Below are 132,569 nucleotides of genomic sequence, written 5' to 3'. Positions count from 1 at the left end.
TTATCAAATTCGCTTCTCGCATTCAGCTGTACCGGGTGAATCGGGAAATGAGTGGCGCTGGCGGCGTATAACACTTCGGCTGACGTTCAGGTGGGCTGACGTAGCGCAGTGGAGGTTGAGTAGTCGCGCAGCGCACGCAGAGCAGGATTTCGCAAATCATGTCGTTTTGTGCTGGAAAAAGGCTGGTGGAAGCGTGAAAAAGTGCTGAAAGTCAGCCGGAAGGGGTGCCCAACGGTCAGTGTGGGTGCTGGTGAGTGCGTGGACGTGGAGAAAGTGGTGAAAATTGTGCAAGAAGACACCGCGGAGACATTTCTTGGGCAGAGCGCTGCCCTCAGTGGCGGAGGTGAAAAAGAGACGTTGAAATCCATTCCCTCTGCTCACCAGTGTGACACGAGAGATGATGAAAATGGAGACGGACAAAATAATGGACGATTCGAACAGCAATTCACAGGTAATGGTGAAGCCAGGGGCTGTGAAAGTGGAGGGTGTGCAAGAGGTGGCACTTCAGCTGTGGCACTCTCGCATACGCCATTTTTGTTCGACTACTCTTGTCCTCTCTCGCTCTGTTTTTTCCTCCTCAGCCTTTTCCCAACTCTCTCGCGCTCTTGTCCGCCTGCAATTTGTGGGGCGCCTCTCTTCTATCCACAAAAATCCATGAGCGAAATTGCCACGGAAACGGGGCCAAAGTGGCCGATGGGCGATTGCAGTTGGCGCAATTCGTGCATCACATTTTAATTGGGACACCCGTGATTTCGGAGTGTGGGTGACCCTCGATATTTGGCACAGCATCGTCTCACCCCCTCGGCGCCCCCGTTGTCCGCCCAGCCGAGGCTCCGGGCGATGGCATCTGGGGCGAGTCGGCCAGAGAGCGACCCATTGACGCTCTCGCTGGCCCGAAGGTGTCGAGCGTCGCTTCTTTGTTGCTCCGACACACAATGAAAAAAAACGCCACCGCAATCAATCGAACATTGGGCAAGAGATTCTCGCGCCTCTCGATGAGTCTCTTGGCAGTGAGATCGACAACTTCTCTCTGTCCAGACCGATGATCCGTTAATTTACTCAGAATCCGCAGCAGGTTTTCGACGGTTTTCTATCAACAGTTCTTTGATCTCCACACACGTGAAACTGTCTCTGCAATTCCAGCTTTCTTATTCTCCGGTAAATCACGTGAGATTCCAACTCGCTGTCCTTCGAGATATTCCTATTGGACGTAATTTTTACTATCAATTGTGTTGCTGTCGATGAGATTCATCGTCAACTTGTCTCTCTGTGTCTTCATGCGAAGGCCGAGGAAGAATGAGAACAATATTTGTGGCACCTTTCCGGACATTAAGCAGAGGGAATTGTGGGAAGTGTGAAGAAATGTTCAATTTGCTGAAATTATTCTGTGCTTTACTGTGGCAAATAATTCGCCATAGTGAAGAAAAACTCTTAATGCATAATTCAGGGTTTTTAATTTTTTTTCTTCTCAATTTTCTCGCAAAGTCAAATTATTTTTTAATTGTACACAAAGCGCTCACAAGACCTGCAAGGTGCAACAAACCGCATGGCGCACAGCAGCGTTGACTCAATGCTATTTACCCCTCTATTATTTCACTTCATTTTAATGGTCTTGCTGGGCTCGCAAAGATACACACACACACACAATGAGAATGATGAAGGTGAGGTAAATAAGCTTCTTCAAGGGAAATAATAACATATAAATAAAATGGAAAAGAGCGAAAGAGTTTTTTTATTTTATAAATAAATTCATTTACGTTTTGTTTGAGAGATGTTGTGAAAGAGTTTGCAATCATTGAGGGTTTTTAGAGTTGATGTTAATGCCCACAAATGGGTGGATTATGTGAATGAATTTTCTTCATTTCTTCTCTCTCTCTCTCTGTGTTTATTCCTCTGCAACAAGATTGAGTTGCCCTTTGGGTGCGAAGTGAGAGAGGGATGAGAGGGAAAGTCAGAGGTCAGCTACTGACTTGTGGTGACCAAAACACGAGTGTTTAGTTGCAATTCGCCAAGATCGATTTGCAGACTGCGCCAATGTGTTATAAATTACCACCACAGAGACGATGTTAATCTGTAAAGTGAAAGAGTAATGAAAACAGTCTTATTTACTTGAGATTTGCCACTGATTTCTTGCTGAGGATTTGAAATGGAGAGCAAAAGATGAAGAAGAGGAAGTAATCTTCCGGTGATTAGCATAGCTTGAAAGTGGATCACACAGAGAGTTTGATGAATTTGTGTGTAGAATTGATTGGCAATAAGTAATAATTGATGAAAAAGAGGGGGGAAATAATGGAAATTGCATGGCGACAGAAGAGCTTTAAGTCCACAAAACTGACCGGATATGAAGGCACAAAGTAATGCTGCAATTTTAACACTGCTGTTTACGTCTCATTGGCGATATTTTACACAACTCAACATCATAAGTTTTTATTTATCAGCCTTTCGTAAGAGAGAAGCGCACTTAAATGCTGTTGGTAAAGGTTCACAACCTTGTAATAGATTTTTGTTGAAATAACTAAATGAATTTTGTGCATGAAGTGATCTTGCAATAACTCGGTAAAATAGCAATTCTATTGTTCAGATTTGTGCATGAAGATTTCAAGATGTTATTTTGACGGAGCGATTATAAATCACATCAATGGAGCAAGAAAAGGGGCAGAAAATGACAGTTAAATGTGTGTAATTTGGGTGATTCTATAAAGTCATAAATATCATTAAACTGTGATGGACAATTATTTTCATATCAAAGCCTCTAATTAGGGTTAAAGTCTCCTAAATACATTGTGTTGAATTACATTTTGATGTGTTGTTCGCTTTCTATATTAACTGTACGTGTGCCAAAAAATTCACTTGCGCATTTTAATGATGAACACAGAGAGAATTTGGATTCCTCTTTTTTTTTACTCTCTCATGATAAAATACGTGAAATATTTTGGTGAAAAATCATTTTTGTCACTACAACCACTTTAATGCGAAGCTAACACATGTTAATTCTTCATGGACTGTCGCTTTACAGTTCATTGAAGTCGCGCATTAGTCATGCACATGCCAGAGACATGATGATGTCTGACTTCTACATTGCGCGATAATGGAAGAAAGACGCGCAAAGAGGAGCTTTTCTTTCTATTACAAATCTCCGTGGACGTGGATTTGCTCAAGGGACACAAAATAGTAATGAATATCATGATAAAATATGTGACGCGATGCATCGAAATTGAGTTGAATGTGTTGGTCAAAATGCAATTCTTATCTGAGAGGATTAAATTGTGTAATTTAATTCTGCTACAGAGATTTTGAGAGCAATAATATTAATGTGTGTTTGTGTGAATCTTGAGTGACAAAGTCAATATATAGAGGAGATCGGGGCAGTTTGGTATGAAAATTGACGAAGCATAGAAAATTCCAAGGGTTTTCCATTTCACTGCATTTTGTACAAAACTGCCCCACTTTGGGGCACATTTTCCCTGCAATTTTGAGTCATTTTTAAAGTGTAATCCTGAGAAAATAACAAAGGAAAGTCTTTCAATGACTGAAGAACATTATTTCATGTGTGTGCTGTGAAAACACAGCATTTTGCTCATACCATCTCGGCTCGGTCCCGTCAGATTCCCTTCAGAATTTTGGTCTGCAGATCAACTTTTGGCGCCTTCACACAATCCGATTTTCTCCACAATTATGGCTCATTATGGACGAAATCAATTAATTTTTGAGTTTTTTTCCCCACTAAAATTCATTTCCTTGACGATTTTCTCGATTTTCCATATGAAATTTGTCTATTTTGACCATTTTGACAGCAAGCGCATTGTCAGACACGTCAAACTCAAATTCAGCGCGGGTTGCCCAACGTGAAAACTGCAGGCACACACTCGACATAGAAATGTCGTGAACAGGAAGAAAAATACACGATTCGCGTGGGGAAGAAAGAGACGTTCGTGAACAAATTACAAATGACAAATGCTGTGTTTTCACCATAAGAAAACTTACGGGTTTTCTTTGGTTTCTGTAGCAAAGACACATTAGCAGGGACACTTTGAGGGGAGAAAACTCATTTTCTTCAATTCTTGTAAGAAAAGCATGAAAATACGTAAATCAAGTTCAATTTTCTATGCTAATGTAGTCTGAAAAGACCTTTGATTGTGTGGTTGTTTTATTCCTCGGCATTTCAAGTGTTGAATTTATCCTTGTCTCATTCTGCCCCTCTCTCCCCTATTCTGTAAGAACAGTGAATAGAAATTCGACTTAATATTATCATGAAAATGACATTCTTAACTTTTTCCCTGTCATTCGACTAGAAGACTTAAATTGTGTCTTTTTCTTTGTGCAAGCACAGAAGAAAGAAAGAGAGAAAGAGAGGAAAAGAGTAGATATTGAGAGGTGGTGTGAAGAAGAGTGTGTAGAATTTGGCGGAAGACAGAGAGAGAGAGAAAGAGAGAAAGAAAGGAGGCTAATTGTCTTTTGCTATTTACTTTTCTTTCTTTTTTTTCAGTACACTTCGATGATTCTGTATGATCCGGCGAGGAAAAAAGAACCATCACCGACATTTCAGAGTGAACGAGAAACCTGCCTAACGTACTTCTTGAAATGGAACGAAGCAGATCAAGTGGATTTCGTCGAACAACTGCTGTCCCGAATGTGTCACTATCAGCATGGGCATATCAATGCATTTCTCAAGCCGATGCTCCAGAGGGACTTCATTTCTTTGTTGCCAAGTGAGTTTATTCAAGATTCGCCAAATGGTTGAAGAGTGAAATTAATAATCACATTAAATAATGATTTTGCAGAAAAGGGACTGGATCACATTGCGGAGAACATCTTATCGTACTTGGATGCGGATTCGCTGAAGGCGGCCGAGTTGGTGTGCAAAGAGTGGCTGCGTGTCATCTCTGAGGGAATGCTGTGGAAGAAGCTGATTGAGCGCAAGGTGCGAACGGATTCACTGTGGCGCGGTTTGGCCGAGAGACGCGGATGGATTCAATATCTGTTCAAGCCCAGGCCGGGCACAACGCATCGGCAGCACTCATTCTACAGGGCGCTGTTTCCCAAGATCATGAATGACATCGAGAGCATAGAGAGCAATTGGCGCTCTGGACGGCACATGCTGAGGCGCATCAACTGTCGCTCGGAGAACTCCAAGGGCGTCTACTGCCTGCAGTATGACGACAACAAAATAGTGTCTGGCTTGAGGGACAATACGATTAAGATATGGGACAGAAGTGATCTGAAATGTGTAAAGGTGCGTTTCGATGATGACTTTTTTCCACACAAAATGCTAATGTCGCTCCATTTTGCTCTATTTATAGACTCTAACAGGCCATACAGGATCTGTGCTATGCCTTCAGTACGATGATAAAGTCATTATAAGTGGATCAAGTGATTCTACCGTCCGTGTGTGGGATGTCAATTCCGGTGAAATGGTCAATACGCTCATTCATCACTGCGAAGCTGTCTTACATTTGCGATTCAACAATGGCATGATGGTCACATGCTCCAAGGTAAGTCAACAAGTTGATGAAGGGAGAGTGAATTGCATTGCACATCTCATCACAGAAAGGCTTTTTGAGCACACATTTTGCCACATCACGCATCTCACGCCATGCGTAAGCAACAAATAAATAAATAAATGGATAAAATATTAGGAATTCATTCATCTCGCGAGCGCGAGAGTTCTTTCACTGACGCGTGACTCTGTGACTATTATTAAATCATGAAAAAATTGTGTGGAGACTGCAATACAATTTGCCATTTAGCTTTAATTGAATTCTTGACCTTTATTGCGCTTTGATCGATAAATAGCGCAATTGTGTTCTTTTTTTTGTGCTGTGGTTATTAAAATCACACTATTTTCACTCAATTCTTGTGATCTTTATAGAATTCAGTAATCATTGAAGCAAAAAAGTGACATTTTAGTATAATTTAAGACTTTTTTTTATTGCTTTTGCAGTAAAATTTACTTCAAATTCTGTTTGAAAATCAACGAGTTAATCGAAAACTATGAAAAGTCAATTAATCATAGTTTTTCTCTTTATGTATTTTTGAAAAGCCTTTTTATTTGTTCTTCCTGTACGAAAATTTTGAAAAAAATTATCATGTTTTACAAAAGAAAAGTCGACTACTCTTTGTTTATGCCAAATTGCAGTCAAATGTATAAAATGTCTTTACAGAAAATTATCTTAAATTTTCAGAATGATCCTAAAATGTTTTTTAGACCTTGAATGAATATTTCTCATATATTTTAAATTCTTTTCACTTGAAACTTTAAAGAAAAGTTCAAATAAAGTATGAAAAGTTGATTTTTTAGAACTTTTTTTGGATAAAATCGACTTTGGAATATAATATTTTCAGTTTTTCTATTTATTTTGACTTATTTTAGTCAGAAATTTTAAGAAATACCAATAAAATCAACTGAAATAATTAATACTGAGCAATATTTGTACTCTAACGAACGATTTAAAGGACGTTTTGAGGGTTTTGAAGTAAATTTGGCAAATTTTGCTACTGTATTTGTGTTAAATTTTGAACTCGCTGTGCTGAAAAATTGCGATTTTGGCTTTTTAGAGTTTTCAATTCACTTGTCAAAATATTAGCACAAATTGTGCTTGATAAATCACTTTTTTGGGCGAGAAATTCGATAGTTTGCGGTGTAAATTTGACAACATTATATGCCAGAAAGCGAAAGCTGGATATTTGATTCCATGGTAAATTGAGTGTTTTTCTGTCTTGCAGGATCGATCAATAGCGGTTTGGGATATGACATCACCGGGCGAAATCACTCTTCGTCGTGTTCTGGTTGGACATCGCGCCGCCGTGAATGTGGTGGACTTCGATGAGAAGTACATCGTGTCGGCGTCTGGCGATCGTACGATCAAAGTGTGGAACACGTCGACGTGTGAATTCGTGCGCACGCTGAATGGTCACAAGAGGGGCATTGCGTGTCTGCAGTATCGTGATAGATTGGTGGTCAGCGGCAGTTCGGACAATTCTATAAGGTGAGCGAATGTGAAAGGGCGAAAAGAGTGCGTGATTTGTAATCCTGGTGTTGCTTTCTCTATGGTTAGATTGTGGGATATTGAGTGCGGAGCTTGTCTGCGCGTCCTGGAGGGACACGAAGAGTTGGTGCGCTGCATTCGATTTGATTCGAAGCGGATTGTGAGTGGAGCTTACGATGGCAAGATAAAAGTGTGGGATTTGGTGGCGGCCTTAGATCCACGTGCTCAGACAAGTTCATTGTGCTTGAAGACACTCGTGGTATGTTTTTTCCTCTTCAAATTCATGTTTATCTCCAATTTATGATCCTCCGATGCTTTGCAGGAACACACTGGTCGCGTCTTTCGACTGCAATTTGATGAATTCCAAATAGTGAGTAGTTCTCATGATGACACCATTCTCATATGGGATTTCCTCAACTACACACCGCCGGAAAGCACTTCCAATAGGAGTCCATCACGTGAGTTTAGCCTTTTTTTGTGAACACTGAGAGATAAATCGCGCTTAAATTGAGTTGATTTCGACGTTAGAAACCGATTAAGGAAGATTTTCGTCTTGATTTTAAGCAGAGAAGGCTGAAAATGGACTAATTATTAAAATAACCTCTTCTTAATATGTTTTCACACCGAAATCGACTTGATTTTTGGTCGTTGCAACATTACAGATTTCGTATTTCAGTTGATAAGGCGTTGCAAGACAAATTTGGGAGTTTATTTAATACGAATTTCAGCTGCCAAAACATCTGGAATGGAATGAAATAAAATATAGCTTTTTATGTACTTGAAAATGCTTTGGAAAACCAATTAGTTTGCTTTTGAAAAGGGTTGAAGGATATTTGGAAATACATAAACTCAATCTTGTGCATTGAAAAGTGCACAAATTACTCGAAAAATCCTATCAAATTGTTCTAATTAACCTAAAAAGATCAATATTGTTTATTTTCTCGGTTTTCACGTTAATTTTGTGCCTTTTCTTGTCTTCACAAGACATTAGTAGATGATATAAATCGTAAATCTTGCAACATCTTATGTGAAATCATATTCTTGACAGTTTATTTAAAATGTTATGAAAGTAAAGTTGCAACGACGCTTGACGATAATTTCTCGACCTCTTTTGGGGATTAATTACAAGAATATTCATTTCTTGGTTCGAGAATGTCTTCTTTGTCTCTCTGAGTGTGGAAAGAGTGTGTAATTATGAACTGTTTGCTGACATTCTGACTCTTCTCTCCGCAGCATCTCTCATGGAGCATTAGCGTTAATCAGCGTTGACATCTGGGAATGATCTCTTACATCCATTTTACTCCTCTGTCGTCTCTCTCGCACTCTGGAAAAGGAGACACACGAATTAGCGCGCGATGGACAAAAAGAAGAAGAAGAGGAGGAAAAGCAAAAATATTCGATGTGCACCGACGAAATTGAGAATTGTAATTGATGAATAAGAGTGTGAGAAATCATTTCACCTCAGAGCGCTCTACTAATTTTAACAATACAATAGTCGCTTTTACGATAGCGTTCGTTTTAGTATAAGTTCTTTCTCTCTCTCTCTCTCTCTATCTTCTAAATTATGGGATAAAAGAGTGGATTGTCGATGAAGCAGGAAATTTGTGAAAATTCGTAATCAATAGGAGAGCTTCTTTTATTTCTTTAGGGTAGAAATCTTAGAGAAACGAAAGTTTAATAGTTTACTTTTAATTCTAAATCCCAATTTTTCTAGTGATCTTTGTTTTTATATATTATCTTTTCCAACCACACAATGCTTTTATATACTCTTAAAAAAGAAAACAGAAAAGTTTGATGTTAAGACGCATGAAAGATTGTCGTCGGAATGCAAAAGAAAATTATAATAAATCTTTTTTCCCAGTAGATTTTTACACATTTAGCAAACGAACTTTGAAGAACGACTAAATAATCCATTAAGTTTCCCAATTTTGTACAGTTTATGGATGCAAATGATAGTGATTTTGGAGGATAAAGAAAACACATTTCTGGGTTGTCTCATCTTTAGGTAATTTTCTATAAATATATATTTATATAATAATTGCATTATCTCATTAAGTGAAGCCCTGTAATAAATTCCGATGAGAGTTTCTTTTACAGTAATTGTGTGAGTCTCTTTTTTTCCACGAAAATTCACATTAGAAGTTTAAGTCCTTGTTTGCTTTCCTGATAATGATTTTTTTCCCTCTTTTGTACATCATTTATTTTTCCGTCTCTTTCTGTTTTTCTCTTCTGTTGACGCAAAAAGTTGTATAAATTAGTGCCAAGCAGAGTGAAAAAAAAAAGAAGTAAATCGCGCACTGATGAAGATTATTTCAAAACACACACACGCAGGAAAATTGAGAGAAGAAAAGAAAATAAATGGTCGTTTTTTTCTTGGTAGATGTTTTCGCGACAAATTTGAGAAAGCGCGAAATAATGTAAATCTTAAGAAAAAAAAGTAGAGAACTTGATTCCAAAAGCAGATTTGCCAGATATTTCAATCATAACTAAAAAAAATGTAATAGAAGTAAAACATTAAATACTTGTTAGAATGAAAGAGTTTTTTGTGGAGAAAAATGTTCAAAAAAAAGAGAAAAAGCTGTCAATGTTTCATCACGAAGATTAATTGAATTCCGTAAAAAGAGAAAAAAAATTGTGAAAACTTCCCTCTCAAGCGTTATTTATAAATAAGAAGGCATTTCAGGAGATTTGCAAGCAGCAGAAACAGGAATTTAGCAACACACAAACACACACACACTTAGTGTTTTAGGGCGTTTTTAGAGTGAGAAAAAGGCGTATGAAATTTGGAAAACAATTATACACAAATTGATAATTGGAAGGAAGATTCTTAGGCGTCATCCAATGTTGAAACTATATTGATAAGGAAGACAAGGAGAATCATTGAATATGTACAGAAAAAAAGGTTCATGTAGGTAGTTCATTATATATAAAAGATGGAAAAAAACTGAGTAAAAATTAATTGATTTCTTCGTGTGACATTCAATTTGAGATAAAACAAAAAGAAGCTATTTGATTATCTTGGAAAATGGAACACAACATTTATTTATAACATTTTGAAAGGAGATAAAATGTAAAATTGTTCGGCATTTATTTAGGTGAGCGAAAAGTGCACGAAAAAGAAGAAGAAAACATACTTTTGAGAAGAACATGAAAAGAATTTTAGGGACTTTTATTCGCACCCAGTGTAATTCTGTTACAAAATAAACGATTATTTTAAATATATACATCACAAAACACACATAAGAAGAATTATAGCGAAATTTGTGTTACCTTTTGTCAGCCAAAACCGTTAATTATCGACGATGGAATCGGAAACTACCAAAAATCTACTATTCAACGTGATTTTTTAAAGGAAAATTATGACAAACTTCCTAAAATGTTCTTAGATTTTGAATGAATATAATATTTGGCATATTTTTTAATTTTTCCGCTTGAAAACTTTGAAAAAAAAATTATGTAAAGTATGAAAAGTTGATAAAATCTACGCGAAAACTCATGAAAAGTCGATTTTGGAAAGTAATATTCTCCATTGAATGAATTTAACAAATTTCGAAATGATTTTAATGGCGATTTTGACTTTCCATACTTTTCAATTCATCCGTCAATGTGGAATTTTGCCAATTTAATGGATCAAGGAAGGAACTTTTCAATGAAAAACGAAATTTTTTCTGTCTCTAAAGTTTCCAGAATGGCTGCAAAAATATATTTCCTCTTGAAACTTTCCACAAACACCTTCTTAAACAGCCTTTTAACATAAGCTTCCCTGTGAGATTTCCGATGCTGAGATTCAGACGTTAATCCACTCGCGATGGACCGCTCTGGGGCTGGAAGTCCTCGACCAGCGCCTTGCCGGCACTCTTGGCCGTCTTCTTGGCCAATCCTTTGGGCGTCATCAGCTTCACATTCTGGCTCAGCGCGAACATATTTCCCGCCGTCTCGAAGGTGCTGGAAGCGAGATTGGCGGCGCTCGGGCCGTACTTGTGCTCAATCACTTTGACGGAGTTGCTGCTGAGACTCCGTCCGAGGATCGAGGCGGACTCCTCGAGGCCCAGATAGACCGTGCTGAACGCCTCCACGGCGCCCGCGGCCACCGTGAGGGCGTCGGAGACCTTCTCCGTGGCGTCGGCCTGGCTCATGCCCAGGCTGTGCGACAGCAGGCGCGAGCCCTGCTCCTGCAGACGCGGCGCAATGAAGCGCCCCAGCGCCATCGTGGCGGAGCCCAGCTTCTGCGCCATGAAGCCCGTGACGGAGGCCGCCGTGCCGGTGACAGTCTTGGCCACTTCCACGCTCGTGCGGACGCCCGTGGACACTGGCGGGGCGCTGAGGGGCGCCTTGGCCATGCGCGAGATGAGATACGGTGTGGTGTAGGTGATGAGCTCGCCCGTCTTCTGGGAGCCGCGAATGAGGCCTTGGGAGATGTAGAAAGCGCCTTTGGTCATCTTCTCCGTCATCGCCAGCGATCGTGGCGCGCGCTTGCTCGGCTCATCTTCCGGCTGTCTGTAGACACACTTGAGGATCTCATCGAGAATCTCCAGCAACACCTCATCCGGTGGTCCTTCAACTTCAATTCCCACTGTGGCGTCTGCACTTGGCGGCGCCCCCAAGTCCGGAAGGATTATAGCACCAAAGCGTGTCCGGAAGCACGGAGAAACGCCAGGAAGGAGAGGATAAGTGAGGAGAATGTCTGTGTGGTGTGGATTGTCGGCGATCTCCTGTCCATTCATCACAGTGGCAAGAACAGGCGCCGCAGTCTTCATGACCTGCAGGCAGAATGTGCCGTGATTGGAGCTCGCCTCCGGCGTGACTTTCGTGTACTTCCAGATCTCCAGCACAGTGTTGTCCATCGTGAGTGTCACTGTGCCATCTTGCTTGATGGTGTAGAACTTGACATTTTCACAGCAGAACACCAGCTCGCGGATCATCTCTGTGTCCTCGGGAGAACTCTTCAGCTCCTTCAGAGTCCTCACGAGCTCAGAATACACCGTCGGGTGTCCCTCCTTCAGCCTCTTCTCATCGAAATACCTCACGAGCGAGTCTATGCGCTTCTCAACTGCCGGTTTTGCCTGTCTCACATTCCTAATCATCTTCATGGCATCCTTCCAGGTGTTGTCAGCCGGTTCAGGGCAACAGACGATGATACTCAACACGGCATTTATAGCCTCAAGTCCGATTCTGTACTTCTCCAGTGCCTGAAACAAGGCATTTTGTCTCTTAAAATCCCTCTCTGTAATTACCTGATGAGTTCTGAGAAAAAGGGTTTCTCCTTTCGCTTTTAACTCAATTAGAAAAGCAATTTTCCCACTCACCACCTCGAGATTCTCCTTAACATCCTCATTGCAGGCATCCTGGACGATGTTGTAGGCCTCATCGTGCTTCTTCTTGATTTCCACATAAGTGGCATTCCAATTTTCACACATTTTCCACATCGGCAATTCATAAAGTTTCCCTGCCAACAATTAAGCCGCACATTCAAGGATTAGTCACTTTGTGTGTGTGTGCAATTCTTCAGGGGATTTCGCAAAAAATCACCCGATTTACTAACAAGAAATACAACAAGTATGGCGAAGTGTTTAGCAATCAATTCTATGCAAAAACTCACCCCAAATGTGGAGAAGTGTCGTTGAACAGGTAGAAAGTGAGATTCTTCAGGATAAGAGTGAGTATTTGCGGAGAAAACAGAGTATATCATTTCATGGTCACCACAAAACTGTCGCCATGCCGAAATGTCACGAGAATTGCAGCAAAAACGCAGTGCGCGGCGAATTCGGGCGAAATTCATAGACAAATTCAAATCGACTCGCGATGAATTTGATTGAATTTCCCCGCCGCCAGAGCGAAGGAGAAAAAATGAGAAAATCCTCTTTTTACGGCCATTCTTTTAATGCAGAACTCGGCAATGACGTGTAATCGGTGAATTGCAATCCTACATTCATGGGGAAGTACAGCTAAATTACAGACAAAGTAAAATCTTAGAGTAACCGAAACACGCACGCTCGCGTGTCCCGGAATCACGTCCAATCACTGCGGGCGGGAGCGTCTGGGCAAGATGTCAGGCGTCACAACTGATACGTGATGTTGAGGTTCTTGTCGCGCGACTTGGCCACGTAGAAGCCGTTGCCCTCGGGCGCGGCCAGGCGATAGCGATGCGGCCTCGCCAGGCGCGTTTGCGTGTGCGGCGCGTCGCCGAAGCAGCGCACGGCGGCGCAGATGAACGAGCACCAGCGCTTCGGGGACACATTGTTGTTCTCCCGATTGTCCATCGCGTCCGTGGAGATGAGCTGCGTGTCGCACACGTGCGCGTGACCCTTCGTGTACGGCTCAATTGACACGGCCGGCGTGACGACGAGAAAGTGGTTGAGCTTGTTGCGACACAGATTAATCGTCGTGGTTCTCCTGTCCGCCGCCGCCGCTTGCACTGGCTTCACTGTCCATCAACTCGTCGCCTCCTCCGTGCCACTCGACGTGTCCTCCGGCTTCACAATCTGATATGTCACCAAGTACTCCGGATAAGCCTGAAGAGAGAGAGAGAGCAGAGAAGGACGGATTGTGAGCAGAGAATGCTTAAGAACAACTCTTCAGTGACTCACCTGCTCTCCGCGATAAACCACGTACTCGGGAAAGTGCAGACCACCAGCGGACGGCCTTCCGATGACTGAGTGATGACCAGGAGGCGCGTGAGCCATCTTCATGGCGCTGAATTGCAGAAAAGATTTACCCAGCGCCACGCGACACAGCAGCAATTGTCTGGAGCACAAGTAGCAGGATTTGTCCTTGTGCGTCGGGCATCCAATCCCACCGCCGATGCCATAGACGTACTGATTGCTCTTCGAGCTGTGCTCGGCGAAGTAAATGCCCGCGCCGAACATGCCGCCAATGTACGCGTGACGCTCATCGAAGCCCTTCTGCACGATGGCATTAATGAAGGGACTGCCGTGGAAGAGCATCCTTTCGCACGCCTGATGGGAGTTCTCCTCGCCAATCTCCTGCCGCCGATGAGCATAGCGCTCCCACAGCTTTCTGTTCTGCACCTTCTGGATCCTGATGATGTTGTAGCGATTGAAGTATCCGCCGGACTGACCATTATCACGATGCTCACGAATTGTGGCCTGCATCTCCTCCTCCACAGCCAAGAACTCCTTGTCGTCCGGCAGGAGATCCACCAGGAGTGTGAAGGGACTCGGCGTGAGTCCCAATCCTGCAAAGAAAACGTGCGCGTGAGCAGAATTCAACAAACAACTGACAAATTCTTCTCACCTGTCGTCGCTCTCAACTTGGCAATCCCTCTGATGATCTTGTGGCGGAATCCATACGCAGACACGCCAATCTGCTTAAGATCCTCATGACCCATCTCCACGAGTATCTCCAGCGTGATTTGCTCCCTCTCGAACAAATCCACCAGATGATCGAGCTGCAGACCCGACAGGAATCCCGCCACTGTGTTGATCGACTCCTGCACAGACTGCTCAGGAACATCCAGATCGGGATCAGCGTTGTTCTCCGCTCCCTGTGGCGGACTCAGTGATCCCCTGCTCGCCATCTGTGGCACGGGAATCGACAGTGTCATCGACGCGCCAGTGGGCAGAGTCACAGTCTCCGTGATGGGCGAAATCATTGTGGCCTGATTGCTGGCGACATTTGTCATGGGCGCGACGGCAGAAACGCTGGATTGCGATGGTTGAGTGGCAATTGAGGCCGTCATGGCGTCCTGCAGCAGACACTTCACATCCTCCGCCGTGGCCAATTCAATGGGCGTCTGTCCCTCCTGATTCTTCACATAGGAATCCGCCCCGTGAGCCAGCAACAGTGCACAGAGTTGCGTGCGCCCCTTCTGCGCCGCCTCGTGCAATGGCGTGAAGCCCCACTTGTCCGTGGCATTGACTTTGGTGTTGTGCTTTATCAGCAGAGCCGCAATGTCCATGTGCCCGAAGCTGGAAGCATTGTGCAGTGGAATCAATCCACCCTTGTCCTGAGCATTCACATCAGCCCCATTTTCCAACAGATACTCCGCCACCTCGAAATTATTGTATCCCGCCGCCAAATGCAGCGGCGATGAATTTCTCCCTTGAGAGTCACGACAATTGATATTCTCCGGCGTGACGAGACGCTGAAGACGCGCCAAATTGCCCTTCTTCGCCGCATCCAGGAGTGCCGCATTGCCACGCAACAGATCAGCCACATCCTGATCACCCTCACGCACGAGATCCAACGGAGTGGCTCCGTCACGATTGCGCTTATTGGGATCAGCACCGTGCTTCAGCAGTAGCTTCACAATCTCATACTTCCCCTTCGCCGCGGCCTCGTGAAGTGGCGTGAATTTCCACAAATCCGCCACATTCACATTGGCGCCGTGCTTCAGCAGCAGCTCAGTCACTTCGATGTGCCCATAAGAGCAACTATTATGCAATGGCACCAAACCACTGGAGAAGAAGCGCACAAAGAGCATTAAAGAGAGGAATTCTTCATTGAAATCAACAAAACTTTCTCACCCTTTGTCAGATGCATGAACCTCTGCGCCGTGCTTGAGGAGGAATTCAACAACAGGAACTCGATTGAAGCCACTCGCAAAGTGGAGTGGACTGGAGTTCCTCCCATCCAGATCACGGCAATTCACCATCTCCGGATGGGAGATTATAATTCGACGAACAGTCATGAGATCACCGGTCTTGGCCGCTTCCAGCAATTCAATCTCCAAATCCGTGGACGGCGGATCACGCAGGATGTTGGCCATGCACTCAGGCGCCAGCTGGGCAGCAGTAAATCCCTGTAGTGACACTATCGTTGCATCCACTGAGTATGTGAAGAGTATCCGGCACGCTTGAATATTTCCCTGCTTGGCACACAAATGCAGCGCAGTCTGGAAGAGAGCAACAATCAACAAATGCTTGAATTATGAAGAGATGAAGCCACCAAAGAGAGCAATCAACCATTACCTGACCCAATCCATCCAGAGCATTCACTTTGGCACCATATTTCAGAAGGCAATCCATCACATCGTAGTGCGACAATTCCGTGGCCACGTGCAGAGGCGTGAGATACTCTGTGTTGCGCTCATTCAAGAGGGCACCTTTCTTGATGAGCAACTCAATGACCTGCTTCCGCTTCGGCGACACCGACCGCACAGCGGCATGGAGAGGCGTCTCGCCCAAATATGGATGTGCAAAATTCACAGTGTCGGAATTGAGGTTCTTCTTTATGCGCAAAATATCCGATTGGCGACAAGCGTCGAGCAAACAATGCCCCTTGTATTCATCTGCAAGAAATACAGAAATACAGAGTGAAAATAGCCAATTAATTCAACATTTTCTGCTGGTCATTTGCAATGAAAGTTCTCCCATATTTTCACCGCAAAACTCTCTGTGTATACAGTTACAATTGCCTCTTCGCGGTAAGATAAGGAAAAAAACCACCCACAAGTGAGCCAAAAATACAGACAATAAATGGACTCACAGGCAATTTTGTTTTGCAATTCCCTCGTTGGCGCTGAATCAATCGCCGACTTGCTGTGACAATTGTGGAGCGTCGGATCGGCTCCTTCGCTCAGCAGCAGACTGCACACTTCCACGCGACTCTTGGACGCGGCCTCGTGGAGTGGCGTGAAAGCCCACAGGTCATTTGCATTCACGTGCGCGCCGTGCTTCAGCAGCAACTCCGTCACCTCGAAGTGGCCATAAGAGCTGGAATTGTGCAACGGCACGAGAGCACTGGAAGGAGAGACAATTTGTCAGCCAATATCTCACGATGGCTTATCACATTTGCCCACCCTTTATCTTTCGCATGGACATCCGCTCCATTCTGCAGCAGAATCTTCACAATGCGGATCCTGTTGTAGCCGCTCGCCAGATGCAGCGGCGTCGACTTGCGTCCGTCACTCGCGTGGCAGTTGACGTTGAGCGGCGTGAGCAGGGCGAGGAGAGTCTCCTCATTGCCCGATCGCGCCGCCTCCAGCAGCTCATCCTTGCGATGCTCACCCGTCAGCACGGGCCGCGTGACGGCGTCCGCCAAGTCCAGCGGAGTCTTGTTCTCTGAATTCCTTATGTTCGGATCCGCGCCGTGCTGCAGCAGCGCAATGCACACGTCCACCTTCCCCTTGCACGCCGCCTCGTGCAGCGGCGTGTAGTTCCAGTTGTCCTTGATGTTGGGATTCGCTCCGGCCTCCAGCAGCACCCGCACGACGTCCACATGCCCGAAGCTGCAGCAATTGTGCAGCGGATGAAGTCCTCCCTCGTCGCGCGCCTGAATCGACCCGCCATTGGCCAGCAAATACTCCACAATCTCCCGACGACCGTATCCTAAACACACGGAAAGGAATCCCCTTTAAATCTTCCATTAAATTCATAACATTGATCAATTGCAATTATTTTCTGCAACTTTCAGTTGATTTCAGTGGTCAGTTATTGAAATATTAACTAAAATGATTGAAAAACTCATGATAATAAGTGCAAAAAGAAGGTTTTTTAGAGTCTTCTTTGTGCTTTTTTGCTCAATCGTTCCTAATTATGAGATTTTTCTGCTAATAATGAATATTTCATGTAATTTCAATAATTCTATTCAGAATTTAGAATTATTCGCTAAGATTTGCTTTCATATTTCATATTTTTTACCACACAAAATTATGCCCAACAAATAAAAATGGCTTTTAAAATGAATTTTAATTAAATATAATTAATGAAATATCGATTTTCAATACCAGCAGAACGAAAATGATGGCGAAAACTATCAAAAATCGACTTTTGAAATTTCTACCCACGAATTTTTCAAGATAAATTTGATTTCTTGCATTTCTAATATTTTCAAACGACGTCGAAGACATCCAAATCTATCTAAAATTACATTGCATTTTGATAATCTTCGAGAAAACCATCGAATGAGAGCAATTCTGACACAGAAAACGCAAAAATGCAGGTAAAACACGAGACGCTGATGTTACATAATTTCTCACTTTCTCGCTTTAGTAATTGTTTTGTACTCCATATCATAATTTTTGTGCCTCTCTTCTTCTCTCCTCGTCTTCTTGCAGCAACACACAAAACACACCACAATCAATAAATGCATGTGAAGCTCCGATATTATTGATGTTGTTAAATTATGCAATATAATCAGCGATTACACATCAATTACACTCCATCGCTTTGTGGTTCAACACAACAAAACAAAAACAACAACCAAACAAAACCACCCCAACAAAAAAAACAAACAAAAAAAAACAACAAAAACACAAAAAAAAAAACACAAAAAACAAACAACCAAAACCCACATTTGCAGGCGCGCAGCAAATTTGCTCTGGGGAAAATTATCACATTCATTACAATGTAATGGAAAAATAGAAGACAGTAAAACAGTCTTAAAAGTCATTTTTTTGCCCCCTTTCAGCTTCTGAATTTTGTGTCTCTTGAGACACAACACAAAATTTAGGTCTGCACATGAAATTTCAACAGCTGCAGGAATTTCACTCAGTGTAAATAATTTCAATTTATGTCTGTTTACATTCCACTCTTTTTTCTCTCTCATTCCTTCAAGAAAAAAAAAACACTGGGATTCCCTATATTCCAGTCATGTAATCGTGCGAGAAATTTGCTGCCAGCAAATCAAACTTATGGGTGTGAATCGCACACGAAATTGGATTCCCTAAAATCAAATCATCAATGATCATCGCATGCATAATGAATTAATCACACACAAACACACCGTCGGATGTCAATGGCCTGACAATAAGAAATGCAGCGAGTGAAGGAAAATTAGCCAAAAATCTCTTCCTCCTCCACATATCATAAATCTTCCGCAGATTATATTGTACAGTTTTTCTTTTTCATATAATGCTGTAACCGTGCGTCAATTGGCGGGGCTCTGAAGAAAGAGGGAAATCGCCTTTATTCAACACTTTCGCTACAATATTATTAGGCTGCAGAAGTGCTTCACTCTCTGCTTGTGAGTCAATTTTTCGTATCACAATTTCTACCTTCTTCTTCTCCTATCTTTAATTGCAAATTCGCCATGTGATGCAATATTTCACACACGCTGAGAAAAAAAACGCGATTTTTGTGAAAAAATTCCTCTAAATTCAATCGCGCGCGCTCAGTGAATTTCTCACTCTCTCACGCCCATTCTCGCTGGGCGCGCACAAAGGAAAAGACACTCCGGACCGACACACATTGACCATGAGCTCAATGTTATGGATTTTATAGATGGCGAAAGACAATTAGAGGCAGGGAATAATGCCCAGGTAAGTTGTGTTAATAGTTTTGACTCAACAGAAGACGATTAATTAAAAAAACAACAACCAGACATCAAAGCCCAGCATTGAAACATTCACAGATATTGCAATTGTGGCAAACTTTATGTAAGAATCTTCTCAAAACCGCTGCAATTTAACACTAATCAGAGCCCAAAACTACCCTATTTTTCCCTCTCAATCAATTACTTCAAATTGCATCAGAACTTCAGTCATAAGTGAGCAGCTTTGCCGCAATTATTTCTCTCTTTTTTCTTCTTTTCTGTGTGTGTAAAAACACCTCATAATAATTCGTTCTGCAAGACAAAAGATTGAACATCTCTCCCAATTTAGCCATCTTTGGCCTTCTTGCACAATTTTACTACTATTTTTACGGGCTCTAATTAGTCCTCGAATCATTAATTTCACATATTTCCAAATTCTCAATCGTCTCAATGACACAAAGCGCCGTGAGATTGCGATAAGAGAGAATTTTTCAAATTTTTCAAGAGCGAAACTCTTCCAGGGAAATCGCAACACGGCGGAAACGTTGATTTAGAGAGCTGAGAAATTAGCATTTGCCCGGGAAAGCCATGCTTTTGCTTTCCAAGTGTTGCAGGTTTAATTTTCAGTTACTTGCAGTGAATTAATTTGCTGCGTTTTAATAAATTGACCCAAATTTGAGTCACGTTCGCTGAATAATCAACTTGTTGGTCAACTCTTGTCGCACTTCCCATACTGATACTCTCGACATTCTGGCCAGGGGGATTTAGATACGAGCTGCTGTGGTGTTTGAGGGAGTTTCGGGCAGTCGTTCTTCTCTTATCAACCTTGTTAATTATGCGGAACGCGAAGCCGAAGGCATAATTGCGCCCACAGTTATTGATTTTGAACACACTCACCAGCTGCAAAGTGGAGTGGTGTGGACTTCCGGCCAGCCTGGAAGAAGGGAAAACGTCGGGAGTTACTCAGGGAGTCTGGACAGTGGAATGGGGCGCTCTCACCGTGTCCCGAGCATTGACTGTCTGGGGCGTGATGAGCTTCTTCACCGTGACAATGTCGCCCGTCTTGCAGGCCTCAAAGAGCTCCCGGAGCGGATCGTTGGCCAATGTGGCTGCGTCCAGGTTCACGGACAAGACGGATCTGATGCGATTGGACATGTTGGGTGCGATTTAGTCCGGGATGAATCACACTTTTGCACACGACAATATCCGCCCTTCTGGAGCCCCCGTGCGCCCGACCTTGTGCCACTAATTCCACACACTTATCACAGAACACTGCAGTCCCTCGCTGTTCTCACCCACTCACTGCACTCTCTACGCCGTGCACCATGGCTCACGGGCTGGGAAAATGTTGTGAAATTCCTCGTCGAGCCATTTTTCTTCCACCTTTAAAATACGAGGCGCACTTTGACAATAATCGCGACTTGTGACACTGCGACACTTCCCCTCTACCGCGAGGAAAAAGCCACCTCAGCGCTCTGGTGGGACTGCACGATCGCGGGAATCACATCAGACGAACTAGCACATTCTTCGCATATCGCACAACTGCTGGTCAAATACATTTCTTCGCGAAAAAGTATTTATATTTTAGAGAAACACAACATCTCAGCCAGCCCCATCTATGCTAGACGACTGTACTACGCCGCCAGCGCCGCGTGCGGCACATCGCGACAAACTGTGCTAAAGTGGGGAATTTGCGACAAAAGAGGGGCAAGAGGTGAATTGCGTGACGTCCACAATTTCCCGCTAATCGCGCAAAGTGCTGTCTTGGAAAATCTACAAATCCTCATTTCTGCTCCAAAATCATTCGCAGGATGGACGAAATCAGTCTGGCAGCGGATAAAGTGACCAATAGCATCGTGAGAACATTGGAATTTGCCATGTTCAATATCGAGGATGACGAGGATTTTGGTAAAACTTTGATTGTGGTTATGTTGTCTTACCTTAAAATCACAAAATTCAATGATTTCTTCGATTTCTTCCCAGTTTCAATGATGAAGGAAAAGTCTCGCGTCATGATCAGCAGGATGGCCGCTTGTGAGCTTGAGGGTGAAGAGATCATGAAGTGCCTCGACAAGACAAAGACACACCAATCTTCAACTGTCTTCAAAGAGGTATCCGGAAAGCAATCTCTTATCAATTCCACGATTAAAGGGATGTTTTTTCTTCCAGGAGTTCCTCAAGGCGGTCGAGAAGATTACCGTCGATACGTCGGACACCAGAAGAGTTCGTGAATTTGAGAGATTCTTGGAGAATTTTGATAAAAAGGGTAAAATTGTGAAGGATTTCTTAATGTTCCGGCTTTATTTGCTTCTCTCCTTCCAGTTTTGCCTACGACCACTTCGGATGAGGGCATGACAGTCACGGGAGATATCCAGAGAACTGATCCTTTCACGAAGAAATCTCTAGTTCATCCAGTGAGGAACAGGAAATGCAATCACGTCTATGACAAGGACAGTTTGATGAATGTGATCAAGATGAATCCAAGAGTCAGGCAAGCGATTCTCCCCATTTAATCCAGTTTTCTAGAGTCTAAGAAACACGGCTGTATTTGCAGATGTCCCTATGTTGGCTGCACAAACAAGGATTTTCTCCGGATGGCGGATGTCGAGGAGGATTTCGCACTGAAGTTCACTCTGCAGAATGCAGATACCGAAGAGATTGAGGAGAACGATTAAGTCACGCCCAACTTCCACATCATTTCTTTCATTTAATGGTGAGTTAGAAATATTTACAAGTGATTTTTTCTTATGTACATTCAAACGCTAGTGTGATGAAACTCCCTGTACTTTGGTTTGTGGCTCCGCCAGTCATATCTCAGTTGTCCTCCTGGCCACTCGTGGCCTCCATGGAGTCGCTGCAGGTGCCCAAGTCCGTCTCCACGGACGGCAGGGCATTGCTGATCGCTGCAGCACCGGAAGCAGTCATTTGACTCTGTCGCAGGATGGCCAGTCGTTGCTGTGTCAGCTCCAGATGGTGCTTCCTCCACTTTATCCGTCGATTCTGGAACCAGACCTTCACCTGTGTTTTGGGGGAACAAAGAATATGTCTTTAGCGTCCCTTCTGCCGGTCCATTTGGCACTCTCTCTCTCTCTGACCTGGGCTTCTGTGAGCTGAAGAGTGTGTGCCAGATACAGCCGCTCAGGTCCCACCATGTACTGCTGCCTCTCGAATTCCGCCTCAAGTCGCTCCAATTGTTCCGGAGTGAAGATCGTTCGCACTCTTTTGCTCTTCATCGAGGACTTTTTCGACACACTGTGCTCTAGAATGTGAGCGAAAAAGAGGAAATTAGAAGTAATGCGGCTTGAAAATAAATTCTAAGCCTAATTTCCAGTAGGAATTTTGAGGATAAAAGTCACAAATTTCTCCAGTTCAAATGATCTGTGAGAGACTTTATATCCCAGTGAACACATTGACCTAAAATCGGCATATTTTTCAGCTGATTTACTGCTGAGTCAAAGTAAGGAACTAAAGCATATTTGACTACAATATTGAGCAAATTTATCGCCTGTTCCGTCCACTTCCTGCTTAGATATCGAGCAGGTAAATGCGCTTTTCTCAGCATCGCTAGTTATGCTAATATTTTGACCTCAAATAAGCACTTTTGTGAGCAGATTTTCGAGCACGCTGAAATTTTCAGCTAAATCATATCAACAGTTTATGCAAAAATTGCATGAACGAACGATTTCATTGATCTGCACGATAAACTTCTTACCGCTTCTGTTCCGCTCGCGCTGGTGGAAGTTGAGGTGATTGGCTGCTGATGACGAGTGCTGCTGGTGCAGTTGCTGGAGACTCTGCAGGGCAGACGGTGGGTGATGCGCGTAGTGCGGCGAGAGTGTCGAGATGCCCGGAAGTCGGGGCAGATTGCTCGCGCCGAGACTGATCAATCTCTGGTTGTCGGCAAAGTGGCCAACACTCTTCGAGCTGTCGCTGGACATGTTGTGGTTGAGCGAGAGATTCATGACGTCCTCGAAGGAGCGATTGTTGTTGTCTGCGGCCGCAGCAGCGGCAGCTGCGGCATTCTTCTTCAAGCCCAAGATTGCGGCAATGGTGAAGGACTTGCCAATGCTGCCGTTCACCACCTCGAGGGGTGTGTTGTGGCCATTCTCGAGATCACTCAGGGTCTGCACGGGTGGATGATGGTGGCTGGCGATGGGGCCGGGCGTGGAGACGCCGGACAGGAAGTGCGATAGAGGATTTGACGGGTATTTTGTCGACGGATGAATCATTTCTTGTGAGTTCACACCAACACTTTCTGCGTGCTTCTGTGCCTCTCTTCTGTGTGGGCTCTAGAATGCACCCGCGCGCACGGTAATCAATGTAACGCGACTACACCAACCACCATAAGTTGGCGCTATTGAGGAGGCCCCAGAAAAAGAGTGTCGCTTTGGATTTAGTTACTCAATTTTCTTTGCTTCTCATTTAACAACCATACTTAATCACTTTACCGTAAATGCATTTACGGGGCGCGCAATTGTCCACTTGATGATGATCACAGAGCGATTCTTACTCGGGTTTCCTTTTCACAAAAAAGAAAAATCTCTGTACAGCTTCCCTTTGAAGCACTGGATGTCTTCGGGCGGATGTATTCCTGACCACTTTCAAGCTTGGCGCTTCACTATTTCAACTCCCCGAAACACGATACAAGTGCAACGACAAACACTGAATTGTAATTACAATAAAACTGCGATATTAGGTAAACACATATTAATTTACCCGCATTCGAAACTATTGTTTGCGCGAATGGTGGTGGTATTTTAATATACCTTGTATATTAATTTTTTTTCTGCTGCTGTTGAGACTTCCTTTTGTCTCTTTTCACTATAACTATTTATCTAACTATTCTGCGTGTCTCTTCGGTGGCTTTGCGGTGAGTTCTTTTCTTTTTCTGGGTGTTTTTCCTCTTGCTTTGTGTGTGGGTAAAAAGAGAGAAAATCTTTACAAAATTTGCCTCAGTCGTTCCGCCTTCCTGAAGATGCACATCCAAATAGCTTCGGTTCACCCTCACAATTCACAAACACCCACTTTGTCACTGCTTATTTCTAAAACTGAAGGTCTCTATTGCCACTCTTGTTTGCTGGTGTTGTAGAAGAATTTGAGACAATGGTTTTTGGGTCGTTTTTGGTGGCTTTTTTCGAAGAGGGAAAACTCTGTGAAATTAACTTCAACACCTTCACAGCACAATTTACCGATGCAACTATCTATGAAATGTAAGATAATTCTCCTCACCTTATAATCATGAAATAATGTGACAAAAGAGCAAGAGGAATTATCATAATTTATATCAATTATGGAGCACCCGAAAAATGTTCTGGGCTTATAAGCACAATGTTGCTGTTGGATTTAGAGTTGGAATAATAATAAGAACAGGAACACAGTCGAATATCTTATTAACTTTGAAGTCATTTAAGAGTTTTGGGAAAGAGTGGCGAAGATACACTTCACAGAAAATCAACTCTTTTAATAGCCAGAGCCACAAGACACACGTTCGCTCCTGGCCAAGCTCACACACGGAATGATTTGTCTGGCTCTGCAGAAGTGTGTGGTGTGGAAATCCCGAGGACGTTCTCTGACGCCCAGGCCAAGAGATGGTGTTGTCGCGACGGAAGCCAGTGACGGAATACGTGGTGTGCTCAATAATTATTACGCTAATATACCCCCTTTATTATAAAATGGGGAGCGAAGATGGTCTTGATTTAACATGGTAGTGTGTGCCATCATTGACATCCCCATTCTGAGTGCGCATCTCCACAATGGCCAACACAATTTCCCCTGTCGCTTTCCCAACACAGAGACAAGCACGATTTTCCCGAGAGTTCCACACTTTCTTCAAAAAATTACCCTCGAAAACCCACAAAAACTCCACTGAATTTGCCAATTTTGACCCTCAAACTCCCATTTCGAACTCCAATTGAACAGAAAAAAAGAGAAAAACACCCGCTGAGAGACAGAATCCAACTCTGGCGAGTGATATAGACACGAGACTCCGCCCCTTTTCCACCCCAATCTCAATGAAGGGTCGTGGTGAGAGATGAGGTATCATAAAAGCTCTGTGTGCTTCCGCTGTATTTACCATCCGAGAGTAACAAAGGATTCGAGGGAGAAAATTTGGGGAGAGCGGTTGGAAAAGCGCACGGCAGATGAAAGTAGGAAAACCCCAAACTGATTTTATTGTGGTGAATGAATTCAATTTAATTATGGTCGACCAAAATAAGCGTCAATAATTTATGCTTTTTCTTTCAATTAGCTTTGCAAATTCTCCAGTTTGAAAATGTGGTTTTTGTTGAGTGTTAAATCTAGAATTCTATAACGAGAGTCAATTCATCTTCATACAGAATCATTTTTATGGGTTTTTACTCAAACGAACGATGTTCAGCTTCCAGCAATTTCTACTTATGGACGATTTTCTGTCGAAATTTATTTATAATCAAACTTCAATTTGGATTTTAAGCAAAATTTTGACTTAGAAACATGAGATTTCGGGCACAAAATGACCAAAATAAAAATTTTCTTGGACAAAACGGCGATTTGTGGAGCGATTCCCACTCAAACTGATGAATGTTAAATTTCAAAGATGTAAAAGATTAACATTCGAAATCAATAAGGAAAAACTACTCTTGCTATTTTCGCTAAAAGAGTATTAATGGATTTTAAGCGATTGCAAATTGTGTTAGAGAAGAAGAGAAAGATTTGCCAAAAAGATGTTAAAATACAAGTAAATAATTAGTAAATTCACAATAAAAATAATTTACAGCAAATATATTTCATGATCATGTTTGAAAATTAGCGCCACAATCACAGATTCATCCATTTTTACAACGTTTTAACAGTTTTTGATCTGTCACTATACTTTTGACACATTAAAATAACCTCTGAAGGTTGTTTTAAGATTACACAATGACTTAACATGTGTTAACCAGCATTGAAAATATCACAAACGGTGAAATTTCTAACATAATCGCCATTTTAAGCCCAACTTGTGTTACTCAGAATATAAAAGACTGTTTTAAACTAATATAACACATTTTTAACATTCTTCGTTTGAGTGGGAATTGTTCTTTTTCACCCAGTTTTTAGACTATTTTCACTATTTTCTCATGAAATTGGCACAAGCGCATATTTTGCTTCTGCAATTTCGGATGGAGCGTCCAATATTCAAGATCAAATTAAATTTCGCCTTTGTTCATACATATACAACAGCAGAAAATGTTGTTGATGATGATGATGAAAATTCAGTGCAAAAGAGAATTTTAATAAGAGAGCAAAAACACATTTTCTCCTTTTATCAAAAAGCCACATGAGATATTTGAAAGAATGGACGGCTTTTTGATGCGCACAAGTACAAAAAGTTAATCTAAATATCTGGCGGCTAAAGGAAAAAGGAGCGAAATTAATGGTTGGAATTGGAATTCCATTTGTGGAAGATAAATGGAGTGTTGTGTGTGTGTGTTTTGGGTGGAAAAGGTGGGCTTTTTCGGCGGGGGTGGTTTTGTGCGATGATGAAAGTATTTTCATAAAATATTTCTGTAATGAAAAATCGAGTGTTGTTTGGTTTTCTATGAATATTTTCGTGCGCTTGCCTTTTGCCGCATGGAATATTTATGAGGAAAAATTAAAAATACCACCTCAAAACTTTCCTCCAGGCGCGCCTTTTTGCCCCAGCCAAAGCGGAACGCAAAAAGCTGATTTTTATTTGTTTCCAACTTTTCTCTTTTCGCCATTCCATCATCATCGTGTATTTTCGAGGAGCGCGCGCGCTTCCGATGCTCGCGTGCATGGCAAATTGTTTGGGTTGAGAGGATTTTTTTCTACACACACACACACTGTCGTTCGTGGGTCCTTTTTTGACGTAGAATATTAATAAAAATATTGTTCTGCGGCATGAAAATTTGCAGCGTTGATAGAAGGAAGAAATGCACCGAACTGAAAAATCGGAAAAATCTCTCTCTCTCTCTCTCTATTCAATATAGCGATGCGCGATGGCAGGAAAGATTTTTCGGGATATTATTAAAATTTTTGTTCATAGTTGAGTAATCAAAAGGATTGGCAATATCATGGCGAAATTGTGCGCTGTGAGAGAGATTGCATGGCAAAAATAAAATGCTAAATGCAGAACGCGGATTTGCAAGTAATTTAGCACATTCTGATGCACGCTTTGCAGCGAGAAAAAGCTTTTTCAATCCATCAGCGAAAAGGGAAAATGCAATATGGAATAATGGAATGCTGAATGAGGAGGAAAAGATTGAATTGTTGCTCATCTTGCACTCGTGAGATATATATTTTCCTTTTGAAGTCTTCCGCACTCTTCCGCCGTGTGTCTTTCCTCTTGCGCGCAACCCCTTTTTACAAGCCCCAATCTTGGGATTTTGTGGGTGGAAAAATACTTGTGGAATGGTAAAACCACATCATACTAAATGATGATGGCGGATTGAGATGTTTTTCTCCCACCCGCGCGCCACTTTTCCACTTTTCCATGGTCTGATGAATGCGTTATGGAACGCGAATGAAGAATAAACAATTCAAAATTGCTCTGAACACGCCTACATTTCCCGGAATTTTTCCATATCCTTCCTCTTTGGTGGATTTTCTCCCTTCCCGGGTGGGAAAAAGGCCAAATTTGAACGCATGCGTTGTTGCGAATGGGGCGAAAGAGAGAGGATAAAAGTTTCTGCTCATCACCACAAATACACTCTGTGTGTTTGAGGATGGTTTTGTAGTATTTTATTATATTAATAAAAGTGTGCCTTTGCACGAGGCGAATAAATAAATAAAGAAAAAAATTCAATATTTCATCATTCCTTCGAAGGACGAAAATGCACGGTGAATTTTGCATCAATTGTCTCATCTAAAAAGTTCTCCCAGCCATGGAAATTATGCTGCCACACAATGTTGGCGAGTTCCATAGCGGAAAAACCGCCCACCCTTCGCCCAATATTTGCCCCGCTCGCTCTCTGGCTGCAGATTATATAAATTCACGTTCGACAAAAGCATATCTTCATCGTTGGGAGTCTCTCTGGCGCTGGTCTTTTATGTTATCTATTGGAAAATTTAATTTTCCATTATGGGTGGAAACATCGCGAAATGCTTTTCATTAACGCGTTCGCCTCGACAGTGTGGAATTTTCCATTAACTCTAATATCTCTTGCTGAGAAAATTAACATAAAAGCGATACAATCTATTCATCCCAGAGTGTCTCATTTGAGATTCTCTCTCTCCCTGGACGCGAGCAATTTCGCCACGAAGACTGAGTGTGAATGAGTGCGACTCTGGTGTAAATTCTGGCTTGGAAATTATTTCATTATCTCTCCTTCATGCTCATAAGGTGGCTCACATAGAATTCTTTGTCTCTTCGCCGTGCGAATTCTCAGTCAGGACAAAAAAAGCCGACAATAAACTTTGTCTTCACTTTCTGCTTTTATCTCCAACCCCTCGAAGTATCGGAAAAACTGAGCCAATTAAGTAAAATTTGCAATATACAGAAATGCCACAAAGAGGAAAACAATGTGGTTGCAATGATAGAATTGCGGAGTTTTCACTGATAGTTTGTGGTTTTGAATGTTATTTGAATGATTTCACCGAAAAAGCAATGCACAAAATTACTAATCATCTCTAATTAAATGTGACAAATTTAATTTGGGACTTTATGATTGATGTGCATAACAATAGCATTGATATTTCAATATTTTCAGATGTGGGCAAAGGGATGATTAAATTACGTGATTTCCGACGAATGCGCTGACAATACAGTGAAATTGTATTGCAATTCATTTCACTGTCGCAACATTAAACTCTAGAGATTGCGAAAAGGGAGGAGAAATATTGCAATTCAGCTATTAAAAATAAAAAATTGACATTCTTCACTAAAGCGATTTGAAGTTAAAGACTTCAATTTCCATTATATTGATTACAGTGACTCCGAATCAAATAAGGCCAAACGGGGGTTTGAATTTTTCCACCAATTTTCCCTCATTAATGAGGATTTATCATGCCAAGTTTGAAGACATTCGGCGTAATCCTTCATTTCTTTGTGGTATCAAAACTGAACCAAAGCAGCAATCAATCGTCCAACTTAAATATGTTTTGGATTCTTAATGAATTTTAAATTAATTTGGGGTGTGTAATGACCAGAAGGACCTCTTATCCCAGGAAAAGAGTTTGGAATACAATTGACCGCGTAAAAAGGTCGATTTCGTTGAAAGAGATAAAATTCCAATAATTTTCTTTACTTGGCAGTTGATTTCATTGCTTAGTTGTTGAAATATTAACTGTAATATGGAAAATTAATAGACGAACTCACGATATTAAGTACAAAAAGTCGGCTTTTGATCGTAAAAATTCCATAAAAGCAACTTTTCACACTTTTCCTGTACATTTTGCTTATAATTTGTAAGATTTCCAACTGCAATTATGAAAATTTTCTGCCAATAATGATTATCTCAACCCCTTAAAAGTCGACTAAGGAAAGGATTAAAAGGATATTGAGAAAATCCTCAACACACCGCGAAGTCCACTCGCGTTTGGTCTTTTAATTAATATTTGAATTATAATTTGCCGAAAATGTTGATATTTGCAACTCTCGACGTTTATTCATTTCTGGCCAAAATGCCATTTTCCGAGGTTGGGAAATTAATAAACAATTTGAGAGCCAACAGAGTGATCCAAAAATCACATGAAGTTTGGAGAGTATTTTCAAGTGGCGGCGGTGCTTTATGAATTTCTGGTCCCTTTGAGAATGTGTTTAATTTTCGGGGGGGAGTGGAAAAGAATAGATTTGGAGGGAAAACTTCATGTGGGTGGATTTTGTCTGTGATGTTGCAAAACTGGCATTTTAATCGGCTTTCGGTTGTGCAATGGACACAAGAGTGAATCCATTTGGCCAGAGGTAGATGATAACCGTGAAAAATACATTTGTTTAATTAACGCTCACAGAGTCGCCAATTAAATGCGCTGAGTTTCCAGGGACAATCGCAATTTAATCCTTTGTCCTCTGAAGCGCATTTGTAGTTTTGCTGGACTTGGACTGGGTGGACAACAGAGGAGGAGCAAAACAGAGGATTTTGGGATAATAACGAGGACTGGATTTTTCCAGGGATGACATATTAAGCGTGTCTAATCGTGTGGATGGATAAATAGCATTGTTAGATGGCAACAAATAGTCTCCAATGCCCGATATTAATACAATCTTGCGGTGAATCGTGTGTGTGCTTGAGAGTTTGGAGTGATTGTTGAGGGGGTGCTTCAGCTTCTTGTGTATTCTCGAGGCCCGCCTCGAATTGGGGGGGCTGAGATGAGTGTTTGTTTGTGTGGGGGTGAATTGTTTTGGGAGAAAGTGAACACATAGAGTATGTTGACAGAGTGACAGGTAAGAAGATTTGGTAAATTACTGGCATGATCAAAATTCCTTTCGCCAGTGTCTCACTTTCTCCTTCTGTCGTCACACACAGAACCAACCAAGCAACCCCCCCCGGGAAAGGCGGGGAAGGTGAGCGGCGCTGGGTGAAATGGAAAGCAATCTAATGATGTCTTAAATGCGTACAAGTAATTTCCCTGCGGGTGAATGAATATTAATTGTGGCCACGTGCTCATTTAGGGGTAATTTGTCATTTATCTCGTTATGAAATTTATCACGCATTACCTTTTGTTGATTTTTCCACCATTGCACAAATATTTTTGTTTGCCACCCTTCAGTACAGAAAAACCGGCAAAATTACCCTGACGAATCATCATATTTTCAATTGTACACGCTGTGCAACATTGGCGAGGGTGGAGAAAGTCAAATGTTGCACCCCAAAATTTAATCATGAGCCTGTTTTGGCGGAACTGCGTGAAATGGATTTATCGCTGAATCCCGGGGGAATTGTTAAGGGGTGCGGAACACGTGTTAAGTCGTGAGGACATGGATTTTTAATATGTATCACTTTTTGATTCCATCCCTCTCAATTCACGACATTTCTCAGTGGCAATTAAATTCCTCTAATGATATCTTCTGCACCATTTTCCTCCGCTGAACGCAAAGGGGTTGATATTGTTGCTTTTTTTTCAATCAAGGGGACTAAATTGAGCGGGTTAATTTGAAAAAGAGTGTTTTATGTCTTCTAATCAGCCAGTGATGAATGTTGGGACAGATTTTTCTAAGGTTCCAGTGAAGAAAAAACAGTAAGACAGCAGATCAAACTGTTCAGCGTGGAAAATGCATTTTAGAGAAATGCGCACGGAAATTCTCCTTCGCCAAATTGCTCTATGACGAGACCAGACGAGGGCGGATTAGAGATTCATGTTGCGGAGATCAAAGTTGTGTGCGAGTTTGCAGGGATTGTTGATGCAGAGTCGCATTGTTATGGCAATTAGAAGAGAAATGTTTCGAAAGTCTGCCAAATAAAGCAAAACAGGGATTCAACAGTGAGATCTGAAGATAATCTTCTTGTCTGTTAAGTTGTGACTTTTACCTTTTCGAAAGCAACGTTAATCGTGGGTGGGAAAAATTAGCATCTGGACGAGTTAATTGATGGAAAATTTCATTAATCCCGTGGCAGGTAAATGAAGTGACAAATGACTCTAATTGGTGTCTGAGTCCTCCTCTGGCCATAGAATTGAAATGTACTCTTGAGTGTTATGTACATGTGCAGAAAAATACTGTAACATAGTTTAGTTGGCAACATAAAGAGAGCACCGTCGGTCGTTCTCTCTCTCTCTTGCTCTCGCTCGATTCCGGAGGGATTAATTGAAATACCAAGCATTCCACAGCTACATCATCCCACCCAATCATTCCACCCACTTTAACTGCTTTTTTCATCCCTCTCGCCCGCTCCAGTCAAGATCTGTCCCTCTTGTGTATACACAATCGGTGTTTGGAGAAAAAAGAGCCGAAAGCGGGGCACACATTAAGAATCAAATCATTGAATTTCGCACGAAACGCAGCTCTTTTTCCACCCTCATTACCACCACCCCTAATAAATATTCAGCTCTTCTCAATTCTCGGGCCAAAATCTCACATTCTACACAGGCATTCATCTTCAATCTGGACCGATGTTGAGGATTGAGAAAGTGTTGTAATTGTGTAATTCCACCTCAATTTGTCTGTCTCTCTTCGCCAAGTGACGCGGAACATTTTATTGTGCACAAAAATTATCTAATAACAGACGGGGTTTTAAGAGGATAATAATGGTCCTTCTGTCTGACATATCACTTCCACCCCTGTTCGCCTCTCGTCTGCCCTGGTGATGTGACTTTTATTAGACACAGATTTGACACACAACATGGTAAATGAGTGAAAAAAACACATATATACAGAGACGTCGAGTAAAATTTCAATGTCGTTTTTCTCTGTGAGACAGAATACTGTCTAAGCCCCTCCCATTCGCAAGCCCCGCCCACATTGATTGACATGCACAGCTTGTGTGCTTCCCTGTTGAGAAAACGGAATTGAACACTATAACTAAAGTGTCTGGTTCTTCTTAAAACCACTCTTTTCCTTGTTTTTCAACTTTATATCAAAAATTTAATAGAATTAACCCTGTAAACAATTTGTGAAAGAAAAATACATTACGGACATAATAGAAAAACTACCAAAAAAACTTTGGTTCCATAAAATAAACCTCAATTCTAAAGACATTTGACAAATTATCCCAAAAATTAATGAAAATAATAAACTATAACCAAAAAATCCACCGTACAAACCTAAAAAAAAAATAAATAAACACAAATAAAACGTGGAATAAGACGTGGAATAAAGTCTGTGAAGTGTTAAGAGCGGAAAAAACTCTGTAATCTCAAGATGACTCAATTTCTTATCGTCTTGTAAGGGTTAAATCCATCAAACTCCGACTATGTCTGTGGATATCTTTATTGTTAAGGCATTACTTGACACGGCAAAAATGTATATGAGAGTTGATCTCATCATCCACCCTCTGTCATCGTCTCTGGCCCAACTTTTTCGCCCCACTTTATACTCTTGACAAATTTAGCGTCGCCCTCGCCCCACTCAACCCACCCTCGGCAGAGGTTTTGGCTCTTTGAGAAGAACGGAATGCTTTTTATGTGCCGCTTAATAAATGCTCTCTCTCTCTCTCTTTCTCTCTCTGTCGGCATATTGGCTGGGGTTGGGCGAATCTCTCGGGTGCGCGATTAGAGGGCCAAAAACACGCAAAACACAACAAAACGGTGGCACTTGTGTCTCACCCACGGAAGGCCTCGCTCGCCTCATCGTCGGGTGATTGATGTTGGCCTAAATGATGAATTAATTTCAGATAAAATGTAATAAGAAGATGATGAGAAAATTGAGGAAGTTTCGTGCGCGCCATCAAAGAAAATGTGTTATTCACTCTCTCGTATATATATATAATATAATACCTCTAATATTAAATTCTTCATGGGGAGGGAGAGGAAAATTTGCGGACGAGATAAAAAGGTGGCTTTTTAGTACATGATGATATTTTAAGTAAATGAAAGGCACAATTTCATGGCAGGGAGTTTTTCGATTCAGTCAGACGCGGCTTGGCGATGTTGTCGATGATGATTTTCAGGCCCTTGTCGAGGAATTCGAATGTCGTGGGGAGATTGAGGTGGTCGGAATTCTCGGTGATGCCTTCAAAGGATGTCAGCATGCGTGGCACGAGGTCGTCGGGGATGAGAAGCTGCATCCAGTAGCCAATCACCACGTACGGATTGCGGCGATTCACCATCGCTCCGGTCACGGATTCCGCCACAAATGTCACGGCGAGATTTTGGCTCTTGAATGTGAAGTGGCGACCGTGTCTGATGCGATCCTTTATGGCCAGCACCAGGAATTTGGCCGCGTACGGCGCGAGGGTGAGCTCGAGTCCGCTGAGGGACACCGTGTGGCCCGTCATGGGCTTCGAGTCAATCGGTCCGCTCATGCTGAGCGAATTGCTGGTGCTCATGGAGGTGGAGAAGGGCGAATACTCCTCAGCCTTCATGGCCACGAACTCCCTGCTCACGCTCATCGTGGGATCCTCACTCTGTTCCTCAGTCTCGACTTCCTCCTTGATAGAGAACTGCTCGCAAGAGACAAAATTAGAGATTCTGCTGTCAAACAAAGCGCTTTGTGGTATTTTTCTCACCCCCGCAAACTCCTTAAAGATAAATTCAGCATTCACACCCACTAAGTCTGATCCTTCTCTCTCCAGATCTTCCTCGAGCTCACGAAGAGTCTCCGGAAACAGCTCAAACACACTCTTATCTCTCTTCATGTCCGTTATGAGGAATTCACCGCCAGTGCTGAAATGTATTTACCTTGTATTATGATCTCAATGAAGTCCTTTCTCACTTTTCCTTACGTGACATTGTTTCTGAGAAGATTGAGGACGCCTTTGCCATTCCAACGCGACGCTCGATCCAGTTCTTCACTCGTCACGCCGACAATTTGGCAGAAATCCACCCATCCGAACGGCGTCTCGGTGCGCCTCAGTTCAGCGTCCTCGGCAATGAGCATGTGACTAATCTTGGAGTTGCTGCTGTCCAGGGACTTCTTCGGCCAGGGAATGTTGTCGCCCACGCAGAAGCGATTCCCGGAATTGAAGACATACCGCGCCAAGTCCTGCAACAGGTTGGCTGGCCACGTTGGTGGGCCCTGGTTGGGATCGCTGCTTTTCAGGAGACGAAATGTCAACTCGAAGCCCATTCCTGAACGGAATTCCAGATCCAGCGTAGGCTCAGGAATGTGAACTCTTCCGTCGCCGTGCAAATCTGCAGGGAGATTTTCTCGTGATTTAGAGTTCGTTTTGGGGGAAGTTGATCCACTCACCGGACAAGCCGAAGGCCACGTAGTGCCAGTGAGGAGGGATTTCCCTGGCAGGATCGCCTTTGTGGTCGTACAGTGAAATGTAATCGAGGACGTCATTGCCGCCGAGCCAGTATTTGAGGATTGTGCTCACTTGCAGCGGATTCTTCTGGTCGGGATACACTCGGTGGCACTCCTTGAAGAGCGCCTGCAATCCTGGTGGTGCTTTTGGGGAGTTTTCCATGGTATCAAGGGGAGAAACGGGGGATAAATCAAGACTGCGGCCACTTTATGAGCATTCTTGGACGGAAATGAAAACAAAGGCGAATCACGGCGAGTCGATGATAAATATCGCCGCCGGAGAGATTCAAACATCAACGACTGTCGCGCCTTAGCAGCAACAAAAGCACATCAGCAAATATTCCTCCGAGATATTTATGAACTTTCTATATTCATGTTATATTGGTTTTTATAAATAAATTGTAGGTAATATAAAAAGCACAATTATTCACTTATAGTTAATCTATAAACATGAGAATATGCGTCTTTTACAAACTTTGCGCTCTTCATTGTTTTTCATCGCCGGAACACGGAAAATTGTTTAACTTTTTTCTCTCTTTCACTTCAAATGATGCAAAATATAATTCAGTTGTTTTTCTCCTCAAGACAGGCGATAATATTTTTGTTTTTTAGTTTACATTATGTTTTAATTGTATTTTATACTTAGCAAGGAGTAAAATTACACGACCATGATTTGAAAAGCGACAAAAATAATTTATGAATTGTGCATTTAATAATGACAATAAAGATTTCAATAACTATTGCAAAATTGAGGATATAAATTAAAAGGTCTTGCGATGTATTGCTCTCTGGCCTTCCTCGTCGAACTCTCGCTTGGAGATCCACATCTTCTTGAAGGTGTCCAGAGAGGCCAGAATAGAGCCGCCCATCCAAGTGGCGTAGAGACGTTCCTGCGGCGCGGCAATCTGCAAACGAAAAGGACCTTCAATATATGCTCTAAAGTGAGTTACTTCTGGTTATTCTCACCCTGATTTTCATGTCTTTCGACACGTGTTTCTTAATTTCCGACAACAGTCTATCGCCAAAGCCACGGAAGAGCGTCGAACCTCCGGAGAGAACGATATTCTGATACAGCATCTTCCGCAGGTCCATGTCGGACTTCTGTATTGAGTACATAAGCACTTCGTGGATGCCTTCGCACTCCTCGCCTAGGAGATCAGGCCTGAACAGGACTTCAGGCGCTCGGAATCGTGCGGGGCCGATCTGAAAAACACAAGTTTCAAGATTTTCATTGCTGAAGATCCCAAAGAATCTCTTAAAGTCACTCACATCGATGGTATTTCCATCAGGGAGAGTGTAGAGTATTTTCTCCGTCTCAATGGTCTCCTCCTTCTGCGGATTCGTGGCCAAATAGCAGGCTTTCTCCTTGATCGCCTTCACAATCTCAAACTCTGCTGTTGTGCGGAAATTGAAGCCCTCCTTCCTTATCAGCGCTCGCAAGTGTCTCGTCACATCCCTGCCGGCAATGTCCACTCTCATGATGCTGTGCGGCATTGCGAAGCCCTCGTAAATGGGCACAGCGTGAGTCACTCCGTCTCCAGCATCCAGAACCACTCCTGTCACGCGACCTGTAGCGTATCTACGGAACAGAAGAGCAACTTTAGCCAGGATTTTGCAAGCGCCTCACAGAAAGACAGCCTTACAAACTGAGAACTGCTTGCATGGAGACAAACAGAGCCGGAACGTTGAATGTCTCGAAGAAGATTTCAGCTGCCTTTTCGCGATTTCGCCGGGGATTCAGTGGCGCTTCCGTGAGGAGAACCGGATGCTCCTCTGAGAATGTGGCCAATTGATCCTGAGACACACGAGGCATATCAATTAAGTGTGATTAGAGGGACTTTGTGGCCTTACTTTGCTGTAAATGTACGTCCAAATCCTCTCCATGTCATTCCAATCAGTCACAATGCCGTGCTCCATCGGATAACGTATGCTGAGCAAGCCTCTGTGCTCCTCCGCCTTGGGCCCCACGAACAGATCACCCTCCAGCGCCCCAGCCATCACTCTCACGTGCTTCGGCCGGCCGATGCTGCGGAAGAGAGGCAAGAAAAAAGCAATGAAACTCGTCATCATCGCGCTGTCCGGAAGAAACTCACTAGTTGGGGAAAATGCACTTGGGAATTTGCTCCCCCGCGAAGCCGGCCTTTATCATTCCCGATCCCTGCAAAGAACATCATCTCCTGTGAGACTCTCGGGGGCGATTGAGGGTGGAAATTGGGGGAAATATGGGGGAAAAAGCGGCGAGAAGGTGTGACTCCCACTTTGGTGGGTGATGTCATGTGAAAACAGCCAACATTGCACACTTCGGCCGCGTACTCACGTTGTCGATCACCACCGGCTGGTTGACAATCACATCGTAGGGCTCCATGGTGGGTTAATCTACAAATTAATTAAACACTAAACGAAAAAATGCGGAAAATGTAAGAAATGCTGAATAAAACTCGCGGAGATTGACACTCTGCCTCTGAGGCGCACGGAAAACAGAATCGCGCCCGGCTGACAGCACTCAACGCACGCGAACGCTGACGAATTGCTACTCGTCCTGAGGCGAAAGTGAGCAAAAGAATTCAGTGAATAACCTTCACGACTTGTTATTAATGGAGATTTGACTAAAAAAAAAAATTCTCGATCCCTTAAGAATGGAAATAGGTGAAAATTATGCTTTTGGGATTCTTTTTTGGACTATTTGTGCAAAACGTGCAGAATTGTGACTTCTCCAACCGGGTTATATGAAAGCGACAACAGCGCTGATGGCGACTGGTGTCCGAAAGACACAGACGTCAAAATCAAACGTGAATTCGAGAAGAAACGCCGCATCTGTGAAAAGTTGTTTGGTGTGAATTTCCTCGGATTTCCCTGCAAGTGCACGCATGAGGATAGTGAAATGGGTTCGAGAGTCAACTTTACTGCATTACTAGCAGAGTGGTGTGCGAGTGTTGAGAAAGGGGACATTAGAACTGCCTGTAATGCCAAATGTGATGAAATCAAAGTGTTCACGAAGAGCAACAAGAATGTGGAAAGTTGTGTGAAAAACATCCTGATTTTCCTCACCACGCATATTCTTAAGCATCAGAAGCACGTTGAAGTGTTCACGGATCTGGCGTCATGGGCTGTGGAGACTTTGAAGGAGAAAAAGTGGACGGCAATAAAGCATTTGTGGAATTATGTTATGGCTTTGTACAAATTCAAGGCAAATTCTGCAAACTTTGTTTTGAAGCGCTGAAAAATTAATCCTTGTTTTTAATTTTTTAGGACCTCTGGCCGAGTTTGATGACAATAACGCCTGCCATGTGTATCAAGGAATCAGAGATTTCCCAGGAACACTTCAAGATGCTGCTGGATTTGACCAAATACATGGCGGTGGTTTGCAATTGGCTCAATCGGAAGCAAAGCCTCTCGGATTCCTCCCATTCACGGGCGATTCTGGAGAACTTCTCTGAGCTTCTCCGGCACGTCGTGTCCCGGAAGGACTTTGCTCAGTTCGTGGAGAGTCTCAAGCTTGTCTTCGACAGAAAATATCTCTTCAGTCAGAACTTGATGAGCATCGATGAAAGCGCTGGATCTGCTTTCCTGGCCAATGTGTTGGAAATGATGGAGTTGTTTGCAGAAAACCAGCGCGATAAGGAGTTGTTCTTCGTGATAACGGACTTGTGGGAGATTTTCATGTCATTTGAGTTGAAGAATGAGAATTCTGAGCTCAAATTGAGCAGCAAATTACTTCACATTTGGCCCAAGAGCAAGTCAAAGGTCAATTTAGAAGACAGTTGCATTGAGACTCTGCAAGCGTTGAGCAGTGTCCTGGTCAAGAGACAGGATCAGGATGTGGAGAATGTGTGTAGGAAATATCGGGACATTGTCGAGTTGTTGAGCGGCAGCACGAAGGAATCTGTGGTCGTTGAGACTTTTGCCGCCACGGCGTTGATTCTTGAGAAGCACAGCGAGAGACTCACGAAGATGCTATCGATTTCCGCCTCAGTGGAACTGATACGCTCAATAAACACCATGATTTCTATGAGCACGGAAAATGGGAAAATCTTCTGCAAATCCTGCAATACGAACACCAAGAAACACTGCATTGTCACACTGATTTCAGTCGCATTTAATCTCTTCGCGCACGCCAACAATCAAGCTGATGATATTCCAACAATCGTATTTGAGGCCATCATTGGTTTCATAAAGCACAATTTCTACATCATCGGACGCCTAAAGTGTCCAGAAAGAGATGCAATTGCTCTGAATTCTCTGCGCTCAATTTACAACACATTTCTCGTGGTGAAGCAGAAGAATGTGCAGCAATATGTTGTGAGAGTGATGCAGCTGCTCATGGAGAATCTTAAAGTGTTCAACATTGATCGCTGGTATCAGCAGAATATCCTCAACTTCCTCTTCCAGTTCTACACCGTTGAACATCCGGACATGCGACAGGCGCTCAACGCGGTTGTGCTCAAATTCCTGCACACCACGCAGCATGAGAAGTTGAGCTTCGAGGACATGTCGAAGCACATCAAGAAGTACATTCACTACAACCTGTATGAATTCCGTGAAATGGCACCGACGAATCTGGTGGACGTGATTGAGGATGAGAGCTTCAAGTGGTACGGCGACAAGGTGGATTTCGATGCGTGTGAATTGTTGCTGGCACAAATAGCGTCTTACGAGACGCTTGGATCGAAATCTCTCTACTTGTGTGCAATGCGGAAACTCCTGAAGATCACAAAGAATCCCAGAACACTCACTGAAGCTCTCATCTTCCTGCCTGAGCATCTGTTGGAGGATTTTAAGGAGATGTTCAGCAATCTCTCCACTTCAATTGCCAAGGAGAAAGATTATCCGGATAAGTGTCTGCATGAAGCTTTTCTCCACTATGCGAACTTTTTAGTCGCTTTCACAGAGAAAAAGTCCCTGTTTGAGCGTGAAACAGTCACGGAGGAGCAATTGATACGCCAAGAGTGGAATATATTGGAGAAAATCAATGGGAAGGAGGAGAAAAATGTCATTCATCGCATAAGTAATTCAGTTCTGTGTTTCGAGACATTTGCTAAGCAATCACCTGAGAAGCATCGTCAAGTTACCAGCATTCTCAAGATCCTGAAGACTTTGGCTTTTCAGGCAAAGATGCACGGTTTGGTGAGAAATGCCGTCAAGATTTATCACATAATGTACAATATTTCCTCAGCAATTGACAACAAAGAATTCCTCATCATTGCACTCTCTAATATTCTATTCTATTGGCAAATCTTCGAAGTGGAAATGTCCAGTGACAACAACAACATAAATCTGATGATGGAAAAGCATTCAACATTAATCCAAAGTGACATGGAAAACATACACGAGCAGGAGAAGAAATACCAAGGCTCAATTATCACTTGCTTCGTGTATTATGCATTGTATTGCGCCGCCAAGGGGAGAATTGTCGTGGCGTGCGAGTACTTGCAAAAGGCGCATTCGACGATTCGCAGCGCCAACAGCACGAAACACTTGCATGTCTTCTTCCTGGCCGTCACATATCTGATGACGATCAAGTACGGCCGGCAGTGTGATGTGTCGCACGTGAGCTTCATGGAAGACATCATCAGGGAGTTGCGATCGGGCGTGAGCAGAGTGTCCAGAGAGATCACATTCATGCTGCCGCTGGAAGTCGTGCGTGAGCTTGTGGACTACAGCGTGTTGAGATTCGACTGTAATGGCATCAATTCGTACGTGCTGATGATGCTGAAGTGGTTCCTGGGCAGTGGAATGATGCTCCAAGTGGCGGACATTCTGCTGCTGTCGGCCAAGATTGATCTGGCGGAGGAAAAAGTGCAGCAATGCAAATCAAAGTTGTTCTATTACATGGCAATCCTTCAACTAGACAAACTTGGCAATTGTGAATGGTTGGAATCGTGGCAAAAACAGGAAAATGCAACGTTAAATAGTGTGGTAAGTTTAATGTCTCTTCTTGTCTATAATTTAATCTCACCTTTATTGTCTGCTTTTTCAGATGGAAACTCCGTGGCATGATATTCAATCCGCCTGTGCGTTTTTCTCCCATCACAAGAAGGATTGTGAGTGTCTTCTGTGCTTGCAGTACAAGACAGAGGATGTTTCGTGTCAGATGAATCTCTTCTTCATGTGGATGCTCTTCATTGAGCGGCAATACGACAGAGTGCGAGACATTCATCAAAGCGTCGCGAAGGCGAATGGAACACTTCAGCCCGTTCAGCCATATGAACTGAAGACAAGAGCCTTCTTTGCCAGCGCCTTGGCGCAACTGAAGACGCCTCAGAGTGCACTGAAAGAGTTCCTGAAGCTCCAGCAAATCAGTGAATCCATGAGGAGTCATCGAACAGCCCTTTATCAAGGTTTTGAGCTGCAAATTCTCTCGGTGAAGCACTTAATGAACAGCAATCAGGCAACGACGAAGGGGAAGACGATGTTTGAGGAGCGTCTCGAGATGTGTTCGCCAAATGATAGCGGCAAGAAAGTGGTGAAGGGGAAGGAGAGAAAGTCCAAATTGCCAGTGAAGAAAGAACGACAGCCGAAGGTGGAGAAGAAGGAAGAGATCAGCAGTGGACAGGTGAAGAGAACAACGCGAAGTTCAAACAGGAATTAATAAATTAAATCGCTCGAGCGCCTGTGATGCCAAAAATGAAGTCTGCAATTTTGCTAAAATCTCTTATAAAACTTTATTTCACATTTAATTACACAATTGCAAATAGATTTCCTTCATTTATTTCAACAAGAGGTTTGTTTTTTTTCGAGTATCTGTGCGGGAAATATCACTCAGTTTTGATCAATTTGCTCGGTTATTAACTTTGGATCTGACATTGTTTTCACCTCCAGTGAATTGATCATAATATTGGCGCAAACTGTTATAGCATTGAGTCCGAGAACGATATTTTGGGCCAAATTGGCTCTCTTGTGGTGCGTCTCTTTGTTGATGTTGATCGAACCGAGGAAAATGGCAACCAAACATTGTGCAATCTGTGAGAGAAACGGAAGGAAGTGTGCAGAATTGGTGTGAATCAGGCGGGAATGTTGATGGGAATGTGATCGGGAGGCGGCGGCGCGGGAATGGCGGGATCGAGGCCGAAGTTCATCTTGACAACATCACAAAACATCGCACCGAGAACACAGCCCAGCAATATTTGATTAAGAGCTGATGCGAATTTTTGATGACATTCACCATTACGAAAAAATGTTAATAATACAAGAGCTATTACCGCTGCCGACACCTAAGATAGATTAATTGTTAGCATCAGAGAGCAGTTGAGAGACTTTCAGTGTAAAAGGAAATCATCTAAGATCTAAATGGCTTTACAAGCGAGAGAGAACAGAATATATAATAATTTTTCGGGATGATTCACGCGTTCTTCTACGGTCTATAAAATCTACCATTTTACACTTCTTCTTTTATCTCTTTCGTCTGTCTACAGCAACCTCTTGGTCTCTTCGTCATGCAACAATCTGAGCGGTTGAGATGAGTGTTCAATGCCGAAGCCCGATATGATAACATTATCAATTGATATGACAAAGATTAGTATCAGAATCACGTCGTTTAGAATCACTGCGGCATTTTGATCTTTGTGGCGATTTATGTTTAAGCTGCCTATTACAATGAATAAAATGCCAACGATCATCTGCAAGAACAGACAGACACATCATCCTTGAGTCGTCAGCTTAAGAGAGTCAAACGTAAAGTCAATGGTTATTCGCAAAAGAAGTGAGAATGTCACTTTCAAGGGGGAGATAATATGGTCAGAAGTGGTGTACAACTCAAAAAAAATATCAGGAAGTGCTTAAAAATCTACAATATTCCTTTCCTGAGGGGTTTCTTTCCTGATTTTATTTGGGTTTCTCTTGATTTTTACGTTAGAAAGAATTATAATAATCCCTTTTCTAGGTTATGTAACGAATCAAGGACAGATATAGGGAATAATTCGCTTTCTAGCATATCACTTCGCTAGTAATTGACAGAATTAAGCATTTGCATACAATAAACATTGATTTTCTGAACCTTTAATGCAAAGAAACACTAAATTGTGCTATAATTGAACGTAACCTTAAAAAGGGAATTTTAACTTGGGAAATGTTGATTTAGAAAACTTTCTAGACGATTTTGTCTCTAAATCAGCAATTCTGAGTCTATTGACAAATCAAAAGAGTTGATTTTCTGATCTAGAAAGCTTCCAAACGGAGTCTTTAAAGATCTCTCAGTGATATTTTGAGATTATGGTCGGACAAACACCCAAAAAAGCTGTTTTAAGTGGATTCTTACAGAAATATCGGATGGAAACTGAAGAGATTCATAATAATTTGAGAATCAATGTGCAAAAAATCTAAAGAATTCAAGTGCTGGAAGTGTTAGGAAGCGGTGTACAGGTTTAGGGCATATTATCTCCCCCTTGGTCAATAATATAAAATGTATGATAACTCTTGAAATCATTGTGTGACAATTCCTCATCTCAGCAGCTATTTCTTCTCAACATTAACATTAAAACAAACACGGAAAATCACTGTACAATTTCTCGCGGAAAAGAGTCCATAAAACACGCTGTTTTCATATTCATTTTCGATCTGCAGCATCTGCAGAGCGGAAATAGTAATTTCCAGAGCCGGTGGGACTGAATGCAGAAATGAGCAAATTCACGACGGTGACAATGAAAGCTATGCAAGTTGCCAGATGGTTAATATAGTTCGTCGATTTCTGGTAATCCGGAATATGGAGCTTGCAATCACGCAACAAATTGAACGAAAGGCTAAGGACTCCCATTCCGACCTGTGGGCGGGATTGTTATAGTTTTATGCACAGCATGGTTTATCGGTTAAGTGTGAGGAGTGCTTTAGCCCCAATTTGCATGAATATTTCAAAAACACACAAAGCCTCTCGTGAGTGAGAGAGAACGAAATGCAACGGGATGGGAAAATCAATCACTTTATCCGTGTCGCGCGGACAATGAGCAAATAGAAACTTACCTGCAGGCAGATGGAGATGGAGATCAGCGTGAGCATGAGAGTGTAGAATTCGTGCTTCTCGCCCACTTGCAGGATGTATTTCAGCTGGCTGGCGTTCGCAGTGAGCAGGGCAATGTCCAGCATTCCCTGCGCGATGGTCTTCTTCGTGGCATACCGATTGGCGTCCATGGATTTGAGCTGCCGAGACAAATCCTCAAGTTAAGAAGGCTCAAGAATCTTCGCGCACTTCCCGCGATCACTCACCAAGCCATCACTTCCACCTCCAATGATTGCGGCCATCTTCTCCGGAAACACCCTCAGCTTGTGGCAGTTCTGCGTGAAATATTCCAACTAGACAGATAGAGGCTCTCCCAGTCACTGAACAAACACCATGGAAATCAACACTCAACAACAAACTCACGCAAAATGAGCCCACGAAGAGCGTGCGCGAGACTTTTACTCCTTTCCCCCATGCAATTCCTTCCCTCAGGTCAGGTGGTGGGCTTCCATCGCCTCTTTGTCAGGTGAAACACATCGCAATCTCCATCGAGACGCGTGGTATTGTTAGATCAATGTCTTTACCCCTGAATTGGAGCAAAGTTTAAAGTTTAGCAACGCACTCACGAGACAATTATTAACTATTTATAGTCGTCTGTGGCTTTTGGAATGTACAGAGAAATCACTCATGCAATTTTTATGCAAGATATTTTCTCTTTCACCAAAAACAGCATAATTTTTATGATTCATTCTGACCTTCGCCGATTAATTCCTCAATGTCTGTTTCAACGGTTTCTTGGCATTTTAATTTTTCAAGCGTTAGAAATACCGCGCGGCGAACTGCCATCCCAGTCGCCAGAGGCGCTGGTGTTGCTTCAGTATAACAGTTTTGTCAAAGAAAAATAACCTAATTTTAGGAATATTTTCTTTTCTCTTATTTCATTATTTTTCTTATTGTATCTGTTAGAATTTTACATAAATTGTTTCTCGAAGTGCCGATGTTTGTTGCTAGTTAGAACGCCCCAGTGCAAGGTGAGTGGACAATTGAGGACAACGAGGAGAAAAATCTCGCCAAGATTGCGAGCAGATTGTATGTGTGTGGTGTGTCAAGGCGATATTTTTCCCAGCATTTCGGGCATTTTTACCCCTAAAAGTCCACAAATTTACCTCCATTTCCCATATTTGGGGAGTGATGAAGAGATATCAGCACACCCAATGGGGGTTTTGTGGGGATTCGCCGTGGAAAGGCGAACATTCCGACAGCTTCCTTCCGAGCGACGCACACATCGACAACGCGTGTGTCGCGATGATGGGGAAAGGAAAGCGAGTCCGGAAGCTGTGAAGCAAAGACTTAATGTGCCTTTTCTCGTTGACTTCTTCCAGGAGATCCCGTTCGATATGAAATCTCCGTCACCACCACGAGCATTCTGGCAATTTGACGCTGTTAATTGTTGCTTCCACATTGCAAATCTCATTAAAATGTCCATCGGAACCGTACTTCGAATTCCGGCTGTTTGAGTTACCCGGAAGAGGATGAAGATTAGGAATAAGAAGACGAACCAGAAGGATACGATTCACAGTGAAGACCCCTTGACATCACATTTTAATTGAATTTATCAGGTGAGTTTGCTTTTTTTGTGTCTATTTTCCTCCCTTCAATTGTGATTTTTCCTAGCGCATTGAATGGCGGAGAAAAATCACACCCTTTCTGAGGGAATTTGTGGCATATTTTCCGCACGAACGTCTTCAGAGAATGCATGATATTAAATTGCTGATTCTCTTTGCCTCTATTCCAACCCCTTTTGGGGATGAAAATCCACAATTCTTTGATATTCAAATCGTTCAAATCACTCAATATTTATTTTCACTGAATTTCTTGCTATTTTGTAGAGAAAAATCAGTTGGTTTTTAATGATAAATCATTGATAAATATTCACCCAAATTGACTTTCAGCATAAATTTTCATTTAATAATTATCTTTCCCTCTTTGTGTTGTTTTTATTCCCCCTTCGAAGATTCTTACAAAAGCGTCACTTGACTCTGTCTTGCTGAAGAGTCTTAATTCAGACAATAAGGGGTTAATTTAGATTCATCTCAAATTAGTCTCATGTTCTAGAAGTCATGTTTCATCCCTTCGGAGCTTGTGGAAAAGATAAAATGACTGTAAATTCAGTATTTTCCTCAAATGTGCTCAAAACATGTGCATTTCTGCACTGACAAAGTGCCGAGGCAAGAATGCTCACATTCCCAAAACTGTGGGCAACTTGTGTCGGCAAGAGCAAAGGCAGCCGATAAGGCTGTAAAAATGGAGTTGTAAAAGAAAGTTGTGGGTCAAAGAGTCGGCCGATATGCGTTAAATTGTCTTGCATTTGCCGGTTATTACCTGGGCAATCTCTCGTAATTGTTCTACACAAATATTTATGGTGATTGAAGTTGACTTTTTAATCCTCATCAACCATAATTCCCACCCTGTGGACTGTCCTGGGGTAGATAATTTTGGCGAAAAAGGGATTACAACACATTTTATTGCTGACTTTCTTTCGCTGTGCCCAAAAGTCGATTGACACACAGGCAGAGGAGTTTCTCTTCTCCCGGGGATTTTCACTGAATTATCTTCGGATGAGTGGAGGAAAGAAGACTAGACTAAATCCTCTGACGAATTTCTATTGTTGAGCACAGAATCATTCTTTCTTATGATTTCTCAATAGCGTCTCGGTTTCTGATTACATTTTTATCGATTTCTGCGTCAGCAATGGCAAAATCTCAACTAAATTTCAGGGATTCACGGCGGAAAAGAGAGGGAAAGGCAGGAAAACAGCATTATTATTTTCATTTTCATACAAGGGCGCTGCTAAGGAGAGCCTTCAATGCAACCCCTCGTTAATTTACTGTGCGTACGTCCATTTTGAAGCATTTTCTGATGATGCACAACCCACTTCGCTTGCCGCTGAATGTAAATAAGCTTCCCTTATGGCGTCTCTAATGGAGACCCTTTTAATTCACTCCTTTTCCGCGTCCTTCGCTCTAAAATTCACAGCTGTTGAGATCAATCACAATGGAAACTGACTAGATTCTGACTACATTGAAGCTTTAAACTCCTGAAAGAGGAATTAAACAGTGCAAAGAAAGTGCACAAAATGTCTAAAATCAAATAACTGTGTGATAAATGTCTTTATTTTATTGCATTCCTTGATGATTCACAAGTGAATCAATCTTTTCTCCAACGCTGTGCGCCTTTATGTCTCTAGTTCTTTAATTTTGGTTCTTTTCCCCACATCATCATGGCAAATCTCTTCTCAAAATATTCCCTATTCACGGGAGAAAGGAAGAGACAGAGAGGGAAAAGACATGCGCAAAAGGACTGACAATATGTTTAAACTTCCAAATTCATTACGTAATTGTGGAAAAATAGAGATATTTTAATTGTATTTTCACTCAGAATTATCCTGGAAATGTTGCAAATTTGCTTATTATTGAATTTCCTGTCTTTGACGAGATGTTTTGGGCAAAATTCTCAGTGGAAACATTCATTGACTGGCGATGATGCTCAGAACAGGCGGACCCAGAATCAAACCACCCTCAAGTTTGCCCTCATTTGGTATTCAACCGACGCATAGTTCGAACGTATTTCTTATCGGCTCTGTGAAAAAAAAGTGTTAAGAGAGGAAATCTATCAGAAATTCATCATAAAATTTTCTCTAAGACTGGTTTATTGAGAGTTTAAGGAATATTATCGTGTGTGTTTTTGTGCTCTACCTGAAAATGCCAAATTCTCTTCATTGTTGAGCCATCAAAATTATCCCTTCATATTTTTCATAATTCTCTTTCGCCGTTGAAGGTAAATATAATTGAAATTGTGCTCTTGAGCGTAAATTTCTGATGGGCATTTTGAAGAGAGGAAACCACTCGAGGCAGATCAAATTTCTATTCAAGGATGAATTTAATTTCATACCCGAAATAATGTGAATTTTTAAATCCTACAGTTTACTAATAATATCAAAAAATGGGGTCGAAAAATAATCATTAAAGATTTCTTTGGTGTTCGTAAAAAGCAGAAAACAATCAAAATAATCCTGCTTAAAATCTTCACATCAATTTGCTGAGATTTATTGATGAAATCAAAGGTTTTTTCCTCAAAATGCTACAAATGAATAAGTAGAAATATTCATAATTGATAAATCATATATTTTTTAGTGTCAATTTAATCAAACGTTTCAGTAAATTGTCGTTTTATCGCTTCTGCAAATTTTCAACCTTGAATTTCTCCGAATTTTCGCTTTTGGCAAAATAAGACAAAAGCTATTCTTTCATTTGTGTGTTAAAAGGATTAATAAAATCAATGTAATTATTTGCTTTAGAGATTTATTGGAATATAAATTTCACAACTGATTGAAACTTGGCGTTAAATTCAGTTCTTCAGTGTTTTATTCACATAAAACCGAGATTAATTTCATCACTATTTTGCTGTTTAGTTCAAGAATCACTGAAAATCACTCTTCTTTTCCTTTTCTTCGGGTTATCTTTATTTCACCATCCAAAACACTATTTTTAAAAACCATTTTCTGTCGCAATATTAAGCAAGAAAGACAAATTTTCCCGTGATATTTCTCAGTGCAATGCCTGAATTCCACTCACCCTTCTGGGTTTATATGATGTTTGGGAGATGAGTGAAGTCGCCTCTGGTGCCATTGGTGCTCCGCACAGCCAATAGGAGTGGCGAATCGCATTCATGGCTGTCGGCGTCTTCTCATCCCACTTTTCTGCTCTCTCGCTCGCATTGAAATTACTCTCTTTTGCATAAAGGAAAAAACTTGATTTTTCTTTTCAGGCCTTGTTCGAATGCCTTCTGAGGAGAAAATACTTAGTGCAAATTTATAGCTTCCAACAAAAAACAACACAACACAAAAGAAGCGTCCATCGTGTGTTTATGAAGGATTTTATGAAGAAATTGTGAGAGATAATTGCTGAAGAAGTTCTTCTTTTCTGGCAAATGAAGGATTGATAAGTGTGAATAATATTTTGGAGCTTCGTGAGAGTTACATTTTGCATGAATTATACTCACAAATTAGTTAAGCATATAAACGATTAAGGGTATGAGTTTACCCTCTAATGAGAAGTTTGATGGCTACGAATGCAGCGGACCCAGACCTCCGGTTCTTGGTGGCGAGAGTCGACCTCACAAGGTGAGTTTTCACCCCCTTTGGGAGAGCGCGGAATTACAGCTCTCTTGGCTTCCTCTTGGCAGATGATTGAAGGCGTTCCGGGACAGGAATCATCATCGTCACCGCCGTATTCGAAATGGGCGCGAACACTTTCGAGCCTCCTTGAGGACAGCGACGGCGTTCAGCTGTTCCAGCGTTATGTGGAGACTGAAGGTGGGATTCATGCGGATCGTCTCAACTTCTACTTCGCCTGCGAGGGGCTGAAGAAGCAGACGGATCCGGACAAGATCAAACGACTGATAATTGCAATTTATCGGTAATATTGACGCATTTCCTTAGCCAATAGATAATGTTGGATTTTATGGCCTTAATTCGATTGCTGTGTGGTGTAGATTTCTGCGAAAGAGCCCGCTGAAGATCCCAGAGAATGTGGAGAGTGTGGTGAAGGCGGCGCGTCACAGTCAGACGCAATTGAGTGCCAATATCTATGATCAGATGCAGAAGGATGTCGAGCGTGCCATCAATGAGTCGACATATCTGCGCTTCCTCAAGTCGGAAATCTATCTGGAGCACGTGAGGGCGATGATGAGTGCTGGCGCTCCGCAAATGCCCTCAGCTTCCAGCAGTTCTGGCGAATCTGAGCAACTCACGAGGAGTTTCACGCTGCCAACACTGCACGAGGACAGCGAATTGACGCTGAGTGAGGCGTCAGTGGCCGGCGGATCGCAAATGGGCGGCGGCACGGCGGCTGATGTGCCGATGAGACTGACCAGGGACGCTCTGTTGGCCACAGAGAAGCGTCGCCTCGAGATTCGTCCGTCTGGGTGAGTTTCTCCTTAACAGCCTTAACTTGTGACTCCCTTGAATGTCTTTAGCTTCTTTTTACATCCCAAATTCATATAAAAAAGAGAGTTTTGAGAATAGCATTGAAGAGAAAGAGAGAGAGAAATTGTTTTGCACCCTAAATTTACATTAATTTTCCTGGAGTCACGTTTATTTATTATTATTATTTTGTTATTCAAAATTTATTTATTGGATTATTAATTTTTTTATTGTTTTTCTTTCCTCTTTTTTTGGCAAATTCCCTCATTTTTCAATTCCCAATCGTTAATTTATTGCGTGTGTGGCTTATATTTTATTATATTTTTGTAATTAAATATCGCATGCGCTCAAATCCTCGGCACAACAACAACAACAACAAAAAAACACACTTTTCCCATCCTTTTTGAATTCCTTTCTTTTGCCAAACTCCCGTGACTTTCTCTGGGCACTTGAACGCGCCAATTAATGCATGCAGAGCATTTGGATATCGCTCGTACACCAACAATTGCGATGCATTCTACCCTGTGTCGCTGCAAGACTCAGAAATCCAGAGCTTCAGCTCTGGTCAAACGGACTCAGACACAGCATCGATGTCGACGGCAAAGTAAGTGACTTTTGACTGATTTTTTCAAGCTGGTTTCTTTGGCGTGTTTTGTGGAAAGTCAATCGGCCCAATTGTTGGTGCTGTGATTGATCAAGCTGGCGGAATAAGCAAGTGTGTGTGTGTTCTTTCTGTCTTTCCAGGGATGGCAGGTCCTATTCCCAACGGCGACAGACGTCAATGGAGAATCGGGCGATTAGGCAAAAGGCTCTAACGAATAAGGAGGTGGACTCATTAGCGGTGAGTGAAGAAATTGCCAGATAAATGATAAGAATACTGATTTTGAACGGATTTGTGCAGATAATTCCAAGGACAGCTCAACATGCCATGAGCAAAAAGCACATCGCCATGAAGCCGGAGGAACTGATATTGGCGCTCATCCCCAAATTGGAGGCCATCAAGAAGAAGCAAGACTCTGAGGAGCTCTTCGTGAAGAAGATGCAAGAGGTCAGTGATTTTGACAATCTCTAGAATTGAATCTTTACTGCATTTTCTAGTCTTGGAGTTGTAAAATGATCAAAAATTGACTCAGAATTTGCACTAATATTAAGATTATTTTCTCGGCATATCGCCGCCAGGGAGCGGTAAAGTTGGCGTGAGGGACGCTAATAATATCGCCAATTTGCTTAATTTTCTCTCTTTCCACGCATTTTCACACTTTATGACTTCCTAGCGTGATCCTGGCCGGAAGAGAAGGATTTTTGGGCACAAAATGAAGCTTTTCGTATATCAAAAATTGGGTTTAATCATTAGCTAATCAGCTGATTAAGTTTAAAAGACATGTTGAAGTTTTTGTTGTATTTCCCAATGGCAAATTTGGCTCTTTATTTAATACTCTTAAAAGTTATTCAACATTTAATAAACAATTGTTCAAATTGTGTTTTAGATTGGTTTATGAAATACAATCGTAACTTCTATATGCCCTAAAACTGCTGCCCTCTAGCGGGAATTTGTGGAGAAAAAAATCAAAGTTTGAATAAAAATCACGAAATCACATTTGACACACATTTGAGAATGAATGAGTTGCTTTTCCTGACCAAGAGACTTCTTTCTTCTTCCCATCTAGAGTGACGCCTCGAACGAGCGAGCGCTGTCCTTTCAGGCTGAACTGCGGGACGCAATCCGGGAGAAGTTGCCGGTGGAGGACGACAGCGATCAGGCGATCCTCGATCAGCACGTGCAGAGAGTTTGGTCTGACACACCCAATCGCTCGCCTGGCACAAAGTCTCCGGATCCGATGGCGCTACGTCGGCGCGGATTGGAAATCAATCCGGGCTTCGGTGTGACGCCGATGATGAGCAGTGCGGATCACATGTCAATGAGACACTCACGATCAATGCCAGAAGCGAGTTCTAGTCGGCGTTCTCTCGGCAATAAGTGGCCATCGATGTACACGGACAGTGGCATCAGCAGTCTCTTCTCCGGGGATTTGACCATGAAGAAGGACCAAAGGTGAGTGAAGAAGATTGCTTGTGGCGCAATTTGTGAACTAATGTTTTGCTTGTGTGTGTGTTTTTGCAGCAGTTCTCGAAACATCCCGCGATCGATAGGCATGGATTCGGCCACGATGACGACGAGTCAACTGGAGGAGGCGAGCAGAAGACTCCAGGATGAGAGCAAAAGGTATTTCCCTCTTGCCCTCTTTTGTATATTGAAGGGATTTGCTAAATGAGGAGATTTCCTTGCAGTCGATCTCGAAGATACTCACAACACGCGACGGCGCCGCCGCTCTCGTCTCATCCGTCTCATCATCATCTGAAGGCGCACGACTATACGATAGTTGTGTTCTCATTCTGTGACGAGGAGTTTCCCTACAGGACGAAGATCCCCGGACTGCAGCCCACGCTCAAGCAATTCAAGGAGTATTTGCCGAAGAAGGGCAACTTTAGGTGGGTTTTTTCTGCTCTCTTTGTCGCTTTGATTTGCATTGAAAATTCTCTCTCTTTTTTCTCAGGTTCTTTTTCAAGACTGCATGTGAAGATCCTGAGAATCCAGTCATTCAGGAGGAGATTGTGTCTGACTCTGAGATCCTGCCGCTTTTTGATGGCAAAGTTATGGGTCTCGTGAAGCCATTTGAGTAGTGCTTAAGTGAATATATATATATTTAGTAAATTTAACGAGACAAAAAGGGAAGAGAAAAGCAAAAATGTCTCTTTTTCTAGATTGTTAACAAAAAAAACAACGTTTTAATCGCGCGACAATGAAGAAATTTTGAAGCACAACTTTATACAACAAAAATAAGAGAGAGAGAGAGTTTAAAAGGATATTCTTTTGTGCAGAGAAAGAAGGAAAGGATGTGTAGAAATTTTTAAGGACTGCCTGCAATAATAATGGAGAGAATATTTATTTTTTAACATGTGGAGAAAAAATGGGAAATTTACGATTGAAAAAAATGAGAGGAAATTAGAATATATAATTTATATTGTGCGGGCGAATATAAAGAAACAAAAAATCATATGTTGAGATTCTAATTTCGTCCGCTCGTGACAAAAAAAAGAAACACAAAAAGAAATCAAAAAAGTGAAAAATTATTTTCATAGGTAGAAGTTTTTGTCGTCTTTTTTACAATGTAAAAGAAAATAAAAACAAGAAAGTGCGTAATGTATTTAAATTTTAGGAATACTTGCTGAGAATTTATGGGTTTTTTAAGTGTAAAAAATTTTTTGTCCACAAATGTGGTTTGAAAAGAATTTTGGCAACTTTTTTTCATTAAATATTCTTTTCGGTGTAGTTTGAAGAGGAAGAAGAAGAGGTAAAGAAAAAGAACCAGATATCAAAGTGCCTTGCATTGTTAACAAGCAGGATTTTTTATTATTCCTCCTTAAAATTGTGTGAAATGCAAAAATTATCTGGATATAAATTAAGGACAATTCTGGCCATTTTTCACTGGGAATTCTCTTTTCCCGTTGAAACTTCAAATATAACAGCTCTACAGCTCAGTATTATTTTTATTTTTACTGTGTAAATACTTATGGATAAAAACCAACTAATGTTTTTGTACACTAAATTATTGTGTTAGGAAAAGAAAAACTCTGCTTCTCACAGTCTTCGAATATTCGTCTGTTTTTCTTCCAGTTGGAAAATTGTTTGTTTTCCCAGAAAGTAACACACAAGAAAAGTCGCAGTCTATGTAAAGCCATTGAGCGGAAGGTAATAATTATATAAAAGAAAAAAGTTTCACAATAAACACACAATGTAGCAATTTTAAATTTAACCATTTTGTGTTATTATTATTGGCTGAAATCATCATCATCAGCTGTAATTCTGATCTTTATCTCTCTCTTTGCCACCAAATTATATCAATTCTTCTGTAGATATCTCTTTATTCACCTGGAGAATGATTTATTCAACAAGGAACAGAATGTATAAAATCTGCACAGAACAACAAAGTAATAATTCAATCAGTGGAAAACCATCGAAATTGACTTCAGGAATGATTCCGCCCTCGGACAGGATGAAGTTCGTTAGTGGATGTTGCTTGGGGGAGATTCTCATCACACTCCACGAGGGCAGACAATGGCCAGATGTCCATCAGGCGAGAGACTTTCCCTGACGCGCTTAACTGTGGGCAAAGAATTGCATACAACGATTGCAATGCAGTTGCGGACAATCTTAATCCCTAGTTGAAGGGATTGAAGAGGTTGAAGGAGTTTAAGGTGTAAACCTACTCACGATTGCTGCTGGAAAACCTTCACGAAGTTCCTCGTCCGATGTGTCTTTGACTGCTGAAGCGCAGATTCGAGAGTGGAAATCATGTGAGTGAGATTGCACGGATCTGTGCTCATGACAACTTGCTTGCGACTTGATGATTCTGTTGGATTCTCCAGCAGATTCTCCTTGTGCTCGTCAATTGTCTCGTGATCCAGGTGGAATTTCATCGTGATCAGTGGCGTGGCCTGAGACAGATCAGATCTGCTGGCCACTCTGGCTTCCAGACGCCACTCCAGATCGCGGAATCTGTACTCTTGACTGCGTCGACTGCGCAAAAGACTCCTCACATACTGCTTCTTGTTGGTGACAAACTGCCAGAGAATTGCCACCTGTTCAGGAGTGAAGTTCAGTCTCTCAAGCTCCTCAAAATCCCCTTCAGACACCTGAAAAACCAACCAATTAGGAGCAAATTCTCAAACACAAAGAAATTAAAACATACATTAAACGCCACACAGTTGATCAGAAATGACACCAGACACTCCACAAGACTCTCTGGCTGTATTTCTCCATCCTCCGGCGTCGTAGACAATTTTCCTGTAGGAAAAACAGTTCATTTCCCTCAAGAATCCCTCAAAATTGATAATTAATTTTTCTCACGAGCTGCATTGGCGTATTTCTTCTCATTTGGTCCACTACTCAGATACTCAAGTCCCAATTTGCAAAACTCCACCAGAACATCCGAAGACTGCCTGGAGAGGAAGTGGAGGCGATCCTTTTGGGAGTTCCTGATGAAAAATGCCATTTTCCACTTTATTTTGGTTTTCACAACAAACTTGCTCAGTTTGCTCAATTCGCCACACTAAAGTGAGGTTATGATTGTGTTGTGAATTTGCAGTTTCATACAATTGCGGAGAAATCGCATTTTCTTTGGGAAAACCGGCAAAATGGAAGTGGATTTTGGTGAAATTCTAGAGCCTGTGTCACGAGCATTCTGGGATGACTACGATGATCTGGCGGATAATGAGGAATTCAAGCTGTAAGTGGTGAAATATACTCCTGAGAGCGTTTCTAACAGCGCATTTCTTGTAGGCCGGAATGGAATGCTGAGGAAAAGGATGTTATTTGTCCGGAAGATGTGACATCTTGTATTGTCATTGAGGGATACAAAGTGGAGGAACTGATGAAGCTGTTGCTTCTCAAGGATGCGAATCCCATAGCGAGATTGAAGTCCGGAAGTGTGTCGCTGTATCATTTGCAGCATCTGGGATGCCTGATTTGCTTGTCTGAGGAGAAAAACCTCAACTACTACGGATCAATAACCGAACTGCTGAAGCCCTTCATTGAGAAGACTCCTCAAGTCACGTGTATCTCTATTCAGCCGATTTCCATGCATAGAGGCGAGAGAGGCTCCAAGGAAGACGATCCCGACAGCGCAGCCTTTGTGCGGGGCATCAATTCGGTGTTCCCTGAGATTCAGTCTCTCAAGGAGCCCAATTTGATCACTGGAGTGGCCGCAGGTGTGGCGTCATGGAGGAAATTCCATGATCTGCCAGCGCCTTGCTATGTTCTCTACATCGAGGCACTGAGATTGGATTCCCAGACAATTGCGCCTCTCGTGAGGATTCTTGAGAAATTGGGACTGCAATGCAATGAGAACAGCAGCATCAATATCAAGACATCAGAGTCTAATCTATACATGTAAGGCACAATAAATGGTAAGGATTCATATCAAGTCCACTTTCCCCTTCACCACGAGATCAGCCACCAAGTTGAACGGCACAATGTGCTGAGATCCCTGCTCCAGATCCACTTCCTCCTCGTCGTCTCGCAGCACCACAGAATCCACATTCTCCGCCGCCCGGATGAAGACGTGACTGTTCAAGTTGGGCTGCACAATTCTCCTCCGCGGATCGTCCGGGAAGCTGCGCGGCATGTGCCGAAGGACAAGCTGCTGGAAGTGTGTCTCCATGTTGCTCAGGTATTCCCTGGCAAAGACTGTTTCCTCCTCGGACAGTCTCTTCTCCGCTTGACTCCGAGATTCCTCGTCCTTTATGATGGCCTGCGTGAATGTCTCAATCTTGCTGAGTCTGCAGCGCAAGTAGCTCGCAATGATGTACCGAATCCTCTCCAGCTCCATCCGATGTGCCACAGAGCGGAAGTCATTCTTGTCCAATTGCTTTATTCTCTCTTCCATGTACGCCAGCTGACTCAGCATGAGATCCAGCATTTCCGTCTGGTGTGGCAGAATTATCGGCGAGAGTCGCTCGTTCAGCCAAGCCTTCTCCAGAATCTCCAGCACTTTCTGCGCAGTTATTGGCTGCTCATCCTCACCACTCTCATACCCAATTTGGTCCAGAGGCTCAGAGTCTTCCATCGCCCATCAAAAATGTAAACACAGCCAAGCAAAACAACCTCAGAAATCCACGCTTCCCGCGCGAAATGCGCATTGTGACTCTAGGTGGCGCGCTGACACGGCACCTAGCCCACATGCTGTCAGTGGCCATGCTGTGAGTTTGATTTCGTCGCACGTAAAAAAATGAAGACAAAAGCTGCAGACTTTTACCTCATTTTCCACCTTCTATCGCATATTGTTTGCCTGGCAATTATGAGGAGGGCTTCTGGAGAGTCGCAGAAGGTGTTAATGCACCGGACTTTTGCTTGGCAGAGGGACTTTTCCACTCGTGTGGGAGGAGATCGGATGCCACCATGCCGTCCATATTGCCTTTCCGTCTCGCTCACTCTTGTTTGCCTCGATTGCCGTCATTCGCAATCGAGTGAGCTGAGAGACGAGTTGTGTGATTATTGTCTTTTGCAATAATTGACGAAAACATCTAGATTCCCGTGATTTTCGCTGCAATTCCATCGGCGGACGCTGTTCTGGGTGGTGTAGCTTGGTGTGGAGATGGAAGTTGGCCCGGAGAGGCTGGATATTTGAGCAGGGAAGCGTTTAGGTGGATGGCGAAGAAGTTTGACAATTTTCCGTGAATTTCACCAATTTCCAGCCTCATCCGGAAGGAAAGTCACCCCCAAGTGAGGTAATATCGCCACCAGAGTGTGCAGAGTGAGAAAATTCCTGGTTTTACGGGATTTTCCTCAGTTCAATGTCAAACAATTTGATAGGTTATGTTTACCATTTCCAGGGCTCGCTGGGAAAATGAATGGAGCGATTGAGAAGTGCCCTGCGCCGCCGGGCCACAAGGCCCCACGCAATTACAAACTGCTGGTGGATCCGTTCCTGCAGAAGGGCGCCACGAAGGTCTATCGCTACGACGGCGTGGTGCCCGGAGACACGACGCAGCCTCCCATTATTCCGCGCGATCCGCGCAATCCTCTGGCCAAGCTCCGGGCGCGAGTGGAACTGGATCTGCCTGTGCCGCGGTAGGACGCCTTGTGTGTGTGTGTGTTTGCGTGCATGCGTAACAATGAAATCTCTGTCATGGTTACAGATTTCGGATCGATCAGAACTACGTGGGAGAGCCGCCGGCGGTGGAGATCACAATAACAAATCTCAATGACAATATAGACAGAACCTTCCTGGCCGACATGATCCACAAGTGCGGCCCGGCCGATGAGATGCACATTTACTATCATCCGCAGACGAACAAACATCTTGGCCTGGCCAGAATTGTCTTTGAGAATGTGAAATCCGCCCGGACGTGCATTGAGCGTCTCAATGGGACGTCTGTGATGGGAAAGGTGCTGTGTGTGTTTCACGATGCGTTCGGCGATGAGTGCAAAAGGCTGCTGGAGAATGCCACCAGTGAGAAGAAGAACGCTTCGATTCCTTCGGCGCCGTCAACTGTGCCATCCGTGGATGAGAACACGAGATCGGACGATGTGCACGGGGATTGGGATGCCGAGAGCTTGGATGGCCATCAGAAGGAGAAGATGCGAGAGCATGATCACTATTCGTCACACAGTCGGGATTATGAGAGTGATAGGTGAGTGAATTTCAGTGATAAATCCTTAGAATGTCTTGCTAATGTGAAGATTTGTGTCTTTTTGTCCGTGCAGGCGCGATAAGGATAAGTATAGCGATAAAAAGGAGAGTCGTCGATGGGAGAAGGAGCGAAAACACCATAGATATCATCACTCCTCAGCCTCCAGCTCTTCGCGAGAAGTGGTGACGGACGGCGAAAAGTCATTTATGCGCTTCTCGCGGAAGAAGCGCGACCGGGAGCGAGAGTACGAGCGCGAGCGGGAGTATGAGCACTTGATGGAGCGCGAACACATGCGCGAGCGCGACAGGGCGGAGCGCAAGGGGAAGAATCGGCGGCATCGTGAGCGCCAGAGGAGTTCCAGCATCGAGAATTATGCGTACAGTCGATCGGACAGGGAATATTCGGCGTCTATTGATGGCTATGGCGCGGCCATGCCGGCGGCGGACATGATGTACGGCGGCCATTCCTACTACGACCCGATGTATCCCTATGTGGCGACGGCGTACGCCTCGGCGGCGCAATCCCACGCGTACGGACAGTACGCGACCGTTGGCACGGCTTCTGTGTGGCACATGGGCGCCGCGTGGACGCCGGCTCCCAGTGCGGCTCCGCCGCCACCGGAGGAGGAAGACTGGGACGCCGAGGCAACGCCGGCACCGCCGCCGCCGGAGGAGAAGCCAAAGAGGAAGAGCAAGAAGGAGGAGAAGCGACAGAGTGCAGCCGCGGCGGATGACAAGGAGAATTCGACTCTGGATCTCGACACTCGAATTGCCATGATGTTCAAAGACAAGGCCGTGCCGGCGTTCCTGCAGTTCGCCGACAGCAGCGAGAGTGAGGGTGAGAGTGGCAAGGTGAAGGAGGAGGGCGAGATCTCTGATCCTGTGGCTGTGGATGTCACTGCGGCGACGGAGGTGAAGGTGGAGGAGATGTGTGACGAAGAGAGTCCGCCGGGAACGCCGCCGAGTCCTTTCCTCTCGCTGGAGGCATTCAAGGAGGCGAGAATATTCTCCAGGAAGGCGCTGCGGAAGCTGGAGAGAGCGGCGAAGAAGTTGTCACTGGATGAGGGCGCCAGTGACATATCGTCCAGTGACGATGAGGTGCTGCTGGAGAAGGGAACGTACAGTCCGTTGCCGCCGAACAAAGTGGAGAAGGATGACGATCAGATGTCCCTGTCGTCGCTGTCATCGACAGAGGCGAAGATTGAGGAGGATCTGCCATTGCCGCTGGACGTGGCGGTGTCTGTGCCGGTGAAGCAGGAGTTTCATCCCACATCCGCGTACCTCTATCCGGCCGGTGCAAATCCTTACTATCAATATTCATCGGAGTACGAGTCGTATCACTACATGAATCCCTACATCTCGGGCTTCATGATGAACTCAGCGTCGGGCTACTATCACATGCGTCAGGAGGTGCAGGTGGAGCCGCCCAAGGATTCAGCTGATCCGCACGCCAGCATGATATCGGCGGTGGTGGATCAGGTGACGGCGGAGCTGAAGCAGATCCTGAAGAAGGACTTCAACAAGAAGATGATTGAGAATACGGCCTACAAGCGCTTCGAATCGTGGTGGGATGAGCAGGAGCGCAACAAGACGACGAAGATTCAGGAAGTCAGCAGCACCACTGTGATGCCACTGGGTGAGGCCAATCAGATCAGGCCGGAGAAGAAGGCGCCGGACATCAATCAATTGCTGAACAATAACAATGAGAACCTCGATTTGAGCAATTACACGGCAAACTTTGGCTTGGGCTTGCGCGCCACCATTCCCAAGATGCCCAGCTTTCGGCGGAAGAAGGCGTCGCCGGTGCGTCATGACGATGAGGATAGCAGGAAGCACTGCTGGAGTGATCAGGAGGACATGGTGCAGGGTTCGGACACGGAGAAGGAGGATGTGCAGCACAAGTCAAAGATCTCATACAGTCATCCGGCGGTGCAGCAGCGTGAGCGCGTGAGGAAGCGCAAGGGCAGCACATCCAGCTTCTTCACCACGTCCAGCGAGGACAGGAGCAGTGGCAGTGAATCTGACACGAGTTCTGTCTACTCGTCGGCATCGGAGGTGAATGAGAGGCGAGTGCCGCAGAAGAGGGACAACGAGAAGCGAATCTACTCGGACTTTGACACGGATGACGAGGAGATTTCGCCGACGAAGGTGGTGGAGTCTGTGGCTGGGCGCATTGGGAGTGGCAAGATGAAGGGTGTGTATTCGGACACGGAGACGGAAGAGGAGACGGAGTCTGAGAGTGTGAAGCGGCGAAAGGCGCGAAAGACTCCGATGGCGAAGAAGGCAATTGTACAGACGGGACAGAAGCACAAGGATGATGAGGAGGAGGACTCCAAAGTCCCTCGAACGCCGGGAAGGGATGAGGTGGCGAAGTTGATGGCTGTGGAGAAGCCGAAGATTTCGACACTGAGTCTGGACAGATTGTACAGTGATTCGGAGGAGGAGAGAGAGTATCAGGAGAAGAGGCGTCGCAACACGGAGTATATGGAGCAGATTGAGAGGGAGTTCGAGGAGGAGCAGAAGAGGAAGCGCGAAGAGGAGCTGGCGGAGCAGGAGAAGAAGAAGAAGATGGAGGAGCCGATGAAGGAAAGTGTTCCAGTGCCGTTCAGTCCAATGGATCCGGAGACGCCGATTCTCACGAAACCCCCACCGACGCCGGGCGCCAAGTTGTTTGACAATTCTGATCCGCTAGCGAAGTACATGAAGGACAAGATGTCCGATGTGGCCAGCAAGAAGCGGAAGAAGGTGACGTCGGAGGAGACGAAGGAGTCGTCGGCGAAGAAGAGGAAGGTGTCGAAGGATGTGAATGGATATATTCAGTCGTTCGAGAAGTTCGTCAAGGATCAGGAAGCTGCCAAGCCACTGTCGAAGTCTGGTGTGCAGACAAAATCCTCGCCATCGTCTTCGGATGGTGGATCCAGTCAAGCGAGTCAGGCGAGTCAAGTGGCGCTGGATCATTGCTATTCACTGCCACCGTCGGCCTCGCCATCATCCTCCTCGCCGCCCACGCAACAGCAAATGACAGCGAATGCCCTGAAGAGCACGTCGGAGATGCTGGCGCACGATCATGGCTACACAACGAGTGCTGGGATGCCAGCTGCCGCTGCACAGCCCGCGGTGGTGACGAAAGTACCGCCGCCGACGACGAAGGCCAAGAAGGAGCCTGTGCAGAAGGCGACGAAGAAGGAGCCGGTGGCGGCGAAGAAGCAGGTGAAGATCACACCGTTCGTGCCGCAGATGAAGTACGCCAAGAGGGACACGCACGGAGAGCTGCTGCTGCTGTATGAGTTCCTGATGAAGGGCATCGATGCCGAGGACAGCGAATACCTGCGGCGCAGCTATGAGGCTCTGCTGCAGGATGACGCCAACAGTTACTGGCTGAATGCCACGCATTGGGTGGAGCACTGTGTCACGGACAGGACGTGGACGCCACAGTCGCCGAAGAAGCGGAAGCGCGACGTGGACGACCTGAAGCCGCACGTGACGGGATCGGCGCGCACGGAGGGCTACTATAAGGTGGATGTGCGTGAGAAGCAGAAGCACAAGATGACGCATATCAAGGCGGAGGGCACGACGGTGGGCGGCGTGGCCGGTGACACGGCCAGCAAGGTGCTGGTGGCGAAGATGCAGGGAATCTCGAGGGAGGCGCGATCCAACCAGCGACGGCTGCTGACGGCTTTCGGCGCCAGCACAGAGTCGGAGTTGCTGAAGTTCAATCAGCTGAAGTTCAGGAAGAAACACCTGCGCTTCGCCAAGTCGCAGATCCATGACTGGGGATTGTTCGCGCTGGAGCCGATAGCGGCCGACGAGATGGTGATCGAGTATGTGGGACAGATGGTGAGGCCCGTGGTGGCGGATCTGCGGGAGAACAAGTACGAGGCGATCGGCATTGGCAGCAGTTATCTCTTCCGGATCGACATGGAGACGATCATTGATGCAACAAAGTGTGGCAATTTGGCGAGATTCATCAATCACAGTTGCAATGTGAGTATCTTCTTCTTGTTCAGGAGTTTCTGGGATTTTTTTGCATTGATTTCTGCCCTTCTTTTGCAGCCCAATTGCTATGCCAAAGTCATCACGATAGAGTCGGAGAAGAAGATTGTCATCTACTCGAAGCAGCCGATTGGGATCAATGAGGAGATTACGTATGACTACAAGTTTCCGCTGGAGGATGAGAAGATTCCCTGTCTCTGTGGCGCTCAAGGATGCCGAGGAACTCTCAATTAAACAGCTGTTCGGAGTAGAATTCTTTCTTTTCGTGTAAATTTACTAATTTCTAAGGTCAACATTTACGTGAATAATTTTTGCTATTATTTGATGATGAATTCGGTTATGATCCGTGGCTTTGTGTAAAAATTTTATCTTCCTAGTTAAGATTCATTGTAGAATATATATATATATATATAAGTTAATTTCTTCAGAGAAACAGATTTTAAGAAAATAATAATAAAAATCCCTTTGAGATTTATCAGTGCTGCATGTCGAGTTGAGCTTGCGCGATATCGCTGAGGGCCGATTGGATCTTCTCCAGCAGGGCTTCTCCTCGCTTCACCACCTCTTCCAGGCGCTCGGCTGTCTCCTGGTTCTCCACTTCCAGCCGCTTCAGGCTCTGCACTTGCAGCTCCTGACCGCAGTCCTCGTTCGGCAGGGATTCTATCAGGGTGTCGATGTCCTTGGCGCAGCGGCTGATCAGGGTGGAGAAGAGCTGGGCGTAGTCCTCCTGCTGGTTCTGCTGCGGCGTCTGGGAGCCCGAGAAGCGACTGGGAGGCGCATATTGCTGGAGGATTCCGATGCTGTTGCAGAAATGATCCGCTTGCTGGAAATACAGGAGTTTTACGCAATTCTCGTAGATCCTACAAATGCTGTGTAAGTTACCAGGTTGATGGTGTCCTGAAGTTGCGTTAGACGATCTGCCATTGGATTTTACTGAGCCACAATTTTGCGAAATCAAGAAATGCGTGAAATGCCAGAAAAGTCAAAACAAACACGGAGTTTGTCCGCTTAGCGATTACCACGCCACCTGATGTGTGGATGAGGGAAGTGGAACTGAGCAACGTGAGCGCGAAAGAAGTCATTTTGGCGCCTTTTGTGGCGGGGCGAGTTGTGAGGCACAGTCAGGGCAGCCTCTCTCTCGTGATGTCTATGATGAGACAGTTCCATCGAGGCCGCCGAGAGTGGCAGAAGTGAAAGAACACAATCTCACCTCCTCAAGTGGTGCAATCAGAACTTTTTTGTAGCGCTTAAAGTCCGTGTGTGCGTTGAGTAATTTCTGTGGAGGTTTTGCGGTGATTATGGATTAAATTGGTCAGCCAGAGAGGCGCACAAAACTCGCTGCTGTGACCGTACAAGAACAACCTTCTCCCCAGCTTTGGATAAATACACACACACCCAATTGAGTTCATAAAAAAGGTATTTTTCCACTTGCAAAGCCTCTCTAAAAGTCCCCCTATTTGTGCATTTTCTGTGCGCATTTTGTGAGACACTCAAAGCCCTCCAAGGAAGTGCAATCATTCCGGTTTGATACCTTTTGCCCTTTCTTTTGTTGCATTCTTCTTCTCTGTAGCATCGAATTGAATTACATATTCTCCATCCGGGCATTGTTCTGCGCCCCCCAAAGACGAAAGAGATCAATAGAGAGCGAGAGAAGCCAAAGAAGATGGAAAAACATAGTAGAAGAAATAGAGAGAAAATTCTGTGGATTTTATAATGAAAGGCATTATTATTAAGGCAACCGCAGGAATTTTCTTCTGCACCTTTTTCTGCACTATCACCACACACATTTTTGCCATTTGCGAGAAGGCTTGGCTGTGGCTACAATGTGGTTGATAAAGTGTGGAATAAAAAACTTGTGCACCTTTTGTTAAATAATAATTAATTAAATAATTCCCTTGTGCGTGCCGAGCAGCAGTCAATAGAGTGAAGAGATTAGAGTAAATGGTGGATTAAGAGCGTCGTCCAAGTGGATCACTTTAGAAATTGGATAAATCACCCATTATTTTCGCAAATTCACAACAACACAATCTCGATATTGAATGAACACGACGACATTCACAGTATCTTTGTAAACAAATCGTCTTCTTCTTTTTTTCTGCAATCGACGGAGGAAACGAGATGATCGCACGACGATGAACTTGAACGATAAGTTTATAGCGAAGAAACGAGGCAAAAGAGAGAGTCTGTCGACGTCAAGACGACAAAGTAGTCAACAGAAAAGCCAGTTCTTTCCCAAGAAATGCCAATTCAAACGGAAAACCTCTAAAAATTCTCCCGTTTCAGTGTCCGCCTTCTTTTTGCCACATTTCGTGAGGTTTTGAGTGAAAATTTCAACGAGCAAACGCACGAAAAGCGTGTTAATGCAAAAGAGTGGCGATGAAATTAATGCTTTTCACTCTGACTTTCTTCTCAGAACATTGCCAGATATTGAAATTGAGCTGAAAGAGCAGATTTTCTTAGCCTTGATCAATTTTTCAAGACTCTTTCTAATCTTTGCCAATCGAAATTTTTAATAAATCTAATCTAAATTGATATGCAAAACCTGCAAAACCAATTTTTTTTTAATAAATCCACAGCCTTGATAAGCAGTTTTTTGTGAGAAAACATGAATTTTGAATTAAATCTAATTGCAATCAGAAAACCGTTGCATGCAACGTAACCTTTAAGGGGAAGCAAAACGTTTTCAATGCTAACATTCAAAATAAACATATGTTGGTGAAAAAAAAACACGAAATATTATTATTTAATTAGTTACTGAGAATTTATCAAGACTCCAATTGTGCCTCAACTTCCAAGTAGAGCCACAAATTGCTTGCGACAATGCAATTGTTGAGTGATGTTGAGGCGTTCCACTTTTCTTCTCTTGCAAAGACACCCAGCTTTGGGTTTGTATTTCGAGTCACACACGTGAAGTTATCAGCTCGTCTTCGCGACACTCTCTCTGTCTTGTACGTGCCACGACTTGTGCCGCAATTTTTATTAATTGCCAAACCACAATATCGCCAGCATAATCGCCATGAATTATCACTGTGTTGAGTGGAGAGAGAATTTCAAGCTTTGAGGATTCTTTTTTTTTAGTGGCGCTCTTGTGTAACACTCAAAAGACTGTTGGGCAGAAACAGTCGGTCAAGTGAAGTGGAAATTTCTCCCGCGTGTGTTCACAAAATCGCGAGGAAAATGTGCGACCAGGAACTTTCTCCCTCCGGCGATCGCACAATGCCCCAAAGAGACTCTTGTCGTGTGCCATCAATTCACAGGCGCGAGAAGAGCGCGCGCACAGAAATTTGGGTCACATTTCCATCCATCATTCTGTGTGTCTAAATTGCGAAAATTCGGAAGTTTTCACGGTCAAAAGGCTCGAAAAGGTGGGAATCAATTAAGAAGGTATTTGTCAATTGCATGGGAGAATTGCACGGTAATTTATTCTACTGTATAAAAGTAGATATATCATTCGCATAAAAATCCCCCCGCTAATTGCATTGTGTTAAATTCCATCTTATTGAAGACCAATTGAATGGGGATCATAAAAGTAATTGGAAGAATTGACAGATTGCGTGATTTCTCCATTAGCAAATGCTAAAGAAGTCCAGGAGAAAGACAAACATTCCGTGATTTTATGTCATATTTCTCCCCATCATTTCCATTCCTCACATGCGCTTTCCAGACTTCATTCGTATCTCTCCAGCTGATTTAATTAATTGCTTAATTGCCACCCCACGCCAGCGCCATTGCATTATATTTAATAAAGCATGCAAAAGTGCTAACAACTCTATTCCGATGTTTTATGCGAAGGGTAAATGTGCCTCACTTCCGTCTTTTCCCAGCTTCTTTCCTCACAATCTTAAACAATTAAAAAATTACTCTCTCGTCTCTCGCGCGGATTTCATGAAAAATGTAAAGCAAAATATATTTTTGAAAATATAATTCAGCGACGAAAGTTTCTACTTTATGTGATTCATGAGAAGGTAAATAATTATTAGAGATTTCACAAAAAAAAACAGAGAATGACGCCAGAAAAGTCAAGGGGAAGATAATCTGCCAATATTTCTGTAAGAATTCACTTAAAACATCATTTAAGGGCATCTTTTCCGACCATAACCTCAAAATATCACTAAGAAATCTTTAATAACTCCACTTAAAAGCTTTCTAGATCACAAAATCAAATATTTTGATTTGCCAATGAACTCAAAGTTGTTGATTCAAAGTCAAAATCGGCTTGAAAGTTTTCTAAGCAATCATTTTTCAAGTCTAAATCACAATGTTTGAGGTTATGTTTGATCTCAGCATAATTTGCAATGTTTCTTAATATGCAAATGATGCAAATTCTGTCAATAACTAGTGAATCGATGCGCTAGAATGCGAATTGTTCTCTAAATCTGTCCTTGATTCGTTACATAACCTAGAAAAATAATTATTGTGATTATTTCTACGCAAAAATTTAATGAAATTTAAAGAATTGAGATGATTTGTTGGTAAAAAAAGCACTCAGGAAAGAAATATTGTGGGTTTTTCAACACTTCCACTTCCCAAGACTTCTGCTGAGCTGTACACCACTTCTGGCTGCATTTTCTCCCCCTTGAAGAGAGTCAATCTTTCGCACAAAGAGCGTGAACACCCGCAAAAGTGACTAAAGTCAGCGACTGTAAACACAATTTGTGCTTGTGTTTCGGCCCAGCGTTTGTCTTTACTTTTCTTGAGAACGGTCAGCCTCGTAACCTCGGCCAATGACCCAATTAATCCTGTAGGTGGCAAAAGTCTGCTGCGGAGAAATCACGGCTGATGCCCAAATTGGAGACAAGATTGTAATGAGAGAAGAGAACAACAAAAAAGTAGGAGGAAGAAGATTGTGGATGCGCTTAAGTATTCTGCACACGAAAATCGAGGCCACGAAGTTGTCGCCTTCAATTGAATTCTCATAATTGCTTCCTTCTGACTGAAGTTCAACGTTATAAGAAATCCAATTGAGGTGAACTGAATAAGCCTTCACTTTGTGCACTTTGGGAATCTTCAGTTCGAACTGGAAGAATGAAAGGCGATTTTTAAGTGTTAATTTTACCGGAAATTTAGAGCAGTTAAAGAAGATAAAAGCTATGAAATTTGCATTCCTTCGCTTATCAATGTTTGTGCAGTATTTGCGTCATTAACTTCAATATTAATCAAAGCTTGTGGTTTTTTTTATTTAACTCACACCTTTATTGAAGTCATAAATATTTGCTATAGAATTAATTCACTTCATTCACCACGAAATGACCCACAAATTGGACGAGACGAAAATATTTGCAGGTCGAAACGGCAATTTTTCAAAATTGCTTTCACGATTTTTTGAATTTGTATTTCACAATTATATTTATTTTTGAGAAAATTGCCATTATTTTCAGCAGTTTAGTTTCTCAGCTTATTCGTGGCCTGATTCATGGGCTGATTAATTTCGAATTAGAATATTTTGCTGATTGGCGGGCAAAAGCAGGAAAATCTGTGTTGCCAAAGATGATTGAGAATTTTCGTGGAAGAGTGTGAGTCAGACTCTGATTCTTGGCTGTTCCGAGTCAATCATTTCCGGCTCCATTCTCGTTCACCATCTCGCTGACCATTTGTGTCTCCGATGGCTGGAGTTCGCGGTGCAGCGGACATCAGGGTCAGTGCGAAACACGCTCGAAAATCCGATTCTCTCACTCGCTATTTGCAATTCAATTCATTGTGCTGAAATGTATTTGCATTTCCGAAATGATCTCGTTTTCAGTCATTCGCAATTTTGAGCTTTCTTCGACGTTGTTTTCTTCCTCTTATTATACCGCGAAGATATTTCAATTACAATTGCGCGTCCATTTCCGCCAATTGTCAGCTGAAGTGTGTTTATTTTGGCAATTTTTCGGTTGACTTATTGAAATGTATCTCGCACTTCCTCTAAAGAAATGCCTCTTAGCGAAGTGTTTCTTGTCCTGCCATAGCCAAAGATACTAATGCGAGTGAAATTCATTCCGTCTTTTTTGCTGTTTCCTCAAGACTCGCGCGGTTAAGAGGAAATATGGTAAATATTTGGCACTTTTTACCTCAGCGCGCTCTGTTACTAATGAATTCCACTGTGTTCACACCTAAATCACTGTCCATCAGCAGCTATGAGAGGTGCCATTTTCAATGCCCGCGGGAACTGAAAGTGGCAGTGAAAATTTTGTATGCAATTGAAAGTTTTTTCTCTCTCTCTTCTTTTTATCTCCCACAAGTTGCGTGAATGGAAAAAATTTGAGGCTGTGCAGAAATACTTGATTAGCATCGCAAGAGATGATGAATCAGTGAAAATTTATAACACTTTGTTGAATGTTGATTTTATTTTCCATTTGATTTCATAGTGAGTTCAGCAATCAATTAAACTGTTCTCAAATGATACGCACTCGCGGGATTTTTTTGCTGTATTTTCTTTTCCATTCGCCAGAAGATGAAACAAAGAGCTGAAGAAGGAGCGAATTAAACTGAGATGTGAATGGAAATGAGACTCATTTGAATTTCATTGAAATGAAGACATTTTGTGCAAATTGGGCGAATAATTTGCTCCCTCTAATTATAAAGACAACAGCCATTTTAATATTCATCAATCACGACCACCTATGAAAGTTTTTTGCTGTGAAAGAAGTGCCTTTTCGCGTTGAAACGCGATGGCTTTTCCCGCCAAGAGATTCCAATGAAATTGTTCAGTGATTATCGTGATTATAGACAGTCGTTGTTCAATGAATTTGTGAGCAAAGAGTCGAAAGTTGGAAAGTAAATGTTTTGTAATCATTTTTAGGGGGAAATTTTGAAGGGTTTATTTTATATATAGCGAAAATAGTTTCAATCTTTGAACCACATTTTTCTACCATTACGAATCTCATCAGTGATAATTTGCTGAAGGAAAAACAACTGTGACCTTAACGGTTTCATTAACTCGAAGGAAATCTCTACGATTTTCCACCATTTAAAGTCTCTGACTCATGTTTTTTTTGGTTTTGCGCGCGCGTGCAAGAAAAGCAACGCAGTGAGTCAGAGAATGGCGCGAAAAGTTCTCACAATTCATTTCCATCTCCCCCCCAAGAAAGGAGATATGTTTCATTGCGGTGGGTTGTTATTTTCTAAGCTGGAGAAAACTCTCTTTGTCTTCTACATTTAACCCTATTCCCATGCAAAGCGCCTCGCTGCTGCAGATAATGAGATTTTTATATAAAAAACACAATGATCCTAAACACCATCATCTTCAGGCGGTGGCGGCGGCGAGAGAAAAGACACGATGCTCAGTGGAGCCAATAAATGCAAATGAGCTCCGAAGCGATCACTCTTATTTTCATCTTCAATCCCCAGAAGCATGAATAATTCACCCGCGAAACACGATTGTGTGACGCGCAATTTCTTCCAAATTTCCGTTCGTTCTGCCCAAAAATCATGTGACTTCTCTCGACATTCAATCCTCGAGCATAACATGTTTACACCAGGCGATTGTGCGGTTATACAAGACGCCAAAATTGATTCACTAGCCTAGAGAGGGAATTTATGATCGTGTGAAGTTGTTCATATGTGGAAAAAGGAACGCGCCATTAGTCAGCGGAAAAGCTTTTGCAAATCTCGAAAGAGATATTTCAGTGAATTATTTCACAAAACACCCCAAAATTTCCCATGAAAAGCACTCAAGGCCTCCCAGAGTCTGCAGAGAGCCGAGATCTCTCATTGTCTAGCCACGAAAAAGTGGCACCAAACAGTCCCAGATGGTCACGATCGTCGAGTCGTGCCTCTTGATTATAATTAAGCGATTGGCGCAATAGCACGCCAAATTGCTGTGCGCTCAGACGAATATTCTTGAGCCTTCCGCGAGTCAGAAGAGGGCAGAAAAGTGAATCTGATGGGAAGAAAATGAGAAAGTTACCCAGAGGAGTTTCACTTTGATGAATGGGAAGATTCACGCAATGCCATTCAATTGAATCCCACCAGAGCGATGCTGAGAAAGTCTTATGTTGGTCAGGCATCGAAGAAGAAGAAAAAGGAGGGAAAATTGGGAGCGTCTCAAGACGCGCAACTATAGAGAAAGAAATCCTCCAGGAAGTGCGGCGCAACGTGTGACGCAATTTCACTCTCCGCTTCACACAATGCAATTGACTAACACCCTTCCCTTCCTGGGCTGTCTTGCAGGCCATGCTCAGAGGCATCATCGCACTCAGCGTCCTCGCCGGCCTGGTGACGCTGGGCGCCGGACATGGGCGCATGATTGAGCCGCCGAGTCGAGCGTCCGCCTGGCGATACGGATTCAACACGCCGCCCAATTACAACGACCACGAACTCTTCTGCGGCGGCTTCTCGCGCCAGTGGCAGCGCAACGACGGCAAGTGCGGCGTCTGCGGCGATGCCTACGATCTGCCAGAGCCGCGCGACAACGAGCTGGGCGGAAAGTACGGCCAGGGCGTCATCGTGAGACGCTACAATCCCGGCTCGGATTTCCTCATTCGCATCGAACTCACCGCCAGTCACTGGGGCTTCTTCGAGTTCAGACTGTGTCCCGATGCGGCCGGCAAGCAAGACTGCCTGGACGAGAACGTCCTGGAGATTCTCAGCGGTTCGCCAGCTGTGCTGAACATCGACGATCCCGCCACGCGCTTCTATCCCAGGAATGGAAGCAGAGTCTATGAGATCCGCGCTAGACTGCCAGAAGGTGAATATATTTCAAATCCAATAATTGCCTATTATGTCACGATGAATGGAAGACTTTGTCATTCCTCATGTTCCTCGCGAGCTGGACAAAGAGCCATTCTTTCTCAACTTCTTCCCAAGATTTTTGGCACCGTTACTTTACTTTTGGTCATTTTGCTTTTCAAGCCTTGTCTCCTGAAATTTACGTTTCCTTCTTGTCAAGAATATCACTCAGATACACTCTAAACACTCTGAATTAGTCTTATGAATCCATAGCCAAGCCAGAGCTTCTCGATAAATCTTAAGATTAAGAGGTTTGAGAGAGCTGAGCGCCTGAGAGTATGCAGAACTAATTGCGCGGGCTTTTTTCCCTCTCGGCAGACTTGAAGTGCGAGAGCTGCCTTCTTCAGTGGATTTACGTGGCGGGAAACAACTGGGGCATGTGCGAGAACGGCACGGGCACCGTGGGCTGTGGTCCGCAGGAGCAGTTCCGGGCGTGCGCGGACATCAGCATCGGCTACGGAGCGCCGCCGCCGTCGCTGCGCCCCATCCGACCGGGCACGAAGACGACGCCCAAGACCAAGATCTCAGAGGCCACGCGCCTCCCGCCGTCAGGAGCTGCCGACGAGCCACTGCCCGAGGGCCCCAAATACATTGGCGCCCTCATTGCCATCGTGTCGCTCCTGCTGGTGCTGTGCTGCCTGGCGGTGGTGTATCTGTATCACTATCACGGCCAGAGGATCAAGCACCTCATGCGGTGGCAGCGCACGAAGGCGCCTGCCGCACCGTCTCACCTCACCTCCGTGGAGTCCGTGCCAGTGCCGCCGCCCAGGACGAAGCGACAGAGCCAGAGCGGCGCCGAGATCGACGCGCGCGAATCGAGCATCCTCACGGGGAGCAACTCCCCGCCGCCGGGGCCGCGCAGCGGGGGCACGAGGCTGCTCAAAGTGTCCCCCGAGTGTGCCTAAGACATTCCAATTCCTCCCAGCAAGAAGACTCAACAGCCACTTGTCCAGCGAGTGCGCTTGTGTAATAACTAAGTGAACGACAAATATCATTTTAATTACTTCCACAAATATTAATTACAATGGAATTTGTAGGTGGCGAAACTTCCCTCCATTTCTCTTCCACGATAGAAAGAGAGAGAGAAAAAAAGAGATTTTCCCTTAACAAATTGGTCGAGTGTTGAGCAGAAATTGTCTAAAGAAAGTCATTTTGTGATTTTATTTATTTTATTTTCTGTATGAATAAACTATTTCTCAGAATAGCAAACGCTCTTATCTGTCTTGGGGGCCCTCTCTTCATCATCCTCAGCTGGCAAATGTCACATTTCGCACTTACGTAGCTGCCGAACAAGTATTCAAATGTGATCATCGTAACTCTTTTTGTCTAGCCTCTTTGGATGTTTTCAGTCAATATAATTTCAGCGCTTTGGAAACTCACGTTTTTTCCCCCCTTGAACGAAAGCATTTTCCCCACGTGAATTCATCAGCAGCGAGAGCAGATTTTCCAATTGCATTTGTGGAAAATCCTGAAGAATGGATTTATGCTGGAATCTGTTTATGTTCCAGTATTGGAATCTCTGGTAAGTATTTGTGCACGACATTTATTAATTATAGTTTGCTAGCGTTGCTTTACGGAAGGCGGGGCAAAACAATCATTTTACGCCGCATTCATAGCAAATTAGCCATAGGGGAAGGCCAGGCGGTTTGAGAGTAATTTGAAACACAGAAGGAATATTATCTTATGTAAAGATTACAAAGATGATGTCAAAGGAAGTCCAGGAAGTTCCTTGAAAGCAGCGGAACAAAGAGAAATCCACTTCAATATTTGTCTATGCAAATGTACTCTTCGGAGTACACTCACTGTCCCCTAAATCGATCACACCTGATCATTTGATCACTATGAACTTTGATAACTTCATGCACAATCGCCATCAACTCTGTCACTGGGAGAGAATCCGTTGGCCGAAGAGCGCGATGATGATTGAGTGCAAATGGCGCGAAATACCAGATCGCCGCCTGGAGTGCAGCCCAATCCATCTCTGGCCACTGCTGCTCCCACCACATCGCGAAGATGCTTCTTTTGCATTCCGGAAAGTTGTCCTACCTGGCCAGCGCGATCACCACGACTGCGTCACAGCGCGAGTGTGTTCAGTCGCCGTGGTGATCGCGTCGCACGCTCGTGTTGGTCTCTCGCCTTGGCTTTCGGAACTGTGGTCTTCCCCGTGCGCGTGTCGGTCCGAATCAGGAGGTGTGGAGAGGTGGTGGACACCAGAAGCATGACCCAAGAGATTTCGCTTCCTCCCAAAATACCCAATTAGTCTGCTCCAGTCGCTCCGGCCGTGAGCATGCTTTTCTGAGTGCCCCTCCGCAGTGCCGAGCTGCGTCGCAAGTCTCAAGTGGATAACAGGTTTTTCCTCTTCTCAAGTGCTTCTGTGCTCCCCACAAAGAAGTGTGGAAGAATAGCTCGTTGTACATTTTGGATAGAGAGACAAATATTCCGCATTTCAACCACAAGCACAGCCATTTAGAGACACTCGTGAAATTCGCACTGGAGATCGCTATGAACTCACTGTGGTGCTTTGCTATCTTCCTCACTGCCGCCACATCAAGTTCATCTGGCCAGGAAGTGCCCAGCACGCCGTGTCCCTCCACATTTCGCTACCAGTTCGATGGCGGCTCCGGCGAGTGGATCGGCATCGGCAGAATCGCCAACCCGCCCGTCGGCGAGGACATCATGCTGTTCGTCACGCTGTCCGTGGGCACGCAGCTCACGTCCTCCTACGTGGGCGAGGTGAAGATCCTGGGCCAGCCCAGCGAGATCGCCAATCGGATATACAGCAACCAGCCGCTGAACTTCGAGGTGCGCTTCCCCATCCAGAATCCCTTGCCCGAGGTGTCCTCGATCACGGTGAACGAGAATGTGATCTGCCGAGCGGAATACAGTGAGAAATCCCCTGTCCAGCCTCCCCGTTCCCCTCTCAACCGACTGCCTTCTCTCCCCCCGCAGCCACACAGTACGAGTTCACGACGAAGATCCGACTGCAGTACACCTTCAAGCCACAAGGAGGACCGGTGCACCTGAGCCAGACTCGTCCCAGCTACAGCCAAAACCAACAGCCCAACTACAACCAAAACCAGGCGGGCATCAATGCGGGCCTAGATCTCGGCGGTCTAGACTTCGGATTGGGCAGTCAGCTGCCCTTCTCAGACGTCTCGCTGGGTCCTTTCCAGCTTGGCGGAGACAATTCCCAATTCTCCTCACCGGAAGTGCAGCAGCCGCCGCAGCAGCAACACCATCACCATCAACAGGCGCCGCAGCCGATTCCTCAGCCACAGCCAAGACCCACACGACCGACACAGCCTCCACAGAGGCCACGACCTCAAAACACACCGTCGTCCATTGATAACAAAGACAGGTGAGTGCCACGCCCACTCGAAAGGCCCGCCCAGAGCGCGAAAAGATGAATGAACTGAAGTGGCACGCGACTGGGAAATGCCCAAATGCTAATGTCTGCACTTCAACTTCACTTTGCAAATGGGTTTTCTAGTGTTTCGGGTTTAAAGGTGGGAAATTAGAGCAACTTTCGCTAATTTCGGCTCACAGTTTATTCTATCCTTTTCTAAGCGCTTTCCTGAGTTGAAACCTATTTAAACTGTATGAAATTCTTTCGCAGTGGCAGTTCTTCGGTCGTGTGCGGGAAACCAGATCCTCTGGCCACGTTCACGCCGCTCATTGTGGGCGGAACGGCGCTCCAGCGAGGAACCTGGCCCTGGCTCGTGGCTGTGCACGTGTACAAGGAGCACACGCTGGCCTTCCAGTGCGGTGCCACGCTGATTTCCCAAAAAGTGGTCATTGGAGCGGCGCACTGCTTCGCCGACCGCAATGGCCAGAAGCTGAAGACGGAGAACGTCGTCCTCATCCTCGGGCAGTACAATCTCAAGAGGCCCCAGGAAGAAGGTGAGAGAATTACCACACAAACGCACACACTCTCTCAAGTTGCGTGATTCACTGTTTTGTTGACCGATATCGCGGGGAATTCCAAAGGCACTTAAGTATCGGAGCACTGGAGAATTGTCGCTTGTCAATTTTACCATTGAAGTTGAAGCTGAAGGGTTTTGCTTGCAAAAACAAAACGGTTCGGCATGTGAACTTTCCACAACAGTCGAGAGGGCCAACAAAGTTATTTTTGGGGAAATTCGCCAGCACTTCATTAAAGTTGTAATCATCATGTTGATGTATTCATACAAAACGAGTCTCTTTGGATCAATCTCTGTATAGATAGAGAGACTTAATATTCAACACCAGGTGAACTAGAAAAAAAAAGAATCTATCGCAAAAATTTCCTGGGGTTTCCAACTATGGCTTATAATGAGAATCAATTTAATGTGACATTTTTCCGGTATAATATTGATTACATTCTCATGGGGTGATCTTATAAATAGGCCCAAGAAGAGGGCAATTTTTGTGTGTGAGCGAAAGAGAATAGCAGTAAATTCTGTGTGTAAACATGGCACAGATGGCAAATTTCACCTGAAGAATTTCTCTCTCTCGGCAGGCTCGCAAATCGTCTATCCGGAGAGCATCAACAACCATCCGCAGTACATGAGCGCCCACAAGATCGACTCGGACATCTCGGTGGTGGTGATCGCGCGCCAGGTGGAGTTCACGCAGTTCATCCGGCCCGTGTGCCTGTGGAGCGGGCCGCAGACGCAGGACGCGATCGTGGGGCGCGTGGGCGTGGTGGTGGGCTGGGGCCGCGACGAGCACGGCAACGTGAACACGCCGGAGCCCAAGAAGGCCGAGGTGCCCGTGGTGTCGGACGCCACGTGCCTGCGCAGCAACGAGGCCTTCTCCAAGATCACCACGGACCGCACCTTCTGCGGCGGCTGGCGGAACGGCTCCGAGGGCCCGTGCAACGGCGACTCCGGCGGAGGGCTGATCTTCGATGTGAACGGGCGCTGGACGCTGCGCGGCATCGTGTCGGCCTCCCTCTCGGACATGCTCACCAGCTCGTGCAATCTCAAGGAATACGTGGTGTTCACGGATGTGGCCAAATACTCAGATTGGATCAGGTCGTTCTTATAGCGGCCGCGGCCATCCTCAAGTCACGTCGATACAAAGACAATCTCTTAGAAGGAATAAATTTTTTTTTGATTAAGTATTAAACTCTCTGCGAGTGTTTTGGGATCATCTCTCTTGACACGATTGACGCGCGCTGTTTGCAAAAACCTCAATTGATGTCCCGGAGTGTGAAGTGGAATTTCGGAGAGAAAGACTTCAACGCGCGCTTAGGTGACGAACCCCATCATTTTCTGCCAAATTTAGCAATTCCGTTTTGGGACAAAAAGCAATGTTGGAAATTTGATTTGAGAAATATTGCGATGATCGCAAAAAGAAGTGCTACAAGTTTTCATAGAAAATCCGCGCTATCCAAGCAAAAACACACGAGTGGAAGCAATGCAGATCAGCTTGTGAGCTTCAATGATTTCTGCACGCATTCGGGAATATGACAAAGTCGGTGAGATGAACTGAAGTTGTAAGAAACATTGAAGAATTTCACTAACCAAAACACAGTGAACAATTGTAATTGGATTTTTAGGAATTTGCAATACTTCTTTACTGCATTATCATACTTAAAGTTGAAGTGATTAAAGTTATCGACACTTACCGAGTCTTATCGATAAGAATTGCGTGCAATTAACTTGTTTTTAACACATTTTCAGGGAAAAAATAAGACTAACATGGATTAATATTAAGTAATTAGTCTTCAGACTGTCAAATTTAACTATTTTTCCCTTAAAATTATGCTACAATTTAGTGAAAATTCACTGTCGATAACTTGAATCCAGAAAGAAGCAAATGTGAAACTCCTTTACATTCATTTCCTGGTCAATTTTCTTATTTAGAAATGATTTTAAATTTTCCATCAAAGATTTAGGACTCCTAGAAGAAATTTATTCATTCAGTTTTATGATTTTTATGATTTACACTTCCTCTCAACCTATTTTCACAACGATGCTTTTCTTTCCGATCACAAAAGTGAGGCCAATACGAGAATCAGTCAGGAAACTTCTCAGCTCAGGAAATACACTCAAATACTATCGATTGGCTTTGTGTTAATATTTTTTCAAAGACTTTATCAGACAATGTCGAAATGTGCCGCATATTAGCAAAGCAATATCGCTTCCACAGGCACAGAAGTATATAAAGCCCGAGGTGTGATCGTGGTTGTGGCATGCGACCAGGCGATGTTTGAGTGTCTCTTGGAAGAAGAGGAGATTGTCATTAGTATTTCCCCCACTGTCACCTTCTCCACTTCCAGACACTCGTCACGCACCAACTGGACAAGTTCTCATCAGTGATTTCTGCACCTCCGGCGGCTGCGCATGGACTTCTGCCCGCTCGAGACACCATTTTCCGGCTGTGCGACGCATCGCGGATCAGTCCGTGGCAAAATATATTCCCCGTGTTTCGTTATTAATCATCAATTCAGTGCCGTGACAGAAACTATGAATAGAAAGAGAAGACACTTTGTGGCTGAAGCGAAAAATTCCCTGTGATTCAAAAGCACAATCAATTAAATTCCATTAGAGACAAGATGATCACATCACTCAAACGCCTTCGCGTGCAAGTGGACATTTTCCTTGTGGTGATTTGTGCGCTTCCCGTGGTCAGGACTCAAGGCAGCTCACCCTGTCCGAATCTCTTCCAGTATCAGCACAACGGATACGAGGCTGAGGGCGCCCTGGAGGTGCCCGCGCCGCCCATCGGCACCAAACTCGAGCTCCACGTCTTCCTCACCGTTCCTGTGCAGTTGCCATCGGTAGCTTTTCGATTCTGTCGCACTCTGGCATTCCTCATTTTCCCCAGAACCAGTTTCCCATCTTTCCATCTTCTCTCTTTTCCCCACTTTGTGAACGCGATTCCTAGGCATAGGGGAGCGCGGGGGCCACTGAGCCCCGAAATTTAACACCACACTTTGGCGGGGTTTTCCCAGAACTCCAGTGGAAGGAATTTCAATTGCCCCAATCAAAGAGAAAACAGTGAAAATTTATTGTGCTTCAAAGCACATTGTGTTACCGAGTTATTCCAATAAGATTTCTAGCGATGATCTGAGCAAATTAATCTGAGCACAGATTTTTTAAGTCATTTTTCTACTTAATTGTGGGGTTAAAAGAGTTCCAAACGAAAAGTCATGAATTAAGACATAATGACCAGCTTTTATGCCCTAAAAGAGCATTAAAATTTCCTTGAGTTGCTCAAAAATTGGCGGTTTTTCTTGCTCAGTTGCTATTAAATCAACATTTTTAGCTTCCTTGAGAGAAGGATCGCTCTTTTCTCACTTGAGCCACTCTAGATCCAGCAGTGTGATCAACTGAGCAAATTAACACATATATTGAATGTCTTCGCGCCTTTTATAGCTTGTAATACACATCTGCCCCACGCTTCTCTATGACAAAATATGTTCATAAAGAAGCGCAGAGAGACGCATTTATTGCCAAAATACCATCAGCGCCGACCAGTTGGCGCGAAAACGATACCGGAATGATTGGTGTCCCTCCCAGAGATCGTCAGAAGCGTGCCAAAAGCGTCACCAAACGCTTTTTTCCCCCGCCGTCACAGTCTCAATACAGTGACGCACTCGAGAGAAGCCGCGAAGAATCAACAGCGGCGTCTGTGGCATTCACACGCCGTCTTTGAAAGTGCTAATAAAGCTCATGTTTTCTCTTGGGGATTCCCGCAATTGGTGTTTGAAGACAGTTCTTCATCGCTGCGTTTTCTCGTGCAAAATTGCACTTTGCTTTTCGATTAAGTGATCTTATCTGACCGACGATGGCAGCTTCGCGATCATTGGCGAAAAAATAAGCAAAACTTTTCACATCGTGTTGTGTTTATGGGTGGAAGAAAAAATCACCGCGAAGGCTTGGCACGTTTTTTCTGCTTGTATTTTGCGCGACGGTTGAACATGAAAATGATGCCACAATTCATATCCTGAAGATGGGCTAATTTTAGAACAGTTCGCAGAAAATTCAAGTATCAAGATGATCAAGACATGATCATTCAAGAATTAACACTGTATTTACCAAGAAGCTTTCATTCATCAGCTTCTTCAGCTGTTGGAACTTCCCTTCAGCTCTTTCTTCTGACGTGAATCACTGCACGCGTAGAATTTCCGCGATTGTCACCAATTCAAGAGTGCATTCGTCAGTGTAAAAGAATCACGGACGAGTGACGTATTTTCCCATTCATGCTTAAAGTTCATCTCAAAGAAATAAATATAATAAATTGTGAATTTAGTGCGCATTTTCGACAGCGCTGATGTCACTTATTATTGGCTAAATTGTGTCTTTTCTTCTCTCTAGAGTTATGTGGGTGCTTTGGAGCTGCGTGACGCGCAAGAAGTGGCTTTGGATCGCCTGAAGAAGAGCCTCCCGGTGCGATATCGCGTCAAGTTTCCAATCTCAAATCCCGTTCCGCGCCTCGTGTCGATCACATACAATGGCAACGTGATCTGCCAAGGAGATCGCTCAAGATTCCCCAACAGAGGCTCTTACGTTACCAACATTCGCCTGGATCACACGCTCACGACGAGGCTCACGAACGAGCCTTACGATGACTATCCAGCCCGACCCGGCGGCGGTGGCTCTTATCCTCAGCAGGACAACTACTACAATGACTACCAGAACTACTCGAATCCGTTCTTCGGCCAGAACGACGCCTACAATCCCTACGGCGGCAACAATTTCATCCCTCAGCAGAGTCAGACTTCCACACAAGCGCCCTACTATCCGCCCTACCAGGAGCCCCACACGCAGGCTCCACCGCCGCCGCCGCCGACGCAGCGACCATCGAGGCCGTCAAATCCATTCCTGCCCGCCGCGAATCCCGCCCACACGCCCGTCAACCGCTATGGAGACGACGGCGTCGGCGTATGCGGCAAGATTGAGAGCCGCTTCACCATCACGCCCCTGATATTCGGCGGCGAGGAGTTCCCCAAAGGCTCCTGGCCGTGGCTCGTGGCCATTCACGTGTACAAAGGCGCCCAATTCTCCTTCGTCTGCGGCGGCACTCTCGTGTCGCACAACGTGATCGTGAGCGCGGCTCATTGCTTCATGGATGGCCGCGGCACAAACTACGAGGCGGCCGATGTGATTGTCTTCGTGGGGAAGCACGATCTGAGGAGACTCAAAGAAGACGGTGAGTTGGGAATGTTTGCACTAAATCAAGTGATTCAGATTGCAATGCGCGATGACGATTGGGTTTATCTTTCATCTCTCTGTGCAACTTTGACGAGTGATTGATTGATTGGACTGCTAATGATTTAGTAGCCAATTCAGATGAGAAGTAAATGTCGTCGAATGTTTCCACAACATTCTGATTATTCTAAATTTAGCACAATTAGCACGCAGAACTGGAATACCAGCGATGCTTCTTCGCTTCTTGAAATTAGTTGGGGAAAAACAGAAATGGACTTTTTTCTGTGCCTCGATAACATCTTTCACTATTTTCTTGCTCCAATCCTCGACGAAATAATCAATTTAGCGATCGCAGCGAGTCAAGTGTTAAAACACTTCGTGAAGGTGTTGTTATGAAGACAAGCGTTATGAGATGAAGATTAAACAAGCATTTGAATAAATTTTAGCCTCTCTGACATTGATTTTCTCCTCTGCAGGAGCCACAATTTCCGAGGTGCAGGACCTGAATATCCACCCGGAGTTCCTGAGCGATCCGCGAGGCTCCTTCGACGCCGACATCGCCGTGCTGGTGCTGAAGGAGAGCGTGGAGTACAGCGCCTACATCCGGCCCGTGTGCCTCTGGAGTCTGCCCACGGGCGAGGAGCACTTCGTGGGGAAGACGGGCGTGGTGGTGGGCTGGGGACGCGACGAGAAGGGCAACCTCGTGACGTACCTGCCCAAGAGGACGCAAATCCCGCTTGTGTCCACGCAGGAGTGCATCAACTCACGCGACGATTTCGCCACACTCACGTCGGCGCGCACCATTTGCGGCGGCTGGCGGGACGGTGTGAATGGGCCGTGCACGGGAGACTCGGGCGGCGGCCTGATCATGTACGAGAACGGCCGATGGCAGTTGCGCGGCGTGATCTCGATTGCCATCAAGCATCCCGTGACGGGCGTGTGTGATCTGCGCGAGTACGTGGTGTTCACGGACGCGGCCAAGTTCACGAGCTGGATCCGCTCCTTCATGACGCGGTAGCCAAAGCTGGGAGTAACTCTCGAGGCGGACAGAGTGACTGTCTTTCTGTCGATACTCAGGTGTAAATTCAAGGGAAAAAAGCCTTGCGACTTTGTTACTTTACATTTATATTCACTGTATATTGCAAAACTCTTATAGGACAATAAAATCATATATATCATACTGAAATGCTCTTTGCAACTCATCCTCGGCCGTGGTGGTGTCTACTGGCCAGGACCAGACAGGGATTTGTCCATGAATTTCTTCTTGGCGAAGCACAACCACCACTTACTTGGCTTTCCGTCGTCCCCGCAGAACACCTTCTCGCACACGCGATGCCCAGTCTCTTGGCGGATTTGGAGGAAGTACTGGCGCATCAGATCCGCCTCCTGGCTCGTCGCCGGACGCGCGTACACGGAATTCAGCGGGAAGCCCGCCTCACCCGGAATGTCAAACTTCGAAATGGCCAGCGAGTACATCTCCTGGTGGCCCTGGTTCTTGTTCGAGCACCTCTGCAGCTTCTTCAGGCACTCCGTGATGTAGAGAGTCACGTAGATCAACACCCGGTCCACCTCTGACTTGATCTCGAACGTCCGGAAGAAGATGTTGGCTTTGAAGTAGTACAGCGCCTCATCAATGATGTCCTGCTCACTGTTGGTGCCCGGCGCGGGGCCCCTGTGTTGCGTCCTCAGTGGCAACAGGGCCATGTTGCCCAGGGACTGGGAGTAGTCGCGCAATTGTGAGTGGTAAGCCTGAGAGAGAGATAAGAGAGCCTCCATTGACACACCCTCGCAAACAAGGTGAAATTCACCGGGAAATTTTCAGTTTATCCAGCCAAATTCACTGTGTTTCACTCACCGGCATCTTGACTGTGCGTTCTGTGATAGAAAAAGCGTGCTAATTACTGTATCTTAAGTAGATTTCAGTGATTTTCTGGAGCGCAGAATGAATGAATCAACTGCGGGGGGTCAACAACTCTATTGTGGGACAATTTGGGTGGATTTGGGACACTCCAAAGTGAGGTTATGAGAAATTGTCATTTTTCCGTCAAAATTGCTGAAGCGAATGGGAGTTTGTTGAAGTTTGTTTACTAAAGATTAGAAGGAATCTTCCTGAGAAATCCTTCATTTTACACTTTTGTACGACAAAATAGTGCCTTGTCTGTTCATTCACAATGTTCAACAATTTATTTGGCAAGAAACCAACGGTAAAAGGTGAGTTTTTCACGTTTTTCATGGTGGTAATAAATCTCTTTCCTGAAGATGAGTCATGTTTTGAGTCATTGGTTGATCTTGAATCTCTGCGTGTGAAAAATCTGTCTTGCAGAGCAACAGCGCGAGAATGACAGGGCGCTGAGGAAGGCCGGGAGAGACATTGAGCGGGAGAGAAAGAAGCTGGAAATGGAGGAGAAGAAGCTGGAGATGGAGATCAAGAAGAATGCTCAGGCGGGGAATAAGGAAGCCTGCACTCTGCTGGCCAAGCAACTCATCCAGCTGCGGAAGCAGAAGAATCGCACGTACGCTGCCAACAGCAAGATCACCAGCGTCGGCTTCCAGAACAAGACAATCGGCGCGAATATCGCTCTGTCCGGCGCCATGGCGACCACGGCCAAGACGATGGGCGACATGAACAAGGTGATGCGTCCGGAGAAGCTGGCCGGCGACATGAGGGCCTTCCAGCAGGCGAACATGAAGATGGAGATGACGGACGAGATGAGTGAGTTGATGGCGCAGAGATTGTCCGGATTCTTTGGTGCTGAAAGTCTTCTTTTTTGCAGTTAACGACACGATGGACGATATTTTGGCGGAATCTGGAGACGAAGAGGAATCCGATCAGATTGTCAACAAGGTTCTGGATGAGATTGGCATCGAAATGTCCGGCAAGATGTCAGAGGCTCCATCGGCAATCTCAGGCACCATTGGCGAATCCTCCAGAGCAACGACTGAGCGCGATATTGAAGCCCAACTGGCGAAATTGCGATCCGCTTAACTTCAAGCATTCCGCGTCCTGCTTCTGTACATAAAATCCTCGTCCAGCAAATGCACAAATTCACACCGCGAGTCAAAGAAAAAGAAAAGATCATGTCTGTGAGTCAAATTTGTATTGTTATTTAAGAGAAGGGATAGAATTTTACCTTGAGATTTTGATATTTACAATGTAGACAACAAAGAATGTTAGTCAATATGAAATTACCAATGTTTTTTCTCTATAGAAATCTCCTATAAATTATGCAATTATCCAAATTTCTCTCTTCTCATTCTGCAAATATTATATTTAAATAAGAGTTCTACTCTACAAAACTTTGTTAAATCTTATTATTCACTTCGCTATCGCTTCTACAAAGTCAACACTAACCAATTAATTGTAGATAACAAATTCATTTCCATCTAAAACGCAACTCTCTCTCTGCCAACCTATCAAAGAATGTCTTCTGTAAGTTCTCTCACAAAATTGCTACATTATTGAATCTCAACGTATTTCTGCCACAGTCAGGACAACATTTAAACAAGGGAATCAATCATCATTTGGCTACTTTGCTCTCTCTCTTCGTTCTCTTTCTCTTCTGCAAAAGGACGGAAACTGTTTCACTGAAAATCGCTCGAAAAAAGTCTTCCGCACATTATTTAAAAATCTTTCGCAAAAATATTTTCGATTGATCAGGAAAACAGACACAATTTTCCATTAATTTTTTTTTTCTCTTCAACACAATTTCCTGAGAAGCTTAAACATAGAAACGGATTCAATTGAATGACATATTGCTCAAAATTGCACACAGAAAGGATATAAATGAGAACTTTTTGCTAAACATTATGCACAATTTCCTGCATTTTTGTATTTACATTAGGACACAACCAGTACTCTCAGGCTTTGGCAAATCGTTGAAAGATAACACAGAAGAATTGGCTGGATTGGATTGAGTGGATTCCTCACGATCGCTGCTAATTGACTCAGTCTGCGCCGCTGTGCTTCTGTCCACGCTGTTGCTCTTCACCAGCATGTGATCGAACGTCTGGTGATCCACTTTAATTGACGATTGAGTCTGCAAAAACACCGAAAGTCAGACTGAAATCCTCACAAAATCACCCTTCAAATGCTCACATTCTTTGTTGCCGGATCGACTTTGTCAGAACTGGGAATTTGAGTCATTGGGAAGCTCTGTGTTGGACTGTAGGAGACGAACTGCAGTGGCGGAATGGATTCCTTCTGCAGCACAAACTTGTCCAGTTGATAGATTTGCGGCTGAAGCGTGATGGCGAAAGATCTGTAGCCCAGACTGAAAGAGGAAGCAAAGTCAGCTTAGGAAATCACTGGAAGAAGCAAATGATCTCTCACCACTCTTGGAAGCTCCATCGCATGATGTCCTTCAGGCCGTTGCGCAGCTGTCGACAGAGCTGCAGAGATCCCGTCCGGACGGCGGCATTTGTGATGCGACAAATCGATGCTGCGTCCAGCAACAGAATCGACAGCAGGAGAGAAAACTCCAGACATCCCGCCTCAGTGAAGATCTGCAGCAAATACCGCATCTTCACCTCCAGCTTGTGTGACACAGTCTTGAGCTTTGGCTCCTCCTCAACACTGGGCAGCTGTGGATTCGCAAAGGCCTGATGCTCGATGTCCGGCGTGAAGGCATTGGAGTTCTCGTCGCCCCAGAACGACACCTGCTCCGACGTGACGCTCATATTCTCCATCATTGGCACTAATTTCGCCTCAGCCTCGGAAATGCTGGGCAATTTGGGCTTCCGCCCTTCGACGTTATTGTTGCTGGCGCTCGGCTTCGCCTCCACACTCACAGTGGCGGTCTTCAGGAGCAACTTCGAGCCACTGTCGCGACGATGCACCTTCAGATGTCCCTCATCGCACGACATGGGCATCTCCAGAGACGTCTGCTGGCCAGGAAGACTTGTGTATCCCGAATCGCTAGCACCCAAATTCGTCTCAATCTTGAGCGATTGCAGCGAGTAACTCGGACTCTCTTGCGTCTGATTGGACTTGTCAGCATCGGGATTGAGTTTCAACTCCAGACTCGGCTTTGGCCACTCCAGATCCTCGTGTAGTTGCTTCAGCGCCGCCACGAAGTCCTCAATGCGCGCCGCTCTGTCCTTCTCACGCGACAACCAGCCCACCAAGTGGAAGTCCAGCGCAGCACTCATGTAGCCCAACTCCTCCAGCTTCCGCTCCTGCAGCAATCGCCTGGCGTGCCGCTGCAGGATCACGTCGATGAAGAAGTCCTCCGCCGTGGACGAGTCCTTCTCCTTCTGCGTGTGCGGCATGCTTTTCTTCCTCTTCTGCACCGTCACCGAAGACGGCGGCGTCTTCTCCTTTGTACTGTTCGGCGATGTGTTCAGATTCGGCTCTCCGGGCTGCTGTTTGGGATTCATCGTGGTGGAGAAGCTTCGACCGCGCGCCATTGAGCCCATAATCAGGCTCAAATCCTCCGCATTGGGACTCACGGGAGTCGTCGGTGAGCTGAGGCCCAACTTCTGGCCCATCACGAATGACGTTCGCGGCGATTCCACATCATTTGGATCTGCAGAGATGAAGAAAACACATCAAAGACTGTGTTTTTCGCATTCTTTGGGCTGCAAACTCACCAATTGCTCGCAGGAAGCGCACCAGATCTCGCGCCAACTCCCACTTACTCTGCTCCAAGGCCGTGTCCAGCAGCAAAGTCGCGTATTGCCGACTAATTGATGACGGCTCTAAATTCTGCAACAAACAGTTTTACTACTTTCAACCAAGCGAAATATTTATGACCATCTTATGAAATAATCATTCACAAAACTGCAAATGCTGCAAAACAAGCATCGAAAATTTTGAGAGGATTTTTTGCAATCACTTTTAAAAAACAAATAAATTACGCACTTATTGAGATTATGCGAGAGTTTTAACATTTTTACGAAATTAATAGCCACACAAGAGCCAAAAAAACAACCACATTTCCTGACGCATAACTCAAAAATTATAACTCATAAAATTTCACATTAAATAATTGGCAATGAAGGTTACATAAAAAAAAATATCTTCTCTTCTTGAAGGTCATGCGCACGATGCATTAACAAGAAAAGTAGATCTCCACGATTTACACACAAACACACACAATAATTTGAAGATCATTAAATTCATTGCAACCATTTCGTTATGGTTTTACGTAAAGAAAGAAAAAAAATGTGAATTCAATGAACAAGAGTGGTAATTTTGTTGAAATATATCGCAAATAATAGCAAAACGGCCATGAAATGGGTCAATTTGGCAGTCAGTGAAGCGCCAAAAAGGGACTCACTTGCAGGATGATGAGATAACTGGCCGCCGTCTCGAGTTGCTTCGATGCCAGACACTGTTGAAAGAGATCTTTTGGCTTTCCAGCAGTGGCAAAGAGATACGGCCAGAGGGCAATTTCCGTCTTGCGAGCACACTGAACAACAGTCTGGAAACAGAGAAGTGCAATTTGTGGTTGAGAAAATCACACCAATTTGCGCCCATTTTTGGGACAATCCATCAAAATATAGCCTCGAATTATTCGTGTGAAAATTACAACTTTTGGCAATCCTTCAAGCGTCATTAAAAATGTATGAAGGCCTATAATTTACCAAAATCGTAATGCATCTCATATTTATGAGCCCCCGCCAAATTTTCTTTACCTGCAAATAGACGGGAAACTCTTGTATGAACTCCAACACACTGGGCAGCAGGGCGTCAGGAATGGGCTCCTTGCTCGTGGCCTCCTCCTCGAGAACCTGCAATTAAGGCATGATAAATGCACACTCAATTCCCCAGTCAATTTTCCATCCATTTGCACAATAGATAATCATCAACTCACTTCGTGCAAGAGTAGTTCCAGAGAATGCGGAAAATATGGCAAATTTGTACAACTGCGGGCAATCTCCCAGGCATTGTAGCCGAGATTGCGTCGAATCAATTGGCGGAGTATCTGATGCAAATATACTTGACTCTGGAGAAAAAAGGAAAGTCAAGAAGCACAAGACACATTTGTGAATACAAATCAGATTAAAACAGTGCTCAGCTATGGATCATTACCGTTCTCTCAAGTACGCAAAATGGGAGGGAAAAGTGAAGACTAGAGTCGCTCGTGTACAGAACTGTGTCATTCTCCACGCCCAGAATTATTGCATCTTCGAAGAGGATCACTGGAAATTAGGGGTTGAAAACATAAAAATTTACAAAATTCTAAGATCTCAAAATTGAGATTAAAACTGCTAAGGTTTTAGCGTTGTTCTGCTTAATTCTGAGCAAATTTAGTAAGAAAACTAGCGATATTAGCGGTGACCAGTCAAAGTTCTGATGCGTACTTAAATACATAGATGTCGCATCATGCAAAACCTTGCCAGAAAATTGCAAGAAGCCATTTTTGTATGAGAACCGATACAATTAAATCAATACAATTTGCGCTGAGAAATTAATGGTGAAAACGTAGCTTTTGTCATTGGACAATTGTTTTAGTTCATCTCTTTCTTCCCCACACGAATCGTGTATTTTCCTTCCTGCTCACAACATTTTTATATCAAGTGTGTGCCTGCAGATTTTACGTTGGGCAACCCGCGCTGAATTTGAGTTTGACGTGTCTGACAATGCGCTTGCTGTCAAAATGGTCAAAATAGACAAATTTCATACGGAAAATCGAGGAAATCGTCAATGAAATGAATTTAAGTGTGGAAAAAACTCAAAAATTAATTGATTTCGTCCATAATGAGCCATCATTGTGGAGAAAATCGGATTGTGTGAAGGCGCCAAAAGTTGATCTGCAGACCAAAATTCTGAAGGGAATCTGACGGGACCGAACCGAGATGGTATGAGCAAAATGCTGTGTTTTCACCATAAAGATTCTTGTGTTTAAAAGCATTTAGAGGAAATAAATAAATATTTTCAGGTGTTTATTGTTCTTTATAAGACTGAGACCCATAAAAAACTGGGAAAAATATCGAGGAATCGTGTTTTGATCAATTAATTCGAACGTCTTGCAAGTCCCTTGGTCCAGAAAACAGCAGGAAATTGGATATCCTTATTGATTCCGTTTTCATACTTCGTCTTAGCACTTTTTGCTCAAGGTTTGCTAAAATCTCAGCACTTTTAAGCTAAAATATCAGCTTAATAAGGGATTTTTGCCACTCACCCAGTGGATAAACACGCAGCGTGAAGGAGAGCATGATCCTTCTGGACATGAATGTGTGCCTGTGACTCCGATGGCCAGAGTCGCCTTCGCGCCGCGGGAAGACAGGCAGCCACACTCGCATGCCGTGTCCGCCGCAGAAGAGCCACAGAGACTCCTTGAGGTGCGTCTTGTGTGAGTCCGACAGCCAAATGCACTCAACACACGATGCCAGGCAAGTTGATGTCTGGCAGAAGACAATCAATTAATGATATATTATGAATTTACAGCAATTATTCCATTATAAATATATTACACAGATGAAAATGTACACAAGCGGTGTGGAATTCACTCAATTAACATTCCACAGCGAAAGTGTTATGTTACCCATTAGGGCCTCTTTTGAGTCTATACAGCATAATGCAATTTGGTCAGCAGTACCACAAAGTGAACCATAAACCTCTAAAATACAATAACCACAATATCTTGCACCTCCACTTATCCGGCATTATGCAATCTCCCGCGCACATGCGGCGCTCTTGCAAGAAGAAAGGTTCCGTTGGAGGCCATAAAATCAGGCATTTGGCGTCTCTCTCTCGGCCAGGAGGAATTTCATAATTTCAAATTACATATTCTCTTGTACTTTATCTTTATGTATCATTATCTCACTTTGTGTCTACAAGAGATCATTTTTTTCTCTCTCTCTCTCTGTGCACATAATTTTCGTTGTAATCCAGCAGAAAATACTACAAGCTCATGCCCACACTTCGAAATGACTTTACAGATTCTTGGGAGTCTGTAAAATCCCCCAATAAACATTCCATATATAGGGTAATAAGTGTGTTAAATTTTTTTTTCCTTCACAACAACACTTGAGCCATGGCTGTGAGCTTTTTTACCCTCACTTTTCCTATGTTAATCTTTCTCAATTCTCCTTCGGACTCATTAAAATTGACTCACTTTCTCAAGAATATATAAACACAAGTCTCTCAATGAAACAAGCTTTTAATCCCCCATAAAATGCATTCCAATGCCCAGAGTGTGAATGATTAATCTCTTCATTTGCCCACAAGAATTGACCATTCTGCAGCATTGCCGCCACTTTTGCTGCTGCATCATGATTTGATTCACTTCCACAGCATGCAATATATGCATAAAATAGCAAACTCTGCCATGTAAAATTGCAATTGTGCCTCGGCATTAATAATATATCGACAAATTGCCAATTTGTCGATCAAGTATCTCGATATATATGTACATAAAATCACGTGCTTCAATTCATCCAAACGAAAAAATATGGTTCACTAGTCTTTTATCATTATTATAACACACTGACTTACATATTACATATTATGCTAATAATATCCACTGGATTGCATAATGCCTTGACATAGGATGTTTGCGCGCAACCCTTAGAAAATGTGGGACAATTCCCATAAACTTCACCAAATAATCTGCCAAAGTGTGTTGCTTTCACATGGAAATTATGTCACAAAGTATGCTTCTTCTCCCAAGTACGACCATCGTTAATCATTATTTCTGCCAGTGACATAATTTTTGGGAACTCTAAAATTTTCACTCACAACATTATTCAACATGATAATCATAATATTCTCACGCAGTTTCTCTGTCCATGTTTTGAGCTTTACTTTTATTTCGGTGCATTGCACTGATAAAACACCTCTCAAGATCATGTAAAAGTGCCACAGAAAGTCTTTTTGCCTCTCAAAACACTTCTTTTTGCATGTCACATTGTTTGGTATTTTTAGCCATTTTTCCACTCATAAGATATTATTAAGAAATCAACGAAAATAACTAATTCGACACAGAATAGAGAGAAGAAAAAATTAATTAGGTGACCACACACTGAGCATAATTAAGGTACCCACTAAAATACAGCCCATGGAACTTATGCAAGTCAAATGATACATGCAATGCCATGAAGAGGCAAACGAAAAAATAAAGAAGGAAAGAAGCCAGAAAAACAATTAAATGTAATAGAGATTTTTGTAACTTTGTGTGTCTCTCTTTCTCCATTGCCATGTAACGATTGAAGGAGGAAAGCGATTAATTACATATCGAGTGTCATGTTATGAAGTGGAGAAGATGAAGTACACACAATATCTGTGGTGCCCAAATCCGTAGATCAGTGCACACTTTACGCCTCACTGAAGCATAATCGCGCTATGATCATATTCCGTGGTGTCATATATGTTGAGGGGCGACTTTCTTCGATGTCAATGCGATAATACACTTTGTACAATTGCATGCGCCACTGTTTGTCCGCATATTACGTGAGCAAACACTGCATTAACTCATGATTGTCAAAGCTTAGGAAGTTTATGGTGTTGTTACCCTTTGAAAAGTACAAATTTTCCAAGACAGTCAAGGATTCTTGTTATCTTGAAATCTTGATTTCTGGTTGATGTCTCGGATAAAAGCCTCACAAGAATCTTTTTTGGGCACTCAAGGATATCCCAAAAGCGTTCCAAGCTTTCAAAGTGGAATTACAATTGTATAAGAAACGTGAGGATTGATTTTGGCAATAGAACAATAAGCAAACTTAAGCATGACATCAAATGTATTGAATTTGGCAAATGAAGGACTAATTTTCTGACACTGTCAATCTGGAATGGGTTAACTTATTGTTAATATAGTTCAAGAATTGTGTCTCCGCAGCCGATCTGGATGAACTGACGAAGAAAAACCATTGGCCACAAGTCGCGTTGTGTTACATTTATCGGATGTGTCTCCTTGGGAATCGATCGATATTGTGTGGCTTTGGATTGTGTGTTAAGGCAAAAAGCCAAACAAACAGAGACCAAAACACACACAAGAAGTCTTATGCAACTTTTTTGAACTCAATTAAAATCATTTAATAAGAAAGAGAGCAGCATGAGACAGAGAATACAGTGTCTGTGCGCAATGTGTGTGCCAAAACACACCAGCAATTCTCTCTCCCAATCGAATGTATTTGTACAACTTCCGATAAGTCCACGGACGGCTGGACTATTGTCTGAGAGTGCGCGCGCGCTCGCAATATATTATTTTATTGCCAAGTGTATTTCAAAACTTTCTATGCTGCTGCACAACGGACATAATCTATGTGGTGTATGTTAAAATTCACTCTCCTCCGTTTGGGAACCAAACGTTGAAAAACACCGACTTTACAGGTATAAAAGCACTTGTACGTGTTTCCATCAAAACAGTCAAGTGTCCGCATCGGAATAGTTCACAACTAAATCACACCAGCGTGCGCAAAGTCTTGTGTTAAAATAATCTTGCCAAAATGCAATCCTATCAGGTGAAGAGAACTCTTCTAGTGGATAATAGAATCTGGATTTACATTGAGAGAAGAGGAAGTCGAAGGAACGCTCAAACAATTCTCTTGCAGGTCATCTGCTGCTTAGTCCTCCTCGCCGTGGCTGTGAGCGCCTTCCCAGGACACGCCGAGAGCTACGCACACTTCAACCAGCACGTGGATCATCACCACGGCGGCTACGGTGGATACGATCATCACTACGATCACCATGAGGACCATCACGTAAGATCACAGAGTGTGGTGAATTTGCAGGATAACAATCACGGTTGTTTGCTCGTTCGCAGGCTCCTGCCCAGTACAAATTCGGCTACGCCGTGAAGGATCCCCACACCGGTGACCACAAGGAGGCCTGGGAGCACAGCGACGGACACCACGTCACCGGCTCCTACTCCCTGTACGAGCCCGATGGCACCAAGCGCGTCGTCGACTACACGGCGGATCCTCACACCGGATTCCACGCCACGGTGAAGAAGGTCGGACACGCCGTGCACCACTACGTTCCCCACCACCACGACTACCACGGACACCACTACTAGGCGCGCCATCCCCGCAGATGTGATCACTAGCTTGTGTTCTACTTGTGATAAATCACTCTCATTACCCACTCTTCAGGCCTATCGACAAATCCTTCGAGCATTCTACCATCTATTCTTCTTCTGTATCCCAATACAATACTCTCTTTTTTATACTTGATGATAAAAAAAAAATACGAATGAGAAAAGCGTAAATAAAAAAAGGACATATCAAACTCACCAGATGTTCACATGTATTCCCATTATTCTCCTTCTGCACCATCAACAGCCGCCCCGAAACGTTCAAGATCAGGGTCTCAGATTGTTGACTCGCTGAAAGACACAAACAGACACAAAATGCATAAGATAAGCATCTGCGAGGTTTAGCTTATGAGGAGCTGAGATTTTAAAGTGTCTCAACTTGAAATGGAATATCAAGATTGGCATTTTGCAAGAGTTTTTCTCAATGTGACTAAAGATCAAAATTTAGCGTTATTAAAGCTGCGAAATTTGCCAAATTTACTTCAAAACGCCTTCAAATCGTCCGATAAAGTGCAAATATTGCTCTGTATTTATTATTTTGTGAATATTTCAGTTGATTTTATTTGTATTTATTAGAATTTTTGACTAAAATATGGCAAAATTAATGGAAAATCTGAAAATATTACTTTCCAAAGTCAATTTTTAATAGTTTTCGAGTTGATTTTATCCAAACAAGTTCTAAAAAATCAACTTTTCATGCTTTACAAGTGAAAAGAATTTAAAAGATATGAGAAATAATCATTCAAAGTGTAAAAAACACTTAAGGATAATTCAGAAAATCAAAAATTATTTCCTGAAAAGGCGTTTTCTGCGTTTGACTGCAATTTTTGAGACATTTCAAAGAATAAATAAAAAGCTTTTCAAAAATTCATAAGACGAAATCTATAATAAATTGACTTTTAGGTACTTTAATTGAAAAAAAAACACCCAAATTAGTTCAATAACATGCTTAACTCCATATAATTGCTCATTTTCCACACTCAGTTTCACGATTTCGCGACATTGCTTCGCGTTGAAGACAAGAGTGAAGCTGCGAAGTAACATTCCAACAACTCAAAAACACTCTCTCGCTAATGCAGTGTGTCTCACCTCAAGCGCAATGCTCGCGCTTAACGAAAGGAAAAGTGTAATTATGGCAAAGGTATTCACGGAATTGGGTCAGTTGTAGGGCTTCATATTGTGCTGCACGACTTTATCCGTTCGGAAATCTTGTTTGTAAATGATTTGTATCAGCGTTTCTCTGATTGCTTCTTGCCCAATTTCACGAGCCAATTTGTCATGTGGTAAATCATACAAGATATAGGCGTGTAATTGAAATTTTTGTGGCAATCATTTCCTTGAGATCACGCAGAGAATGTTCAAACACAGTCTCTCTGCCTCTCTTAACCTTTAGACAGAGGCAAGAGTTGACATTCTAGAGTTGATAGAGTTGATATTCTAACAAGCATTTTAAGGGATTTCTCACCTTGATTGACTCGCGGAATGCTTTCATTTTTCAAATTGGTCATCGTCACTGACACAATGCACGCCGGATGGACGCAAAGTCCTCTGATATCGTACAGACGGAATGTTGTGAGATCCACAGTTTGGGCATCGTGGCGTGTTATTGCGAAGCTCGTGACGAAGCCGTCATTGGTGAAGACAATCAGTTGATCCTTGTAGAGATTGATCAGCACCACCGGTGCACTGGAGGGAATGATCTTCGCGAAGCGATTGTCCAGCTTCGCGTCCTTCGGATACAGTCGCAACTCGTCACTGTGGCCCACCATGCTGTAGCATCCCATGATGATGAACTCATTCCACCACAGCAGTCCCCCGGTGACGACAAAGTCCTTCTCCTGCGTCTCATTGCCGAACAGCTTCCACTTGCGCGTGCCGAGGGAGTAGAGCGCGAAGCCCAGTCGACCGGCCACAGCCAAATTCACTCCGCTCTTGTCGATTGCACTGTACTGTATTTTCGGGGCGGGAGAGAAACAGAGAGAGATGAATTAAATCGTCAAATTATATGTTGTCGGCATGCAATGTATTATATTCCCTATCTTAATCATGGCGAAACTCACTCGAATTGGCCAATTGCTGGCCATATAAGCTGTGGGAAGTTGCACAACGATCCAGTGTTTGCTCTCCGACAATATGCTGGTGACTTGCAGTGATTTTCCCAGCTCATAGTCATCCGAATGATACATGGCATCATCATTGGCCACACGCTTGATCTCACCATCGTTTATGTAACTCGTCGTGCAGATGCTGTAGGATGTGGCGAAGAAGTTGGTCTGCTTGCAGCCCGTGTAGAACGGCGAGTCGAATGTGCGCAGATCTGTGCCGTAGCTGCGTGAGTTGTAGTGAATATTGCGGAGACTCTCGCCCTGATTCATGTACAGCTTGTCGTCGCCCTGCAGCAACAGGTGCGAGTGGAAGCTCATGCACGGATTCACGGACATTGAGCTCTTGACAAAGTCCAGCACGAGCAGCGATCGCGAAGGCTCCGCCGTCGATGCGTTGTCTCCGTCCACTTCCTGGGCATTCGTGTGTCGCACCATGAACAACTGATAGCCCTCCGTTGACCAGTCCATCGACTGGATGTCCAGGGGATTGTGCTTGGCCAGATCCACATTCAGTCCATAATCCCAACCCAAGGAGCACATGAGCGTCGACCCAAAAGTGCTCCACAACGAAATCCCGCCTTTGCACCACGAAAGCACCACTGCACATCCATCCGGAGTCCATTTCATCTCCCGCACGGCGCCAGGCGAGCCCGGAAAGTCTTTGGCACTCAGAATTAGAGCATGCGACAATTCTAGGCCACCAGTTAAGTCATCTATCGTGTACACAACAGCCTGCGAACTGCAAGAAACAAATTAATTAGAGACAAACTGACGAGCAACTAGTTGACATGGACAAATTACTTCTTGCGCCCGAACGCTATCAAGCGGTATTTGTGATTTATCGTAGCGCAACTCGCATCGTCGATGTTTTGAGCCCATATTCCTTGAACTTGCTGCAAGAGAAAACAATGAGCTTCATGAAGGCATTTTCATGTACATCGAACAATAGATTATTTCACGTACGTTTGGGTCAAACTTGAGGTTGTTCGCCGTGAGAAAAGCCGCTCGACCATCGTTGAGTGTGATGGCAAAACCGCCCACGAGTGGCGAATAGTCCATCGAAGTTATGTGAACTTTATCCTCTAAAATTGGCACAGCTGCAAAGGATAAATACACTAAATTAGCCATGAAACTCTCTGAATTACTCTGCAGCACCAGGAAAACTTCCTATTAGGAACGGATAATGTTCCAATTGGAGTAGATTTTGCAAAATTCATGCATTTCTCCTGCCAAGAATCACTGCTCTCATCGATTTTCGGCCTGGATCTGAGCGAAAGTTGATTCTCTTCTTCTCCTGGCCTTTAACTCACCGTAGCTAACTTGCTGGTTCACACTGAAGGGGATGCGCTTGAGGTCAAGCGAGAAGTCGCGCTCCTCCACGCCATCCCAGCGGATGCGCAGCACCTTTCCGGACTCCGTGGCGACCATCATCTGGGAGATGCTGACGCAGGACACGCAGGTGACCGGTACGAAGAGTGCCACTTCGTGGGACAGCGTGAGCGTGAGCGAGGGAATTGTCTCCTTCACGAACAGCTCGGCGCTGTCGCGGCGCAAGTTCTGGAACGGCGAGTCGATCTGGTTGTAGATTCCCTTGGGCGTGTCGACGACTCCCAGGCTGAAGAGCAGCAGCGTGCCGTCCTCTGTCTGCAAGCAGGGGAAAAGAGGGTCACTCTGGGGCCGTGGCCAGGCGGAATGCACTTCCGGACTCACCACAATCACGAGCATGCTGGAATCGGGCTTCCACTCCACCAGCATATTCCGGCCATGTTTCTCTATCGATTTTGCATCCCGACGATGGCAGACAATTGGGACGCACGGCTGAAATGGGGCGCAATTACTCATCATCTCTACGTGGCGTGGGAATCTCGCGGACATTACCTTTGTGTACCATATTCTCAGGCTGTCTTCCGTGAGAATGGCAAAGAGAATCTTAACTCGGTCACAACAAATCTTCAGCAATTGACAACCATTCGCCGTTTCCGCGATATCGAGTATTTTAGGCCAGCCAACCGGGAAATACATTGTCGCGATTGTTTATACAACACTTTCCACACTCCTATTGCAGGGAAATCACATCTTTCGTTACAATATCACTTGCACACACGAGAAAACCTCTTTATTTATTATTGACACCACTTTTCTTGCGAAACCCCGCAAACAACTATTGCCACGTTCCTCGACGGTGTGCGAATGTTCCGCTCCAGTCAGCGGAAGTGTCTAATGTCTTTGTCAACACGAAGATGTGGGAAGAAAGTTTTCTAATATAATATCATGATGTTTTAACTTTAAGAAAATGAATTCTACTCGTTATCTTATCTAATAAGAGACATTGATGTGAAAAAAAATCACATGATCGTTGGAAATTTTTCATATGAAAATTTCAAGAGGATTCTTATGGGGTCCGCAAGTGCTGCCATCACTTGGATGTGAAAGAAAGACATTGAAAATAAGCATTTCTGAATAAAGAAGTATCTATTTTCGCAATTATCAATAATCACATACACAAGAAGTCTTCCTAAAGTCATTAACTTATCCATTGATGGTCGAGAAAAGCGGAAAAGGGAGAAATTGAAGGAAACACGCACAACCGTTGCTGTTCAAAAATTATCCCTCTTTCGGACGACAATTTCCGGAGTTGCCGCCCTGTCATCGCCTTGTCATTCCGCACTCTTGATGTCCGCTTTGGAAAATAATAACAAAGTGTATTTTGCATATCCTCGCGGTGTTTTGACGCTGTAGAATCATGGTCAGGCACAGAGAGCATCAGGAGAACGTGCGCCTCGTGCGGCTGGTGAAGCAGAATCCCTGCCTGTACGACTTCGGGATGTCTGAGTACTCGGACAGGGAGTTCATTGAGAAAGTGTGGAAGAAGATCGCCGACGAGATGGGCGACAATCGTGAGGCTCTCCCACTGCCTGGAGGAGGGTGCAGGAGTTCAATGTGTGCTTGTCATTTCAGCCCAGAACATCCGCGACAAGTGGCGGAACCTGCGAACGGTGTTCCTGCGGAAGCTGAAGGCGGAGCAGAACGGACAGACGCTGAAGTGTCGATACTATCTGATGGACGAGATGAAGTTCATCATGCCGTTCGTGAAGATGACCGTGCCGTATCAGGTGGTGAAGAGTGCCGCGGACGAGGAGGACAATCTGGACAGCAAGAACACAGATGAGGAAGAGGAGTCGGCGAAGAAGCGCGTGCTGCGCGGCCGACGAGTGAAGCCGGATCCGAGCGAGGAGCAGCGCGACTGCGAGGAGTACGAAGTGGTGCTGGAGGAGCCCTACGTGCAGTCCTCCACCACCACGCCCGGCGACTCCACGGACAAGAAGCGGCTGATCCGCAGCATCATGCAGGAGATCGACACGGAGAACGAAACCTACTCAATCAACCTGAGCGAGGTGAAGTCGCAGAAGCGGAAATTCACCCCCGAAACAGAGAATCCGCGCAAGCTCTTCCTGCTGAGTCTGATGCCCGAGATGGAGCAGATGACGGACAAACAGATGAGTGGCTTTCGGCGCAAGGTGCTCGCGCTCCTGGACGACATACTCTATCCCGATGAGTAGTTTATGTTTAAGTGTTTCCCTGGTTTTCTTTCGTCTCTCGATATAATTTATGTGTAGAACTGAACAGTACCAATACAAAAGATTGCGGAATACAACTGGTGTTGAAGGAAATGCCTGTGTGTGTGTCTAGAAGCGCTTGAGGAACTCCTCAGAGCAGATCCTCGCCCTGGCGTTCACGGCCAGCTTCATCTCGCTGATCTCCTTGTCGATTTCCTCCATGAAGTGGATGACAAAGTCCACGAGCTTGTGCTTGTACATCTGCTCAGTGTGGAAGTTGGTGATCAGGAAGCTGATGTCGTAGCCGTCGATGGGCTTCCGGCGCAAGATGATGAAGTTCTCCGCGCGCATCATCATGAAGCGCGTGAACTTGTGGCAGAGGATCTTCTCGATCTCGTCCGCCTGCTTCACGGCGATGCTCACGCGCACGGAATTCACGCTGGTCTCAATCAGCACGCGCTCCTTCTCGTTCCGCGAGATCACCACGGGCGTGAGCAGCAGCTCCTTGCTGCTCTTCACCTCCACCTCGGGCTTGTTGTGCCGCTCCACGACCTGGGAGGAGAAGTTGGACAGACACATCGCCGCCGTCAGCGTGTGACGAACTGTGCGGGAGGCAAGAAAGCCAAGTCAGCGGAGGGATTTCGACCTGGACACGAAGGCACACTCACCGGCGGTCAGGTAGGGCTTCAGGGTGGCAGCCATTGGGCTGTTTCTCAGGCTCTTTCACACAATTTTCCACCACACCTCGAGAGATACGGGCTTCCGGAGCAGGTCAATCCCATGAATGACACACACTTTCGGAGAACTTTCCGACTTCTTGCTTTTTACAAACACGTCGCAAATTCACGCTGTGAAAGTGTAGAAAAATATTTTGGATCAATTGAATGGATGAATGAATAATTCTGGGAAATGCTTAGATGGAATACATTCTTCTCCGCTCGCAAGATGCCGATTTATCAGTAAAATTCACTCTTCGCAAACTGTACAAAAATGCGTGAGACTCTCGCGGGTATTTTACGCGTAGTGAATTGCCACGCGCTGGCCGTGGGACGTCAGAACATGGCGTTTTTGTGGAAAAGAAAGTTGGATAGCGCGAGTGATTGCTTCTGAGTTTTCGTGGCTTTGTGGGGAAAATGAGTGAATTCTTCAAGTCAGCTATAGGATACTTTAACACAGGGACGAATGGTGGTCAGGAGAATGAGTTTGTGGGCCAAGTGGTGGAAGTGGGCGCCCTGAAATTGCGAATAAAGCGAGTGATCGCTGAAGGTGAGCGTATTTTCACTTGCACAATTTTCACTTTACGCCCTTTAATTGGCGTTTGTTTACCTCATGTCGCCTCCAAATCCCTTCAATTTGTGACCATTGATCGGTCTTTGTGGCCACAATTGAGGCTGCGGAGAGTGGCAAGGGGTTTTCCGCTGGGAAATTCCCTGCCAGAACTTTCTTTCCTGGCTTCGACCGCAGCTCCAGAGCGCATATTCACTGGTCATTCTTAAGACTCTCTTGCTCAATTTCGTGAGCGTGTGTTTATGAATTGGAATAACTTTTGCTTTAACAAGGCAATTGAAGTCCCGCACATGAGTGTCAGTTGTTTATTTCCTGGCCAAAGGCCATCATGCGATTACGCTTTGTTTGACTCCCGAACATTGTGGAAAAAAGTCTGTCTTCCGGATTGCAATGGAGGCTTTTTTTCAGGGCGAAGTTTTCTTTTTCTTTCTTTGCCACTTTGCCCAGAAATAGCTGAAGGAGAGAGTGTCTTATTTCAACGATGATACCCTTCATGCTATTTGATTCCTCCGCCTCCGCACGAGAGACATAAATCAATTTGCTCAGGACGAAAGATTTGCGGCGCTTTTGCCTGAAAAAATCACAGCTCTTGCGAGCTTTGCGAGATTCTGTGGCAGTTTCGAGGCCAATTCGGCGCAAGTGCACACTCTGCCGAAGGGCAGGGAATGCCTTATCGCGTGCTAATGCTCGTCTCTCTGCCCACGTAGGCGGATTCGCGTTTGTGTATGTGGCGCAGGACACTCAATCTGGCGCTGAGTATGCCCTGAAGAAGCTCATTGGCGCCGACAAGGAGGCGTGCAACACCATCATCAAGGAGATCAACATCCACAAGCAGCTGTCCGGGCATCCCAACATCGTCACGTTCGTGGCGGCGTCATTCATCGACCGGACGCAGAGCGCCCAGGGAAATGCGGAGTATCTCTTGGTCACGGAGTTGTGCAAAGGTGTGTGGGGATAATTTATCACTCAGCTTTCGCGGGCTGGCTTATCAGCGCGCCTTTGACTCTCATTGTGTTTGTTGTGTGGAATATTTCAGGCGGCACGCTGGTCGATTGTCTGGGCAGCGCTCTAGAACCGCCCACAGTTCTCCGTGTCTTCTATCAAGCGGCACGTGCAGTCAGTCATCTGCACTCGCAGCATCCACCAATAACCCACAGAGATATAAAGGTAATTCCCCTGTGTAATCCTAGTGAGAAACTGCGTTTCTAATTGGCCACTAATTGGGGGCAGATTGAGAACTTCCTCCTGGCCAATGACGGCCTGCTGAAGCTGTGCGACTTCGGGTCCGCCACCACGGACATCTACACGCCGGACATGTCGTGGTCGGCACAGCAGCGGAACAACCTGGAGGATCAGCTGGCCACGGTGACGACGCCGATGTATCGATCGCCAGAGCAGCTGGACACTTGGGCCAACTATCAAATAGGCCCCAAGGCAGACGTGTGGGCGCTGGGATGTATCCTCTACTGTCTGTGCTTCCAGAAGCACCCCTTCGAGGACTCCGCGAAGCTGAGGATCATCAATGCCAACTACACGCTGCCCGGAGACTCACGCTACGTCTGCTTCCACGATATCATCAAAGGATGTCTTCAAGTGAGAACTTCTTTGCCCTTTTCTTGCAAGATTGTCATCTAAATGTTATTATTTGGCTTTTTCCAGGTGGATCCCAATAAGAGATTCGACATTTCCACTGTGCTGGAGAGATTAGCTGCTATTTCCGAGTCGATGGAGTGGTCGCTGAAGGGTCCGTTGGGGCTGCAGGGCAAACCTCTGCACACGCCTCCGAGTGAAACACCGAATCCGAGTCCTGTTCATGCGCCCAACCGTCCAGCGCAGCCTCCGCGGCCGACTCCACCTCAAGCATCACCCGTTCCGCCGCATCGTCCAGCGCCTCCGCGTCCCAGCGAACTTCCCCGGCAGCCAGCACAAATGCCCGTCAATCCGGCGGATCCTTATCAACATCACGGCGGCGGAGGGCTGTTCTCGTCGCTGCGCGGCGGCGCGGGAAGCTTCCTGAAGAACCTGAAGGACACGTCGTCCAAGGTGATGCAGACGATGCAGCAGACAATTGCACGCACAGACCTGGACATTAGCTACATCACATCACGAATAGTCGTCATGCCGTGTCCGTCGGAGGGCCTGGAATCTGCCTACAAGACGAACAACATCGACGACGTGAAGCTGTATTTGGAGAGTCGACACTCGCTGGCCAAGATGAGCATCTACAATTTGGGTGCGCGAACGTGTCCGCGACTTCCGCCACCTGTTCGGACGGTGGAGTGCAGTTTTATGTATTCGCCGGCGCCGCCCAAGGCGCCTCTTCTGCACGCCATGTACTCAATTGCCGAGGACATGTACGGATTCCTGAGTGCAGATCCCAAGAGTGTGGTGATTATTCAGAGTACAGACAATGGCAGAGCCACAGCGGCCACAATGGTGAGTGCTCTGCTGATCTATGCGAGTCTCGTGCGTGAGCCTGAAGATGCCATGCAGATATTTGCCGTGAAGCGAACGCCGCCGAATATGAAGCCGTCGGAGCAGCGATATTTGTACTATTTGGGCGATATTCTGCGCACCACTCCGCACTTTCCACACTTCAAGCCCGTCACTCTTGTCTCTGTCACGGTTTCACCGGTGCCCAGGATGACGAAGGCCCGCGATGGGTGTCGAATGTATGTGGAGGTGACTTGCCATGATCGCGTAGTCTTCTCCACGGTGCAGGAGTACGAGAAGATGCGTCTGTATCACGCTTCCGAGGGAAAGGTGTCCATTCCGCTGAATGTGACTGTTTGTGGTGACATCACAGTGTCTGTATTCCATGCCAGGAATGCCCTCAAGGGCATGGGACGACCACAAGGCCTGAAAGTATGTCAATTCCAACTCCACACTGGCTTCATACCGGAAGAGGAGACTCTTTTGCACTTTGACAAAGCGGAATTGGATGATGTTCCCGATGTGGAGCACGTGCCGATGAAGTTCCATGTGGCGTTGAGCATCTTTGTGGGTGACATGGAGAGAATGCCGCAAATCACCTTGCCGTGGATGACAACTAAGCCGGCCAGAGATCCGCTGAATCTCTTCAGCAATGCTCTGGAGTACGAAGAGACGGTGGATAATTTCATTTCCAAGCCGAAATCTGGTCCAGGCGCTCCTCCGCGTCCTGCTCCACCGCCGGCTGTGGCTCAGCCGCCGCCTCGTCCGCCGCCAGCTATGCCACAGCGTCCTGACATTGAGCCGGTAGAATTGTCGGACACTGAAGAGGAAGAGCCCGAGCAGTTGTCGAGCATTAAGAATGTGGATCTGCTGAATTTGGCCAGGGGCGAGCGCAGAGAGAGTGCAGAAGAGCCGCCGCCTGTGCGTCAGGAGGCCAGTTTTGATCTTCTGGGCAGTTTTGACTCTCACGATGCCGATGGGGATTTGCTGCCGCCCACAAATGGCATGAAGAATCCTATTCCCGATCTGTTGGGCAACACGCAGAACGCTTCATCGAATGCCAATGGACTGGATGACTTGTTTGGCTCAATTAAGACGAATCAGCAGCAATCTAGTCAAATGCCGGAGGACTTGAATGGATTGAATTTGAACTTCAACGCAAATTTCCCGCAGAAATCATCGCCCAGCAATGGCGGGGAGACTTTTGATCCCTTCGCGGGCAACTTCACGGCACCCACAATGCCTCTGCAGCCCAACAATTCCGCCTCGGCAGCGCCGAAGGAGCCTCAAGCGGCGCCACCACAGAAGCCGGATCCATTCTCAGATCTGGGCAACTTGGCGAGTGGCTTGAATGTGAATTGGGGCGGCGGAAAGACGAGCACAACGCCCAGTCCACGATCGACGCAATTCTCCAGTCCGACGCACCAGTTTGCTGCGACTCCGTCGCCGCGGGCGCCGTCCACGCCCAGCCATCAGACGGCCAAGAGTCCGGGTGAGCAGAAGCCGGACTACAGCCGGTCGCACTTCGCCGAGACGCCGCCGAATGCGGGCGCACAGAAGGGGGCGAAGAGCAATCCGGGAAGTGGTGACATTTTCGCTGACATTCTGGGGAGTCAAGGCTACACGTTCGGCAGCAAGAGCTCCCAAGGGCCGCGTTCAATCAACGAAATGCGCAAAGAGGAAATTGCGAGAGATATGGATCCGGACAAATTGAAGATTATGGAATGGGTGAGTGTTTATGCTGTTTTTATGGTGCTATTTTTGCGTCCATTTGACGTGAGATTTAGTACTTTTGGCCTATTGTGTGCAAGATTGTCGAAATTTAACAATTCTTCATGATACATTTTGGTAGCAAAGAGAGAGAGAGAGAGAGAGAGAGAGAAAGGCCATAAAAGTGCTTTCTTGTTGTGTGATGAATGAATGGGAATGAAGAGAAGAGAGTGGGAAAGGATTTGTGAGCTGAATAGAGGCGAAAATTGGTTAAAGTTGTTTCTGAGAGGCGAAAAGTAAAGATAAATTTGGCTTTAAAATGCTGAGAAACATGATAAGTGGGCGTGGCAAGCGAGTGGGAGGAGTCTCAATGTTTCCCCCTTTTGGCCACTTTCAGACGGAGGGGAAGAAGAGCAACATCCGGGCTCTGCTCTGCTCGATGCACGCCGTGCTGTGGCCGGATGCGAAGTGGAACAAGTGTGAGATGCACCAGCTGGTGAGCGCGGCGGATGTGAAGAAGGCGTACAGGAAGGCCTGCCTGGCCGTTCATCCCGACAAGGTGAGTGTACAGAAATCAATTTGCAATGTGTGTGACCGCCTGTGAACTCTGTCTTCTTTCCACTCTTCCGGCCGACACAGCAAATGGGAACTGACAATGAGAAGATAGCGAAGATGATTTTCATGGAGTTGAATAATGCATGGAGTGACTTCGAGAATGACGCATCTCAGCAGAATATGTTTCCAAATTGAGATCATCGAGCGGAGAGAGAATTGGCTTGAAATTATTAACTTCTTTTGCCACGTTTAGAATTTATGATTCCTTTTTTTCAAGTCATTTTGTGGTTGAACATTTTCTTTTTCTGAGATTAGGCAATTTTTAATTTAATTAAACAATCACACAAGTAGTTTAATCCTGTATGAAAGATATAATTTATATTGAAATAGGATTGACTGTGATGAAATGTTAATTATAGAGAGAGAGGGAGAGGTGCGAGAAGGACAAAAAGGTGGAAGGAAAATGCATTTAGGCGCGTGAAATGCAGATTGTACTCTTTTAGGTAATTATTATGAATTATATTTCTTCCCGCCCTTTTTGACTTTTAGGAGAGATGCGCTAGGAATGAAGTTTAGGAAGAGGATGAATCAATAAACTATTATATTGTGCATTCCAAATTGTATTTTCAATTGGATTCCTTATTCTTGGCTCTTATTTGATTATATCTAAATGAAATTGTACTTAAAGTATTTGACTGATTATTGCAATGCGAGAATTAGGATGTAATTTATAATTTTATGCAATTGGAGAAGTATTTTATCAAAATGTTCTTTCTGAAATGAAGGCAAATTCCACAAAGAAAAATCTTCGAGGCTGTTTTCATTGTCTCACAAAAAGCCGCAAACATGTTATGCTTTACCCATGAAATTGTTGAAAAAATTGATAATACAAGATATAAAAGATGAAAAATTAATTGGGTTAACAATAACAAATATACACATAAATATATTGAAAATAATAAAATGTGTTATATCGATAAATTTTTGCGTTTTATCCTTGTAAATTGTGGAGATCGTCCAGAATCTCTTATCTTAAGAGAAGTCGTTCGCTTGAAATTGTAGTCGCGATTGAAGCGCCAACGAGAATGCTGGGAATTAGTTTGACGTCAAATCTTATTTACACCGTGGCAAAAATAATATTGGCGAATTGTCCTGCAATTGTGCGTGAATTATCCTTATTTTAGCCCTGCAATGACTATTCTCTGAAGACCCAGACTTGCCGTATTGACTGATTGGATAGTTGGTGTGTGTTTGATAAGTGTTTAAGTGGTGAAAATGGGAGCCAATGTGAGCCGACAGGAAGACTTCGCCAGCAATGATTTTCTCAGCAAGTTCGTGGGAAAGGATCACGTTCCGGTGGAGGATTCTATGTTCTGGGAGAGCTTCCTCAAGTTCCACATTGCATTCCCCACGAACAGGTGAGCGTGGCAATCTGTCCGGAAGCAGGTGGCTTGTGTTATCGCGTCTGTTGTGTTTCTTTTTCAGTCAGGAGCAGCTGAGCTTGGATTCACGCCTGGAGACGACTTGCCAGAGTTTCATCAGCCACAATCTCCACTCCGGCAATCTGGGATCCCTGATCTCGGTGTTTCTGAGCAAGGTGACGGAATTGCTGGCGCTGTCTGACCAGGAAAGCACTCTGCATGTGTGGCAGAGCTTCAACGCTCTGTTCATCATTCGCTCCCTGGTGAAGTACATCGTGGAGACGGGATCTGAGTATCAGCTCCTGCAGCACTTCGAGGCTGTGCCGGCGGCCAAGAAGGAGTCCGTGGAGAAGCAGGACGAGAGTGTGGCTGTCGAGGACAGCTCAGAAGCGACCAGTGTGACTGTGGATGGCTCAAAGTTCGAGTCCTTCCTCGAGGCAATTGTTAATATTATCGTTGTTATCCCGGTGAAGGACTTTACGTACCATTTGCACCTGGAGGCGGTGAACAATCTCATCACTCTCCTCTCCGTGCATCTCTATTCCTCCCAATCCACGGAGAAGTCTTCAATTTACAGGTGAGATTTCAAGATAATCCACAAATTGATCATTCTTCAGCCGCTTCTTGTCTCTGTTTCAGGGCAATTTACAAGTGTCAGCATGGGAATACACTCATGAGCGCTCTTCTGCACTTCGTGAGCCGCAAGAGTCAGATGCCTCAGGGGATGTTCGGCTTCAACTCCGGCGGATCCTTCGTGTTCGGCATCGCAGAGTCGCTGTGGTCAATGCTCACGTTCCGGAAGCCACAGGACGTGCTGGCGAATCCCGACCTGCCCAACACGTTCAGAGAGCACTTCCCGCTCGCCAACCAGAGCCTCCTGCTGATTCTCATCCTCACGAATCACCACACTGGCAAGGAGAATCTGTACCGCTTCAGTCTGTTCAACTGCGCCAATGCTTCAGGTGAGAAATCCACTCGCCAGCCAAGCTGTTGCACTTTCGCCACACGCTCGCGCAACGCTCTAATCTTTATCTAATTAGTGGCTAATTGAATTTTTTTTAAGCCAGACATTGTGCAAAGCTCCCAATTTTCACGGGTGCTTTGGAAGACATAAATCATGCTCGTTAAATTCGCTGATCATTCGCTGAGATACACAAAAGTCGAAATGCACAATGTTGACTCATTGGCTCACATTCTCTCTCTCTTCTCGCCCAAGAAAAGAGGATTAGATTTGTGTGATGTTGTTTTTATGAGTGAGAAAAGGTGTCTGTGCTCCAATTTACTGCAGAGCTGGAGAATTGGGTCACTTTCAATCTCATTTCGTGAGCACGATAATCTCTCTCGCTCTCTGCTGGGTTTGTATTACCGAAACACTGCCACAGCGAGTCTGCAGATAATTCTACAACTTGTTAGCTGAGCTTATCAATGAGCAGGAAATTTGTTTCGTTATGCTTGTGAAATTCGTATTTTTGAATTGTTGGGCAGAAAAAAACGAGTGTTTTAAAAAATTCCAGTGAAATTTTATTGCATTTTTCAAGGTTTTTTAAAAGAACAAATTCCAATTTGTTCAGTTCAACGATTGAGAATAAAAAAAATGAAGAAATAACTGATAAATATCATTTGTAATTGGATTATATTGTTATAAATTTTCATTTCTTTTCCACTTCATTCACATTTTGCTGAATTTCCTGCAGAAAATGACCAGTCAAAGGAGGTAATCAGCTTCAAGATTGACTTCTCCGTGCTGTACAACACTCTTTGCCAAATAATCACCATTGATCAGGCCACGCTTCTTCTCTACTTGCTGCTGCACCGCAATCAGCGATTCTACAAGTTCGTGATGGCTCAACCGGATTTGCAAAATCTCGTAAGTAGATTAAGACAGACTTTATTCGAAAGGTGAATCGAAAACCATGAAGAGTCAATTTTTCATAGTTTATGACTTGTTTTTTTGAGAAGCTTTTTATCTGTTCTACTATGAAAATTTTGAGATTTGTATATGATGAGAAAATAGTAAAAAAGAGTCTTAGATTATCAGAAATATCCATAAATGTTCTTAGACTTTGAATTAATATAAAATTTCTCAAGTCTTTTCAATTTTTTCACTTGAAAACCATGAAAAAATACATGTTTTCTTATTAAATATACTCAAAAACTATCAAAATCGACTTTGGAAAGTGATATTTTCAGGTTTTCAGCCAAAATTTCCAATAAAACCAACTGAAATATTCACAAAAAATTAATTACAGAGCAATTGGAAGGTGTTTTGATGGTTTTGAAGTAAATTTGGTAATTTTCACTGCTGTAATAACGCTAAATTTTCAATTTACTCTCTTGAAATCTTACAATTTTGACTCTTCGTCGTTTTCGATTCACTCATCGATTTGTATTATATTTCTTTCGCTGAATTCTTTGCAAGAATGCGAAGTGAATTCGCTTCCTTCCTCACTTCCACAAGTGTTGCATAATTGGAGAGATGCGCAGCGGCGAGTGAAGTTAATTAATTAATTAGTTTTAAAGTCCTCTTATGTGTTTATTGACTTTGGTTACACGGAACGCGCAAGAATCAATTAAATTGTCTACACATGATTGGGCTGGACAGGGGAAGAAGAAATAGAAGAGGGGTGTGGGTGTTGAGGTACGGTTTCTGATGACTGTGGGTCGAATCCGGGAATGACTAAGTGAGTGGATGTGCTGGATTGCTATGGCCTTAGTATCCTTCCTCGTGGTGATGATGATGGTGGTGCACCTGTGGATGGTCGGCGTGTCCGACGCGCTTCACCACAGCGTTGAAACCATTGTGGGGATCGGCGGTGTACTCCACAATGCGCTTGGTGCCATCAGCCTCGTGGAAGGAGTAGGCGCCCTTCACCACGTGCCCGTCTGAGTGCTCCCAGGCTTCCTTGTTGTCTCCCGTGTGGAAGTCCTTCACGCCGTACTCGAACTTGTAGGGCGCTGGGGCCTGAGGGAGAGAGAGAGCGTCAGTGATTGGGATTAGAGGGATCGTGGCTGAGCCTACATGATGGTGCTCCTCTTCGTGATGGTAGTCACCGCCGTGGTGGTGGCTGTTGTGGTTGGCGTAGCTCTCAGCGTGGCCGGGGAAGGCGGCGACGGCAGCTACGATGACGATCAGACAGAAAGCACTCTAGAGAAGCCCCAAAGAAAGCGGAGGGAAGAAGATTCACGTTAGTATTTGCACAACACTCTTCTGATTCCCAAATCAGCTCCACCTTGATCAACTGCATGGTGATTGCTGGATTATTGTTGTCGGTCTGATATGAAATATCACTACTCGAATATGAGTCTGTTACTCCAATTGTTTTTGGATTGAAGGCACGAGGTGAACTGATTTCCTAGCGCCCACACTGGGGCTTTTATAGTCAAAAAACGAGCCCCCAAGAGAGTCGAGCGGTCATCCATTGAAAGCGCGCCTTGAGCACTGTGTGTTTTCTCTCTCTCTTTCTCCTCTCCGCGAGCAGCCATAACAGACAAATTAGACAGCATTGTTACATATATTACTTAATATTATTAGGGAAATTAATTTGATTATTAATTAAGAGTGACGGGGCGCGAAAGTAAGACAATTGTGGAATATTTTGCCGGCCAGACGCATAATCAGACTTGTGTTCTTTAAGAGATTTCTCGTGTGCTGCTGAAGAAATAACAAATGACCATGAAATGATATCTTTGAACAGCTTCTTGAATCAAAAAATCAAGTCACAAGGCAATTTTTTAGAAATTTCAATCTTCTCTAATCAAATAATCAATTATTTGAGTTGAATAATTAAAAAAAAAAGATTATTTTCTCAAGTAAAATGGAAAAATAATCAAATTTTAAATAAAATAATAAAAAAGGTTATTTTCTTATTATTTTATTGATTATTTTATTATTAATTTGCACGAAAAAATCAATTTTTAATCAAATATTCAGAAGATTATAAAAAATAATCAAAATTTGATTAATAATCAGAATAATCAAAAAGTCTTTGGTCTCAACTTGCGAGTGATTTCCCCCTTGTAAGAAATCTTAATCTTGAAATCTTGTGTTATGGTTCATGTCTCGGATAATAGAGATTTTATATATTTTTTCCTTCAAATTTGTGCAACAAATTGAAATTTCAACTCCACGTAAGCTAAGAAAGTTCATAGTTTTAAGTCATATTTCGATCAGTAGCGTAAATAGTTAAAAATTCCGTTTGGAATGTATGAATTCAAGTGATTTTTTCGTATGCATTAAAATAATAAAACAATAAAACGCCAGTCATAAGAGAGTAAAGGAGTTATATAGTAATTAATTGTGCTCTGAAAATTGAAGTCAAGATTCATGGTTTAAAAATTCAGAGTCTTTTATAGTTGATTTTTGCTCATTTTTCACTTAATTGTACTTGCTTTTTGCCGAATTTTTTCGGGTGTAAATAATTTTTGGCTTTTTTTCCTATGAAAGTTTTGAGTACTGTTAAGAGAAATGTTGGCATTGAGCGTGTCTCTCGTTTGCAGGTGATTCCCATCCTTCAGACGCTTTATCATGCGCCAGATAGTACGTCTCATCATATTTACATGTCGCTGATAATTCTGCTGATCCTGAGCGAAGACGACGGCTTCAACAAGAGTGTTCATCAGATTGTGAGCTAATATGGGGAATTGAATGGCGCGTGTGACGTTGTTAACTCATGACATCCACTTGCAGATGCTGAAAACCATCAGTTGGTACACGGAGCGCTCAATCTCTGAAATCTCCCTGGGTGGACTGCTCGTGCTCGTTGTAATTCGCACCATTCAGTATAACATGCTGAAGATGCGTGACAAATATTTGCACACCAACTGCTTGGCTGCGCTGGCGAACATGTCAGGTGATTTGGGGGATTTGGCTGTGTGTGAATGAGGGATTAATTGCTGTTTTGCACTCCTCTTCATGGCAGGGCAATTCCGGTATTTGCATCCGTACGTGGCACAGCGGATGGTGAGTCTGTTCGAGACGTTGGCGCGCAAACACTCGCGCCTGGACAATTTGCTGAAGCAGCCGGCGAACGGGGTGAGTTTGGACGTGCAGACTTCCAAGGAGGAGATGCTGCAGGATCTGTCGGTGCTGGAGGAGGTGTTGCGAATGGTGCTGGAGATCCTCAACTCGTGCCTGTCGCATCAGCTGCTCTACTGTCCCAATTTGGTGTACACGCTGCTGTACAAGAAGCAGGTGTTTGAGAACTTCCGCTCGCATCACGCCTTCCAGGACATCATCCAGAATATCGACATGGTGGTGGGCTTCTTCTCCTCACGCTTGCAGCGTGTGCAGGAGCAGCGCGGCGAATTGGGTGTGAATGAGGTCCTCGAAGTCATTTCCAAGGGTGCTAGTCAGTGGTCCAGCGATAGACTGAGGGTGAGTGTTGAAAATATTGACTCGACAATTTATCTTTTCTGCATAATACCGAAAACTCATACGAGAAATTTGTTTCAATGCAGAAATTCCCCGACTTGAAGTTCAAGTATGTGGAAGAAAATGAACCACAGGAATTCTTCATTCCGTACGTTTGGACGCTGGTCAGTAAATGTGGCTGTATACATTTTAGCTCGGAATCAATGAAGGGAATAATCACAGAAACAATTGTGAATTGTTAACATGAGAAATTTATATCTCAACTTCTTTTCTGTTCATACAATTCTCACATTTAGGGGAAAGAACGGATAAATGTGACCGAAAATACTAAAGAATTTGTAAAATTCGAGCCAAGATTGTATAATTATTGCAGAGAAAAAGGGAGCCGCATTAATAACTCCTTTGGCTTAGCTAATTCGCTATTTCCATACGCACACACACACACACACACACACACACACACACACAAACACCCAGAAGAGTTACAAAAAAACACGAGATAAAACAGGACGGTAAAATTGATGAAGATAATAATAATAATAACGATATATATTGAGAGGAGAGAATACATCAATAAATTATTTTTACTAATAAAACCACTTTTATTTTCAATATTCATTACCAGTCTGCATTCAACAGTTTGCTTTTTAATCCGTGAAATTGTATTAATTCTCACTCACTTTTGAAATCAACAAATGGATTTTTCTCAATCTTGCACTTGTCTTATAACTTCCAATAGCAACATAAAAGTGATTCTGCACAGGAATTTTAAGCACTCGTCGAAGGAGATTTGTTTTATGGAAATACGAATAAACTTGCATCATCCGAAAAAGAGTGAAATGGAAACCTAAAAGTTGGGAAAGCCATTTGCAAAAAATTATATTTTTCACTCTATAAATCTCTAAATTTGCCGCAATATTACTCAATAGCTGGAATAAAAGTGTATTACGTGTTGTGGACTTTTAAATTATTGTGTTAATTTCTGCCAATGACTCGAGCTGTTCTTCCATTTTAGACTCACACAAATTTTTTCCATCCGACTTCCACAAAATGTAGGTTTGTATTTCAAAGCCACACTCTCTTCCCTGTAAGTGCATATGTTTTCGCCACTTCCACGCTAGGAAGTGTGAACATTTTGATTTTATATCGAAATATAAATCATGCTAAGCCCGTCTTTATATGGTAAACACGCCTGTGGCGATTGCTCTTGTTCTTCCGTTGGTTGAATCATCAGAAAGTAGTGCAAAGGGCAAAATTGTGGTCAACATTGTAATGCTAAAATGGATTTCAATCAAAATATTGTTTAATTGAATAGGTTATAGATAAGATTTCTCTTCTGTACATTGAGAACTAACTATTGTAACCTTTCCTTCAAGAGCCTGGAAGTTTGGTTCTCCGTATGTTTCTAGATGAAGTAAATTGAATATGAGAGACAGATTAGCAAAAGTTCAGCGCCTCTCAGTGATTTTTCACACCCATTTTGTGGGGGAAACAATTAAATTTGGGCAATTTGTGAAGTGCGGCTCGAAACAGATGCAAGGCGGAGTAACAAAGGGTGGTTTTTGTGAAGGAAAGGCAAAAGGCGAAAGGGCGAAGATAGCGCAAAAGTCTCGAAAGTTGTTGAGAAAGAGTTGAGTTAGAAGTGGTGCTGTAGATTGTGTGCGGAGACAAAAGACATACAGAAATTGAATTAACATCATATCACCATTTTCCACATGAGTCCTGACGGAAAAGTTGTCACTCGTGGTTGAAGTTGAGAGTACATGGCACGGTGCAAGGCGTACAAGAGCTTCCTCTTGAACAAACAAATCAATCAAAATGGGAACAATGTTTGGCTGCTAGTGCGAAGCTGCGGAGTTGAACATCAGCTACACTCTCAATGCCGCCCTGCGCCTCATATTAACGGAAAATACAGCCAAGATGAGTGGGTGCATGAAAGAGTGAGTTTAATTCAACTATTATCACAAACAGAATCAATTTCCCACATTGTCTTCGACTCAGCCGCAAAGTTTTGCCGCTGCGGCGAAAGAAATCCCACCGTTTTCATATGTTGATTGCCACACTTGGCTGCACTCCCCGCGGGGAGATTCGCAAAGAGTGGGACTTTGTATAGACACCGAGGGAAGTTGGGAATTGTCATTTAATAACTTAACAAGCGTACACCTTCGCCGTCCAGTTGAGGCATCTTAATGGAAAACGTGTTAAAACTCAGCAAAGAATTTGGGGATTCCCACTGGTAATCTATTTCTGGGATGGAAAGTTCCGGTCCATGGCGATGCGGCCGCTGTTAAACTGTTGCGAAGGGATCAAGGGCTTCCCCCTCTCTCTCTCTCTCGTTGTTGGTGCGGTGCCTGGGAAAATGGGGGGATTATTCGCCTCAATGGTATCAAAATCGCATTATAGTTTTTCACCCTAAAATGAGAATGAAGAAGAAACGATAAATTTTCCTTTCTCACTGCATGTCTCTTCTAATACGCCGGAGAATTGAATAGGATATGAAAGTGCGGTGTTGTAGTGAAAGTCTTATTCTAGTGCTTGTAGAATTTGAGAAAAAGGATAAAAAGTTGACGAAATTGAACAAGGTTGAAATACGGAGGCTTTCTTCCGATTTTACGAAATAATACTCTTACACAAGCTTTTAGAATTTGGTGTATTCAAATTACTGTATTAGATTACTAAATAATCTATACATTCACAGTCAGACTGAAGAGCTTTAAGTCCTGTTCTTTGGAATTGGACTTGTTTTTCATCTTAAATTTATAAATTATTATCTTTCAACAATAATTTTTTTCCTAATATCGACAGGGAAAATTTTTGAGATGTAATTTTTGTGATCTTTGGCTCCGCCTTCTGCCCATAAACTTTCCATGTGACGCTGAGTGACTTTCTTACCTCGTCGTGGTGTCATTTAGATGGCATTTAAGGATATTCCCACGCCACTTTTCAGCCACTCAAAGTCATATTGGTGGGTGTGTGCAGAAAAATGAAGGGAGCCACATTACAACAAGTCCCATTAACAAACAATTCTTCCTTCCTTCTACCCAACGCCACCCCCCACCCCCTCAATCTAATACACAAGGCACACATTTAAATCTTGGCACAGCACTCAACATTTTGGGGGCCGTGCTGTGTTTGCTCACCCCTCGTTTTGTGTGCCCCAAATGCGCCTCAACCCTTCATGCCGCACATTAGCTGGTGTATTGCTTATTTGTACACCGCACTTCTTGCCGCGTCCGCCCACTTCCTCCCGGAGAATTTCTCACAGCAGGGGGACAAGGGGCTACAGAATTTTGCAGAAAACGCCCCATCGAAGCTCTTCCTCATCATATTTCCATGCAGGAATGTCACAAGCACACACTTAATACCATCTCAACTAACATTTGTGCATTTACCAAGAGCACACCTTTGAATGGAATTATGGTAGAAGTTAAAATGGTCACGGGATGCTGATTTGTGCTATTTTACACTCATAACTTGGCCCAGTTTTCCACCCTTTTGCACTTTAGGCTTCGTACATTTCTTCACAATATAATCAAGGAATTTTTCAGCAGTGAAAGTGATGCGTCAAAAATGAAGCAAGACAGGAGGAACCATAGTAATTTTGAGAGGGGAAAAGCACTTTTTTTTACAGCTCTCAATTAGGGGTAAGATACTGATTTAATTATCTATTGTGAAACACATTTGCCCTGTCACTGCGCACGATGTTTCCAAGCGGCTGGTAACATTGTAGTTAATACTGTTTAAATTTACTCTCTGGTTTGGTTTTCGTGCTTTGAAACTAATTGCATTACTATTAGTGGCGTTTGCATGCTTTATGTTCCACTTTATTTGAGGGTAATTGAGAATTTGTGTGCGAATTTTGGTCAAACTTGAGGTGTTTGTGTGTGATTTTTAATTAAATTTTACCGCCATTTCCGGACAGAATATATTTTCAAACTGACTATAAATTTAAAAAATTAAAATGTATTTGTAGCGTGACTTACTGTCGGTTATTTGATATTAAACTTGTGCGATCTTGTGTAAATGTGATCTTATTCAGGTCAAGACTGTATGCAAATAAAATACGTTGAGGAAGCAATTGCCGAAATTCTCGCATCAAGGATGGAAAATTACCAGAGGCCTAAAATAACACACAATTCCCTGCTGTTGTTGGAATCATACGCCGATTTAAGTTTTCTCCACTTGCTGTTTGAATATTAATAAATACACATTTTCTCCCCATGAGCTAAATTATGGATAAATAGAAATTGGATTTCAGTTTATAATGATTTCCCCATGTCATGTGGATCTGGGGTGACAATTTATTTGTATGCTACATTCAAGCATTTCCCCCGGTGCCACCGCCTGGGGATCACCACCCCTTCGCATGTCACCCTTTGAACCCATCGGCAAGCGGAGTTCGATGCTCAATTTCGTCACCCACGAACTGGCGAGACGAGAGGCAAATCCAGCGAACGGAAATGTTTTCCACGTCGAGACGACAGGCACAATTAAGACGCAAAGTTTATGCCACAATGAATGGGCATTTTGACTGGGGAGTGGATGCAATTTCCACCAAAACTTCACTCCTGAGACTCACTCTCGCTCGATTTTTGTATGTTCCACTGATGGTGCATGCATTTCGGCTACTAAAACATGCAACTCACCCAACATAGCATGCACAAGTGCACTCCCTTTCACCCATGAGACACACACACACACACACGCACGATAGAAATGCAATTTAATCTCTCTCTCCATCTCTCATCTCGCGCTTTTCGCCCCCATAAAATTACTATAATAGTCTGCAATGAGGGTGAATGGCATGATTTCAATATTCACCCAACACTCATCGTCTGAACATCTCATCTCCGTTGTCTTCTTAGTCGCTGCCTAAAAGGATGCCACAGTCAAGAGTACCGGTGCGATGGAGATGTGATGAGAAAATGACGAAAATGGTTCTGCTTTTTATCCGATGGGTGTCAAGAATTAATTGTGACTTGTCGTTATTCTCTATGTTAAGTTTTTAGCGTCACAAAATTGAAAGAAATTCGCATAACAGTTACTAGAGCTGAAAAAAGGTTGATCAATTTCAAATTATTTATGTTTTAATATAGATTTTACATTTTAAGTTTTTCTGTCCAGAGATTTCGTGTGTTTTAAGATACTCTGGCTTGTGCAGATCAAATTATCAATCGTTATTAATAAGTGATTTTCTGCTTAGTCTATTTTTCACTGGTCTAAAATGTCTAATCATCATCATCCAGATCTATTGTATTGTGTGGGCACTGATCTCAGCTCTGAAGTGTGTCAAGAAGAAGTGGGTGTTGTAATTTCTTCCGTTCCACAACTTTAAATACATAATATTCCCATTTTAAACTTCATAGAGATGGAGAGTGGAGTTCGGAAGCCGGTGGTCCTGAGTCTTTCCCACCCCATCGAAGCCCTGAAATGTGTGTATGGCGATGTGAGTGGTTCGTATGCTCAGGAAGTACAGCGCCAAACGTTTGCCAAATTGAACCTAGAGAGCGACCCATAAATGCAAAGAGGTTCATTCATATACACGTACAGGGCGCTGGAGGGCGGGGGCGCTGGCGTGAGGGGGTGGACAAAAGTTGTGGAGCACTGGGTAGATTGAAAATGAGACGAGGGACTCTCCACTGGCTGTGCTTGTGCAGAGCAGGTGGCACAAACAGAATCAACTCTCAAGCAAGTGAAATATTGTTGTATTAAGCGAAGGAATTTAGCTTTCATTTTAGAGACATAAATGGGCATTATTCATAAATAATAACGACACACTTTTTAACCTATTTGCCATGTTTTTGGGGCGACTGATGCGAAGGGCGCCACACTAATTGTTTGTGGAGTCCTTAAATGATATATTAACTCTACCAAATAATGATAATTTCCAGTGATTTATTTGTATTGGGAGTCTCTTCAACTTTTCCTTCCTCTGCGGAAAAGTGTGTGGCTCAAGTGTTGGTGCAGAGAGAGAGAGGCGAAGGGTTGGTTTGGTAATATCACTTAAACACTTGGCACTTATGCAAAGCACATTTTCCTCCGCATCCGCCAATGTGTTTTCCATCCCTCTCTGGACAACACCACAAAGTGACTAAGAGATTATAAACTGTTGTAATTACAATTTTTATGCCAGCATTTTAATAAAGCCAAGCAACTAGAGTTGCAAAGGCATTTGCTAATGCGGCGCGGGTCAGTTGAAAAATGTGCACTACAAGATTTATCACTTGCAATACATATTCTCCGCTCACGAGGCGTGCATCCAAAATTAAGAAACCATCCACTTCGTCAATCAGTAACGAGTTACTGATTATTTCAGCAATATCGACAGTGTATGCGCAACTATCCGTGGAACATACAAGAGCCCATGGGATTTCCATGGAAATTACACACTGTAACACTTTATGATGGAGTTTGAGAATTCATAATGAGATAAATGTCACAGAAATTAATATTTTAGTTTTTGGGTGTGTTTTACGATGTGGTTGTACATTTTTAATTCTATTTATTCCTCCCAAGAGTGCCACAAATTTCGTCAGTTGGTAGGAGAAAAAAAAACACGGTCTGAAAAGCTGAAGTTGCTGTACTCTAATTTAGATGAAATGCAGAGATTCTAGTGCGATGTAGCGGAAAATTGGTGGAATTTCTCAATTTAGAGGTGTTTTTAAATCAATATAGATATCAAATTGAATAATCCAACAGCATAATCATTTCATGTTATACTCAATAAGGTTTGTGCAATTATGGCAATGGGAGTTTTGGGTATTCTCAATGCAAAGAAGATCCTAGACGAGGAATTTACTGTTGATGCTGTTTGCCCCAGCGAGCAATTTGTATCAATCTAATGTTACGACGAAACGCCCACCTATCTTACAATTTTCGCCATTATTATATTTTCTGATATTTCCCAACAAGTCAAGGGAAGAGTGTGTCTCCAGACATTGTATACCATTTTATCCTCTCACACCCATAAATATTCTCACTTGTCTCCGTCGCACAATTCCTTTTCGCGTGGCTTGGCGGAGAGAACGAAAGGGATCTCAGAGGATCTCCAAGTCTATTGTTGCAAATGAAGTGGGAGTTGGTGAGAAATGCCTTGAGGTATGGAATAACAATAAATGGTTTAGGATACGGGATATGGCCGCATTGTTGCGGTGAGGAGAGGGAGGAAGAGAACATTTTAAAAACTTTCCCATTATTGTTCCACGCAGCTTTTTACACAATCCCACCTAAAATCCGGACGAATTTATAAATGTCTACTCTCCAGAGCTATTTCTATAGATCTGAGGGCTGTGTTTCTCCAATTCGCGCGATGGTGGATGTTGAGGAAATGAATTTTATCTCACTACATATTTATTATTTACCCACCCAGAACACCATCAGCATCATCATCATTTCTGTGGCTGTGTAGTTATTATTGTTGGGTGAGCAAGTCGAGCACACGATGGGAAGATTACTGCCACACCGGCGAGAGAAGAGAGTGTATGACAAAAACAAAAAGCGAATGGGAATGGTTTGCGGTGGGAAAACACGCGGAGTACGCGCGAAGAAAGCCAACGGAAAAAAGATGTTCTTAAGCTAAGAAGTTAGTTGGCTTCCGCGCGGCTGAAAAGGATCCCGCAGCCACTCATCCCCGTCCCGGAAAAGCTAGAGTGGCTGAAGCGTGCACACTCAGGATGGGAGAGAGCAGATGGTTGGAAAAATATTAATTTAGAATTTAGATACCCGTTATCCATTTCGGGATATAAATATGTAAATAGGTGGGATTTCGGATATGTATCAGTGGCTCAGGGTAGTCCTGGCGAGGCGGTGTGGAGCAGAGATTGGGGGTGGGGGTCACGGGAGGTCTCAATTGAGGTTGACGGCTGGGGGAGTGAATATTGCTGTTGTGCGGCAGAAAAACCACGCGTTGCCCACCAACATTGAGTCGCGTCGTATTCAGTGAATTGAAACCATTCCATTGGTCGCTCACACTCTTCCGCTGCACAGTTTTAAATGGAATGCGGTCGGCCAGGGCTCATTACATTTCATCGTCAATCAATTTGATTCAATTGTTATGATTTAATTACATAACATTTTTCCACCGATTGGTAGCTGCTTAATTATAATTTGCATGAATCACACTGAATATGTTGCACCAGAGCTATGCTTTTGCATACACATGTTAATCAAAATACTCCAAATTTTAATTGTCATGACATGAATGATTTATTCACATTCGGACGGTAATTGGATTCCGATGGTTGATAAAATTAGCCATATGATTTCATATTTAATTACCTGCTAAACAAGGTATGAAGAATTAAAACTTAAAAACGAACTATAAAACAGATGCGAATCAAGCTTTTAGTGTCAAAAATATTTTTTAAAGAATTTCAGTTATGTAATATGGAAATTAATATAAGATTGTATATAATTTTAATTCTCTTTTACACAATTAAAGTTAAAAGATTGTGAAATTTTGACAATAGAAATGTTTACTAAATTCAATTAAATACTTCATTTATAGATTGATTTGCACAAACGCTTCGTGTAATTAGTGGAAATTTTTTCTTGCATTCTTTGCCGAAATTTCGAAATCTGTGACCGTATCGATTGGAACTGGCAGTAATTTAATGCAATTGACAAGAGATGTGTGCTTTTTGCATACGTTCGACCGATATTGGTGTGCAAGTGAATGAAAAGAGGGAATTTGCTGTACACACAGTCCGTTTTGTAACTCTGAATACATAGCTTATCTGTGGATCTGTTTAATTAAAACATTTTGCCGCCAAAGTGGCATCTCTACCTGTTTGGATGCAACGGTAAGAGGAGCGACTCTCAACCAACACGGGTCGCTGATATGCAGAGGGAAAGTCATAACAAGCTCATACACTTTCGCACATACAACAAAATACACTAGACACCGGAAAATTAAAAATAGAAGAGCTCGGGTAATCATTGGCCCCAGGTGGAGATCTGACGCAGAGAGATGGGATAAAAAAGAAATTGTGCAATTTTTATATAGGTACACAGCTTCACTTTATGTACACATTGTGTGCAATATGCAGAAAGCGAGGGGTTTACAAACATCAGAAATAAGTGGGTGTGAAGTCGTAATTGTCTTGTAAAACTGCAAAAGTCCGCAGACCGTGAAACTATGCAGGGAATTTTTTTTGCACTTTTTCAGCAGAGACCTATTCTAGAGATGAGATTTTCCGTGTTAAATGTTTGAGGAGAGCAAATAGAATAAAAACTTGGGCGAAAGCTTTCATCCCCTTTATATGCTTTCATTCTGCTTTGACGTCATCCTGTGGAACTTATTCAAATGTTGATAAAAGTACATTCGTTAGGGAAACTGAGAAACCCTTTTCCCATGAAAATACACACAAAATAATTGCTCTATAGACGATAAAAATAATATAGTCATGGTGTATCCTGCAACTAATCACGAGAGACCATTGTATTCCATACTTATGATTACTCAAATTCTAGCCGGCATGCGAGAATATTAATTTCTTTTTGTGGCTCCGAACCATTTTCATGGCTTTTATCGCAAAAGCCAAAATTATATATGTACATATATAGCGCATTGTTTACACTGTGTGATGATGATAAATTAACATGGGAAAATATTCGTTTTCACAGTCACAAGAGTGAAATGTCAATCAATAATTAAGAAACGGGCAAATGTACACACAGCATTCGACATGGCGAAATGGTACAGCAACGTGATAAATCAAGGGAGCATCATCGTAAGTAAACACGATTCCGAGAGCAATATAAATTTTCTCTCTCTCCCAGTATGTTTTCCTCGGAATTATTTCTAACCCTCAGGTCGATTGAGTATTCGACTTTCGTGCATGAGGAATGAGAAATGCGCCTCAGAGTCGCCCCCATCCATTTATTGGGGGTGGCCCGACAAGGATCCATAAATGTATGAGGTATCGCCATATACAAATGGAGGAAAAATCTGCGCGTGGAATCTCACGAGGAGTAAAACATAAGTAAGACAGATCGCTGACATTTTTGAGTGATTAAACACGGAAAAAAGGCATCCAGCATCTTTTTCTGCTCACGACTATTAAATTCTCCGTCTTCTCATCGCAAATTTGCCCTCTCACTCCTCAATGTGCCGGATAATTTTCCTGGTGAAAGAAAAGACAGAAGGGAGAGAGCGGATGGGGTGGCAGAAACCACCCTCTGGGTATCATTTTCCACCCTCTGGCATCGCATTGTGAATGGGCAAAAGACTCTAACACACTCACACATAAAACATTTAAAGAGAAAACACAGCCTCTCTCTCTCTCTCTCTCTCTCTCTCTGAAGATACCCACAAAATCGTGTAATCTACATTAAGCTCTTCGCGCGACCACCCACTGAATAAGGCCACCCATCGCCCCCCACAACTGTCCCTCTCTTTGACTTAAAACCGCGCGCCTCAAACAGATGACAACAGATTTGCAAACTTTCTCTTATTTTTCACAAAACGAAATGCACACACAGAATATCCTCGGGTAAATGAGGAAAAAGAATGAACAAATGACGAGAAGAGCACAGTGCCCAGAGTGTATTTAGAAAGAAGTGTGGTCGCAGTTTTTTATTGTCAAACATATATTGCAAAGGCAGGAGGGAAAATAATAATAGAAGAGCCCGAGTTTGAAGAATGAAAGGCGAAAGCTTGGCTCGCTACTTGAAGGTTTCCTGCGAATTACCCCTGGGCGCACAATACAGTCTGTTCCGCCAAAGCTGCACTGCTTGACTGGGTTACTGAATATTGGCAGAATGGCATGAATATTCGTAGGAAAGTTGCAATAACATATGTAGCCATAGAGTAGGAATTACTGAGCAAAGGATAAAGAATAGTCTTTCTTTGACTTGAAGAAGACAGCAAAGATATTGAATGAAACAAAAAATATTGAATGGCTTTTGAATGAATGTAGGCGGGGTTTGTGAGTAGGAGGAGTGTATAAAGCAAAAGAGATTCTGACTCATTCAACTCTTTTAATGATACAATGTCTATACATAAATGTGTTGCTGTTTCTTTCTCTATTGCGCGAAATGAAAACACGTTCAGGAAAATATGGTAGAATAAGTGATAAATTGTATGTGAGAAATTTAGCCAAATTTGCAGAAATTATAACATTATAAACTCTTTAATTCCCTCAATAAATAATCAGCTTTGAGTCTTGCTGCCAGAGAAATGGTACCAAAGGGAGAGTTGGTAAGCTCCAAATTAAATTCATTTTATATAAATCTCCCCGCCACTTTTACTTGCACTCTCTCTCTCCCTCTCCCTTCCTCTCTCTCTCTCTTTCTAGTGAATACTTGAAAGTCCTACCGCCACACTCCGCCCGCCGTATTACAATAATGCAAAGGGAGAGGAGAGAGTGGACGAACCTGTGTTTCCTTAGAAACATTACTTGCATGCACTTCCACATCCTCTAGTCGACTCCAACTTTCCCTCAACTCCTGCCTAGACGGCGAATGAAGCAATAAAAATGTACATGTTTATGACTTCTCCATGCAGCATGCATTTTGCAATGTTTACCGATACATCGAGCAACAGCCACGACTGGAGTATAGACGCTCGAAGCCACTTCATGCTCCCAGTTTCTGGTGGCCAGAACTCCCAGTTCGGATACTCAGGGAGAAATGTAACTGACTCGGTCTAGAAACGTGAGCGTTTTCCATTGCATGCGACATAATTTGTGCCACTCACACTTGAATTACTCCATCTCGCGCCGGGTGAAAAATTAAACTTTCAACTCTGCGAACTGGCGAATGTTGTGGAGCTAAAGTGGTTTTATTTGCCCAAAAGAAATATAAACATTTTCGTCCGACACTTTTTTCCACTTGACTCTTTGGGGTGAATGTTGAATGCCTGCAATTTGCCGTTTCTCCATTTATCTACAAGATGGGAAGTATTTTTAGAGACGATGTAAGATCGAGAATATCATGAAATATTGCTATAATTACATAATGTCACTTAAATTTCAATTAAAGCACAAAAGCACGACAGGTTATGTCTTTTCAGTAGAAGTGCATATGCGCTTGGGTGATGAATATTTCAGAAATCAGTGAAAAGTTTCACGTCGCAACATTATTGTGCGCGAAATAAAAAGCTAATGGGTGGGAGGCGCAGTGTTTGCAGTAAAATTTTTATATATCCCCACTCGAAGTGTTATAAATATTTGGCGGGATGCACTTTGAAAAATTGTCGAAATAAAAATTTAAGCATTCAGTGGTGGAGAGTAGAGCAAATGGTGCTGGAAGACAAGGCGACACCGTGAGAAATTTGACCATAAAAGTGTTCTCCTATTATGCTATGTCTCTCGGATCTGTGCTCTCACTCTTCTACGAATGACTGTGAAGAGGGTGGCGATGGTGAGAGGAAACCTGAACATTTTAGATTCAACCAAAATGGTTTCTTCTGCTGAAACATTTATGGTGTTGTCTGTGAAATTTTCTATTATTTCTCAAACACATCACTGGATTTTCTTCTCTCCTTGCAATTCGATTCTTCTGAATTTTTTCTTCCTGCTTTGACAAAATAATCTTAAAAAAATACATTCAGCTGTACATTACGTCCCATGCTCGTGAGATTGCGTGATTTTTCCCAATTTACCAATACAGCTTCCGTCCAATTGCTGGCGCGCAGTGTATTATAAAAGAGGGACGCATCGTAAATGTACAATTGAAAGTGTTATGAGAATCATAAATTGCTTCTTCCGACAATAAATATCAAAAAAATTCTAATAAAAGTAATAAATAAATAGAGCATCATAGTCTAAAATAACTATAATGCTGATCTTTCATGTTTTGAGTGAGTGTCATGAGCTGGCGTCATCATATTGCCTCCGTTCATATTTCATTACCTTCCCTACTATGATTCCCTATTTCATCTTTCTCTGCTAATTCATATTAAGCCGAAATTCTCTGATCACAGGGATAATAATAATGGGCAATAGCTGCTTTTTGTGTTAACAGGATTTAACATAATATTAGAATTTAAGCTAATTTCCAACGTTATAATTCTCAATCTTAAGCTTCTATCTCACAGCTCCTTAATCATTTTTAAACTTTTGGTTGCTCGAAGTAGTATAAGAATCTGCGCAGTGAAGGGTTAATACTTCTCCAATGATGCGTGGAGTCAGACAGTGAAATTTAAACCAAGTCCTGGGAGAAAAGTGATGAGGGTGGATTTTTGCTGAATTGCGAAGGGCGAGAGTGAGAAGAACGAGCTCAGTTTTGCCCAGCAGAGAGAGAGACTTTGGAGTGTTGTGCATGAAAATCATAAATTCTTATTGCTAATACTCCTGGAGGCGCGTCGCCCGCATCCTTAACCCCGAGAGACGTATAGATCTTGTTTACCACAAATCATTCTACAGTAATCGCAAAAATATGGGACTCCGTGGAGGATAAGCACATGGAAGGGTGTTCAGTGCAGTGGAAGAGATCTACTAAAGTCACTCCTGGGAAATGGGCTGGCGAGGAGGTGTATGCGTGGATCCCAGTGATTATCTCAGAGGTTAGTAATATGTTCATTTTTCGCTAACAAATGCACCTGGGCAATTCCTCGGACGCGCCAAGGAAAGGCATAAGACATGATGTTGTCCCGTGATGGCTTGCAAAATAATAAAAACAGACACCGAATGGAGTCGTTTGATCCTCCATGGTTTTTACAACCGAGGCAAAATGTCCTGAGGAGGCTGTTTTGTGGTGGACCACATCACGGAGTCATTTGTGTAAATTGTTAGATATGAGAATGTCTCCATCCGAAAACGCTTTATAGTTTATGTGTTGTACCATTCATGACTCTGTGTGGGGTGTAAAAGTCAAGGAGAGCATATTTTTCCGTGAAGACATGCTCGATAGTTCAGGAGAATAAAAGACTACACTGAAAACTTTTCCGGGGGACTTTTGGCGTTAAGATATTTTGCTGAGGAATGAATATGAATTTTCCTCAGGAGTTCAGCTTCTCCGGCGACCATAAATGTTTCACTGGCGGATGAATATCACACGAGAGTGAAATCTTATTTTGTTACCTTCGCCAATGCGCTGGTGGGAATGAAGAAGGGCACAATGAGAAGAGACATGAGACAATTGCAGTGGAAATTGTTCAACAGTGTAACCGAATTTTGTATTACATGGTATGAAGAGGTGAAATAAAGAAAGTTTTAGGATTCTGCAGGTACAATGCATCGTGGCCGTCGTCAGGTTTTATATGGAGACGCCTGGTCATATAAAGCATGTTCAATATTTCACGTGGTATTTATTTATTTAAAGCATTTATTTTATGTGGCCCAGCGAGAGAAATACGACTCTGTCGAACAAGACACCACCAAAAATGTCTTGGCAGCAATTTTCCCATCGCAGCAATTTCCATCCAAAGACTCTCCTCGTCCCGGGACGACGTCCCGTGAATTGGGGCCCGCGCACGTCGTGAATTTCCTCAATGTTCGATTGCCAGTAAAATAATTTGCGTGCAAAAAATTCCTGCCGCACCAGGAGATGAGGGAATATTTACATGATGCTCAATGTGTACCGCATATTCCATACATTTGTATATTAATTTTTTATGGCACTCACTCACCTCTCTTGGGTGTCCAGGCACGTATCGCACGATATTTATGGGAATACATAACCAAAATTGGAAACATAAGTTTCATTGAATGATCCCAGCACTTTCGATATTGGTCGATTTTCAGTGTTACCTTCTCCCTTGCGGCAACCACCTTATCTCATTTCGCCACCCCCTCCGCACGCCCTCGACTCGGCTGCGGTGGTGATATTTCGGTGGAGACCATAAAGTTCCATGATATTCATGACACGCCAAAAGTGCAGAGAAAATGTCACAAGTCGAACGACAACTGCAATGAGAATTCTATCCAGCGCCGCGCGCACAAAAACTATCGCATAAAAATACAAGATAATAGGACATTTTGCTATACATGAAGCGCCATTCTCATGTTTCCCCCAAAACACACACGCTCACAATGAGGTGTTGGAAAGTTGGGAAAACTGGTAGAGTTGTACATTGCCGAGTGTGTGACTTCTTAACCCCCTTGTGGGATACAAAGTTTGATGCTTTCACATTTTCTTTTGGCGGAATATCTCGCATGCACATAATATTTACTCCTTGTCGAAATAAATTCAGAGTGAGTAATATTTTCATAAAAATTGAAATAAAAATTGAAATTTACGACTTCAACTTGTTTCTCGTCCATTTCAATATTTCCTCCATTTAATATCTCATATTTCTTACATTTTCTTTATTATATTTTCTACCTTTCTCGGATTATCTTTCATCTCCTCAATTGAGCGCCTAAAGAGTGCAGTGAAGGAACTGCAAGTATTGTTGGTGTCGAGATAAAAGGGGCAATAGGTAGATTACTTAGACATCAGTGAAGATTTTTACAGATGGTTTATTTCTGTAAATTTTCAAACAATTAAATATGCAAGAAATGTTCAATAAATGTCCTGCAAGCCCTGTCTTATTACCTAAATTTCCACGAAAAATCACCTTTTTCATTTTTTCAGTTTATAAGTTTATTCACTCTATGGTCTCATCCTTTACTAATTGTGTCACTCGCGTTTTATGGGAAACGGTATAATTGCAAATTAATTGACCATTAATGCTGACATTAAACGTGATAGAATCATCCACGCGATGGTAACACTTTTCTCATAATTTCACGGTGATTCGCTGAAGGATATAAATAAAGTTGAGATTAATTTAGTATCAGCGGTATCAGCATTTCATCGGCACAATCTTTCCTTATTAGAGTGACAGGGCGGCGGCTTTCGGGTGGATTTCTGCCAATGCTAGTGTAGTAAATTGTTCTTATGCCTCGAATGGGGATTGTGCGGGAGTGAAAGAGAACAATTTTTGGAGGTGAAAGAATGAAAAGCTCTCTGTCGAATTTACCACCCACCCGTAATACAACTGTAAATTCAATAATTCCGTATCGTTTCACGTTTCTCGCTATTATTAAGCTTTGGAAAATTGACGTTAACAACTTTAGCAGAATTTTGGTGTGTTGAGAGGAGATGGGAATGGAAAAACTCTCACATCATCCCATTCGTACTATTCATCACACACATTTAGGCTGTTCGCCGAAGGGTGGGCGCGCGGCACTGAATGCGGCGTTGGAGAATTTTATGTATAGAAATCAAATATTTTGCCGTCTCTCGTTGGCACCCACACGGCACAATTGCTGTAATGTGAACGAGAGCGGGTACCCCAGAGTGACGTGGGGTGGTTTTTGGGGGGCGACGTGAATATACATAGTATATATGGAGTCGTCATAAAGTGGCGAAAACCATACGCTTTATCGCGTTCTCAACTTCCTATTTCCGCTCTCTTCCGGTTTTCGAGAGTTGTGCCACACACACAGAACGCAGCTCCTGTTGTGCTCTGCGGCGCCCCGAAAGCTCCATCGTCTCCAGGAGGTGAAGGGTTGGGCGTGGGGCGGATGGTGGCTACGTGCAAGTTCCCTCGAAATGGGCCACACATTCACGGAGGGACGAGAGCCGGGCAGAGTAAAGCCCAGGCACGAGTTGATGGCTCCTGTCTGGGATAATGTAGTCAAAAATTTACACAGAACGACACCCCCAGCAGGGACCGTGGATGGGAAAGTGTATGGTATTTATGCTGTTCCTCAAGTTTAAATATTTAACTAGACCTCATCGAGCAACTACCACTTTTTTATCACTAACTCACTTGCCACTGCTGATAACATTTTCCACCTAAAGTGTTACAGAAAAGCTCTCAAGAGCTTTTACACAGGCACATATTCTCTCTTATGTGCCACTCGTAGTTTCGAAGGTACCGAAAAAGGGAGCGTGTAATTCATTTGCGATCAAATTAAAATGCTCCATCACAGTGAATTTTCATGATGCAACGATGAAACACTTAAGCACAAATTTATAGAATTATTTTCTTCACAGTGTGATATCTTATTCACTCCAATCTGCCTCGGCATTCAACATTCATCGGAAGAAGTTGTCTCTGAAAAGTTTGTGTGGTCGTAAAAGGGAATTGAAAGTCATTGAAAACATATTGACCACAATTTGAGTCTACTTCAAATTAATTTAATGGAAGGACAAAGTAACAATTTCACCCGAAATTCTTATCATGTCTCAATGACTACCAATATGTTTTCTTTCCCGCCACTTCTCCGTCACCCCTTTCAATTTCATGTCCTTCTCTCCCCCTGAAAAACCTTGTTCAACCTGTAGGTTAAAAATTACACTTGCAGAGCCGAGAAACACTTTTGGGTGGTGGGAATTCAATATATAAATTTAAAGTGAAGTACAAATGTACTCCACTTTTGCCATCTATTTCGTATACTTTCTTTTCATCCCTTCAAGGTGTGTTATCCCTCCTCTATATCGCATCTCCCTTTTCTTGGGGGGCTTTGAGTTAAGGTAAGGGAACGCAACATTATTTTCACACAATTTACTAAAGGATAAAAATACTCATTTTTTCGTCCTTGTTCCAAACCACACCGAAGTGGCAAATGCCAAGTGAATTCGCCACAAAATGTGTAGCACACGCACATCTCTTATGAGAATTTGCTAAGCCAGCATCTCACCGAGCACAAACCGTGGCAAGAGCCCATGAAGCCCCTCCATTGAGCACCTCACCTCCTCGAGGACTGTGTGAGATATCGATATTGAGTTGTGTATATTTGCCACCCTTGTGTCTCTCTCTAGGACTCGGCGAAGGTAACATATGATATCATTATATGAATTATTTAACCTGCAAATTGTGTGCTGCTATTTTCCCTTTTCGTGCTCAGCTCTGTCTGTTTTTATCTTGGGATTGCGTGTAGTTTTCTCTCTCGGTTCCAACACTCATACCACATCCCTTGTAATCCCTTTACCTCGCCCTCAGACAAAAATTGAGACCTGAATTCCCGCAGGGGAGGGATTTTCCTACTCTTTCTCTCTTCCTACATGAAGATTACTTAGTGAAAAATGTGACTTTTCTGGATGGCGAGAAAACTTAAGCCCTCAGGCTTCATTAAGCACGAGGTCGAAGATGCCCTGAGGCACAATATTCCTTCTATTTTTTTTTTTTACTAAATTGCGCCTTCCAACAGAAGTTTCATTGTTTCACTATTGCGATATTTGAAGGATCTCCTCCAACGGGTGAAGTCAACAACACTGAAGAGCGGATCCCGGAAATATGTCTTGTCAATGTGATGTACAGACACGATGATATCATGTTGCCAATATACCACCCGTCGATATTTGGTGGTAAATATCACCCCTTGCCACGCTTGATGGGCTTTTATGGTGGAGCAACCCGACATAGAACCGCCTTTCCTATTCAGAAAAAGGAACATAAAATGATGCCCTCGCCCCATCACTTACACATATTGTATCTCCGCTCTACAGATATTTCACACCTCCTTCAACCATCCGAAGCAGCCATTGGGTTTACGGCCGTACATTAGAATATCATATACAAATTATACTAGACAACTTGTTGATATGTTCCACCTACGATTATGTCTACGTTATGTGTAATCAGAAGTGCAAAACGCCATAAACAATGTCTCCAAATGAAATTGGGACTGTCTAAATCTAAACATTTGCGGATAGCTCAGAGGATTAGTTTTCGAAACTTATTGAATGTTGGCCGATTGTTTACGCTATAACATAAAACATTGCTCTTGTGTAATGATTAATGGAAAAACAAATGCCCTTGCTAGTGCCACATAAAATTGAAGTTTGATTAAATTAATGATGGGGAAGTTGAGAAACAGGGGCTGCATCTTTAGATCTCATGAGATTCCTCGTCATTCGGCTATTAATCAAACACGATATCCATAAGTAATGCTTGGATCTATTGATTCTGCACTCCAATATGTGTGTGTACATAGTCAGATGCGTGTTCTCCATTCATTCTTAATCCAGAAAGAGCTGCAATATAATTACCAATTATTTTTCCCTCCCTCAATGGATCTCCATCTCTCCCAAAGTACACACAAACATATTCCTTACTTTATTGAAGGAATGTGCAACAAGTTGAGCAAGAGAACTCTTGTTCGCATCTAATGATGCAGTGCTGCAAATTTTATTCATCCTGTGATAAGCGTCGACTTCTCACCGGAATTGAATTAATGATATTTTTATCGGGACTTGTGTCAGCTCGAATTCAAATACATGTTCGAATATTTTGGGTTGGTGGTTATGGTTGAGCTCAGTGAATATAGAAAGTGATACATTTTGAGCGGAGGAGAGTGTGTAAATGAAATGGTTTGTATTCACCATGTATCCTCTTCCAGTTGGCATTATTACCACTTGTACCTTTGTGAAAGTATCCGGGCTCTGACATTTCCGCTCATGCTGTTCAACAGACATCCACATCTCTGAATTCTATCATGAATATAGGAGAAATGTTCATTTAAAAGGCGAGTGGAAGAGCTTTTGAATATCACCGGTAAAAATTTAAACAATACCTGCCAACTCTGCAACATGATATTATATGTTATACAATTCTCTATAAGTTTTTGGTCAGTGAATAAATTTGTTCATCGCTCAACTACAACCAAACAGCAATGCGCCAATAAACTTGCGTAAAAAAATATGACATTATTTTATACCTCACTAACTGTATGATAGTCCTCCGTGCCTTCGTGTGAAAAATTTAATTTCGTGGCCACGGATAAGCGCTGGAATTTCCCCACAAATCACAATGCTGCGGATTATTTAATTAAAATCCCAGGGACATGATACAATTCCTCGGGGCCAAAATGACACTGATGAGATACGAAATTATATTCTTACGGGTCGACTTTACAACCGGACACGGAAGCAATTCAGATATGCATCATCATTTAGCATCTGGAGAAGCAATAAAAGAAATTATATTTCACTATCTGCAAATATTTATCGGTGACTTTTCTGGCAAAACTTTTCGGTGGAGTGTGAATTGTGTCAAACCGCCACAATTTTTTTCCTATGCTTCGCATGACAACTTTCGCCACCGCACAACTCGCGCCTGAATGGATATAATGGTGATGAAGAAAACTGGGTACGAGGGTGGGAAAAAGGAGTGAAATATGTATTCCTGGAATCTCTTTTTTTTGGGGGGAGAGGGGAGGTTATACTCTCACCCGCCCGGAACAATATTTAACATAGCGTTTCTTGCAGTTTATTTTATTTACACACCACTCCAGGGTGTGATATATTGTACGAAATATGTGAATTTTGCTTAATTTACATATATACATAGCCATTGTGCCGCACAAGGACACCATATCTGAATCATTTCCCGCGTACACAAATATGAATCTTATTCAACGATTTTCCTGCTGATTCCGCACATGGATATGAACCATTTTGCATTCTCTGCTCGCAACAAATGAGACACTGCAATTTGTGAGTTTTCGGGGGAAGGGGGGGGTGGTTTGGGAAAATGTGTTGCTTGCAATATTATCTCTCAATTGCACCAGGGAAAAAATGAGTGGGAAACTTGCAGAAATCACGTGTGGGTGATTATTGAAATGCACAGGACTTGCTGACGATGTATTCAAATACATTTGAAATATCGCGGCATTATTAATAGTCTTCCTGCTCCGCAGAGTTGCCTTATTATATGTGGTTGAATGCAGAAAAACACCATCATTAGAGAGTAGGTGGTTTGGTAATGATATTTTGGTCTGATTGTGTGTAATTTGAGGATGTTGTGTAATGAATTTCCGAGTTGCTGGCAGAGGAAAAGTCATACAACTCTGAATCACGCATTGAAATTCAATTTATCATTAAAATTCTATTCAATTGTTAGGTAGGAGTCAACCTTGGTTAAAGTACTGCAATATCGCGAGGGTTGTGGCACAACCTGAACCAATCTGTTAGCTCTTAAGCCATTCACCCCTCTTATCGATATATGATAATTAATTTAATTACATTTATGCCAAAGGATTTAATCCTTATTTGGTGTTATACTCCAATTTCAGTGATTTGTTGGGCGGGTGTTCTACATGGTCTTGAGAACCTTCCCAATTGCCTCAGTTGCTAATGCTTTACTACACTTGTCGTCGAACATTTTGATTTATTATTTGCGTGCACATGACGTCACTCCGATTCGCCTGAATAAACATCCACCACACACACAGGAGTCAACCCACCCTCTCTGTTCGGTGGGTGGGCAAAAACGCTGTTATGCTTCGCCTACAGCACATGATGCCGATTGAGAGGAATAGACGATCTGCCAGGACTTACTACTCTAACATATTGTAATCGATGGCTTTTGAGGTTACCCAATCACTGCCATGTGCAAGTGGGAGAATTGTATTTGGGAGCCTCACTTGCCAATTCAACGCTCTCCAAAGTGTTTGGCAGCCGAATTTCCAAATATAAAATATAATTTCATTTCATTGCCATAGATCAAGTGCGGGGAAGCATTTGACTCCACCCCTAGCAGGGGGTCAAATTGTGTTTAATAATTTTATTCATGCCATTAATTAATAAGAGTAACTTTATCCACATTAACTGACTTCTTTATCTCCTTCCATTTGAAATTAAATGTGTTCATGAAATATGAATCGAAGAATGCACAGATTCTCAAATTGTGTTCCGTGTTCTCTACATACTAAAAACTCTGAGGAAAACTGCCTCCAAATAAATGAAATAGCCAAAATTTAGCAATTCTAGTGTAGAATTCTAGTATACAAATTCTAGTCACAAATCAAAGAGGTCTCAATGTTGACAAGCGAAGATGCTGACATTTATGGCAGTGCTTTCATGGGGAGCTTCATATGATATTCAACCCTCATGCCTCTTTCTTTCCCTCGCCACAATTTAACCCCACACCGCCGTGCACATACATATAAAATTTAATATGAAGGCACAACCCGCCGCGCGACGGGGTGTGAGTACGAGCGTGAGGGGGAGTGAAATAAAGATTCGCAAACGGCTGTCGTTTACCTGGGAGAACATAATCTTTTCGCTATTATCAACTATTACACGTTGTTAGCTAAGTGGTTTCTTCGGTACGACGCGAAGCCATATGGAGAGAGGCTGATGGCGACGACGCCGAAGCTGGGGACTTCACATGTCGTTTATATGCGCCTTGAATGGCATGTGACACAATAAATTTGTGAGTTGCGCCAAAAAGTCACGACTCTCGCTCGTGAAGCTGAGCAGATCCAGTCGAGAATTAATGCCACATATCTAAATTCACGCGTACGAGA

The 132,569-nt window shown here is 43.6% G+C and overlaps 25 protein-coding genes across 30 annotated transcripts; 12 read left to right on the top strand and 13 right to left on the bottom strand.

Moving 5' to 3' along the window:
* The first annotated feature begins 93 nt into the window (after positions 1-93).
* LOC132264457 (F-box/WD repeat-containing protein 1A) lies at positions 94-10,104 on the top strand. Its single transcript, XM_059764677.1, has 8 exons — positions 94-451; positions 4,487-4,709; positions 4,782-5,233; positions 5,301-5,492; positions 6,724-6,986; positions 7,056-7,245; positions 7,309-7,444; positions 8,220-10,104. The coding sequence occupies exons 1-8, from the start codon at positions 398-400 to the stop codon at positions 8,237-8,239; spliced, it is 1,530 nt and encodes a 509-aa protein (XP_059620660.1). The 5' UTR covers positions 94-397; the 3' UTR covers positions 8,240-10,104.
* Positions 10,105-10,212: 108 nt separating this feature from the next.
* Positions 10,213-12,724, bottom strand: LOC132264458 (protein spartin). The gene is made up of 3 exons (XM_059764678.1): positions 12,586-12,724; positions 12,293-12,432; positions 10,213-12,175 (listed from the first exon to the last, which is right to left on the bottom strand). The coding sequence occupies exons 2-3, from the start codon at positions 12,410-12,412 to the stop codon at positions 10,781-10,783; spliced, it is 1,515 nt and encodes a 504-aa protein (XP_059620661.1). The 5' UTR covers positions 12,413-12,432; positions 12,586-12,724; the 3' UTR covers positions 10,213-10,780.
* Positions 12,725-12,844: 120 nt separating this feature from the next.
* LOC132264456 (poly [ADP-ribose] polymerase tankyrase) lies at positions 12,845-20,829 on the bottom strand. The gene is made up of 9 exons (XM_059764676.1): positions 20,199-20,829; positions 20,097-20,133; positions 16,747-17,275; positions 16,434-16,687; positions 15,917-16,236; positions 15,473-15,840; positions 14,241-15,403; positions 13,574-14,181; positions 12,845-13,498 (listed from the first exon to the last, which is right to left on the bottom strand). The coding sequence occupies exons 1-9, from the start codon at positions 20,352-20,354 to the stop codon at positions 13,418-13,420; spliced, it is 3,516 nt and encodes a 1,171-aa protein (XP_059620659.1). The 5' UTR covers positions 20,355-20,829; the 3' UTR covers positions 12,845-13,417.
* A 75-nt stretch (positions 20,830-20,904) lies between these two features.
* On the top strand, positions 20,905-34,454 carry LOC132264461 (uncharacterized). Its single transcript, XM_059764681.1, has 6 exons — positions 20,905-21,107; positions 21,183-21,310; positions 21,369-21,465; positions 21,522-21,690; positions 21,754-21,912; positions 34,346-34,454. The coding sequence occupies exons 1-5, from the start codon at positions 21,011-21,013 to the stop codon at positions 21,872-21,874; spliced, it is 612 nt and encodes a 203-aa protein (XP_059620664.1). The 5' UTR covers positions 20,905-21,010; the 3' UTR covers positions 21,875-21,912; positions 34,346-34,454.
* LOC132264460 (homeobox protein Hox-C4) lies at positions 21,921-23,441 on the bottom strand. Its single transcript, XM_059764680.1, has 3 exons — positions 22,912-23,441; positions 22,295-22,458; positions 21,921-22,217 (listed from the first exon to the last, which is right to left on the bottom strand). The coding sequence occupies exons 1-3, from the start codon at positions 23,426-23,428 to the stop codon at positions 22,014-22,016; spliced, it is 885 nt and encodes a 294-aa protein (XP_059620663.1). The 5' UTR covers positions 23,429-23,441; the 3' UTR covers positions 21,921-22,013.
* On the bottom strand, positions 33,036-35,253 carry LOC132264459 (suppressor of fused homolog). The gene is made up of 4 exons (XM_059764679.1): positions 34,963-35,253; positions 34,496-34,904; positions 34,280-34,436; positions 33,036-34,213 (listed from the first exon to the last, which is right to left on the bottom strand). The coding sequence occupies exons 1-4, from the start codon at positions 35,180-35,182 to the stop codon at positions 33,656-33,658; spliced, it is 1,344 nt and encodes a 447-aa protein (XP_059620662.1). The 5' UTR covers positions 35,183-35,253; the 3' UTR covers positions 33,036-33,655.
* Positions 35,254-35,366: 113 nt separating this feature from the next.
* Positions 35,367-37,494, bottom strand: LOC132264434 (actin-related protein 1). The gene is made up of 7 exons (XM_059764649.1): positions 37,337-37,494; positions 37,113-37,177; positions 36,871-37,045; positions 36,663-36,814; positions 36,289-36,598; positions 35,986-36,222; positions 35,367-35,924 (listed from the first exon to the last, which is right to left on the bottom strand). Exons 1-7 carry the CDS (start codon positions 37,382-37,384, stop codon positions 35,781-35,783), a joined length of 1,131 nt encoding a protein of 376 aa, XP_059620632.1. The 5' UTR covers positions 37,385-37,494; the 3' UTR covers positions 35,367-35,780.
* A 3,133-nt stretch (positions 37,495-40,627) lies between these two features.
* Positions 40,628-41,622, top strand: LOC132264423 (uncharacterized). Its single transcript, XM_059764633.1, has 2 exons — positions 40,628-40,935; positions 40,997-41,622. Exons 1-2 carry the CDS (start codon positions 40,639-40,641, stop codon positions 41,606-41,608), a joined length of 909 nt encoding a protein of 302 aa, XP_059620616.1. The 5' UTR covers positions 40,628-40,638; the 3' UTR covers positions 41,609-41,622.
* Positions 41,623-42,020: 398 nt separating this feature from the next.
* Positions 42,021-44,422, bottom strand: LOC132264424 (ninjurin-1). 3 transcript variants are annotated; one of them, XM_059764636.1, is made up of 3 exons: positions 44,215-44,422; positions 43,972-44,148; positions 42,021-42,230 (listed from the first exon to the last, which is right to left on the bottom strand). In XM_059764636.1, the coding sequence occupies exons 1-3, from the start codon at positions 44,248-44,250 to the stop codon at positions 42,021-42,023; spliced, it is 423 nt and encodes a 140-aa protein (XP_059620619.1). In that variant the 5' UTR covers positions 44,251-44,422. The 3 variants fall into 3 exon arrangements, with proteins under 3 accessions (XP_059620619.1, XP_059620618.1, XP_059620617.1); XM_059764635.1 differs by having other exon boundaries at positions 42,114-42,635; XM_059764634.1 differs by lacking the exon at positions 42,021-42,230 and adding an exon at positions 43,216-43,774.
* A 411-nt stretch (positions 44,423-44,833) lies between these two features.
* Positions 44,834-52,613, top strand: LOC132264471 (axin). Of its 3 annotated transcripts, none has more exons than XM_059764693.1 (12): positions 44,834-44,979; positions 45,331-45,567; positions 48,776-49,130; positions 49,193-49,425; positions 49,502-49,933; positions 50,407-50,535; positions 50,676-50,772; positions 50,833-50,979; positions 51,599-51,984; positions 52,057-52,155; positions 52,221-52,421; positions 52,487-52,613. In XM_059764693.1, exons 3-12 carry the CDS (start codon positions 49,041-49,043, stop codon positions 52,611-52,613), a joined length of 1,941 nt encoding a protein of 646 aa, XP_059620676.1. In that variant the 5' UTR covers positions 44,834-44,979; positions 45,331-45,567; positions 48,776-49,040. The 3 variants fall into 3 exon arrangements, with proteins under 3 accessions (XP_059620676.1, XP_059620674.1, XP_059620675.1); XM_059764691.1 differs by having other exon boundaries at positions 52,054-52,155; XM_059764692.1 differs by lacking the exon at positions 50,407-50,535 and having other exon boundaries at positions 52,054-52,155.
* Positions 52,614-53,797: 1,184 nt separating this feature from the next.
* LOC132264474 (COMM domain-containing protein 2) lies at positions 53,798-55,038 on the bottom strand. Of its 2 annotated transcripts, none has more exons than XM_059764696.1 (4): positions 54,841-55,038; positions 54,683-54,777; positions 54,201-54,626; positions 53,798-54,094 (listed from the first exon to the last, which is right to left on the bottom strand). In XM_059764696.1, exons 1-3 carry the CDS (start codon positions 54,983-54,985, stop codon positions 54,201-54,203), a joined length of 666 nt encoding a protein of 221 aa, XP_059620679.1. In that variant the 5' UTR covers positions 54,986-55,038; the 3' UTR covers positions 53,798-54,094. The 2 variants fall into 2 exon arrangements, with proteins under 2 accessions (XP_059620679.1, XP_059620678.1); XM_059764695.1 differs by having other exon boundaries at positions 53,800-54,094; positions 54,205-54,626.
* A 6-nt stretch (positions 55,039-55,044) lies between these two features.
* Positions 55,045-55,936, top strand: LOC132264473 (uncharacterized). The gene is made up of 2 exons (XM_059764694.1): positions 55,045-55,219; positions 55,273-55,936. Exons 1-2 carry the CDS (start codon positions 55,128-55,130, stop codon positions 55,883-55,885), a joined length of 705 nt encoding a protein of 234 aa, XP_059620677.1. The 5' UTR covers positions 55,045-55,127; the 3' UTR covers positions 55,886-55,936.
* LOC132264475 (DNA replication complex GINS protein SLD5) lies at positions 55,848-56,691 on the bottom strand. Its single transcript, XM_059764698.1, has one exon. It carries the CDS (start codon positions 56,555-56,557, stop codon positions 55,907-55,909), a length of 651 nt encoding a protein of 216 aa, XP_059620681.1. The 5' UTR covers positions 56,558-56,691; the 3' UTR covers positions 55,848-55,906.
* A 261-nt stretch (positions 56,692-56,952) lies between these two features.
* LOC132264470 (histone-lysine N-methyltransferase SETD1) lies at positions 56,953-62,355 on the top strand. The gene is made up of 5 exons (XM_059764690.1): positions 56,953-57,218; positions 57,324-57,561; positions 57,630-58,124; positions 58,198-62,107; positions 62,177-62,355. Exons 2-5 carry the CDS (start codon positions 57,338-57,340, stop codon positions 62,348-62,350), a joined length of 4,803 nt encoding a protein of 1,600 aa, XP_059620673.1. The 5' UTR covers positions 56,953-57,218; positions 57,324-57,337; the 3' UTR covers positions 62,351-62,355.
* Positions 62,356-62,396: 41 nt separating this feature from the next.
* Positions 62,397-63,127, bottom strand: LOC132264476 (mediator of RNA polymerase II transcription subunit 21). Its single transcript, XM_059764699.1, has 2 exons — positions 62,999-63,127; positions 62,397-62,939 (listed from the first exon to the last, which is right to left on the bottom strand). The coding sequence occupies exons 1-2, from the start codon at positions 63,038-63,040 to the stop codon at positions 62,592-62,594; spliced, it is 390 nt and encodes a 129-aa protein (XP_059620682.1). The 5' UTR covers positions 63,041-63,127; the 3' UTR covers positions 62,397-62,591.
* Positions 63,128-63,483: 356 nt separating this feature from the next.
* LOC132264465 (uncharacterized) lies at positions 63,484-81,006 on the top strand. Its single transcript, XM_059764684.1, has 11 exons — positions 63,484-63,532; positions 70,268-70,784; positions 71,144-71,722; positions 72,776-72,909; positions 73,193-73,709; positions 73,775-74,183; positions 74,442-74,725; positions 75,324-75,840; positions 77,360-77,591; positions 79,132-79,966; positions 80,442-81,006. The coding sequence occupies exons 2-11, from the start codon at positions 70,271-70,273 to the stop codon at positions 80,981-80,983; spliced, it is 4,563 nt and encodes a 1,520-aa protein (XP_059620667.1). The 5' UTR covers positions 63,484-63,532; positions 70,268-70,270; the 3' UTR covers positions 80,984-81,006.
* On the top strand, positions 72,958-76,004 carry LOC132264447 (serine protease gd-like). Its single transcript, XM_059764663.1, has 4 exons — positions 72,958-73,709; positions 73,775-74,183; positions 74,442-74,725; positions 75,324-76,004. The coding sequence occupies exons 1-4, from the start codon at positions 73,328-73,330 to the stop codon at positions 75,851-75,853; spliced, it is 1,605 nt and encodes a 534-aa protein (XP_059620646.1). The 5' UTR covers positions 72,958-73,327; the 3' UTR covers positions 75,854-76,004.
* A 67-nt stretch (positions 81,007-81,073) lies between the features above and the next one.
* Positions 81,074-81,953, bottom strand: LOC132264450 (actin-related protein 2/3 complex subunit 3-like). The gene is made up of 2 exons (XM_059764668.1): positions 81,821-81,953; positions 81,074-81,714 (listed from the first exon to the last, which is right to left on the bottom strand). Exons 1-2 carry the CDS (start codon positions 81,824-81,826, stop codon positions 81,187-81,189), a joined length of 534 nt encoding a protein of 177 aa, XP_059620651.1. The 5' UTR covers positions 81,827-81,953; the 3' UTR covers positions 81,074-81,186.
* Positions 81,954-82,019: 66 nt separating this feature from the next.
* LOC132264449 (charged multivesicular body protein 2b-like) lies at positions 82,020-83,154 on the top strand. The gene is made up of 3 exons (XM_059764667.1): positions 82,020-82,176; positions 82,289-82,678; positions 82,740-83,154. The coding sequence occupies exons 1-3, from the start codon at positions 82,137-82,139 to the stop codon at positions 82,949-82,951; spliced, it is 642 nt and encodes a 213-aa protein (XP_059620650.1). The 5' UTR covers positions 82,020-82,136; the 3' UTR covers positions 82,952-83,154.
* Positions 83,049-96,205, bottom strand: LOC132264444 (guanine nucleotide exchange factor subunit Rich-like). The gene is made up of 17 exons (XM_059764661.1): positions 95,927-96,205; positions 95,759-95,866; positions 95,359-95,692; positions 95,012-95,145; positions 94,850-94,941; positions 94,004-94,787; positions 93,409-93,892; positions 92,143-92,234; positions 88,092-88,314; positions 86,999-87,108; positions 86,781-86,912; positions 86,602-86,697; positions 86,244-86,387; positions 85,555-85,669; positions 84,296-85,490; positions 84,062-84,236; positions 83,049-84,002 (listed from the first exon to the last, which is right to left on the bottom strand). The coding sequence occupies exons 1-17, from the start codon at positions 96,068-96,070 to the stop codon at positions 83,799-83,801; spliced, it is 4,566 nt and encodes a 1,521-aa protein (XP_059620644.1). The 5' UTR covers positions 96,071-96,205; the 3' UTR covers positions 83,049-83,798.
* A 369-nt stretch (positions 96,206-96,574) lies between these two features.
* On the top strand, positions 96,575-97,615 carry LOC132264448 (uncharacterized). Its single transcript, XM_059764664.1, has 2 exons — positions 96,575-96,945; positions 97,007-97,615. The coding sequence occupies exons 1-2, from the start codon at positions 96,792-96,794 to the stop codon at positions 97,606-97,608; spliced, it is 756 nt and encodes a 251-aa protein (XP_059620647.1). The 5' UTR covers positions 96,575-96,791; the 3' UTR covers positions 97,609-97,615.
* Positions 97,616-97,618: 3 nt separating this feature from the next.
* Positions 97,619-98,409, bottom strand: LOC132264451 (actin-related protein 2/3 complex subunit 4). Its single transcript, XM_059764669.1, has 2 exons — positions 98,274-98,409; positions 97,619-98,207 (listed from the first exon to the last, which is right to left on the bottom strand). The coding sequence occupies exons 1-2, from the start codon at positions 98,305-98,307 to the stop codon at positions 97,735-97,737; spliced, it is 507 nt and encodes a 168-aa protein (XP_059620652.1). The 5' UTR covers positions 98,308-98,409; the 3' UTR covers positions 97,619-97,734.
* Positions 98,410-98,616: 207 nt separating this feature from the next.
* LOC132264446 (cyclin-G-associated kinase-like) lies at positions 98,617-104,571 on the top strand. Its single transcript, XM_059764662.1, has 7 exons — positions 98,617-98,871; positions 99,600-99,836; positions 99,929-100,059; positions 100,123-100,485; positions 100,552-103,053; positions 103,433-103,594; positions 103,675-104,571. Exons 1-7 carry the CDS (start codon positions 98,739-98,741, stop codon positions 103,783-103,785), a joined length of 3,639 nt encoding a protein of 1,212 aa, XP_059620645.1. The 5' UTR covers positions 98,617-98,738; the 3' UTR covers positions 103,786-104,571.
* Positions 104,572-104,713: 142 nt separating this feature from the next.
* LOC132264425 (dymeclin-like) lies at positions 104,714-110,938 on the top strand. The gene is made up of 8 exons (XM_059764637.1): positions 104,714-105,008; positions 105,076-105,588; positions 105,651-105,973; positions 106,706-106,878; positions 109,509-109,634; positions 109,699-109,861; positions 109,931-110,385; positions 110,469-110,938. Exons 1-8 carry the CDS (start codon positions 104,866-104,868, stop codon positions 110,622-110,624), a joined length of 2,052 nt encoding a protein of 683 aa, XP_059620620.1. The 5' UTR covers positions 104,714-104,865; the 3' UTR covers positions 110,625-110,938.
* Positions 107,610-108,256, bottom strand: LOC132264438 (adult-specific cuticular protein ACP-20-like). Its single transcript, XM_059764655.1, has 3 exons — positions 108,242-108,256; positions 108,031-108,156; positions 107,610-107,973 (listed from the first exon to the last, which is right to left on the bottom strand). Exons 1-3 carry the CDS (start codon positions 108,254-108,256, stop codon positions 107,722-107,724), a joined length of 393 nt encoding a protein of 130 aa, XP_059620638.1. The 3' UTR covers positions 107,610-107,721.
* Positions 110,939-132,569: the final 21,631 nt, after the last annotated feature.

Source organism: Phlebotomus argentipes, unplaced genomic scaffold (genome assembly GCF_947086385.1).
Source record: "Phlebotomus argentipes unplaced genomic scaffold, Phlebotomus argentipes genome assembly contig_35, whole genome shotgun sequence".
In the NCBI taxonomy this organism is placed as follows: Eukaryota; Metazoa; Arthropoda; class Insecta; order Diptera; family Psychodidae; genus Phlebotomus; species Phlebotomus argentipes.
The sequence above is the reverse complement of the archived record's forward strand: the minus strand, read 5'-3'. Positions and strand labels throughout refer to the sequence as shown.

Coding starts and splice junctions, on each gene's coding strand:
- LOC132264425 (XM_059764637.1), top strand. CDS start 104,866: ATGGGAGCCAATGTGAGCCGACAGGAAGACTTCGCCAGCAATGATTTT. Junction 105,589..105,650: donor GAGAAGTCTTCAATTTACAG/GTGAGATTTCAA, acceptor TCTCTGTTTCAG/GGCAATTTACAAGTGTCAGC. Junction 106,879..109,508: donor AACCGGATTTGCAAAATCTC/GTAAGTAGATTA, acceptor TCTCGTTTGCAG/GTGATTCCCATCCTTCAGAC.
- LOC132264471 (XM_059764691.1), top strand. CDS start 49,041: ATGAGTTTACCCTCTAATGAGAAGTTTGATGGCTACGAATGCAGCGGA. Junction 49,934..50,406: donor CTCGAGATTCGTCCGTCTGG/GTGAGTTTCTCC, acceptor TAATGCATGCAG/AGCATTTGGATATCGCTCGT. Junction 50,536..50,675: donor GCATCGATGTCGACGGCAAA/GTAAGTGACTTT, acceptor CTGTCTTTCCAG/GGATGGCAGGTCCTATTCCC.
- LOC132264458 (XM_059764678.1), bottom strand. CDS start 12,412: ATGTGGAAAATGTGTGAAAATTGGAATGCCACTTATGTGGAAATCAAG. Junction 12,176..12,292: donor TTAAGGAGAATCTCGAGGTG/GTGAGTGGGAAA, acceptor GCCTTGTTTCAG/GCACTGGAGAAGTACAGAAT.
- LOC132264423 (XM_059764633.1), top strand. CDS start 40,639: ATGCTGCCGCTGGAAGTCGTGCGTGAGCTTGTGGACTACAGCGTGTTG. Junction 40,936..40,996: donor ATGCAACGTTAAATAGTGTG/GTAAGTTTAATG, acceptor CTGCTTTTTCAG/ATGGAAACTCCGTGGCATGA.
- LOC132264446 (XM_059764662.1), top strand. CDS start 98,739: ATGAGTGAATTCTTCAAGTCAGCTATAGGATACTTTAACACAGGGACG. Junction 103,054..103,432: donor AATTGAAGATTATGGAATGG/GTGAGTGTTTAT, acceptor GGCCACTTTCAG/ACGGAGGGGAAGAAGAGCAA. Junction 103,595..103,674: donor TGGCCGTTCATCCCGACAAG/GTGAGTGTACAG, acceptor CGGCCGACACAG/CAAATGGGAACTGACAATGA.
- LOC132264424 (XM_059764634.1), bottom strand. CDS start 44,250: ATGGCCGCAATCATTGGAGGTGGAAGTGATGGCTTG. Junction 44,149..44,214: donor GAGGTGGAAGTGATGGCTTG/GTGAGTGATCGC, acceptor TTGTCTCGGCAG/CTCAAATCCATGGACGCCAA. Junction 43,775..43,971: donor CCATCTCCATCTGCCTGCAG/GTAAGTTTCTAT, acceptor TCCCGCCCACAG/GTCGGAATGGGAGTCCTTAG.
- LOC132264461 (XM_059764681.1), top strand. CDS start 21,011: ATGGACGAAATCAGTCTGGCAGCGGATAAAGTGACCAATAGCATCGTG. Junction 21,311..21,368: donor CTTCAACTGTCTTCAAAGAG/GTATCCGGAAAG, acceptor TTTTTCTTCCAG/GAGTTCCTCAAGGCGGTCGA. Junction 21,691..21,753: donor AAGATGAATCCAAGAGTCAG/GCAAGCGATTCT, acceptor CTGTATTTGCAG/ATGTCCCTATGTTGGCTGCA.
- LOC132264438 (XM_059764655.1), bottom strand. Junction 107,974..108,030: donor ACGAAGAGGAGCACCATCAT/GTAGGCTCAGCC, acceptor TCTCTCCCTCAG/GCCCCAGCGCCCTACAAGTT.
- LOC132264456 (XM_059764676.1), bottom strand. CDS start 20,354: ATGTCCAATCGCATCAGATCCGTCTTGTCCGTGAACCTGGACGCAGCC. Junction 16,237..16,433: donor ATTGCAAAACAAAATTGCCT/GTGAGTCCATTT, acceptor TATTTCTTGCAG/ATGAATACAAGGGGCATTGT. Junction 14,182..14,240: donor CAAGTTGAGAGCGACGACAG/GTGAGAAGAATT, acceptor TTTTCTTTGCAG/GATTGGGACTCACGCCGAGT.
- LOC132264447 (XM_059764663.1), top strand. CDS start 73,328: ATGAACTCACTGTGGTGCTTTGCTATCTTCCTCACTGCCGCCACATCA. Junction 74,184..74,441: donor TCCATTGATAACAAAGACAG/GTGAGTGCCACG, acceptor ATTCTTTCGCAG/TGGCAGTTCTTCGGTCGTGT. Junction 74,726..75,323: donor CAAGAGGCCCCAGGAAGAAG/GTGAGAGAATTA, acceptor CTCTCTCGGCAG/GCTCGCAAATCGTCTATCCG.
- LOC132264474 (XM_059764696.1), bottom strand. CDS start 54,985: ATGGCATTTTTCATCAGGAACTCCCAAAAGGATCGCCTCCACTTCCTC. Junction 54,778..54,840: donor GAAATACGCCAATGCAGCTC/GTGAGAAAAATT, acceptor TTTTTCCTACAG/GAAAATTGTCTACGACGCCG. Junction 54,627..54,682: donor TCAACTGTGTGGCGTTTAAT/GTATGTTTTAAT, acceptor TTGGTTTTTCAG/GTGTCTGAAGGGGATTTTGA.
- LOC132264449 (XM_059764667.1), top strand. CDS start 82,137: ATGTTCAACAATTTATTTGGCAAGAAACCAACGGTAAAAG. Junction 82,177..82,288: donor CAAGAAACCAACGGTAAAAG/GTGAGTTTTTCA, acceptor TCTGTCTTGCAG/AGCAACAGCGCGAGAATGAC. Junction 82,679..82,739: donor GGAGATGACGGACGAGATGA/GTGAGTTGATGG, acceptor TCTTTTTTGCAG/TTAACGACACGATGGACGAT.
- LOC132264473 (XM_059764694.1), top strand. CDS start 55,128: ATGGAAGTGGATTTTGGTGAAATTCTAGAGCCTGTGTCACGAGCATTC. Junction 55,220..55,272: donor GATAATGAGGAATTCAAGCT/GTAAGTGGTGAA, acceptor CATTTCTTGTAG/GCCGGAATGGAATGCTGAGG.
- LOC132264451 (XM_059764669.1), bottom strand. CDS start 98,307: ATGGCTGCCACCCTGAAGCCCTACCTGACCGCCG. Junction 98,208..98,273: donor GAAGCCCTACCTGACCGCCG/GTGAGTGTGCCT, acceptor CCTCCCGCACAG/TTCGTCACACGCTGACGGCG.
- LOC132264475 (XM_059764698.1), bottom strand. CDS start 56,557: ATGGAAGACTCTGAGCCTCTGGACCAAATTGGGTATGAGAGTGGTGAG.
- LOC132264470 (XM_059764690.1), top strand. CDS start 57,338: ATGAATGGAGCGATTGAGAAGTGCCCTGCGCCGCCGGGCCACAAGGCC. Junction 57,562..57,629: donor CTGGATCTGCCTGTGCCGCG/GTAGGACGCCTT, acceptor TCATGGTTACAG/ATTTCGGATCGATCAGAACT. Junction 62,108..62,176: donor TCATCAATCACAGTTGCAAT/GTGAGTATCTTC, acceptor CTTCTTTTGCAG/CCCAATTGCTATGCCAAAGT.
- LOC132264460 (XM_059764680.1), bottom strand. CDS start 23,428: ATGATTCATCCGTCGACAAAATACCCGTCAAATCCTCTATCGCACTTC. Junction 22,459..22,911: donor GCGCGAGCGGAACAGAAGCG/GTAAGAAGTTTA, acceptor CTCACATTCTAG/AGCACAGTGTGTCGAAAAAG. Junction 22,218..22,294: donor TTCAGCTCACAGAAGCCCAG/GTCAGAGAGAGA, acceptor CCCAAAACACAG/GTGAAGGTCTGGTTCCAGAA.
- LOC132264434 (XM_059764649.1), bottom strand. CDS start 37,384: ATGGAGCCCTACGATGTGATTGTCAACCAGCCGGTGGTGATCGACAAC. Junction 36,599..36,662: donor ATGCAAGCAGTTCTCAGTTT/GTAAGGCTGTCT, acceptor TCTGTTCCGTAG/ATACGCTACAGGTCGCGTGA. Junction 36,223..36,288: donor CTGATGGAAATACCATCGAT/GTGAGTGACTTT, acceptor TGTGTTTTTCAG/ATCGGCCCCGCACGATTCCG.
- LOC132264448 (XM_059764664.1), top strand. CDS start 96,792: ATGGTCAGGCACAGAGAGCATCAGGAGAACGTGCGCCTCGTGCGGCTG. Junction 96,946..97,006: donor CGACGAGATGGGCGACAATC/GTGAGGCTCTCC, acceptor TTGTCATTTCAG/CCCAGAACATCCGCGACAAG.
- LOC132264444 (XM_059764661.1), bottom strand. CDS start 96,070: ATGTATTTCCCGGTTGGCTGGCCTAAAATACTCGATATCGCGGAAACG. Junction 95,867..95,926: donor TGAGAATATGGTACACAAAG/GTAATGTCCGCG, acceptor GCCCCATTTCAG/CCGTGCGTCCCAATTGTCTG. Junction 93,893..94,003: donor CCAGCAATTGGCCAATTCGA/GTGAGTTTCGCC, acceptor CCGAAAATACAG/TACAGTGCAATCGACAAGAG.
- LOC132264476 (XM_059764699.1), bottom strand. CDS start 63,040: ATGGCAGATCGTCTAACGCAACTTCAGGACACCATCAACCTG. Junction 62,940..62,998: donor TTCAGGACACCATCAACCTG/GTAACTTACACA, acceptor CTGTATTTCCAG/CAAGCGGATCATTTCTGCAA.
- LOC132264459 (XM_059764679.1), bottom strand. CDS start 35,182: ATGGAAAACTCCCCAAAAGCACCACCAGGATTGCAGGCGCTCTTCAAG. Junction 34,437..34,495: donor CTTCTCAGAAACAATGTCAC/GTAAGGAAAAGT, acceptor AATACATTTCAG/CACTGGCGGTGAATTCCTCA. Junction 34,214..34,279: donor TCTTTAAGGAGTTTGCGGGG/GTGAGAAAAATA, acceptor TCTTGCGAGCAG/TTCTCTATCAAGGAGGAAGT.
- LOC132264465 (XM_059764684.1), top strand. CDS start 70,271: ATGCTCAGAGGCATCATCGCACTCAGCGTCCTCGCCGGCCTGGTGACG. Junction 70,785..71,143: donor CCGCGCTAGACTGCCAGAAG/GTGAATATATTT, acceptor CCCTCTCGGCAG/ACTTGAAGTGCGAGAGCTGC. Junction 75,841..77,359: donor AAATACTCAGATTGGATCAG/GTCGTTCTTATA, acceptor AAATTCCATTAG/AGACAAGATGATCACATCAC.
- LOC132264457 (XM_059764677.1), top strand. CDS start 398: ATGATGAAAATGGAGACGGACAAAATAATGGACGATTCGAACAGCAAT. Junction 452..4,486: donor ATTCGAACAGCAATTCACAG/GTAATGGTGAAG, acceptor CTTTTTTTTCAG/TACACTTCGATGATTCTGTA. Junction 5,493..6,723: donor TGATGGTCACATGCTCCAAG/GTAAGTCAACAA, acceptor TCTGTCTTGCAG/GATCGATCAATAGCGGTTTG.